Source organism: Adiantum capillus-veneris, chromosome 11 (genome assembly GCF_014529385.1).
Source record: "Adiantum capillus-veneris isolate H3 chromosome 11, ASM1452938v2, whole genome shotgun sequence".
NCBI lineage: Eukaryota > Viridiplantae > Streptophyta > Polypodiopsida > Polypodiales > Pteridaceae > Adiantum > Adiantum capillus-veneris.
The window spans coordinates 43,117,192-43,261,370 of NC_140941.1; the positions used below are offsets into that span (position 1 = coordinate 43,117,192).

The 144,179-nt window shown below is 41.8% G+C and overlaps 1 protein-coding gene and 2 pseudogenes across 1 annotated transcript; 1 reads left to right on the plus strand and 2 right to left on the minus strand.

Annotated features, from left to right (window-relative positions):
• Positions 1 to 24,567: 24,567 nt before the first annotated feature.
• LOC147447165 (glycine-rich RNA-binding protein 4, mitochondrial pseudogene) lies at positions 24,568 to 25,056 on the minus strand (annotated as a pseudogene).
• A 9,129-nt stretch (positions 25,057 to 34,185) lies between these two features.
• On the minus strand, positions 34,186 to 35,487 carry LOC147447166 (uncharacterized; annotated as a pseudogene).
• Positions 35,488 to 43,031: 7,544 nt separating this feature from the next.
• On the plus strand, positions 43,032 to 74,905 carry LOC147447167 (uncharacterized). Its single transcript, XM_086523041.1, has 2 exons — positions 43,032 to 43,410; positions 74,318 to 74,905. The coding sequence occupies exons 1-2, from the start codon at positions 43,350 to 43,352 to the stop codon at positions 74,758 to 74,760; spliced, it is 504 nt and encodes a 167-aa protein (XP_086379167.1). The 5' UTR covers positions 43,032 to 43,349; the 3' UTR covers positions 74,761 to 74,905.
• Positions 74,906 to 144,179: the final 69,274 nt, after the last annotated feature.

Sequence of the window (144,179 nt, forward strand, 5' to 3'; positions counted from 1 at the left end):
AGTGCAACAGAGAAAGTTTTACAGCTCTATGGCTACTACGGAGATAAAGTTTTATATGTAGATTCAAAAAGGCACAGGTACCTAATGAGCAGTAAAAGCAACACAGGATCCAAGATCCTATTGATCAGAGTAAATCTAGCTCTAGAGAATTCCCAAATGTTCACATATTTCAGCGGAGCCAAGTATTGCAAGCTCAAAGATGAAGTGCATATAGAAGTGTAGAAAATTTACCCAAGTGTTTATCTAGACATCTGCACTAGCTAGCAAACCATACAATTGGTGCATATGCAATCAAGGTCATTGTACATGGATTACAGTGGTCAAATCTATAGTCGAGAGCAAAATTGGAAGACCCAACAGATCAACCAATAGAAGTGAGTCTAATTGGAGAACCAGGTCAAAGGCAATACAAAGGTCAAGACGAAGAAATCTACAGCCTCAATGTTTTGAAAGAGGATACCGACAACTTGGCAAGTACAGAAGTTCAAACTTCTAGCAAGAGCTAGAGATAGACGAATCCAATGAAATACCGCTTGTTATGTTGTATTTCTCAGATTGTGGAAGAAAAAGTGGACATTTTCGAGAGGATTGTTCCAAGGATCCAAACAACAAGAATATGACAACTACAAGGAAAAGCATTGAGAAAACTGGAAATGAAAATCTCAATGTAAGTGCATCTAACTCGTCACTTTTGATACAATCAAATGATTTTGCATTACGATTAGACGCACCAGTAAAAGCACGACAAAGTCAAAATTTTCATGAAGATGCACAGGTACCTAAAAAGCTTAAAATTGAACCTTTGAACAACAAATTCCTGTGTGAATTTGGTCAAAGCATCCATATGTCACCGAAGGTAAAAAAGAATGTTAGTTTTTCAAATGATTCTACATCCACTACCATAAGTGTGCAATCATTTCCAAGTCTAAGGAACAAACCAAAGAGAATGATGTTAGCATTGTATGGCACACATAATTCATATGCAGACTATGTAGACCGAGAAGGGCAATTGTACAAAAAGGATCAACAAGTGTGTGAGAGGCCCACATACCAGCTCATAGAAGGGGGCCCAATGATAGATTACGAAGGATGGTTCATTTTAAAGGATAGAATCTATTATTGCCCATCCTCTATAGAGTTGAATGATATTACCCAAATGAACCCAAAAATTTGTTCCGAGCCAAACTCTCCCCTATCGAAAACTAAGCTTGGATGTTGTGACCAGACAAGTATCTACTTTGACCAAAATAGTCGTAGATATAAACGAGAGTCTAAGGTCTATGATGCCTTGGGTCTTAAAACCACAAAAGCTCATATCATAGGAGACCCATGGGATAGACAATATCAGGGTGAAGATAATGCTATCTATAGCTTGACTTGGGGAATTATTTGCCATGTTTCATGAAGGTACATAGGAAACTATGTAGAAGGTTTATAGATGACAAACATCAACTGTGTCACCCCACAATGTGCCTTCACAATCTCAAAAGGTGAGATCAAACACTATAAGAGGAAAATTCTAGAACTGCTAGCATTGCCACGGATTAACGAAGAAAAATAAAAAGAGAAAATATTGTGTGTGCAGAAATAGTAGCGACAAAGGACACGGTAGTGGTTTAAAAGTAAAATACGCAGTAATTGGTGTGGTAATATTGCAATGGAAATGGCCTATGAACTTTGAGAATACCGAAATTAAGAGAATGAGAGTGAGGATTTTCATGAGACTACTTTGAGAATATAGAGGGTAAACTTAATTAGCGGTAGCAACATAACCATTATACTTAATTAACTTGGCATGAACAATACTTTTGCAAGAGAAAGAGTTAGAGAACTTGACAATAGTTGAAGACCGGATTTATGTGGATCCGGTGCCCCCTTCAATAGGCTTTTGTATTATAGATTCTCCCATAAAGAGAGACCTGGTAAAATACAATCTTCGTGTTCCTTGTGACCTAGGTGATGCAATGAAGATGGAAGGCTGCATGTACACAAGCATAACATAAACTTTGTGAAAGCATTAACCATCCCCGGCCTCAGTCCCAAGGCCTCAAACACCTTCAAAGGTGGAGAGAGCTAGCGGGTAATGAGGGTAGGGAAGAGGAAGAAGAAGTAGAGTACGAGAAAGAGATAGTTCCTCACTTATCATCACTCTTCTTGCATAACATAGCATAATAGCATAATAATGATGATGAAGAAGATGGCAAGCTTAAGCATTAAAGTATGGATCTTGATTGGGTTTGCATTCCATAGCCAAGAGTGTTGGCGTAGGCTCTCAACTTCTCAACAAGCTTGGACAAGGAGATGGAGCTCTTGCACTTTGCGAAGCAAGAATGAGCTTGGGAGTGTGTGTGTGTGTGTGTGTGTGTGTGTGTGTGTGTGTGAGAGAGAGAGAGAGAGAGAGAGAGAGTATAGCCCCCAAGCACATCCCTAGCTTCCTTGGTCGACCCCTCATTGTAGCTCAAGCTTCAAGTTGATTGGACCCCTACAAGCTTAGCCAATCACATGCATAGTGCATATCAAGCAACCATGCTAGCCTTCGGACAAGTGTCCCCCTTTCCCCTTTAAGAGAGGGGACTTAATAAATGCATAAACAATTATTTTAAATAGTTAAATTATCATTGGACCCCTTTAGAGGCCAACCAATAGGCTTTAGGCACCTCATGAGGGCAACATGGAGAGGAAGTTGACAGGTGTCCTTGCTGCGTTTTTAGACTAGGCTTGCCTTGTGTGAGGGTGTGTGTGTTCTTTCTCATGCCCCTACAATTAGGGCTCGCTCCGCCATGAGTGGGGATGTTGGTTGACTTTGGGAACACCTTAAGCCTCTTAAGCACCTTAGTCATGGAGCACCTTAAACAACTTAGTCATAAAGCACCTCAAGCACCTTAGTCAGTAAGCAAGACAAGCACCTTAGTCTCAGCAAGCACAACAAGCACCTCAAGCTTGGGCCGGGTTCCCACCTTAAGAACATCCCTAGCTAGCCTAAGGTCTAAGGACTTTTAACACTAACAATTGGAGGTCTTTAAGGAAGCTAACCCTAAGGTCTTCAAGCTCCATTAGCTAGCCTTGCTCTTTGACAGACCATCTCTCATTTGGACCCCTTTAACCTTGGTCCCGTGTTGAGATAGATCCATAAGCACATGTCTATATTCTAACCCTTGTTCCTGTTTATTCTCCCACATTAAATGATCATTTCAATATGAGAAAAACATTTGGGTTGGTTAGATATTAGATTTTATGACAATATAGTCGCGATTATTACTGCAAATATTATTGCGCCTATTATGGTGCATATTACCTCATATATTACTACACATATTACCTCGTATATTACCGCGCATATTATCGCATAAATTACCACCCTACGGATTTTCAAAAATAAAGATGCTCATCTGGTCCATCCAATTTGGATGACCCAGATGAACATCTTTATTGTTGACCTACCTGCATACAGTCATGTGGTATATGATTGTCTTCTTCAAGCACATAGTTAACATCATCAAAATATTGGTCGCTTCTTCTTAATACTCTTCTCTCACTGGAGCTCTAATTATGTCAAGGGGTTTGACACTTTGTAGCATTGTCATTTTCATTGCCATGTTTGTGTCAATTGCCTCATACAAGCTCATTTTCTCCTCAATACATGCATGCATTTTAGCATGTCTGGTCTCAGACAAGTTTGAACACATGTTTGGTCTCAGACAAGTTTGAACACATGTGGCTGCTCCTTGCCTCCAAGTTGCCTAGGGAAAAGAACTTTTTGAATGAAAGGATACTTGCACCTGCTCTTGAGCTCCAAAAAATACTCCGTCTTTTTCATTTATATGCTTTGACCTCTTGGTAGAATCGAAGGTCCTCTCTATTTGTTGCTACATATTAAATATTTTTGGATCTCCCTTTGGTGAATTGCATATGGGACCTACTTCTCTACCTCACAGGGATATTTTCTCTAAGCCTGCTAGTTTACATTGGGCATTCAAAATGATTATGCATTCTGCTCACTATGGCATCTATGATAGGTAGACATAGATAGAAAAATAGATTGAAGTATCATCCACAAGGTCAAATATAACTTATGGAAACAAAAACAAAACATTCCAAAGTTTCCTTCTGAATAAAGGGGTTGTTGGATACATCGCAATTAAGGAGTAAGGGTCTAGCGAGGTGTGATAAAGGGAAGATAAGATGAAATGAACAAAACCTAAAAAGGGGTAGGTGAGGGGGAGCCGGTTTGGGAGTTCAAAACTCTTGGCTAATGGCTTTACCTTCTCGATAAACTGACCATTTTCCTATTGTGTGCGCTTCTCACATCTTTTGGAGTTCTTCCTTCTTTTGTTTGAGTTAGGCGAGTGTTAGATCTTCTACAAACCAGAATTTGGTGTCCTTGAGAACCCTCAATTGCTCAAGGAATTTGGTTTGATTTGCCTTGGTCTTGAAAGTGAGGGTTGCATGGTTAGTGCGATGTTCATGTGTAAGAGAGGTGATTGTGGTTGACCCCATTGTACCATGCGGGCTATTGTTTGGATGTGAGCAAAGGAATCATGGAACATTGAAGGCAATATCCTCTTCACATTGTCGTTCATGTAGCATGGATTGTTGGTATTAGGGTGGCAGAGAAACACACACATCTTGGAGAAGACTAAGGAAGCTCAAGGCACACAATAGAGAGTGTATTACTTAGTGTGAAATGGAAAGATAGATAGCCCTAGAGTGATGGGCGTATATACAATGCTCGGGGGAAAAAACCTCCTAAAGAGGGAAAAAATGCCCCGGCGGTCCTAGTGTGTTCACACACATCACTACCACATATATACGGTAACAAATACCCCCTGGAGTGATGCGGTGAATGAGAGCTAGCACGTGAGTAAAAGGAAGTGCCATGCCCTGAGGACATGATCAATCCACAAAGGGGAGTAAGCCCAAATCTTTGCGGAAAGCTTCAAGCTTCTCATGAGACAATGCCTTTGTGAAAAGATCTGCAAGGTTGTCCTGTGTTGGCACATAAGCCAAGTTGATCTCTCTTTCTGAGAGTCTCTCCCTGACAGTGGTAATGCACCTCAATGTGCTTTGTGCGAGCATAAAAAACTGGGTTCCTCACAGCTGCCAATGCGCTCTGACTGTCAGTGTAGATAGTGTTGGCAGTGTCCTGTCCAATACCCAGATCAGCCATAAGGCGGCTGAGCCATACACACTCAACCGTACATACACACTCAACCGTAGCTATGAAGACTACCCTGTACTCAGCCACACAACTCGAAGTGGCCACAGTAGGTTTCTTCTTGCTCAACCATGATATACATGAACTGCCAAGCATGTAACAAAAACCACTTGTGGACACTTGCGTGTCAAACAACCAGCCCAATCTGAGTCTGAAAAAGCATGTAAGTCTAGCGGCAATGATCCCCCCTTGGGATATAACAAGCCAAGATGTAAAGTTCCACTAAGGTAGTGGAAAATCCTCTTGACAGCCTGCCAATTCCTAGACCCTGGGCTATGCATAAATCCGATGACCTGTGAGACTGCAAACTAAATATCTGGCCTCGTGTTGCATACATAAATGAGGCAACCACCAGCATTTTGGTAAAGAGTGACATCAGGAGGATCGCCAACATCATGTAGACTCAACTTCAAACTTGTTGCCATGGGAGTGGCAATAGGTTTGCAATCCTCAAGTTCAAACTTATGTAGCAATGTCTCTATGTAACTTTTCTGACACAAGGCAATACCACCATCACACTGCTTAAACTGTATACCCAAGTAATGATGCAACAGCCCCAAATCTTTCATCTTGAAAGTAGCATTCAAATCAGCCTTAAATTCAGCAATATGTCTCTCATTTGGTCCAGTGATCAGCAAATCATCGACATAAAGAACCACAATGAGAAGTACATCATCCTCACGCTTTACATACAATGTGTTTTCTGTTGGACTGTTACGAAAGCCTCCTTTAACCAAATGAGTCTGACCTTCCTCATACCAAGCACGAGGAGATTGCTTCAACCCATACAAATCCTTCTTACATCTGCACACTTTGTCCTCTTATCCTTTTATGACAAAACCGCGAGGCTGCGTTACATAAACTTCCTCAAACATGTCACCATTCAAGAAAGCAGTAACAATGTCTGATTGATGTACATCCCAACCAAAATGAGCTGCCAATGCACATAGAAAACGCACATTAGTCATACGACAAGTGGGAGCAAAAGTCTCTTCATAATCAATGCATTTTTGTTGTGCATAACCCTTTGCAACAAGTCGAGCCTTACGGCGATCAATCTCACCATCTGGCTTGCGTTTCAACTTGTAAACCCACTTCGTACCAATGGCCTTTTGCCCAGGAGGCAAATCACATAAAGTCCATGTGTCATTTTGTATAAGTGCATCATATTCTGATTGCATGGTAGCCATTCAATTTTCTGAATTCTGTGCTTCATCAAAATACAGAGGCTCCTCAACATCATGTAAGCTAGACACAGCCAAAGCATAACAATCTGATGCATAAGATGCATGGCGAGAGCCTCAATGAGTACAACTAGACAAAGGTGCATGCAATTTACTGTCACGCAAAGTGTGCACCAGCCATTTTGGCATACCTCTAGCCTGCTCATTTTCAGCCCTTTCCTAATCAAGTACATCATGTACATCTGCATCAGTAATAGGCTGATCTGCAACATTTTCAGAAAACCCCATAGGCTGTACATTTGCCTCATTGGAACTTACATTCGTATTTCCACCACTGAAAAGAGGCAACAAAGTGTCATAAATGTCATGTGAGCTTACATTACTGTCTCTAGTACATGACAGCAACAAGGGCTAAACAGAATCTTTCACAAACACTACATCCCATGAAACCAGAATATGCTTTGTTTGCAGATGATATAGCCTATAACCTTTTCTTTCAGCACTATAACCAACAAAAATACATTTGACAGCCTTATCATCCAATTTTCTACGCTGTGTTTGTGGCACCAAAGCATATGCCAAACAGCCAAAAACACGCATGTGCTCAATAGAAGTATTTCTATAATGCCATGCTTCATATGGAGTAATAGACTGCAAAGCTTTTGTAGGACACCAGTTAAGTACATAATTGGCACACATGATGGCCTCAAGCCAAAAAGAATGCGGCAAAGCTTGACTTTTGACCATACATCGTGCCATTTTCGTCAGTGACCTGTTATTCCTCTCAGCAACACCATTTTGCTGAGGTGTATAAGGTACTGTACATTGGTGTTTTATCCCACGACTAGCTAGAAATGCATTAAATTCATGAGACATATACTCCCCCCCTCGATCGGAACAGAGGGTGCCCATAGTACATTTCGAGACATTTTCAGCCATAGCCAGAAATTGTTTGAAGCACATAAAACTTCGGACCTCGCTTTAAGCGGAAATACCCATGCATGCCTGGAGTAATCATCAATGAAAGTCACGAAGTAAAGGTAATTGCCCATGGACAGAGTTTGCATGGGCCCACAAACATCACTATGCACAAGATGCAACCTGCATGTGGCCCGAACTGAACCATCCTTTGGAAACTTAGAATGCTGCATCTTACCCAAAATACAGCCTTCACAAACATCACTATGCCACATGCCACATGCAACCTGCATGTGGCCCGAACTGAACCATCCTTTGGAAACTTAGAATGCTGCATCTTACCCAAAATACAACCTTCACAAACATGTTTGACATGTGCTTCAAGAGGCGGCAAAGAAGCCACCATATCAGAGTTTTGCAAACACGGCAAACTGGCAAAATTCAGATGACCAAAACGTGCATGCCAAAGTTTTGCATATGAAATAGCCCTTGAATCTGCAACAGCATTTGCAAAATTTTGTCCACACTTGTCATATAAAGTGAGCTTATACAACCCACGGCACAAAAGGCCAAATGCAACAATTTCATCACCAAAACTAAGATCATGAAGTGTACATTTTTCATCCACAAATTTGACTACAAGTCCAAGTCTAGCAAGTGCGGATAAAGACAAGAGATTCTTCTTGATCCCAGGTACATAAAGTGCATCAACGAGTGTGAAGGAACTACCATTTGCAACAGTAAGCACAATCTTTCCAACTCCCTGAACTGGATAAGAGGCATTGTTGGCACAAGTGACAGAATTCCCATGAGGGACAAACTCGAGAGAGGTAAACAATTCACGATGTGAGGTAATGTTCTTTGTAGCACCACTGTCGAAATACCACACATGTGAATCTGCAAAAACTGACAAGCATGCATCATGGACATCAAGATTGTAAGTGCACTATGCGCTAAAAGCTCATTCTGCATCAACATCAGCATTACTGTCTCCTTTCACAGAAGACTCAACAATGGCTGCATTTGTAGTGGAACCAGCATTTGCAGTGGAACCACCCTCTTTCTTCTTAGCCTCTTTGGCCTTCAACTTAGGACACGACTTGAGCAAGTGATCATTAGCTTTACAATAATGGCAACACATCTTCTTTTTGCCCTTATCACCAGAATTTCCAGACGAATTGCTGCCAGCAAAAGCATTAGGAACATAATTTTTGCCACTCACAGCAGAACCATAAGAAGTGGCTACATTGCTATTACCACCCTTTCTTTGAGAAGCAATAAAAGCCTGTTCAACTGCACGCTGCCTAGTCCTGTTTTTTCTGGAAAGTAACTCTTGCAACAGCAATGTGCATAATGCATTAAACTTGACAACTTCAGGATTTCCTTGGGTCATAAGTCTCCAAGTACTAGCAAAAGTCTGGTAAGAATCTGGTAAGGCGTCAAGAACAGTCTGCACTAGGGAACTGTCTGAAATGACTTCACCTGCAGAAATGAGTTGCTCATTGATATCCTTGACACTAGCAAGGAAAGTGTCCATATTATTTTCCTCATGCATAATCTTCGACTAGAGCTCTTTATGCAACAAAGCAATTTTAGCCTCATTGGGACTTGCATAAAGACCAGCCAAAATATCCCAAGCCTGTTTTGCAGATTTTGTTGAACGGATGTGAGGAACAATGGTGCGCTTCACAGACAACGCAATCAATGCATGAGCCTGCGCATCCTTAACATCCCAACGAGCTTGTTCTTCTGTAGGCAAAACAACTCTAACAGCAGCAAGACGTGCAACATCCTCAACATTGCCTACATCCTCAACCTCAATGCCCTGCACAATATTCCAGACGCCCTTTGACACAAGAACGTGTTGCATCATATAAGCCCACATAGGGTAATTGTCCCCATCCAACCTGCCCTTAGCAGCAAAAAACCTCCTAAAGAGGGAAAAAATGCCCCTGCAGTCCTATTGTGTTCACACACATCACTACCACATGTAGATGGTAACATGGACATTATACTATCTTCAACCTTACCAAAGATGATATCTTGCACTTGATTTTGACATCCTTTGTGAGGGTTCTGCCACCTTTGTGTTATTGAGCTTGAGGTCCCCCTTCCCTTTCCAGTTGCTTGGAAGCCGGCCAATGCGAACACTGAGTCGTTCACATAGCGTGGACACTCCACAGTTTTCAACGTTATGAAAGATGATATCCTACACTTGGTGAGTCAAATTTGGTGCTCAAGAGGAGTCAGAGAGTTGAGGGCAGCTCGGGCAAATTTGAGGTTGGGCTAGTCGAACAAAGTCGGGGTTGTTTGGGTAGCTTGAACAAAGCCAAGATCGTGGTAATGACTAGGTGTGGTGTGGGCAAGGCGGTGTTGGTTGGGAGGGCAAGGTTGTGTTAATGCTCTCCCACAAGGTAGCCCCTTGCCCAGGGGCAGCACGCTGAGGACGACGCAAGAAAAAAAATTATAGGGTTGCAATGTTGCAGAGCGAGAGAAAGAGGGTGTAGAGAGAGAGGTAGATAGAATATTATTAGCCATCTATCTACCTCTCTTTTGACACTAATCTCTACCTAATCTACACACCTAGATGGAGAGGGTGTAGAGATAGGAGGTATATAGAGAGGACATAGAGAGAGATAGATAGAGAGGTTGTATCCACACCTAATCTCTCTATTTCTACTCTCTACGTCTCCTCCCTCTCTACCTAATGTCTACACCCTCTCTATCTACTCTATCTACACCTCTGTCTACAACCTAATCACTTCCTAAATCCTAACCATATGTGCTACTCTTTATCTAATCTCTATCTCTATCCTTTGTCTATCCTCCAAGCATAGAGAGAGGTAAATCTCTACACTCTCTCTATCTATCTCTACACTCTATGTATCCTCCCTCTCTCTATCTCCACCCTCTCTACTCCTATCTACATCGTAACCTCTCTCTACTCTTCCTCTACACCCTAACCTCTATCCACATCTCCCTCTATCTAATCTCTATCTCAACTCCCTTTATCTATATCCTAATTTCTCTCTCTCTACATCTAATCGCTTTATTTTTACTCTCTATGTATCCTCCCGCTCTACATCCTCTCTATCTACTCTATCCACACCTCTCTCTAAACCCTAATCTCTTCCTAAATTGTAACCTTATATGTCTACCCTCTACTTAATCTCTATCTACACTCTCTACGTATCCTCCCTCTCTACCAAATCTACCTAAACTCTACACCCTCTCTATATACTCTATCCACACTTCTCTCTACACCATAATCTCTTCCTAAATCCTGATCTTATATATCTACTCTCTACCTAATCTCTATATCTACCCTCTCTCCACCCTCTAAACATAGATAGAGCGCTAAATAGATATAAATATCTACACTCTCTCTAGTCCCTATACCCTATGTATCCTCCATATATGTATCTGCTCCCTCTATCTACTCTATCCACACCTCTCTCTAAATCCTAACCTCTGCCTAATTCATAACCTTATTTTTCTACCCTTTAGTCAATCTCTATCTACACTCTCTACGCATCCTCCCTCTCTACCTAAACTCTACACCCTCTCTATCTCCTCTATTCACACCTCTCTCTACACCCTAACTTCTTTCTAAATCCTAATCTTATCTATCTACTCTCTACCTAATCTTTATATATAGCCTCTAAACATAGATAGAGTGCTAAATAGAGATAAATCTTTACACTCTTTCTAGTCCCTCTATCTATCTCTACACTCTATGTATCCTCCCCTACTCCCTCTATCTACTCTATCCACACCTCTCTAAACCCTAATTGCTTCCTAAATCCTAACCTTATTTGTCTACCCTTACTTAATCTCTAACTACACTCTCATACTACTCTCTACCTTATCTCTATATCTACCCTCTAAACACAGAGAGAGTGCTAAATATAGGTTAATCTCTACCCCAAGGTGTCCACCAGCAAATATGTAAGATAGCACGTGCAAACAAAATAAAGGATTTATGATTAGGTACATCTATACGAAAATGTACTTACATAAAGGGTTTTTTAATTGAAAAAGTGAAAATTTCCATACATAAGGGTTACTTTTTATACAAAAATGCATACATAAGGGGTACATATAATACTTGAAAATATACAGGTAAGGGATTATGTAAATACCTCTTGTTCGCACATGCTATATGCAATTTTTATATAGTGGACTCCCCGAGATCTCTACACTCTCTCTAGTCCCTCTATCTATCTCTACACTCCATGTATCCTGCATCTCTCTATCTACACCGTCTCTACTCCCTCTATCTACATCCTAATCTCTCTCTACTCTCCCTCTACATCCTAACCTCTATTCACACCTCTCTCTCTCTCTCTCTCTCTCTCTCTCTCTCTCTCTAATCTCCTATATATGTACATACTCTCTACCTAATCTACTTAATCTCTAGACACTCTCTATCTATTCTATTCCACACCCTTATCTTTCCCTAAATCCTAATCTTATCTATGTAATCTCTATATCTACCTTCTCTCTATCTTGTAATCTTGATTCTCTCTATTGCTACTCTCTATGTATTCTCCATCTTGACCTAATCTACCTAATCTCTACCCCCAATCTATCTACTCTATGCACACCTCTCTACACTCTAATCGCTTTCCAAATTCTAACATCATCTATCTACTCTCTACCTAATCTCTATCTCTACTCTCTCTATCCCCTGATCTTGACTCTCTCTCCACATAATCTCTGTCTCTATACCCTCTATCTACTCTCTCTCCCTCTGTACACACTCTCTCTACACCCTCTGTCCTTGTTTCTCTCTCTAATCTAAGAATCTCTCTCTCTCTCTCTCTCTCTCTCTCTCTCTCTCTCTCTCTCTCTCTCTCTCTCTCTCTCTCTCTAAATTTTTGTTTTCAAAACCACTTGAGAGTTTGTCTTCCTCATCATTCCCTAATTCATCACTCCTCAAATCATGGTATTCATCCACATCATCTTGTGAAAGGTCTCGTACAAAAACTTTGCCTACTAACCGTTTACAATCGTTTGTTTGTTCCATCTCCGTCGTTTTTTTAAAAAATCAATTTCATGGATAGTAGACACCATTAGAAAGGGTCTTAGATCATGACCATCTTTGTCGCAAAATGTTGTATTGGTCACCTCATTTACACAGACGTCAAGAGAGTCGCCAGCATTTTCTTCCATCCAGAGGGTTCAAAAAACTCCTCTGGAAATGGTTCCTTCATGTAGTAATTGTCTTCTACTAAATGTTCTAGGATGTAATCCTCTTTCCTAAGACTTTTGCATTCTGATGCTCGCACATCAAAATGTAAGCAACATTAACTAGCCAAGCAGGAAACTGTGTTCTGTTGTTTTGTAGTAATATCAAAGTATTCTATTGGAGTTTGGTCTACGTCCTTGTAACTATACTCCCTTGTGCCGTAAATAGAGATGGTCATAGACCCAGTTTTGAACCATCTTGAGTTGACGCATAAAGGGTCATTCCAAAATAACTTCAAGATTGTGGTCTTTTCCAAAATCTACTACCACAAAGGTGTGTTTATATCCTATCCCACATGAGGATACTATCACATGCTCCAACATTCCCAAGGGTCTTCCCACATACCCGTCAGCTAATTGCAGTTTCATGCGCATCTTCCTGAGTGCTGGCCTTTCCCATTTCTCTCAGATTCCTTTTGTAGTAATAGCTATTCCGGACCCACTGTCAAGTATTTTTGTCGTCTTTACTCCTTTGTATTCCAGGGATAAGGTGGTGTTCTCCTCTCCCCTTTGCAATAATCTCCTACCTTATTCACTAGGATAGGTTTCGCTTTTGGTTTCTCAGGATGATTTTTTTTCTTAATTTCCTCCACGAGGTCATCTTTTGGTTGGATCTTAACCCCCGTCTTTTCCAACATTTGTCCCCATAAATATGGTTTGATTTTCAACAGCTCTACAAGAGTGATTGTACACCTTATAGGAGAAGACAATAAATCATTGAAGCTCTTTGTATCTATCACTTGTGGAATATAATTCTATTGGGATGGTACAACCCTTACCTCAGATTTTGTCTCATATTCGCCTACAAAGGATGGTAAAGTTCTTAAATTTTCATGTTTACTCTCTACCAAAACCTCCTTCCTACATCTCCATACAGCGCCTGGATATCTTCCAGATAGAACTCATTGTCCATGTTTATTTTTGGTGATTTTTGCTAATAGCAACGTGGAACTTTCATCTTTTCTATTTTTTATCATTTCCCATAATGATTGTGGCCATGGTTCATCTAATTTTGGAATTGGTTACATCTCCAAAGATTTACCCTCATTTGTTGTGTGAGCGACAATCCCAGTAGTACAGGGCTCCTCCTTGTTTGTTCCTATAGATTTGATTTTATTGTTCGAACTTTTGAGTGCAGTTATGAGAAAATGATCCCTTCCACATCGGTTACAAGATCCTTGCGTTTTATATTTTTCGCCCATGCTGGTTTCCCCCCACGTTCCCATGTTTTCTTTTCCTAGCTCATACGTTACAGGCTCATAAGTTTTCGGATCTTTAGGCTATAATAGGACTTGAGCAATTTCTACAAGTCTTTTGCACACCTCCATTCCTTTGGTTTTGTATTCTCGATATGAATCAATCAATAGTATTTGTTCTAAATTTTGGTTGTTATTATTGATCCTTGTCCCATAGGCTTGTAACATCGCGTCTATTTGCTCATTCACCTTTTCCACCAAGACCAATCCTCCTGAGTCACTCTTTTGATCCCTTTGAATCTTTCTTGCTCTTTCTCATGTCTAAGAAGTCCTTTTATTTGGTTCAATTTTGTTTCTAATACTGTTTTCTCCTTCAGCCTCTTTGCTTTCATCTTGTCCCATTTGGCTTTCTAAGATTTTCTTTGAGTTCTAATTGATCTATTTTTAAATTTGAATTGTTCAGGGAGTTTCAAATCATTTGCTATGGGCTTATTTTTTGCCACTTACTAAGCTTGAGCTCTAGTCACCACTTTGACTGGAACTATTGGCTCAGACTCTAATCTGCTTGTGAGTGGTAAAATTCCTATGACATTGACAATTTCCTTCCCTGGAGTTTCAAGTTTCTTTGCAAAGCTTTGAATCAAGTGATCTCTCCCACACCCATCACAAAATCCAAAAAAAAGCGTTTGTTGACCTTTGTCGGGACATTCTCTTGCCCAATGATCACCTCCACACTCATAACACGGGCCTTCGGATTGGACTGCTGGTGGTGTCCCCATTGGTTGGCCTACCCTAAGCGGGTAACCCCTGGTCTTGTAGCTCTGGTTTGCTATGAACATGAGTGTATTTTCATCCATCGTGAACTGATTTCTAATTGTTTGCACCAGATATGAAAGTTCATTAGTTTTGTCAATACCCCGGGGGATTCACTCTATATACAAAATGGGACGCCACCTACGCGCGGACAACTTCGATAAAACCCCTATATAGGACTCATATTAGGAAATATGCCCCCCCTTTCTGCGCTTATACGACAACCAATAAAGAAAACTATCATACCCCTTTCTTACATATAAAATTTAGGTCTCACATGATCTAGCTGAGTAAAACTAGTCAAAGAGTGTGTAGCACAGTGACTGACAACATACTAGGGAACCGACTCGGGTGTATCCTCAATGTGTCTTAGTTTGAATTTCAAACTATGTGCCTAGTCAGCGTGCACTCTGGATACTTGTCCAACCCCGACCCATCCAAAGCTAGTGTAAATCATCCCTTGACCTGTTCCAAATCAGCCCTTATTTATGACCGGCTTGATACAAAATTTGATGTGTGACCTGATAAAAAAACTTCCCTAAAATTCATCCAAGTTCTATTGCACACCAATGACCAATCATTACAAGTAATCAAACCGAGTTTGTTTTTCCACAGATTCTTGTATGCAAACAGTAAGGTTTGAAGCATGAACATGAACACCTAACAATGTAACAATCTACCCACAACTTATAAATTTCTTTTGCCTTTCATCCCACGAGTGTGCAATCTTGATTTTTTCTATCAAGATCAATTCATGAATTGCATCAACCCACTAAAAGAGATCACCTTCAAACTTTTCCTATCTATATGTGATTGAATGTTTTGCATAATTTTCTAGCCAAAAATTGTCTCAAATTTAAAATCGATCTAGGTGCACAATTAGCATGTGAGGTGTTTGCACCTCCCCACTTATGCCATAGACACACTCTAAGAAACCACATTATCACAACCATGTTGTGGGCATATCTTGCAATCAACACACTTCAGTAAACCACATCAATTTTCCATATAAGAGTGAGCCACAACTGGCCATACACATCAACCAATTTACCACAAAGCACATGTTTCTCCAATAGGTCTTGAGTACCATCCCAATGTTTTCACTAACAAATTTAAACATAAAGCATGTTCATAGCTTGCAATTGGTGTGCTTAAAACAACAACAATTTTAACAATAATTTTTCTTTTGTTCACAGTCAAAAGAAACCACATGTAAAGTTGAACGCTCTTGAGCAATATTTTTCTTTTGCTCAAATAGATTACATGTATAGTCAAAAGTTAATTAAGGGCCTTTTGTGCTTTGTTGAGGGTGACAGGTTTGGCATAAACATCACATCATGTTTTTCCAGCAAAATCGATGAGAAAAACAATCTCATTAAGAATTCTCACCTCCATAGTGGGTCATTTTGTGATATTTGATTAGGCCCAACTTCTCTTTTGCCAACACTAATTTTCAATTTCCTTCCCAATCAACCAAATCGTCAAGAAAAATCTTTTGTATATTCCAAACTTTTTTCCCCTTAGAAAATAAGTTATATCTTATTTGTGGCCATAACACTTTTATCCACGAGCGTTGTAGAAGATCTTGGGAATATTGTGATGCTAGATCTTCTCGCAGTCCACGAGAAAATGTCCGTAAAAATAAAGCTCATTCTTCATCTTTTTGAATCCCAGTGGACAAGTGATTTTGAAGTGACATTTTGTAAGTATTTCTTTCCTTAGGTACACTAGTCAAAATATTTTTAATCTGCTAACCACATATAAAAAGCAATATATAAGTATAGGTATCCATTGATTTGAACTAGCAACCAAAGAACAATAAAAAAATAGTACGAAATTAGAATAGTAGCATCTTTAACGATAATCAAAATATTAGCATCTTCAACACAAAGCCATTAGCACCATTAGCATTTTTGTGCTGGTATCCTGTAGATCCTAGAAAAATGAGTTCATTCCATGCCATCAAATTTTTGTCTGCTTAGGTTTTAACAGCTTGGTTATGATGTTTTCAACCTACCTATCAAGTCTCACTTGATTTAGATATGATTTGACCAACAAACAATCATTTTCTCGATTTCAATGACAAACCTAGAAAAAATGTTAATTTCTATGAAATTTTTATCTTTCTTATACGAGGAATCATGGCAAATTACAAAAGAGGCCGAAAAAGTACCGAATGACTGTTTGTTGTGTTGAGGTGCACGGTGCTCTCTCTCATGTTGAGTAGTTTGCACCATTGCATGAGGTGCTTCTTGTGCCTATCGTCGGCATGCAGTCGAGGGACGTGTGCAAAGCATGAGCAGGAGCAGTATTAGCAACAAATGGAGTTGTGCATGCAGGAGCACTAGGCAATGTGGTGGTAAATGGTTCGCGAGGGGGTCAGAGCAGGAATGATCCATTCTTGCTCTATAGCTGAAGGCGTACTATAATGACTGTTAAGTTTATTAGCAAGACAGAAGCCGAATTACTTGCTATCGATACTACTGTAGTAGTCGTTGTAGTAGTACCCTGCATTTCTAGCGAGTTGGACTGAATGTTGTGGGCTCTGTGCTTTCACGCGAGTGACCCAGAACCTCCCACAATTCCCCATTGTCGTATGGGTGTGGAGAAGAGGGCATGTGCGCACGCACTGCTTAGATACATTGGTACATTTTCCTGGTATGACTTCATGTCCAAAGCCCAAGCCCAGATCGAGCACTCATGCATGGCCCAAGTGGCGCCTTCCTCATGCATAACCTCCAGATGGCGCCCCCTTCTATGCTCGCGTTGCTCGTCGATTACAGACAGACTCTTTTTTTTCCCTGTTAATAGCTCAAAGCTATTTTTTTAGGCCCTGTTTGGCGACCGGTCCCATCCCACTTCTAAGTTTACTCTTTTTATAAATTAGGGTAGTAGTACAGAGTAATGGGCTTGCTATACCTGGGCGATCAATTTTCTGATTGCCTTTCTTTTCCCCTGCTTAAAAGTCCCCTTCACCCTTATCTTTTTTGCGGTTTCTTCTTGCAGTCCAAGGGCAGTGGCAATAAGAAGAGACACGTCAGAATCTTCGCATTCTATGCACTCTTCACCTAAAGCTAAACAAAATGCTATGGACATTGCTACGCTCTTCACTCTGATCTCCCTTGACCCTCACCCTGCGTAACACAGGTCTTCAACAGCTCTCTCTCTCTCCCTCTCTCCGTGTCTGTGCTTTAATCCGGCAATCTATCTCAGTTTCAATTTTAATCTGCGTAGCCTAGAAGTTAGAACCTGCGCAGGAATTGTTCCATGATTTAATTTAATGGCCAGTCTCATTGATATGACCACACTCAAGGAGACTGAATCTAGGATACATCACACCCAGCTATACCAACGCTCTAATGCCGTGCTTGTTTGCCTCTTGTAGGCTTGGGATGGATGGGCTATTTTGAGGGGGATAGCAATACAAGCTCTATAGGCCTTCACATCAAGAAGTGTGGGTAAGGGTTGCAGCGAACCCTACGACTCTACTTTTTTTGGGCAAGTATTTTATAGATGTAACCCTATTGCAGGTAATGGTTATTCACTCAATATTTAAGTAGCATATTTTGGGAATTTGAAGGGATACTTCAAGAATTTCCACAAATTAGAGGAGTATTTTGACAATTTGTCCTAAGTTTTACTATAGTCTCGTCTTCCTGGTGGTAGGGCTCGTGATTTATCACTTTAAAAATGCATTATTTTTTATTGGCTGAGCACATAGAAGATATTCATTGCAAAGAGGTTTTCTCTCCTTCGTGCTTCTCTCAAGCTACGTCTGTGAACTTGCCCCAGTCTGCGAACTTACCCCAGGCTCGATCTCATAGTTTGATCATCAATATTGAGTCTCTCTCTCTCTCTCTCTCTCTCTCTCTCTCTCTCTCTCTCTCTCCATTGCAGGCCTCGTGATTTTATCACTTTTTTTTCTCTTGTTTTCACATGTATTATTTACAGTTTTATTGATGGACAGTCTACTATTTTTGGGTGATAATTTTTTTCTAGACATTCAAACTTCAGGCCCACTTCATGCTTCAAGCCAAATAATAAACAAGAAAGCAAGAAATAAATCTTTGTTATTAAGGATGCACATTAGCTAGAACAAACATGGGTAACATCCTCTCATTTTGTCGCATGTACAATCCAAGAGCAAATTAACTACCACAAAGACTACATGTTAAAAGCTTGAAAGCTATGGAAAACTTTAAAAATGAAGCCAAATCCTGAGTGAGGAACGAGCCCTCACCTTTTATGTTGCTAACATTTTGTGAGAAGCTATCAACGTTTTGATGGTCGAGAACAAGTACCTACATAACCAAACAAACATGATTTTATTACCTCGTATACAAAAAATTCTTCTCAAATTGCATAAACTTCATCTTAAGTAACATCTGCAAACACAACAACAACCGCAACAACCTTCGACTTATATAGGTCGCGAGCAGCATTGAAGCCTATGATGCAGGCAATGTCAAGGAAAGGAGTCCTACTAGTTTTGTAAGAATCTTTAAAGTGATCACAACAGTACATAGCAAACAATCAACACAACATAATACGACATCAAAGGAGTCCTCTCCCACTTTCAAGATCACAAGGCAGCAACTACAAAAGGATAAGGAAGAGCTAGTGAGCCTAGACATGATGTGGAGAAGGGGGAGCTATTTTCTCTCTATATGAAAGCTATTTTTCTCTCTTACGTGTTCTACAAGCTATTTTTCTCTCTGTCATGTGTCCGCACATGACAAAGGGAGCTTAGGCCGCTTCAAGCTACTAAACGTATGAGATTCCTCCTTCTCATCCGCTGAAAACAGCCCAGAGCTTCTAGGCCCTGCCCCTTTCCATTGCATATGGGAGTACTCGGCAAGCCTGCAAGGTTTTCTGCACAGCCTTTTCTACGCGCCATCATCTGTCAGAACTATGGAGGTGTTGTTGGGAAGGATGGGTGTGAACATTTTCCTTAACCCAGACTTGCCAAAAACATTTTCCTTAACCAAAAAAGTTTTACGATCAGAATTTGAAGCATTTACCGTATTAAACCTAAAACCCGGGCTTGCCAAAAACATTTTTGCTGACCAAAATAAATGAGGGCACCCTTCAATTTTTTTGGTTTCAAGATCAAAAGTTGGGCTTAAATTTGAAGCATTTGCCTGTTAGGAAATAAGACGTAGCTAAATAGATAATTGAGTAGATTACTTAATGGAGAGAGACAGATTTATATACACGAGATTATAGAGTAGAGAGAGAGAGAGAGAGTACACACGATATACGTGGTTTACCCAATGTGGGCTACGTCCACGGGAAAGCAGCCACTCAATGGCTTTAGTACTTCAAAACAAGAAGTAGTTTACAAAGGGATTATACCCTTAATGGAGCTCCCGCCTTGCTTCACTCTCACCACCTCACACTCACCTTGTTGCATCAACTTCACACTATGAAATGTGTGTAGAAATGGCCTCCTTTTATAGGCCAAAAGGGCTACCCTCTCTTATGAGAGATAGCCATGTGTAGTCGCCCTTGTGCGAATAAGTCCAAATCGGACCCTCCAATCCGCCCATGTGTGGCCGCCCTTGAGAAGACAAGTCCGCTTTTGAATTCGGCCACCGGCCACCGGCCATTGACTTCCGACCACTGGCCACCGGCCATTGACTACCGGCCACCGGCCAACCGACCGGTTGTTTTCCGACCACTTTCCGGCCGCCGTCCGGCCATAATATTCCGACGAAAAAGAATATTCCGGCGAAAAAACAGTCTCGGGGGCCTCCGCCCCCGAGGCCTTTAAAGTTACCCCTGATTCTTGTCCGTGAAAATTTTGGTTTCCGGTGAGTGATTTTCCTTCACGCACGATGGCTTCTCCTCATAATGGGGGCCTTACAAATGTGCGCTTTTACCACAGAAAATTACAAGGGTAAATCAGGCTCCATACTTAACAATCTCCCACTTGGAGACTGATCTCCAAACCAAACCTGTGACTGCTTTCCATTCTGGCTTCTTATCCTTGAATGCCGATTGAAGATGAGCAAAAGCTCAACTTCTCCTTGTTGACCACCTTTGTAAACATGTCTGCAGGATTTTCACTTGTATGCACCTTTCTTAGCTTTAGTTGTCCCTCTTCCAAAAGAGTGCGTATGAAGTGATATCTCACCTCAATGTGCTTTGTCCTTGAATGAAAGGCTGAGTTCTTTGCAAGATGGATAGCGCTTTGGCTATCACTGTACAAGACACAATTGTTTTGTTTGAATCCAAGCTCTTCTAAGAATCTGTGAAGCCACAGAATTTCTTTGCTTGCCTCCGTCATTACTACATACTCTGCTTCCGTGGTAGAAAGTGAAACCACTTTCTGCAGCTTTGAAGCCCAGCTTACTGCTGTGCCTCCAACCGTGAAATTCCATAGGCGATACCCAAAGTCTCCTTCTCCATAGCCAATGAAGAAACACTTTTTGGACTTTGCATCTAACTTTGATCTTAGGCTTCTATCTATGTGCATGAAAGCCTCACACCCAAACACTTTGAGAAATGTATAATTCACCGGTTTACCTGTCCATGCCTCTTCTGGAACTCCCCCATCCAATGCCGTTGAGGGTGACCGATTGATTAAGTACACAGACGTACTTACAGCTTCCGCCCAAAGCTCAAGCGGTAGGCCTGCATGTAGCCGCATGCTTCGTGCTCGTTCCATGATTGTCATGTTCATCCTTTCCGAAATCCCATTTTGTTGAGGTGTCCTTGGGGTTGTCCTTTGCCTCCGAATGCCATTGCTAGCACAAAAGCTTTCAAAAGCTTGGCTGCAATATTCGCCTCCATTGTCGGATCTGAGGCATTTAACCTTGGTACCTGTTTCATTCTCCACAAAGGCTTTCCACCTTTGAAATATGGAAAATACATCGGATTTATTCTTCATGACATAAACCCATGTTTTTCTAGTCGCATCGTCTATGAATGTTACATAGTACAATGAGCCACCAAGTGATGGTGTACTTGCAGGACCCCAAACATCAGAATGAACCAACTCAAGTTTTTTATTTTTTCTTTCATTTCCTGATTTTTGAAATTTTACCCTCTTTTGTTTACCATAAACACAATCTTCACAGAACTCTAAGTCCACTTCTTTCAAACCTGGTAGAAGCTTCTTTGTTTGAAGGATTTGCATTCCTTTGGCACTCATATGCCCAAGTCGGTAGTGCCACACCGCACTCTCAACTTCTGTAGTTGCTGCACAAGCTGAAGGTTGCGTGCTAACAATACACAAGTAAAGTGTATCGACTTTTTCACCCTTGGCAACCACCAAAGATCCCTTTGAGATCTTCCACCGTTTGTTTCCGAATGCAATTTTGTGACCTTCATCGTCCAATTGTCCTGTAGAGATCAAATTTTTGCGAAGACAAGGAACATGCCTAACATCTTTAAGCTTCCATTCATTTCCGTTAGCAGTTTTGACAGAAACTGTACCTTTGCCGACAATCTCACAAGCTTCATCATCTCCCAAGTATACATACCCAAAATTACCTTTGGTGTAGTCTTGGAAATGTTGCTTGTGTGGTGTCGCATGGAATGAAGCCCCGGAATCTACTATCCAGGAATTAGACACATTGTCTAATGAGAGAATTAGAGCATCTTGCTCTACTTTACCTGCCACATTGGCCTCCGATGTTGGCTTGTTGTCTTGAGACTCTGTCTCCTTCTTCTTCTTGGACCAGCAATCCTTCTTGACGTGGCCCTTCTTGCCGCAGTTCCAACATTCAAGAACTGACTTTGTGCGTGACTTGCTCCGCCTTGAGCGATCACGACCCTTTTGGTTTTTGAACCTCTCCTTAAGCCTTCCTCTTGTTTCCACTGATAGTGCAGCACTTGATGATTCTCCTGTGCTTCTCCTTCGCATTTCCTCGCTTAGGAGAACACCCACAACATCATCAAACTTAAGAGTATTTGTGCCAGAGATAGAATTACTTACAGCCATCACAAGGCTGTCCCAACTATCCGGTAGAGATGATAGTATAAGAAGAGCTCGCACTTCGTCATCGAAATTGATTTTCACTGATCGAAGTTGACTTATGTTTGTGTTAAAGTCATTTAGGTGTTCTGCAACTGCACCATTCTCTGCCATCTTTAGATTGAACAAGCGCTTCATAAGAAATACCTTATTGGATGCCGATGGTTTCTCGTAGAAGTCGTCAAGTGACTTCATCAAGTCCTCCGTGGTCTTCATCTCCGAAACATTGAAGGCCACCGTTGACGCCAAGCTTAACCGGATTGTTCCCAGTGCCTTTCGATCAAGGACAATCCATGCTTCATCTGCCATTGTTGCGGGCTTCTTCGCAAGACCGCCTAGTGGCAAATAGAGGTCCTTCTGGTAGAGATAGTCTTCAATCTGCATCTTACAATGTTGGTAGTTTTTGCCGTTGAACTTCTCAATCTTGAGCTTCCCTTCCTCCGCCATAACTCCCACTCAATTCAAGGAATCCTTTCCTTGAGATAATTTAGCTACGAGCAAACCTTGCTCTGATACCAGTTGTTTGGAAATAAGACGTAGCTAAATAGATAATTGAGTAGATTACTTAATGGAGAGAGACAGATTTATATACACGAGATTATAGAGTAGAGAGAGAGAGAGAGAGAGTACACACGATATACGTGGTTCACCCAATGTGGGCTACGTCCACGGGAAAGCAGCCACTCAATGGCTTTAGTACTTCAAAACAAGAAGTAGTTTACAAAGGGATTATACCCTTAATGGAGCTCCCGCCTTGCTTCACTCTCACCACCTCACATTCACCTTGTTGCATCAACTTCACACTATGAAATGTGTGTAGAAATGGCCTCCTTTTATAGGCCAAAAGGGCTGCCCTCTCTTATGAGAGACAGCCATGTGTAGCCGCCCTTGTGCGAATAAGTCCAAATCGGACCCTCCAATCCGCCCATGTGTGGCCGCCCTTGAGAAGACAAGTCCGCTTTTGAATTCGGCCACCGGCCATTGAATTCGGCCACCAGCCACCGGCCATTGACTTCCGACCACCGGCCAACCAACCGGTTGTTTTTCGACCACTTTCCGGCGGCCGTCCGGCCATAATATTCCGACGAAAAAGAATATTCCGGCGAAAAAAAAGTCTCGGGGGCCTCCACCCCCGAGGCCTTTAAAGTTGCCCCTGATTCTTGTCCGTGAAAATTTTGGTTTCCGGTGAGTGATTTTCCTTCAGGCACGATGGCTTCTCCTCATAATGGGGGCCTTACAAATGTGCGCTTTTACCACAGAAAATTACAAGGGTAAATCAGGCTCCATACTTAACATTGCCCATATTTATACTAAAACTTGTAAAATTTACACTAAGTATTACACTAAACGGAGGCGGACTATTTACAGAGGCGAACATTAACGAAGCTCTTCAGTACGGATGCAATACTTTCCTGGACAATGCCCAATGCTGGGAATTCTCGAACATGAATGATGATGATGATTTTAGTCTTTCACTTTACTTCATTGTTTTTGGATTGGATCCACCAAGATCGTATCAGTTTGGTCGCATAAGTCATTTTGGCTTTTTGAAGGCGTTTAATACAACATTTCATTTATCTCTCTCTCTCTCTCTCTCTCTCTCTCTCTCTCTCTCTCTCTCTCTCTCTCTCTCTCTCTCTCTCTCTCTCTCTCTCTCTCTCTTTTCCCTTTTGAAAACAGAAACATTTCACTTTTTAAAGCTTTGCATGCTCAGGACACCATCGACAAAGGCATACATGAGCCAGTTGCAAGAGGTTTGGATACTATAAAACCTACATAAGGCAAACCCAATAGGTTGCAAGAAAGAGCTACCCCATTCATACTACCACAACCTCCACAGAGAAGAAAAGGGTTCGAAAAAATCTATCTATGCATGCAGAGCTGTTCAACGGTACAAAGCTGGTAACATCTCTTTAATAGTGTGCAAAAAAGTGCAATTCTAAGCCCTGGATATATCATACCTGCGAATGCGCTGCAACAAGGATAATCCATCCATGCATTCAAGTCTCCTTACTGATTCGACGTGCTTGCATTCAGTGATGGTATCGAGCCCCAGTCATCATCGGCGGGAGCGGACTTAGAGGAATCCAAGGCGAAGCTAGACCCAAACCCACTACCACTGCCAAAGTCTGACGAAGGACGCGCAGGGCGAGTGGACGCTCGATCTACGCGGATAGCTCGGCCATCAAGATTGTGACCATTAAGTTTCGACAAAGTTGTATTTGCGTCTTCCTCATTGTAATAAGTGACAAAACCAAAGCCACGAAAGCGCCCTGTCTCTCTGTCCATGATAATCTTTGTGTTTACCACCTCGCCATGTGCACCAAAGGCCTCCCTTAAGCCATCTTCCGTGGTGCGGAAGGAAATGCCTCCAACGAATAGCTTGCTGCCCTCGACTGTGTATGTGCGCACGGACAGTGAGGAGGGAGCTTGACAGAGCCTGCCCCGTAGACTCTAAGCCAATCCCCCCTACAGAAGGCGCTTACTTGCCTGTGCCATCTATGCCTTCTCTACGACTTCTGCTAGGCCTCTACCTTTTGTTGGACTTCTACAACCCTCTCTCTCTATCTCTCTCTCTCTCTCAAACTCTTGGTCCAAGCCCACAGCGGCAGCTCTCTCTCTCTCTCTCTCTCTCTCTCTCTCTCTCTCTCTCTCTCTCTCTCTCTCTCTCTCTCTCTCTCTCTCTCTCTCTCTCTCTCTCTCTCTCTCTCTCTCTCTCTCTCTCTCTCTCTCTCTCTCTCTCTCTCTCTCTCTCTCTCTCTCTCTCTCTCTCTCTCGTCAGGCGTGTACGTGTGAGCCTGCAATCTAAAAATGAGCCTTTCAAAACCCCAGCTCTCTGTGTTTGACGACGTGGTACAAATCTCGAAATCATGCAGCCAAGTAGCTTAAACCCAGACACAAACACACACATAGAGAGAGAGAGAGAGCCTATTCTATTGCTTAATATCGACGTACCTTATTGGATGCCTGATAAAGCTGCTTTCCTCTCAGGCCAAACGCAGAACAAAAAATCATTTGAAGGTGCACGTACCTGAAATCCAGCAGTGAGCTCGACTGTTGTGCGTCCTTGGAAGCCTCTGCCCCTCTCTCTCTCTCTCTCTCTCTCTCTCTCTCTCTCTCTCTCTCTCTCTCTCTCTCTCTCCATTAAAAAAAAAATGGCTCAAGTTTGTGTCCGTGTCCGTGTGTGATGTAGTCTAAGAGCTCAAGTTCCAAAGTTGCATGAAAATTCAATACTAGCTGCCCCCAAAAAAATGGCGCGTGAGTTGAACGAGTTGTGAAGCGAGAGAGAGAGAGAGAGAGAGAGAGAGAGAGAGAGAGAGAGAGAGAGAGAGAGAGAGAGAGAGAGAGAGAGAGAGAGAGAGAGAGTTTGTGTCCGTGTCCGTGTGTGATGTAGTCTAAGAGCTCAAGTTCCAAAGTTGCATGAAAATTCAATACTAGCTGCCCCCAAAAAAATGGCGCGTGAGTTGAACGAGTTGTGAAGCAAGAGAGAGAGAGAGAGAGAGAGAGAGAGAGAGAGAGAGAGAGAGAGAGAGAGAGAGATAGATATTTTTTGTCTGCCTACACCATGCATTGAGGGTACTATCGAGGGTAAGCGCGTTAAAAATCGAACCCAAACTACATAGGGCTCTGGTTAATTATCGGCCTGCTAGGCCGCGTGTAGGTGGGCATGACTGGCCCAGCCGGTCATTTCGCTTTTTGGGGGGGCAACAAACATTTTAAACATATGTACAGCATGCACCACGGCCTGTACAGAAGCACGCACGTAGTGCATTGGTTAGGGCAGTGCTTCTAGGACGCGAGGTCGGGGGTTTGAGACTGCGTGTGAGCTCCGTGTGTTGACTTTTTGGTCAACAATCACTTAACGGCTACATATGACCGGCAACCACCGGCATGCCTTGCTTTGCCACGAGGCCTAGCATGCCGAAATATAACCAAAACCAACTACATCGTATCATGTGCTCGATAGTCCCGCCATACAATCCATGCACAAGTAAAACCCTAGCTGGGTTCACTTCACACTCAAATGAACACTAATGCCCGTATCACACTATCACACTAGGGTGCTCGTCCCCTGTTACAGTGTCCGTCTCGTAGCCAAGAGCTACCACCATTTGAAGCCTATCAAAATGCTTCCCGCATTTTACTTTTTGAAGGTTGGCCAGGTCATGAAAAGATCGTCGGGCTTGCTGGGTTGCCCCTCCAAGCAACAAACTTTCACTACTACCTCATCAAATTACCACACGCCATCTCAACACAGTCGTGGTATGCCTGCCCCACTGTGACAAGGGCTAAGACTAAAGTCAATAATTTAAAAATACCTCTATCTCGCCAACAGACTTTGAAAGTTATCTCTAACATTGAAATTTCAAATTTGGCTCTAAAATTTAAATTTGCAGGTGGGAATTTGGAAAAGAGAGCAACTCTCATCGAGGGAACGGTACTCACACGTGAAGCAAAAATTGCATCTTTGCATTTGTATGTAACAATAAATGTGAGCCTTGAGTAAGCTAGCATAGGGAATGTTTAGAGCAATCCACGATAACAGGGATGAAGCCCTAGTCTAGTCCAATGAAGATGTGATGCATCGACGATTTTTTGGCCACTACACTAACACCATTATCTTCATATGGGAGGAGCAACATCTCTTTTATTGCCGAAAAGACTGGCTCAACATCGGAGCTCCTTACTGGCTCTTTTACCTTACTTGTGCCTTATTTCTAAAAGCGGTCATGCAGTTTGCCACGTCACTTGCAAAAAATATTAACATTTCACAAAGGCCTCCCCGTGGCAGGCCAAAAATGTTGGAAACGCCATCGATGAGGGCGCACATCACGGGACAAAGCAGAGGGCAACATGCCATATTTTCAGAAAAAAAAGCAACAACTGCTTTGAGCCCACACAAGATGGAGGGAAACTTATATGTTGTTTCGATAGGAACCATGCCACATAAGAAAGACCAAACTCGGGCAAATCCTTAGCCCCCCCCCCCCCACCACCACAAATGGCAGCCAACTAGCTCGCTTCACAAGTTCCTCGTTCATCAGTGATTCATTGTCGTCAGCACCCATTAGTAGTGACATATTGCTGAAAGAAGTATGCTGTTCCGCCTTTTGCTACTACAAAGACCAAAAATGCATGAACTACATGACAATACTCCATATTGGACATAGATTCAAGCATACCCATGTCCCCTCCATACCTACCCATGTTTAAAGAAGACAATTATGGGCATGACCAATACATATATATCAATGTCGTTGACATTACAAGTGAACATGCGCATTATCAACACCTTAAGTACACATGAAGACGTTGATGCACTAATAATTAGGGAAACTCACACTCATGACCATCAGGTATGTGTGTTCTACAACCACGTGGTCTATATATGAAGAAGAAAGTATAGTTTGAGGGAGCTTCTCTTGATTGCTTTCATAAATGAACTGAATTAGATGGCAAGACATATCCTTTCCTTTATTCTTGATGTTACTGCGGCACAAAGTGCTCAAGAGGTACACATGCTCCTGTATGATGATGCCATAATGGTGAACATTGTAACCATTAGCTTCATTATGCATATTATTGACTACACACTACGGCATCCCTACTACATCATCAATACCCAATAGAGGGTGTAGAAACATTGAAATAAAACTTACTACAATGTGCAACATGATTATGGCAAGGAAACCCTAGGTGGTTTTAACTGAAGGTGAAAGGATGACCTTTTTCCATATCCAATCAGTTATGCTTGCATCTTGAAGACATGTGGCCTTATGCAAGACCTTCACAAGATGACAGAATTTTCAATAAGGGATACGGTCTTAATCATAGGAGAGATACAATCTCTTAGTCCTTATCACAAATCAACAAACTTGGCATTGGCCCAGCACTGGGTGTTTAGTTAAGGATTGTGCATGCCATCAAATATTTCTTCATATGTACAGTCGGTAAAGCAATGTAGCTCTATTAGATGGGTGAGCATAAACAAATATAATCATACTTCTTGATGTTTTGGATTTAAAAAACCCCTTCAATAAATTTACATATATTGATTATTTATGCACCAATGTAAAATAAATTATGTAAGACTTTAGCAAATTCAATACCCTTCCATTGAACGCACGTACTATCTTACATATTCCATAGTGGACACCCCGGGTTGGGAAGCCATGATTTTGAAACACAAAAACTTCCTCTCATTTTTTCCTTCTCTCTCTCTCTCTCTCTCTCTCTCTCTCTCTCTCTCTCTCTCTCTCTCTCTCTCCCCCCCCCCCCCCCCCCCCCCCAAATAAATATGATACCCCCTCCCTTATTTTTAAGCTTGGGAGATAAATTAATGGGGGCCTACCCCTAACTTATACGCTTATGTAAGTTGTAAAAAAACCCCCCTCCCCTGCACTTACGTGGTGCGGTAAGTTTTCCATGGTGAATCCCCCGGGGTCAGTACTAGCCCAAAGTGAAATCTCTTTTGGGACAGATGTTACACCCTCTATCTCTCTCATGTGACCCTCGATTGGATCCTCATAATATGTTGGTGGCATCATTGGCTGAGTTATAAGAGACACCGCCAATTGTGCATAATGCAAAATGGCCGAATTATCATGAGGTAAAGGCCGTTGTTTTCCCAATACTGGTTGCAGTTTGTCCCCTCCCTGTATTGCATTGTTAGGTCCAATCTTGTACCTTGGAGGTGGGGAAATGTTTTTCATTGCCTGTAGTCCATACTGCCTTTCCCTCACAGAGTTCCAATTATAAAGGCACTCACTAGTGTCTCATGGTACACCACTTCAACACTCTTGGAGCATTGATTGCTTGTGGTTATTGTGGACTCATATTAGGATTTGGCGTGTAGATCTGATTCGTTTTGTGAACCACTTCTTAAACTAACTGGACCACATTTTGTGTGATCAAGCAGGAGTACTACGTTTTGTAGTAGACTCACTGGTGTTAAAAGAGACACTGCTGGTATTAGTCTCTACGCCCTCAGTTATCTCACCGTATGTTTTGCAATTGTCAATCAAGTAGAGACATTGGTGTTAGAAGAGACACTGCTGATATTAGTCTCTACGCCCTCAGTTACCTCACCGTATGTTTTGCAATTGTCAACCAAGTAGAGACATTGGTGTTAGAAGAGACACTGCTAGTATTAGTCTCTCTCTATATCCTCAGTTACCTCACCATATGTTTTGCAATTATCAACCAAGTACAATGCTTCCCTAGTGACTTGTTTGAATATTGCACATGTTTTTAAGTGTAAGTCTATTTTGAGAGCTTCATTTCTCAAGCCCTTGATAAAGAGAATCGATCACGATCCATGTTCTAAACCAAACTACATAAAACTTTCCAGATTCACTCTCTGTGGTTTAGTTATGCCCATTTTGTACTTATTTTGAATGTAGATGAGGTTTGGAGTTTTGACCACTCAAATTTTTAATTTTTTAGAGTTTATGGTCAGTTTGTCTGAAATATGGTTTTCACTCTTTTTTTCTCTGATCTCTCTGGCCCAATTTGATGGTGGTAGTTTCTACTTACCCTACTCCTAAGTACTAAAATGAACAAAAACAGACAAAAAAATACAAAATAAAGTTAAAACAAAAAACGGTACATCACTCTGAAAATAACGAGAAAATCGAAGAATGAAATGATTTTGGCTATTACACTCACAACCCTCTTTACCTATCGAGAATAGATCTAGCAAGTCCTCGACTTCTAGACTCTATCAAGCACTAAACCTCGTGTCTAGCTGCTTGACTGCTAAAGTGTAAATGAACTGAAAATCAAAATCAAATTCTTTAAGTAAAAAAACTATGACTCAGTCACTCACCACCTAAGGATTGCTATCCCAAGCAACATAGCCAATGTTAGCGGGTCGGTGCAATGGATGTCTATAGCAATGTTTTATGGCACTAACATAATGTCAATACTCAATGAAAGTGACTTGGATGGGGCATTGAGACTCTTTGAGGGTGTCAACCTCAAGAATTTAACCAACATAATGACAGTATCTCTAGCACATGAAAATCTGTCACTCTAGGATCTAGCAACCCACCTATGTCCTATGTCACCTCACTCAGTCATCAACCTATTTTGGCACTCAAACAATGACCAAATGCTATAAAACTTTAGGATGAGGTCTAAGACACTTAGGAGAACTAACCTACCAAGTTTGGTCCCAATCCATGGAGGTACCAAAATTAGGATCCATCATGATCAAGGTCCCTAAAACTGCAACAGAACATACCAGAAAGGTCGCCCTAGGGTATAGAAACACTCTCCTATGATCGGAACGTCAAAAAAAGTCATTAACAGAATCAAAACAATAGATTTAGCCTACTAATGCGTGGCCAAAAATCATGACAGAATCGACGATGAATATACTTGAATGAAAGAGCAATGGACAAGGAACACACTGCAAGTTTCAAAATCAAAATGTGATTATCAGAGCTCATTATATGATGATTACAATTTGCAAGAGAGTAGCCTCTTCCAATCGTACGCTTCAAAACTCAAAACTTAATAATGATAAGGGTGTCCTTTTCCCACCTTACAAAATAAGCTTTATACCTAGGTCTCTCTTGGCCAATGGCGAACTTTACAGGACTCAGACTCCATTACAGACTTTACAAATTAGCTTCTTAGAGAGATTATCAAATAATTACAAGGCTTTTTTGACAAATAGTGCATACATATCAAAATTCTGGGGCTCATGGAATAAGGGGTCGACTCGAAGGGCGTTCGTCTTCCAATATTGGGTATGGAGGCTTGGGAGGCGAGGACGAAGCCACTCTCTACCATGTGTAGGGTCACTTAATAGGGGGAGTAGCCACAGTTGATCGACACTGAATCACGCAAGAAGAAGCTCGATGGGTTTTCATCAGCTTGGGGACCAGAATTTGTCATTGTGGCGACCCGAGCAAAGCTCTGTAGTGGCCGCCATCTCTCTTGCTTTCTCTAGTGATGTTGCAAGCCTGCCATAGCTTTTGTTTTAATAGTTGTTGTCATATAGGGGTGTCTAAAACATCCAAAACTTACCCTAATTTCAATTAAGGGTGCATGCCCACCCCGGACACACACCCTTTGGCTATTATCTCTAGCCACCAGGGCAAGGCACATCCTTTGAAGCAAGGGGAGCTAGCCAAGAAATTAAAGGTTGCTAAAATTCTGTAATCTGCAGAAAATTACAGATATACTAAAGTTTTCTAAGCAATTGAAAATGTCAAAACTTCTAAATTTTCAAAGCATTTGAAGTTGTTGAGCTTTGGTATAGCAAGCAACAACATTAAATCCATCGGCAAATAGATCAAGGGAATGCTCAATGGCACGAAGTCTCACAATATTTTTCCAATTTTAAATGGTCAAAAATAGACAAAGTCCTTTCTGATGACCATTTAAAATCGGCAAAGCTAACAAATTGGACAACATTTCCCAAGGAGTCTTTCATTAGGCAAGGTCAATTGCGTTCCATGGTTTTATTGGCTATTCTTGGCATCTCAACAAAGATAGTGACAATTAATTCAAGCATGGTTATTTAGACAAGGCTAGATATTTCCTCATCCTCAAGCATGGATTCAAGCATGTCCAGAAATTATCTCGCGATATTTTCTCTCAGCATTGGAAAATTAGAGATACACTTTGTTTCTGTGATTCTGACAGTTAATTGCAAGTTCTTTTTACTTCCACTATGGGTGTAAAGGTTGACTAGGTCGATTATTTGTCAATCATCGACACAATCAAGCTTGCACAAGCAAGGATCCAACAAGGATAACCCATCCAAGGATTTTCATGACAAGGCAATGTTGCCTAGCAGTAAAGGCAAGTCAAGCATGGCATGTAACTAGTAAATAAGGCAAAGGAGATGGGTCCTAGGTAAGTTTCTCTAACCTCAAGGCATTTAGAAATGGTCATGATCAACCAATTGTTGGAAAACAAGATTCGACAAGCTTACAAGGGTGATTGGCGAGACAAGTATTGAGAAACATAGGTACCCTTTGTTGGTGCATTTATTGTATACATTTTTATGTTTCTAGTACAATATCCTGCTTGACAAGTTCGACAATCAGTTGGGTATTTTTCTTTTAACTATGTCTAGTATAATGACACCATAAGTTTCACCACAGTACATTAGTCATGTTTTAACAAAGGAGCACTGCTCCATAGATTTTGTTGGTCGGTATCTTTTTTATATGTCCTTTTGTGCTATCAACTTTCAAGTGGAGGGTAAAAGCAAGGCTTCCAGGAGCACGGCTCCAATATATATATATATATATATATATATATATATATATATATATATATATATATATATATATATATATATATATATATATATATGCATTGGATGTAGGTTGACTCCAGCACACATAAAGCTTGTCGGGAGTGAAGACAAAATAAATTTTTGAAGCACCTTTGTAAGAACATGGATGTTCACAGCTATGAGTTAAATCTAACATTGACAATTATACTACAAGTGCTATGAATTCCAATACCAAGGGTGGCAATTCATGTAATTCGGTAAGCAAGTTACAATTTATAATTTTGAACTAATCTTGTAGAAGTTTGTTATCATGCAAACTTGAAAAGCAAAGGTTTGCTTCAATCAAGCAGAGTTTGGAAATTAGATGAAATTTGAAAGCTACACTTCTTGAGGCCACCTCTTTCAGTATTGGGTAATCTAAATATTTTTAATAAGATGCAACATTGTTGACATTTGTGTGTCAGCAGGAGAAGCTGTTAGATGTGAATGTAGGATGGCCAAGGTCATGTAATGACAAAAAGGTTTTGCGCAATTCAGGTATGTATCGGATTTGCCAAGGAGGATACCGTTCGAGGGGTTCATCCTTTGAGTTTCAAGACTTATTCTTTCCAGAGTATGTTGTTGGTGATAGAGGATATGTGTTGTTGTGGCTCATGATTCCGTTTCAGCGCCCAGAGCTGGTCAGCCAACATCATCGAAACTACAATTTCATGCAATCTTCTAGCCGAATAGTCCTGGACCATATATTTTCACGCCTCAAGTGTACATGGCAAATCCTGAAGGGAACCATCAGATTCCCAAATATACAAAAGTTGCCAAATGTCATATTCTTCACAATATGTTGGTCTCTCTTACTGACGACCCCATATACCTTCAAGAGTAGGAGATATATTTGAATGACCCTTTGGTCGATAATCTAGTAGCTCATGATGGGTTCGTGGAGATTGAGAATACATCTAAGGCTATCAATATCAGAGATGACCTTCTTGAGTATTTGGATATGGAAGGGATGAATAACTGAGCTAGGACATGTTTCTATTGAATTTGGCTTAAAGTTATGTTTGTGCTATTTTTCCCTTGAGTTTTTGGACATGCAAGAAATGAATAACTGAGCCTCCCATGTTTACTAGGAAAAAAACCCTCACGAATGAACGTACTTAATTTGGCTTTGTGTTTTGTTAGGCTATTTTCCCTTGATCCGTTTTGCTAGGAAACAAAAACTAGGACATGCACCTGTTGAATTTGACTTTGAGTTATGTTTGGGGTCTTCTTTAGTCTGTCTCTTTGTGTCACTTCCCTTTCAAGAATTTTTTTTGTATACAATCAAGTTTGACTAATGTTTGTTGGCACACTAGACAAACACATACCTTCTACAGTTTGTCTGCCATCATCCCAAGAGCGGATGCCATACCTTGTACTGCATTTGCGAAGAGCGGGCTAATTTCCACTTTTTGCCACTCGATACCTATGAGCTCCTCATGTTGTGAATGTTGTGCGTCGATTGTGGCCTCATGTATTTGTTTCTTTCCTTCCTCCGCAATCTCCCATCCCCGCATGAGGTCCTTAGTTGCCTCCACGAGGCCGACGTCAAAGGTATGCATCCTTTTTCTGGTCTTCTTCTCCACACCACCATTCGTTGGTGTCTTGTCGAATGATGGAGCGTTCGTTGTTGGATCAACCACATGAGGTCTACGAGTAGAGCCATGAAATGGAGTTCCTGTACCCATACAGTAGTATAGGATCAATATGAGGGGTTGGAGCAGGTGTTCATAGAATATTAATGAAGTAACACAGGGGACATACTGTTGCAAGTTTCCACAACAGACGCGGTAGGGTTGACTGCTTTGTTTGTCCCAAATAGTTGATCCATGAGTTTGTACAACTCCACAAGAAAATTGCAATGAGAAATTTTCCCTTTGACGACTCGCTCAATAGGAGTCATGGTCCAATAGGAGTCTTTGCCACAAGGCATGTTCCTCTCCCAATCATTGATTTCTTGATGTGATGCATTTAGCCACTTGTACTTTTCGTACGCTTGTTGCCAATCAACCACTAGACCTCGCGATGAGCATGACACTGCAATATCAATCCATTGCTCCTCATTGATACTAATCTTCTGATACACATCAACAGAGAAATGTTTTGTTGTCGTAATGCTTCTTGCACTCTGAGACAATTACCTAGGCACGTAGATCCTAATGAAATCTACCACTAGGAGCTTTTTTGTCCTTGGAGCCTGCTTTTTCTTGTGCTTTTCGTCCACTCTTATGACCATTCTGCAATTGTACATTGGATGTAGGCTCCCCTGAAACAACAGGCAAGGACACTTCAGTAGGCACGTACGAGTCAGTTGCCATTTGCGTGGAGGGCACAACATCATCGGCTAGAGATTCCTTGAGGCTCTAAGACTGAGTTGCTCTGCCTTGGAAGTGTTGAACATCCACCAATGCATATGATACAGCTAGTGGGTCTTGTGATTAATTCCCCCTAAAATTAGAGGTCAAAAGAGTGGTGTGGAATGGCATTGTTTGCCATGCACTCAATGTCGGAGCGGCTAGATCAATAGAAGACAAACTATCCACCAAGCCATCTTTGTGTGGTTGATATAGTAGGTTCAAATCCACATGAAATGTATGATGCAGAGCTAGGGTGGGCATTGCTTGTTGCACCATGGATCACGCAGTGCACCGCTAGTTGGCCTACGCAATGGTGTTGCCCCAAAGCCAACACAAAACAAAAACGGGGTTTGAAACAAAATTTTGTACCTAGTGGAGAATGAAGCACACAACATGGTCTCTTAAGAAAGAATGAAGCACAGAAGACAATGCTATGCAATCATTTGGTACTTGCACTCTTGAACCCGAGGACGAAGGATCATGCAACCACACACACCGCAATGATGGAGGGAGATAAACATGGTTGCTAGGATGAACGCAGCCAGTCATGCAAAGGTTCTATTCCAAAAACATGTGGGAATATTTGCAAAAGAATTAGCTCTGACCATCAATAATCCAAACAGGAAGTAAACATTCAGAACAAATTTCCATGGCGGAAGGAAGATTGTGGCAGTGGCATGTGTCGACATGAAATCACCTACCTTGATTGTCCCTTGATTAATTCTAATGAAGATTTTGTTGTTGTTAGTAGTGGAGACAAATGTGCATAGCAGCAACCACTTGATACTTGCACCTACATGGAAACCGGAAGTCAATATTTGTCCTTGTCGAATCGCAACATAGGAAGGGATTGTAATTGAGAATGTTCTCTCGGAGGTAAAAACAAACACTCAGTTTTCAACTGAAAATTACCAAACAACAGAACCCCTTGTGTAGGCGAAACTTCATAGGCTTGTGTTGCTGGTGGGAAATTTTTGGCAACTTTGAATCCTGCAAAATAATCAAATTCTCTCTCTCACTCTCTCTCTCTCTCTCTCTCTCTCACACACACACACACACACACACACACACACATTCTCATTCTCATGCTCTGTAGAGAACCCAAACGCAGGGAAAAATGACATAGACTACTTGCCTAGCTTGGCATGGCTCTGCAGATTGAAGCTCTCTTTATGCTTTTCTGTTGCAGTCTATTGAGGTTGAGTTTGGAGTAGCAAAGCAGCCCTTTATCATTTTCATGCATAATGAAACTGTAGCGCTGAATCGTTTTCAACAATGAAGGCGTTTGAAAGGGCGGTGGTAATGCGTGTGCTACTCTCCACCCAACCGTGCTATCTTATAGCCTCCCCTTAGCGTACACACTATCCGGCCATGCCGGTGGCCTTGCCCATAGGACCCATGTCCTTACATTACCCCCCCCCCCCCCCTTTGAGAATCGTTTTTGTCCTCGAATACTAACATAGGAAAACGTTTCTTAAGTGCGCATACATTCTCCCATGTAGAACCTTCTTCGGGTCTATCTAGCAAATTTTACCAACACTCGTCGTTTGACATGATGTTTGGTGCAAAGCTCATGAGAATCCAAAATCTTTTCATGAGGAATGCTTGGTGGTTCGATAAGGTCAACTAACACACCCGTGTCAATGACATTATCATTTTGTCCTAGCTGTTTTTGTAAATGGCTAACATGAAAAATAGGATGAACTCGTGAGTGCTGTGGAAGAGCTAACTTATAGGCCACTTGACCTATACGGTTGAGAATGGTAAACGATCCACAATAGCGTGGTGAAAGTTAAGCAACTTTTCCCGTCTTCAGACTTTCTGAATGCTCCGAAACATTGAGGAAAACCTTGTCTCCTTCTTCGAAAGTAGCAAGACGACGATGCTCATCTGCGTACTCCTTATATCAATCTTGAGCTTGCTTAACATTTTGTCGACAAACTCGAATCATGTCAAAATGGTCTTGGAGAAAATCCTTTGCTTGTTGTATCTTCTCCTTAGCCAACCCCACCGTAACGAGTGATATAGGTTGAAATCCATATAAAAGCATAAATGGACTAAACCCTGTAGTCACATGCTTTGAACTATTATAAGAAAATTCCAATATAGGTAAGTAGTCTTCCCAATTGGTTTGCTTCTTGCTAACGTACGTTCGTAGCATATCCTCTAGCACTTGATTAACTCTTTCGGTTTGACCATCCATTTCTGGATGATCAACCGTACTTAGATTAAGTTTAGTTTCCAACTTTTGGAACACTGCTCTCTCGAAGTGATTATCGAACTTTCGATCTCTGTCACTAATGATACTAGCTGGAAGACCTAGAGTTTATATATATGCTCTACAAATAGCCGTGCTAATTCCGGTGTCTTAACCATAGTCTTAGTGGGAATGAATCGACCCATCTTTGTGAGACGGTCTACAATTACCCGAATGGCATCATGGCCACGATTTGTAGTAGGTAGTCCTACTACAAAATCCATAGAGATACTCTCCCACTTACCTTGTGGAATCTCTAAAGGATGTAAAAGGCCATCTACCTTGAGGTGCTCTGCCTTATTAACTTGGCACTGTTGGCATTTTAGTACGTACTCTTGAACATCATGATGTAAGCCCGGCCAATAAAATTGCCGTCGAGCTAACGCATACGTCTTACAAATACCTGGATGACCAGCACTTGGACTATCATGACACTCAAATAAGATTTGGCGTTTAGTGTCCGAGTCCTATGGCACACATACTCTACCTTTGTGGAGTAAGGAGCCATCATCAATGGAAAAATTCTTCCATCGCTTAAGCTCTTCTTGAGTAGGGGTGGAGCTCTATGTGTTGGAGTTTCTATCTCCGCGTGCAGAGACATGTTGATCTGGCTGTTCAGAGACATGTGAGTGTGAGGGATCCCTTTTTAAAATTGCACTCCACACCTTAGCATATGATTGATCTTGTGCACACTTGCCACATAATGAATCCAAAAATCCTCTCTTTAGTTCCGTGAAAGCAAGTGAATTAAGCTGAGGCATCCGACTTAGTGCATCTGCTACTACATTATATCGCCCCTTGCGATATCGTAGCTTACAATCATAACCTTGAAGGATTTCTGCCCATCTAGCTTTACGGCCATTCAAGTTCGTTTGAGTAGTGAACCATTTGATACTCTCATGGTCAAAAACTATTGCAAACTCAGCACCATATAAATAGTGTCACCACTTTCGTAAAGCGTGAATTGTGGCATAGAGCTCTCTCTCATAAACATAATAATTCTATTGAGCTCTATCTGACCTTTTACTTTCAAAGGCTATAGGTCTTCCCTCCTAGAGAAGTACCACACCAATTGCTTTATCACTAGCATTAGAGTCTACCACAAACAGCTTAAGTGGGTCGACGATTGCTAGGATGGGAGCAATGGCTATAGCTACCTTGAGTTGTTCGAAACTGCGTTTTTGGGCTTCTTCCCAAGAAAAGGTCTTACCTTTTTCTTTAAGTTGATCCATCATAGGAACAACAATTTTGGCATAATCACGGATATATTGTCGATAAAATCCAGCCATGCCTAGAAATATTTGAATCTCCTCAACCGTGTTGGGATGTGGCCATCGAAGAATGGCAGCGACCTTGTCAGTGTCCATTTTGATGCCAGAATAAGGATCACATGACTGAGGTAATGTATCTCTGTTTTAAAGGAATCGCACTTGCTTTGTTTAGCATACAGCGCGTGAGCTCGTAGCTGTTCAAACGCTAATCGTAAGTGTTCTATGTGTTCATCTTCACTCTTACTGTAAATGAGAATGTCATCAAGGAAAACCACAACAAATTTTCCAAGATAGGGACGTAAGACACTATCCATGAGTGTCATAAATGTAGCTGGAGCATTGGTTAGGCCAAAAGGCATAACCAAAAATTTGAATGCCCGAACCGTGTTCTAAAGGCAGTTTTGGAGATATCTTGCAATAGGATACGCACTTGGTGGTATCCTGAACAAAGATCTATCTTTGTATAGTATCTTGCCCCGTGGAGTTGATCAAACAACTCATCCACTCGAGGTAGAGGATACTTGTTCTTGATGGTTATCGCATTTAATCCACGATAATCTACGCTTATGCGCATAGTACCATCTTTCTTTTTTACTAATAGAATTGGTGATGCCCAAGGCGAAGTGCTAGGTCTAATGAAACCACGAGCGAGGTAGTCAGCCAACTGACTCTCAACCTCCTTGGCTTATTTAGCACTCATACGATAATGTGGTTTACTCACCGGTTTAGTGCCTGGCAAGACATCTATGCCATGCTGCACATCACGTGTAGGGGGTAAACCCGATGGTAAATCACTTGAGAGCACATCACTATACTCCGTGAGTAAGTGAGTTAGCTTTTGCCGTGCAAAAGGAGAAAATAAACTAGAGTTATATTGGAATCGAGAATCTTGTAATTCCTATAATGTTTGTTTTACAACAGTTGCACGTTGCTCTATAGAATTAAAATTGAGAGCACTTTTCTCGTTAGATTTGTTAACACTTTGTTTATCTGTAGAATTCATTGCACGTTGCATACCATTAGAATTCATTGCACTTTGCATACCATTACTAGAATTCACCGCACTTTGCTCTTGAGAATTCACAAGACTTGGAGACAAGCAGTAACACAAAAAGACTTCATATATTAAATCTGCTTTCTACAAAAGAGAAAGCTTGGCTGTACATATAAGAGGTGCATATGATACATTTTTCTCACGAGGCAAAATCACATGTTTACCATTGGCCATGAAGGATAAGGACTTGTGTTCATAACTAGTGTGCGTGTGCAATGTGTTTCCTAAACCATGCAGCCACTCCCATCCTAAAACTACATCAGCACGGTCCATGTTCATGACTTGGAAGTCAAGGGTCATTGTATGATCTTGAACAATAAGCTCAACCCCTTGAACTACCGTGTCCCATACTTCTTTATCATTCCCAGACATCTGCTCCACCACATACTTGTGAGAGCAGGGAGTCTTTGTAAGCTTCAATTTCTTGATTAGCTTATAGTTCAAGAAGTTATGAGTTGCACCATCATCCACTAAAATACAAACACGTTGTCCATTAATAGTGCCATGCATGCGAATCAAATCATTGGGGCCGAAGGTGGGTAGCCACATTGAAGCAGGCACACAACACTTGTGCTTTTCTTCCATATGAAGAACCTCTATAGCACAATATTTAGGAGATGAATCTAATGTGAGGCGTTGCACCGTGTGCATGGCCTTTTCTTTGCCTTGCAAAAGAGGACAATCTTTCTTGTTAGGTTGGTCCGAAAGACATCTAAAACACAAATTGTGTTTCTTTGCACCCTCAAAAGCAGCAGTGCTGAGAGACCCACGTGGAGTATCTCGTGATTGCTTAGGCTTCTTAGCCTCTTGTGGGCATGGAGAGATAGATTGTCTCTTATTTCTCTTGGAACATGTGGGAGATCTACTTCGCCATTGGCTCTTAGCAAAACTATTCTTAGTGTAGGGAACATTTCCTTTCCTCTCTTGGTCATCATCATATCTTTGGGCATGACTAATGGCTTCTTCCAAAGTTTTTGGATGTTGGGTCTTGATATGAAGACGATAGTCTTTGTCAAGACCCCTATTAAAACCCCGTATCTTTTGGAATTCATCTAGACCTTCTAGTTTTAATACGATTTCCCGATACTTTGAAAGGTACTGTGTGAGAGAGAGGCCAGACATGCGGCATGCATCCCATGCTAACCAACTCTTATCTTTTTCATTGGAGTCCAAAAACTCTTTGGAGAAAGAAGCTTGAAATGCAACCCAAGACGAAGGACGGGTATCTATTGGAAATGTCATCCACCACTTATAGGCCTTGCCTTTAAGAGATAGACTTGTTTTCACAGTTGTCTTTATATCCAGGTGTGTCTCAATCTATGAATATCACTTCCTTTGTGTAAGAACGTATTGACCATATTCTTGTTGCAATCATGCTCTTTCCCGTGAAACTTAGGAATGGTGATATTCTTAAGTAATGCATTGCTACCCCTTGTATCTTCTGCAACACTTGTCTCTTGGACTCCTTGAGTTGTACGAGCTTGGTTCCCTTGAACTGTGCCACTTGTGGCTCCTTGAGTCGTATATAAATTCATAAATTTCACAAGTAACTCCGTAAGATTGGTAACGTTTGCATTAAGTGGAGAGAGGTTGCGTTCAAGTACACTTTGGCAATTTTCCAAAGTCTTGAAAGCAGCCATATCTACAAGGCCATGATCTCCTAGATCATCGTCATCATGCATATTAGTGTCAGCCGCACCCGTGGTGCCCTGATTTTGATCTACGTGCTCAAAATCAAACGTGTGTGTAGGTGGGATATCCTCACTGGCCATGGTAAACACACACTAATGCAAAGAGAGAAAAAAAAAAGTCAGCTTGTACCTTGTGAAATTGAAGTCTTTGTGTTTTGTATGCTCCGAGATTTGGGTTGCATGCGAACCTTGCCTTGCCAAAATTCGAGCGCTTCACGTGTCGTTCGTTGTAAGAACACCTTTGTTGGTTCTTCACAAAAACTCGTCGTCTTTGTGAAGGCTTTTGTTCACTTTGAAGCTACCTCCTTGAGGAAAAAAGATTTTTTGGAGGAAAACTTGCCTTCCTTCAAGAAGTGAAAAGGAACGGTGAAGCTACTTCCTTGAAGTTTGAGCTTTCCTTTTGCTTCTAGTTTTCCTTTCAACACAAGTATGCTATCTTTCCTTGTTGTGTACAACAAGGGTCAATAGCTTGATGGTAAAGTGTTGGCCGCTTACCCTCATGGGATGGTTTCAACCCTCCTTCATGCAAGGGTTAAGCGGGCGACTGTGTCATCGAGTTTGCCTTGGTCGCCTCCTATGGAGGGCGTAGATGGGGTGGTCGCGGTCGGTTGTCGATGTCTATCCACGCGCATTGCGCATTGGAAATTGTGCCCGTCTTCTTTTGCTGCACAGCAGAGAAGTCACTGTCTGCAGAACGTGGGAGAGAAGCAGCGCGTCGCATGCACATGCAACCCGCTTTTCCTCTTCTCCAAAAATAGCTCGGATACTAATAAAAGGGCGGTGGTAATGCGTGTGTTAGTCTCCACCCAGCCGTGCTATCTTATAGACTCCCCCTCCTAGCGTACACGCTGTCCGGTCGTGCTGTGGCCTTGCCCGTAGGACCCATGTCCTTACAATGTTCTTCACGACATGTATAACAAACCAGAGATGGCGCAAATGAAGCGGGAGGAGGTGGGAAGGGAAGGGGTACTGGCGTCTGGAGCTGAATCAAATGGTGTACTGGCTACATGAGTGAAATTCTCGAATATTACGCTTACCCCCTAGTTTTCAGGACGTGCTAGGCAATGGTCACGCGAGGCTTAGTTTTGGTGACAACCTTTGACACGATGCAACTTTCTACATGCTTAGAAGCCTAACTATGCCTAAAAAGGTATAGTTGCAAAACGTTGCCCGATCGCCATAGCCTCGGTCTGAGTTTCTCTCTCTTGCCTGCGCCCGGCTCTCCCTCTCTCTAGCTACTGCTCCCGGTCTCCGTTTTGCGCTCCTGTCTGAAGTCCGCTAGGCTTATGGGTAACTAAGCCTTGCGTGACCATGCCCTTAGTGCGAGTTTGAAAATTCCAGTGCGACCAAGTAATAGCATGGCTCCCCCGACGGGCCCCCACTACCCCCAGCGAAGGCTGTAGTAGAATGGGACTGGCACTTTGAAATGGTCTGTGAGAGCTTGCGCATCTATTCTATATATTAAGCAGACAAAAATTCAAGGGCCATGTGGTGCAATTTGCTTCATCCGGCAGTGTGTCCTTGCATCTCCGGCAACAGTGAGGACAGTGCACGCTATAGAGAGAGAGGCGGCCTTCGAGTGCAGAGTAAAATCAACCGGAATCTTTGTACCGCAGCGTCTCGCCTTCTCTCTTCCCTCTCTCTCTCTCACATACACAGTGCACACACAAACGCACGGGCGCACATAAGCGCGCGCGCGCGCTCATTAGAAGGGTCTTATGTGAGAATGAAAACTCCTCCTCCAAAGTCACGCTCTCTCTCTCTCTCTCTCTCTCTCACACACACACACACACACACACACACGGTGAATCAACATTTCAGTGTTCAGAAGGTCCATTGGAATTCGATTGCTTCTGGTGATCGTTATGCGATTGTGGACTTCTCTGTCGGAGTTCATGTCTAAATTTTTCTTTTCCTACTCCCGAGGTACACATATCTGTGCCAAACTGGAGAGAGAGAGAGAGAGAGAGAGAGAGAGAGAGAGAGAGAGAGAGAGAGACCTAATCTGCAGATTTGTTGATCGCCTTCTTGTAGTAATTCTGTTGGTAATGATGTCTATGGTTTACTTGGAACCACAAATGAGGGTGCTGGGTGATGGACAAGGAACTGTGTTCTTGTGAATTTGCTAGATTTCTAAGGGCCTGCGTTTTCTGCTATGGATTTTCGTTTGAGAGGTTGCCTATGGAAGGCACCTGAGGTCTTACCGTTACTAGCGGAAATGTGCTCCATTTGCTTGAAGCTTAGAGTGGCCCTCCGTCAATTGCCTTTCGTTCAAATACCGTTATGGTGATCTAACATCACCGATTTGACTCGGTGGTGCTGATCTATGCCTTGTAGCAGTCGTGCGAATATATATCAAAACCTGTCTGCATTAGGAGACCTGGTTAATTTCCCTTTGGAAATGCAAGAATTCTTACATTGGGCACAAGATTAGCTCGCTGCTCATGATGGCTGTATCATGTCGAACGACTCCATAGTGAAACGGGCAAAGTAAATTACAAACAGAGCATGTCTACCTGACAACTATTATGACTTGTCTGGGTTGCGTGATTCCTTTCACATGGGTTATTATCCACTAATGTTTAGGCTTAGCCTGTTCTTTGTTGAGTTCTACTGTAATGCATTGGATTGGTTGCTTGTTGATGAGACCTGCTTGTCCATGGAGTGAAATATTAAGACCCCCAACATCTACAGCTTAGAATAGATGGTATATTAGTTTGAAACTTCTTCAAAAGATGGGTGCAAACGTGTGTGTGTGTGTGTGTGTTCCGATGTGTTTGAAGTGTTAAAAGTCTGTTCCAATCTATTCTTTCCAGTTGGGACTTGGTGCCCTTCTGCTACATTGGTATCAAAGCTTTAGGTGTTTGCTTTTTTGAAAGCACATCGATTCCTCCCGAACAGATAAGGACAAGATGGCGCCTCTAGATTCTGTAGTTCCTCTTTGATGAACTCCATGACATACTCTCGAGGTTCTGCAGAGCTTCCAAGCGTTTTTGAACTACATGTTGCCACAGGTCTTTCCTCTAGCACCAAAAAGTACAAGGGGATCCTCTTGACTACCTACATAATTTACTATTCCGACTTGGAGAGGTTTCAAGAGCATGGTGCAACCATTTGACCTTTACCCAGTGGAACTGCCTTTGCCATCACCTCCCCACCGCCATTAGGGTATAACGGTTGGAGTCTGTACGTGTGACAAGTCAGTGACGTGGCACTACCAACTTTTGGAGCACTGACCAAAGGGCCTAAACTCCAAATATCAAAAGCTTGGACTCTAGAGGTGATTTCCGTGATTTGCATTGACTTGACGCGTGGCACTATTGTACGGATTTTTGCTTTTTACATTGGCACCTTTAGACAATTTTAGCGCTAGCTTTTTAGGAGCAAATGCTTATGAATTAAGTGCTTTTAGGACTGATGCTTTTGGCCTCCCTTGTACTGTTTATAAGTGCCCCAAGGGCCACTCCCTGAGAGTATCCATGTGTCATGTGCACATGGCTCATTGTGCCACGTGGACATGCTTCATGGACTTCCAGAGCCAGTTTTCCCCTTCTTCCTAGATAGGAGTGTCTAGAATCCTAGGAGGATTAGTATCGGCACTGTTGTGAGCTTGTTCGTAGGACCTACATATCTGGACAAGTCCAGATTAGGTTTTCCAATTGTAGAACCCTCTTGCCTAAATGGTTTGTATACGCGTTTTGACAGTGGTTGTTCCACTACGATGGGCATCTGGCATGACGTGCATGTAGTCTTAGGTTAGAGGAATCCAACGAGCCATTCTCTGCGTCATTCAGATTCTCGGGTGGGTAGATGTGCGATAATTTCACCCAAATTGAATCCCCCCTTGACCAAACGTTTAAAAAAATCATTTTAGTAATTTATTTGTTGGGTGTGGTGGACGGATTGCCCTACCTAAGCCGGATTAAGTCAATTTTCAGCCCTATAAAGGAAGGCCAAAGCTAGCGATTCCTAGCAAATTGAAGTAGCTCTATGAAGGAGAGCAGAACATCCAGCGTTTGAGCTCCAAATCAGCCTAGCGTATTTTAGCCTACAAATAAACGCCAGCATTTTTGCCTATAAGGCCATAGCATTTTGCAGATTCAGCTTAAGTGCTAGCATCCCATGTAGATTCAGCCCTAGCGTTTTCAGTTTGCAGCATAGTTACCCAAAATGGGAACGGGGAACGGGAATAGGAGGGTCCGGAACGGGTCGGGAACGGGGAGGAGGAGGGGGGTCGGACCGGGAACGGGACCGGAACGGTTGACTAAAGTAACTTAATATGTCCCCCAAAAAGCCCCAAATTTGTCCCCAAATGCCTACTTTTACCCGTTCCGCCTCATGTTCCGCCGTTCCTGAACAGTGTTCCGGTTAAACCCCGTTCCGAAACTGCGTTCCGTTCTTGACTCCGTTTTGGGAATGGGACTCATCCGGAACGCCGTTTCGGAATGTTTGGCTTGCGTTCCGCCTGTTCCGTGTTACACTGCCACAGGTGTGCCTTGCTCATGTATGTGGCATTGCACATGTTAGATCGGAGACAAGGTGCCCACCGGATCACAAGCGAGTTCTTGTCTTCATTGCATCTTTTGCTGCCACCTTTGACATGGTATTAGAGTCCTAGGTGTCACGACTACCTTGGATACTCGGATTTGGCTGATCCGATGCCATCTTGGGTTTGAATGAGAGAGAAGAAGCTTGCTGTTTTTTCCTGGTTCTCTCCAAGTTTGGGGCAGATTTGGGTATGTGGAGGCCTGGGATCCTTGTCTATGACTTCCCCGTATTTACCCTTGTTTACCCCGACCTCTCTTCATGGAGGGGAACCCGATGGAGGTTTCAGGATGTGTAGCAGTGTTGGATTGGTTTAATTTACCCCGATGGAGTCATGTTGCTGTGCCTTCCCGCAAGGGGAGCAAGCATGCAGGTGTTGGATACAGAGGGGGAGCTATTCATTTCAAGCTTCTTCAAAGTTTAGAGAGGTGTTGGACAACAGTAGGATCTTCTTCAACACTACTAGAGTAGGTTTCTATGGTTGTGTTTTCTTTGAGGAATTGTATTGGCAGATTTATTGTTCCTTTTGCAAATGCAGGCCTTTCTTGGAATTGTTGATGGAGCTACCTATGTGATTGGTAGCAGATTGGTGATTCGGTTGCACTCTTGTACCAAATTGTGGATTATGTATGATAGAGGGGGAGTTTTTTCCTTCTTGAAGCAAAGAATGCTCTTTGATTTTCTCTTGTCCATTTAAGGATGGAAGTTCCAATACCGGCTTCAGTAGTCTCTTCCTCATCAGGTATGCAGTAGATCAGGTGCATGTGTTGGAGTTGGTTTTGATGGGCAGAGGGGGATAGTTTTATCTCTGGAACCACTTCTTGTTTGATCGTCAGGCTTTCTTGCATGAGGTTTAGAGGTGGAGCATGTGGTGCCAGACCCTTAGCCAACAATGACAACAATTCGAGGAGGTTTTGTTGGAGTGTGGACTTCTCCCTATCTCCATGTTCTTAGGGAGTTTGCTTGAGTAGCTAGGTTCTTGCTGGACCCCGATGGCTTCTTTGGCAAACATGATCCTTTCATGTCTTCCTATTCCTTGCAGCCCGAGTTTACCGATGGTGTGATGACCTTTTAGATCTTCCTATTCCTTGCAGCCCGAGTTTACCGATGGTGTGATTCTCTTTGAGTCTCAAGTTCCATGAGATTCAGATTTTGCTATTTAGTTACAAGGGAAGCGGTTTTACTCCACGTTGTCTCAGATTTCTTTCTGGTGGTACTCATTCTCTTTTCCCAGGAATGAGTGGAAAGGGGGCTTCCTATCTTGGGGGAAACTCTCGGCTCTAGCTCTGGAGCTTTTAGTGACACTGTTTTCTTTGTTCCGACGTGGGGTTGGGTCAGTTGTTACCTCAGAGCGTACTTTTGAGGATAGTTCTCTCTTAGAGGGGGCTTCCAGGTTACTATCTTCAATCGACTTCCGGTGCTCCATTCAACGAGTACCATGCAGGGTGTCTTCTAGTCCTTGGTTTCCTTGCCCATTTCTTGCGGCTTTGGATGGTGTGCTTCAGCCCACAATGCAGTTAGTATCTTGACAGATGTCCTTCTTTAGCCATTTCGGTGGTTGCCTCATCTTTCGGATTTGTGGTGTGATGGTTGCTCTTCTCAATGCATCCGAGCAGTTGTTCTTCTGTGTTGTCATCCAAATTTGCCCTTGGAGACTGTACCTTCTAAGACACACCTCCCTCCCTAATCCTTAGATTGACATGTTGTTTCGTACAGGTGGATAGTGGTCCTTCTTGGACTAGGAACCAATTGCAGTTAGCCGCCATTCTTTGCAGCTAGGGAGATGTTATTTTTCGATTCTCCCAATTTTGGTTACATGTTCCATAGGTATGTTTTCTTTCGGATTCACCAGTGTAACAGGGAACGTGCGGAACGCAGCCCAAACGTTGCGAAATGGCGTTCCGGACGAGTTCCGTTTCCGAAACACAGTCGGGAATAGAACACCATTCCGAAACAGGGTGTAACCGGAAGGGTGTTCCGGAACGAGGGGGAACGGGGCGGAACGTGAGGTGTAACGGCAGGACGGACAAAAGTAGGCATTTGGGGGACAGATTTGGGGCTGTTTGGAAGACATATTTGGGGCAATTTGAGGGCAGGTTTGGGGACAGTTTTGGGGTTGTTTAGGAGTTGATTTGGGACTAAGCTGAATGGAGGTAATTCAAACCTTACTTTAGTTGACCGTTCCGCCCCCCCCCCCCCCGTTCCTGTCCTGTTTTGGACCCTCCCGTTTCCGTTCCGGGTAACTATGATTCACCTACCTCGGGTTATCCAATTACACAGGTACAGATTGTTGGAGAGTTATGACAATTATCCATGGTTCAGGTATTCTCCCTTCAGAGGGGGATGTGGAGCCAAGCCAGCTTGAGAGTCAATTTTCGGGACTACTTTCCTACAGTTCTTGTGGTTCCATGTGCAACGGACAGGATTGAGAGTCTGTTTGGTGGCTTTCTATAGCACCGTGTTCTTCTCTTGTAGAGCTTGGGTGCAGAGTCGCTTGATCTTGGTGTGTTAGCTGCAGTCTCAATATTGATGTATGCTCCTTTCTGTCGAATGTTTGTTCCTAATTCACTCTTAGAGTGGGGTGATATTCTCTCCGGATGTGTTTCACACAGATGAAGTTTTATTCTCAGTTCCAATGAAGTTACTTCAGATACAATTTGTAGCTCATCATTGTATATGGTGGTTGGTGCAGTTCTTTGGTTCTTCGTCATCGGACAATTGATTTCTCAGTAGCCTCAGTTGTCGCATTGTGTGGACTTCCCGTAGTAGCTTGGAGATTCTGGCATGTGGTATATGACCGGAGTTACAGGTTTTTGACTCTTTCCCCTTTCCTCGAGGATGGAGCACTTTAGAGCTAGGAAATGATCCGGATACCAGCCTTTACCCTTAGTGGTGATGCATTCTCTCTTGGAGTGGTTAGCAGCAGTATCTTTTGTAGATTTTGGTTGTGCGACTTGTAAGTTGGTTGAGTTGAGGAGATTCTTGATAGAGCTAGGTTTATTTTCAGTAGACAACACTTTACTTCCGGGACTTTTTTCAAGGTAGTAGTTGGATCGTTTTTATTGTAGGATACTTTTCTTCTGCAGAATTGTTGCAGATATCCTCGTCCACAAAACTCTCTCTTACAGTTGCAGATTGCTCACTCCATCTTTCTTGTCCGACTTCCTTTCCAGGAGTCGAGAGGGGGTATTAGAGTTCAGGCATCTCTTTGAATTCGTCTAGTCAGTCCTAGTTTCTCGGAGGGACGGGTGTTAGGGAGTGGGGGCTGTTTTGTGGTTATGCCCGGCGAGTGTGAGGTATGTTTCTCATGTCTGGTTGTGTTTAGCCATTTTTCAGCCTTGGGTTTTGGCTTAGTTCCATGGTGAGTTTGGCTCGTGTAGGCATAGAGGATTTTCCCCGCGCTTCCCAGGTGCACCCACTTGCCCTTTGGTCCCTCTCCAACATTTCCCTCTCTTTTGTTGGTTGTGGGAGGAGAGGTCATGGGCAGGCAGGTTGATGTAGGACCTATATAGGGAGGAAGTGTAACAGGCTTGGACACTCCGAGTGTGAAATCAACAGCAACACGAACAAAAAACTTCAAAATCATTGAACTTTAAGAGAGAGAGAGAGAGAGAGAGAGAGAGAGAGAGAGAGAGAGAGAGAGAGAGAGAGAGTTGACTTAGCCCGATGGAGTTCCGTGCCTAGAGGTATTGGCCCCAAAGTTTGGCGCCCCTTTCGGTATTTCTTTATTATTAATCATTGCAAAGTACAACTCCCGAGGGGCCTCTGCTCTCAGACTTTGCGTCCAGATGTTGTGCAGAGTGAGGCCCCAAGGGCTCTTATAAATTTACAAGGGATGCCAAAAGCAGAGCCCCAAAAGCAGTTAAATTTAAAAGCAACTTGTTTAAAAGGCATCTGGTCCCAAAAACTGCAAAAAAGCAACAAGTGCAAATTACGAAATTTCGTACAGCTTGCCACGTGGCATGTCGGTGCAAAAAGCAGAGGTCCGTACAATTGCCACGTCATCATGTTAGCGAAATCTTCGAAAATCCGTACTGTTGTGATGTCGGTACTTCCACGTCAGTAGTGCCATGTCATCAATTTGTGACATACCCTTCTCTTGAAAGAATTGTAATCGCCCTCGATTATGCATGCAAAACAGACAGAGGCCATAAACTAGTTCAATAGACACTGACTCTTAAGTACCGACACACTAGATGAGATCAATCTAGAACTTGCACAAAGACGACAGTCACTGAACATTCACGTCACATTCAAATCAAATCACATAGAATTTATGGAGATCTAGGACCATGATTTTAGCAATCGCATCTAGATCCACATAGGACCTCATTGATGTCGGATTAACTAATCCTTATTGCGATCATGTCCATAGACTCTCAAGACGAAGTGTTGCAGTCATTTCGTCTCTCAAACCTGCACTCAAACACAATCACATGAATGAGCTAAAAAATTAGAGTCATTTCCGGGAATTCCCATGTCGAAGTACTTCTTTTATAAAGTCATCCAACAGAATACTGTCAGCACATTTGTATCCTTGAAGTCCAAAGGAAAATTAGTGACTTTATTGAATATTCCATATGGGTAACCTGTGACAAAGGAGCGGAGTGACTCCCCTCTTGTGCAGTCTCGTCTGCACTAGATTCAACCCTGTTGATCCACGGGATCTCTCAGAATAGTGGAAGCTAGACCAAAAATCTCAAGGTGAAGTTCCAAATCTGAGGAGTATCTGCTAGGTCCTCCTCCATCCTCTTCGCATCCAATTCCGGATAGTTCTTGACTAAGAAGCGCCGTTCACTTTACCTTTCTCTTTCCTTTCCTGGTGGGCCAATATCTGTTCCGGAACGAGTATCTCCTCGCTCTCTTCCACTCTAGGTTGCTCCTCAGGCTCCCTGTCAATTGGCACCTCACCCTTGAAATTTTTCAACAGAATCACATGAAAAGCATTGTGAATCTTTCAAGTTTCTGGCAACTTCAGTCTGAAGGATACATCATTTATCTTCTCTTGAATTTGGAAAGGGCCATAGTCATTCTTAGCCCGCTCCTTTCCTTTTCGTTTCCTTAGGCGTGCCTACTCAAACTGTAAGAGCACCTAATCTTCTTCCTTCAGCTGCAAGTCGCATCGAATCTTGTTGGTTGCCCTCTTATGCCGTGCTTGCAATTTCTCAGGAGCCTCGTGAACCTTGGCAAAAGCAGTATCCAGATCTAGATCATACCGATCTACTTCGAAAATCTTATTCTGGGTCTGGGGAATTGTAAGGTGCAGCGGAATGAATGTTGAACTTTGCTCAAGATGAGTGCTCTGAACTGTGCTCAGGGGTTCCTTTTACTTACGGAAGGGAGAGCCTTCCGTTCCTTTAGTGAGAGAGTGCAATGGACTCAAACAAAGTGAATGGACACTTTGCGTGAAGGTGTTGAGACTGAGAGATAGAGAGAGAAGAGAATACGACACCAGAGACGTTTGTAAACCCTCCCCCGAAGGCCCCACTCTCGTTGGCGAAAGTGGTCTACTATTGATTGCACAATCTGGTACAAAAGTGGATGAACGAGAAGTGATGCAAGTCTAGGGCTATGTCGACGTTGACGATGTGGATGACGAGACCGACTCGATGGCTGAAAACTAATGTGCTTGCTCTGCTGTCCAAAAACGCTAGAAGGCTGAAACTGAGTTACCAGGGAACGGGTAAAACCATGCCTGGAACGCTGGAACGGCGTTCCGGCCGGTCGACAGTGCTTGGAACGTCCTAGAACGGCAGTCCGTTCCGACAGGCGGACTCAAACTGGAACGGGGGCGGAACGGCCGGAACGGAAAAAACGGCAGACTTTTCAAACGTTAAAAAACGGGCAGATTTTGATTTTTTCAAACGTCAAAAAACGGGCAGTAAGCCCTCAAAAGCTATATATGTGCCAAGCCCTCACCCTTTTCCTTCACAAGCTCTCAAGCTCTCTTGCTCTAGCCTCTCAAGCTCTATTGCTCTCGAGTCTCAAGCTCTCAAGGCTCAAGCTTCAATCTCTCAAGCTACCAACTTCCAAGCTCTCAAGCTACCAAGCTCTCAAGCTCTCAACTTCTATCTTGCTCTCAAGCTCTCAACCATCAAGCTTTCAAAGTTCAAGGCTGTAACTAAGTCAGACTTTGTAAACAATTAATTTATTTACGAGAAAAGAATTATCTAATTAGTTGTGTGCACACCAGAATAGACCTAGCAGTTCTAAGGCCTCAGGTGAGCCTAAATGCGGGCCACAACACCTCAGAGGGACCTTAGCAGAAATTACCCTGAAGCCCTACTGATTGGGAAATTGGGTCTTCAGAAAGGGGTAAGCAGTAGCCTCAGATTTTAGGCTCAGAAAAATACGCGCGTCAGTACAAGCACATGAATGAGATGGGGTCCTTAGAATAGTGACCCTAAGGCTAATAAAGCTAATAAAGCCTTAGAGTAAGTTTCGTGAAATTAAATTTAACGGTCCGTGCCCGGGCGGGCGGTCGGACAAGTGTGAACAGGTAAAGGCGGTGCAGTGCCAGTGCGGCATTGCACCGGCAGACCTTTGGTGTTCTCATAAAAGAATCATTGGTAGCATTTGTTAGTTAGTTGCACATTTTTTATTAATGAGCTAGAAGTTTTTAAAGTCAAAAGTTGAATGGTTTTTAAGTTTTTAAAGTAAGTGTGCCAAGTGGCACACTTACCAATGCAAGCTTTCACTCTCACTCTCCCTTATCTCCTAGCGCCCCCTCTTCATGCATGGAGCCTATTTAAGAGCATCAGCGCCCCCTTCACAAGGGTTGCCAGTGCACCTACCCCCCCTAATGTGAGCGTGCTCTACGCGGTGGAGCCCTCCATTGAAGCTTGAGAGCAGCCCCTTGCGACATATGTGGTAGCCTTGTGCTCCCATTGTCAAGAACAAGGGATCTCACAGTCATAGACATCTTCTGGTGAAGTTTCATCGCGAGAAACTGCAATTACAAAGAGCTTGATCAACACAGGTTTACTTGATGATGCTGGCTACGTCACCACTTTTGGACAAAACATGTGGAAGATATCCAAGGGTTCGATGACAGTAGCACATGGAGTAAAGTCTGGAGGACTTTACATGATTTATGTATCAAATGTCTCTAAAAATGTAATCAATGTAACCGAGCAGCCAAACGTTTCTTTGTGGCATAGCCGGTTAGGACATATGTCCAAGAAGGGAATGGAAATCTTGTCTCGTTCTGGTTATTTGCCTGGCTTTTCATTTAATGATTTTGAATTCTGTGAACATTGTCTGTATGGTAAGCAAACACAGCAGCCACATAAGCATAGAAGCAGTAGAAGAGATACACAGTTGGCACTTGTTCATAGTGATTTGTGTGGACCTATGCCTAACCTATCTCTAGGGGGAGCTTCTTACTTTATGACATTTATAGATGATTACTCAAGGAAAGTATGGGTTTACTTTCTCAAGCACAAGGATGAAGCGTTCAGTGTTTTCAAAACGTTTGTGACACTTGTGGAGAATCATAGTGGCAAGAAGCTTAAATGCTTACACACTGACAATGGTGGAGAGTATGTTACAAAGGCCTTTCATTACTTTTGTCAGTCAAAAGGTATAAAACGTGAACTTACTGCTCCTTACAATCCTCCTCAAAATGGTGTTGCTGAGAGGATGAATAGGACCATACAAGAGAAGGTCAGAAGTATGTTGTCTAATGCACAACTGCCAAATGGGTTTTGGGCTGAAGCTGTATCAACAACTGTTCATCTTATAAATAGATCTCCTAGCAAGGTTTTGCAGAAGGATTCAGTGGCAGAGATGGTATGGTCAGGCAAAATGCCCTCATACAAGCATCTCAGAGTCTTTGGCTGTGAGGCATATACTCATGTTCCAAAAGAATTTAGGAACAAACTTGAGCCAAAGAGTAGAAAGTGCATCTTTCTAGGCTATGGTAATTCTGGTGAGATGGGGTATTGACTTTGGGATCCCGAATCCAGAAAGGTTATCCGCAGCAATGATGTTCACTTTAATGAAGCCAAATACCATTCTAAGCCAGAGAGGGTTGAGGAGATTAGAAGAGTTGTCTTCCAAGAAGATGGACCTGCACGTGCAAGACAAAATGTCAGGGCTCAAGAGGAGCAAGGACAGGATAGAGTGGAACCACAGGTTGTGGCTGAGCCTGAGCCACCTATTGTGCGTAGATCTGGACGTGTCACGCGACCTCCTGATAGGTTTGTTCCATCTATGAACTATGTCATGTTGACTGATTGCAATGAGCCTTCATGTTACAAGGAAGCAGTGCAAATGAAGGACTCCGGGAATTGGAAATTGGCCATGCAGTCAGAGATGACAGCTCTGCATAAAAACCAGACATGGAAGCTAGTTAAATTACCACAGGGCAAAAAGGCTCTACCTTGTAAATGGGTTTACATGTATAAGATCACCGCTCATGATAGTCAGCCAAAGTACAAAGCAAGGCTTGTTGCCAAGGGCTTTAAGCAAGAACAAGGCATTGACTTTGATGAAGTCTTCTCTCCGGTGGTCAAGATGACTACATTGAGATGCTTTCTTGCATTGGTTGCCATATTAGATTTGGTGTTGCACCAAATGGATGTCAAGACAGCGTTCTTGCATGGTGATTTAGATGTGGAAATTTACATGCAGCAGCCAGAAGGGTTTGTTGAGAAAGGCAAGGAAGATTTGGTATGCCAGTTGTTAAAGAGGCTTTATGGCTTAAAACAATCACCGAGGGCATGGTACCATAAATTCCACAAGTTTATGCTTTCTCAAGGCTACAAACGTAGTGAGTTCGATCACTGTCTATATACAAAGAAGGCTAAGGATGGTAGTTGGCTGATCCTTATTTTGTATGTGGATGACATGTTGATTGCTGGCAAGCACTTGGAAGAAATTTCAGCTTTGAAGTCAAAGATGGCAAAATCGTTTGACATGAAAAACATGGGTGAGGCAAGTCATATACTTGGTATGCGCATTGAGAGAGACAGATCAAAGAAGTTGATTTGGTTATCTCAAACAGAGTATATTGACAAGGTTTTGCAACGTTTCAATATGGAGAAGGGAAAGGCATTGAGTGTTCCATTGCCACCATATGTGAAACTTAGCAAACAAGATTGTCCTGTGTCTGAGGAAGAACAGGCTGAAATGGATAAGATTCCATATGCGTCTGCAGTGGTTAGTTTGATGTATGCAATGATTGCTACTTGCCGAGACATTGCATTTGCAGTGGGAGTAGTAAGTCGATACATGTCAAACCCAGGCAAGAAACATTGGGAGGCAGTGAAAGGAATATTGAGATACCTGAAAGCTACAAAGAGTATGCGTATATGCTATGGGAGTCAGGAGGTAAGTGTAAAGGGTTTTACAGACTCAGATTATGCAGGTGACTTAGACAACCGAAGATCTACGTCAGGGTATGTCTTTACATTGGCTGGTGGAGCAGTATCATGGCGTTCTAGATTACAAGATTGTGTTACTCAGTCTACTACAGAGGCTGAATATGTTGCAGCATCAGAGGCATGCAAAGAATCAATTTGGCTTAATCGACTAGTAACAGATTTGGGAATAAAAGAAGAGATGCCTGTGTTATATTGTGATAGTCAGAGTGCTATACAATTGGCTCGCAATCCAGTTTATCACTCAAAGACAAAGCATGTGGATGTGAAGTATCATTTCATCAGGGAAATGCTCGAGGATAAGCAACTTCAACTTGTCAAAGTTCACATCTACTTACAAAAGGACTTCCCTCAGAGAGCTTTGCGCATTTTCGCAAGTAGTTAGGTGTAGGGTAGTACATCACTTCTCTACATCTCTTTGTATATTAGCTTGTATAGTAGCTTCTCTCACACTTAAAGTACCACATTGGACTTTAAGTGGGAGGTTGTTGGGATATAAAGCCCAATGTGGTCGCCCAAGTAAGTGGGCGGGCCGCCAGGTACGTACACATATTCTTTTGTAAAAACCTAATAAGAACTCACTATGCTCTACACATTACAGTAGAGCGAGTTCACCATATCGTCGTGCTCTTCTTCTCACACTCTCTATCGCGTCGCACTTCCGCTCGTACTCCTTCAGTTGCATGTCTCCATATACGAGAAAGAGCTAATGGCAGTAATTCATGCTCTTTCCATTTGGAAACACTATCTATTAGGAGCTGATTTTATTATCAAGACAGATCATCAAAGTCTTCGCTACTTCCTCACACAAAGAAAGTTATCAAGAAAGCAGATGAGATGGGCCAACTTTCTTTCAATGTTTCATTTTCAGATTTTACACACTTCTGGAACAAAGAATGCAGTTGCAGATGCTCTCTCCAGGCGTCCAAAGATCAATGCACTAACAACAATTTACCATGAGGAACTAGAATCTCTCAGCGAGATGTATCCTCAAGATCCAGACTTCGCCACAATTTGGATAGATCTTCAAGCTGGTCACTCAAGGCCACCTTATTCCATTAGGGATAATACACTCTATCGTCAACAAGCAATATGCACAGCTCAGCCCTTACGACAGAAGGTGATGGATGAAGCACATAATTCTCCTTATGCTGGGCATCGGGGAATTGTTTCCACTACTAGTGCCCTCGAAAGGTATTTCTTTTGGCCAACACTCCGTGCGGACATTGAAAAACATGTACGTGAGTGTTTAGTCTGCCAAAAGGTAAAATATGACAGACATAAAGTTTATGGCAAGCTTCAGCCGCTCCCTGTGCCTAACACGCCATGGGAAAGTATTGCCGTGGATTTTATTACGGATCTTCCTAGATCCAAGAATGGAAATGATGCCATCTGGATTATAGTAGACAGATTCAGTAAGCAAGCCCATTTTCTTCCAGTAAAGAAGACGATCAAAGCTGATCACATGGCTAGAATATTTCTAGCTCAGATTTTTAAACACCATGGATTGCCAAAGACTATTGTGAGCGACAGAGATCCCCGCATGACTAGTCTATTTTGGCAGGCATTGTTCGAAAACTTGGGAACTAAGCTTGATTTTTCATCAGCTTATCATCCTCAAACAGATGGTCAAAGCGAAATCGCTAATGCCACTGTTTTAGATCTCCTCAAGTGCTATGTTTCGGAACGACAATCCGAATGGGAACAGTACTTACCAATAGTTGAGTTTGCGTATAATAATACCATACATTCCTCAACTCGTAAAGCCCCTTTCGAAATTCTTTATGGGAAGCCACTCTTACTTCCTATTATGGTGACCAAAGAAAACATCTTCGCCGCAGATGAATTTGTGCGCAATATTGATATTGCCCATCAACAAGTAAAGCAAGCGATTCTTCGTACTCAAGAGCAACAGAAGAGAAAAGCAGACAAGCACAGAAGGAATCTCAATCTTGAAAAAGGACGATATGTCCTGCTTCGGTTTGAGAAAGCTAGATTGAAAAAGCAAGTCGGCAAAGGGAAAGTTGTCAAACTTTCCCATAGATTTTACGGCCCTTTCAAAATTACAGATAAAGTCAATGACGTGACTTTCAGATTGAATTTGCCTTCTAACTGGCGCATCCACAATGCTTTTCATGTCAGTCTCCTCCGACCATATGTTGGACCTCCTCCAGTGGCGCCCGTACAAGAAGATCCTCCAAAAGTCGAAGAGACTGAGGGAATCCTTCAACCTGAACAGATAATACATTACTCGGAGAGACAACTCAAGTCGGGGAGTCTACATCGAAAGTATTTAGTCAAGTTCAAGAATTACACTCCTTCAGATGCAAAGTGGATGACTGAGTCCGATCTTAAGGACTACCCTGACATCTTGCACAGTTATGTTGATGCTCTACAGTTGAGGTCAACTGTTTAGAACCAAGAGGGATGTAACGAAGTCAGGCTTTGTAAATAATTAATTTATTTACGAGAAAAGAATTATCTAATTAGTTGTGTGCACACCAGAGTAGACCTAGCAGTTCTAAGGCCTCAGGTGAGCCTAAATGCGGGCCACAACACCTCAGAGGGACCTTAGCAGAAATTACCCTGAAGCCCTAGTGATTGGGAAATCGGGTCTTCAGAAAGGGGTAAGCAGTAGCCTCAGATTTTAGGCTCAGAAAAATACGCGCGTCAGTACAAGCACATGAATGAGATTGGGTCCTTAGAACAGTGACCCTAAGGCTAATAAAGCTAATAAAGCCTTAGAGTAAGTTTCGTGAAATTAAATTTAACGGTCCGTGCCCGGGCGGGCGGTCGGACAAGTGTGAACAGGTAAAGGCGGTGCAGTGCCAGTGCGGCATTGCGCCGGCAGACCTTTGGTGTTCTCATAAAAGAATCATTGGTAGCATTTGTTAGTTAGTTGCACATTTTTTATTAATGAGCTAGAAGTTTTTAAAGTCAAAAGTTGAATGGTTTTTAAGTTTTTATAGTAAGTGTGCCAAGTGACACACTTACCAATGCAAGCTTTCACTCTCACTCTCCCTTATCTCCTAGCGCCCCCTCTTCATGCATGGAGCCTATTTAAGAGCATCAGCGCCCCCTTCACAAGGGCTGGCAGTGCACCTACCCTCCCTAATGTGAGCGTGCTCTACGCGGTGGAGCCCTCTATTGAAGCTTGAGAGCAGCCCCTTGCGACATATGTGGTAGCCTTGTGCTCCCATTGTCAAGAACAAGGGATCTCACAGTCATAGACACCTTCTGGTGAAGTTTCATCGCGAGAAGCTGCCGTAGACGCTCTCTTAGCAGAGTGCGGCTGCTGTAATTCTCTATTTTCAGCCCCTAATCACCTCGATTAGGGCTGTTTTCAGCAGATCAACCATAGAAATTCTCTTCTCTCTCCTTATCCTAAGCCTACATCAAGTTTGGTGTGATTCCATCGCGAAGAAGACCTCTGTTTCGGCGTAGGGGTGTGCACAGGTAAGAATTTCAGGTTATGTGCAGAAAATTACAGCAAGCATGTGCGTGTGCATTTTGCTTGTTTCTCTTTTGTGTTCGATGCATGAATGAATGAGCATGAAGGCAACACATAACGGAAGATGGACCCTCCTCTGTGAGGGCTTCCGATGAGCTGTTTTGGAAGATAGACTCTCTGTTCGAGAGCTTCCAAGCAGTCTCGCAGAAGAGGGGAAATCCCATAAGCAGAAAGAAAGTGGAAACACTTTCTCAGTCAGTAGTCAGAACAGAACAGAAGAAAGAATAGAGGACGGGCGTATGCTCCGTTCCTGTGCTTGTAAAGATTCTCCCTTAGTAATAAAGATATTCTCTTTATGGGGGGGGACCAGCCCATCTTCTGGTCCCCAATGAAGTGTCAAGTTTTCTCTCTCCCTCTAATTCTCTTGAGTATTTGAAGTGCAATTAAACGTCAGTTTACGCTTCCGTATTTTTGTCACAAAGGCTCTCAACTTTCAAGCTCTCTCTTGCTCTCGAGTCTCAAGGCTTTAAGCCTCAAGCTCTCTCGAGTCTCATTCCAATTTCCATCATCTAGATTCCATGACCTTTTCTTCTCGTACAACCCCCTCCGTTCATGCGGGCAACACTCAAAAGGCGAAGGAATGGTTGTGGTGGGATGAAGTGACCTCGGAGGGCACCTTGTCGGCGGCGGGAGGTTCTCGTGCATGGGCATGCAAGCTATGCTCTTACACGCGGAAAGGGGGGCATGACAAAGTGAGGGCACACTTTCTTGGAGTGCCGGGACATGATGTGAGATTTTGCACCAACGTAACCATCGAGAAGAGGAAGGAGCTCGAGGAAAAGGATCGGCAATTCAAGCACAAAGCCAAGCCCACACGCAAAGGTATTGATCCAAAGACCCTCATTTTCCCTTCTTCCTCTCTACTCGGTGTAGGTGTTTGTTCATCTTCACAAGGTCCAAAACGTCGCCAAAGGACCCTTGCCACCTCTTGGGACCCAAAGAAGAAGGAAGAGGTGGATGCGGCTGTGGCTCGATTCTTCTATCACGACCATATCCCATTTGTCGCGGCGAGGTATGTTCATCGTTTTATGATTTATCAATCTTGTCTCTCATTTCTTCCGTTTCGTCGGTTCCACCTTTTTGATACTAACCTCTTCTATGTTTGATCGAAATAGGTCGGAGTATTGGAAAGTCATGGTGCAACGGATAGGAGAGTATGGCACTGGCTATGTGCTGCCATCTTCAGAGGCTTTGCTCGATCGAGAGAAGGCTATCGTGGAGCAAGCAATCCTCAATATTCAGCGTCTTTGGGCAAAACATGGCGTTTCCCTCATTGCCGACGGGTGGAGCGATACAAGGAAGAGATCTATCCATGGTCTCGTCGCATACTCGAGTGGAGAGATGTACTTTGTGCACTCTCATGATGCCACCGAGAGTGGCAAGTCCGCTGATGTCCTCTCTGCAGAGTGGACAGCGGCCATAGAAACCATCGGTGAGCAACACGTGGTGGCCTTTGTCATAGATGGGGAGGCATCAAATAGGGCAGCAGCAGCTATTATAGAGGGCCACTATCCGCATGTGAGTGTGCTTTTGCATGGCACACTGCTTGAACAACCTTCTAAAAGACATCGGCAAGCTAGACTGGATCGCTCCAGTCATTGCTGATGCAGTGAAGATTGTCACTTTCATCAACAATCACAACTTGGTTCGGAGTGAGTACCTCAAGAGGTCGGGCGGGAAAGTGCTTCTAAAGTATTCAGACACTCGCTTCGCATTCAACTTTCTTCTTGTGCGCAGGTTGTCTGAATGTCAAAATGCGGTCCGACAAGTCTTCATCGGTGATGAGTTCACCACCTCCCCCTATGCAAAGACAATTGCAGGGATTTTGTGCAAGGATAAGGCAGAGGATCTTGAGTTTTGGAAGGAGCTCAAGAGTCTAGACGCACAGGTAAAACTGGTGGTTCATTTGCTTTGAGTTCTGGATGGCATTGATCTTTGCATTGGCAAGATTTATGAGGCAATGGACCACATGATTGAGCAGCTTGCACAGCTTGAGCCGAACGCAGAGCGGTATGAGGAGATCCATGCGCTTTGCAGCTCAAGGTGGAATTCATATGCCTCTCCTTTACACGGGGCAGCGTTCATGGTGGATCCAGAGTTCCAAGGTGCAGGGCAAGAGACAGATAGGGAAGTCATGAACCAATTTACAAAGATCTTAAACAGGATGGTTCTAGACAGAGATGGGCGATGCATTGTCAGAGATCAGTTGAGACAGCACAGAGAGATGCGGGGGTCATTTGGCAGTCCAGATGCTCAGATTGATCGCAGGAAGATAGGTTCAATGCTATGGTGGGAGGACTATGGCTATGATGGCCCTAAGCTTTAGAGATTGGCGATCCGTATTCTCAGCCAGTCAGTTAGTACCTCATGCTTGGAGCAATTGTGGAGTACCTTTAGCCACATTGCTTCCAAGAAGAGGAATCGGCTTGGAGTGGAGAAGGCTAATGATCTTGTCTTCGTCAACGCAAATTTGAAAATGCTTTGCAAGAGTACAGACAAACAGACAGATCCTTTTACACAGTGGGAGATGGAGCAAGAGGCTTCTCAGGTAGGTGGAGATGCACATCCACCAACACCAGGTACTTCATCCGTGGCTAAGATCGAGCCGGACCTAGAGCTCGATGATGAGGAATGGGAGGATGTGCATGATTTACAGCCGGCTACTACGGATTGGGAGGCCTCTCAGGTTAGTGGCTCTTGAGTCTTGAGTCTTTGCCATTATCCTTACCTTTTTGTATGGCTGCTTGAGCCTTGCCCTCTTTGCCATTTGTAGCTACTAGCATCTTTATGGTATTTGTCACCTTCAGTCTTTTGGTATTGTGGTCAGTGGTTTGTCCCCCTTTGTTTTTTTTGTAGCACCTTGGCGGCCCTTGAGGCTTGTGAGCCATAATTAATTCCAAAGTGTTATCTCTGACTACTACTCTTGCAATTATTTGAGAGCATTGTGTTTGCTCAATGTTGTATATGTGTTATGTACTCTGGGCGCCGCACATCCCAATCAAGTCATAATAGGTTGAATGGTCTTCGAATTGTGTTTTTTGTGGGTATTAGAGTCAAAGGACTCTAGTACTACTTGTATTCAAACACATAACGCTAAAAAAAACAATATTTGGGTGTTTTTTTAGCCTCCCGTTCCGCGCCGTTCCCGTTTCGGGCCCATTCCTGTTCCCCCGTTCCGCAGGGAGGCCCGTCGCCGTTCCCGTTCCGTGTTCCGGGTAACTTTGGGCTGAAATTTGCTGTTCCAAAACTGCTGGTTTTAGGCTCCTCCAAAACGCTGGTTTTAGGCTGAAAACTGCTGTCCAAAACGCTGGTTTAGGGATGAAAATGCAGGCTGAAAAACACTAGCATGCTGAAGCCTATGGCGATGATGGTTGAATGCTGAAAACGCTGGGGTGCTGGCGATGAGGCTGATGCTGAAAATGCTAGGATGCTGGAGTTTATGGCGATGAGGCTATTGGCTGAAACCGTTGATGAAAACGCAAGGCAAACTGATAACGCTGATGGGTGCTGGTGTTTTTGCTTGAAGGAAAACGCTAGGGTTCTTGTGAGGATCCACCTTGAGGGCCTGTTGCAAGGTTGCCTTGTGCTCTCTTAGTTTCTTCTGCCAATTAGTGCTAGCCTAGGTTTGCTTATATATTATCTTACCCAAATTGCCTTACTTAGTTCCCAACAAAAGTCACTTAAAAATAATAAGTGAAAAATGTCAAAAATAGGAAAATAGGTTTACTGCACTGGAAAATGCTCCCGATGGATTCAGTTGGATTCTGATGGTAATGCTGATGATCATGCTATGTGCAACCAGAGGATATGCATCTACTCTAAGTGCCTGGGTATGCAGGGTCTGTGAACAGACTCACAAAAGTGCCAGAACACTTCCTAAGCTAGACTGACTAAACCTTGTTCATGCTGTAGCTTGTCCATGGACACATAGGGTTGGATATGTCACCTGACATCCCCTCCTTTTTAAAGTGAGGTACTAGTACCGAACTGTATGGCGTCGGGGGAGATCGCCAACAGGGTCTGGAATCCTGGGAAGGACTCTTCGTCGTCCCACTCTGATGCGTGGGTCGTGCGATACTTGAACTTCATAAAGGTCTGCAATGCTTGCTTCTTTGGGCCGTTGTGATTTTCCACAGTTGATTGATTTAGATCAGAAAGACATGCTTCGATCTCATTGTTTGCGTGTGTGTGGTGAACGGTTTGGCACTCCGTATATTTGTTCATCTACATTACATGCACAGTCTTTTATGAAGACGATATTTTTTCCAGTCACTTTACATGGAATAGGTATGTTCATGTTTTTGTGTTGGAAGTGGTTTCAAGAATTTTCAGCCATGGAGATTCTTGAAGAAGGTAGAAGCATGACTTTAGACGAAGTGGAAGCATCGAAGGAGCCACAAAAGACTTTGTGTCGCTTTCGACGCGGGCACAAAATGGCAAAAGAGGCAGCATGAGCTCCACGCTCAACAGGCAACTTCTCAGCAGAACCCCCTAGGAGACCTAGCGTTTTTGGAGCAGAAGCCTAAAGCTAGCGTTTTGGGATCAGATCAGCCCTGGCGTGTTGGTGCACAGCAGATTAGCCCCGGCGCCATTGCTACACAGCAGATCAGCCTAGCGTTTTTGCATTTGCAGAACCACGGCGACAGAAAGACCAATTTCAATCCCTAGCGTTTTTGATTTGCAGCACCACCTCAGCGTTTTTGCAGATCATCGCGACGGAAAGTCAAGGAACATCAGCGTTTTCAGTTTTCAGCAGTTAGTACCCGCAGATCAAGTCCCGAACCTCGCAGATCTCACCTTCTCGCAGCAGTTCCTCGCCGCACGGTCAGTTTCCGCAAGGTTTATAGTTTCAGCCCGGAAAACGCAGATTTCAGCATCTGCGTTTTCAGCGTGTCGTCGTCGCATCGTCGCCATCGACATAGAGTCAAAATTCAGCAGATAGAAGATAAACAGATTTCAACCCATAGCGTTTTTGGACAGCAGTAGAAAGATTGCAGATTTCAGCCATTAGGTCGATTTCGTCATCACTGTCGTCATCGTCGACATAGCCTAGACTTGCATCAGTCTCATGCATCACCATTGTACCAGATTGTGCAATCATAAGTAGACCACTCTCGCCGACGAGATTGGGGCCTTCGGAGGAGGGTTTTACGTCTCTGGTGTCTCTCTCTCTCTCTCTCTCTCTCTCTCTCTCAGTCTCATACACTTGCACGCACAGTGTCCATTCACTTTGTTTGTGATCATAGCATTCTCTCATTAAGAACGGAAGGCTCTACCTTCCATAAGAACAAAAGGAACCTTGAGCACAGTTCGGAGCACTCATCTTGAGCAAAGCCGAAACATTCATTCCGGTGCACCTAACAAAAGCTGCCCACTGGGGCTCGTCTGCACTGCTCATAGGCTCCCCCCCCCCCCCCCCCCCCCTTCTTGTCACAAACTGATGACGTGGCAGTACCGACAGCACATCAATACGGAATTCTAAGATTGCGTTGACATGTTGACGTGAAAGTTGTACGGTGTCAAAAGACGGGCACCACATGCCAATAGAAAAGAACAGGCTGAACCAACTTTTAGCACTTCAATAACAACTGAACTGAAAGAGAGACGACACGCAACACGGAGTGGCGGAATTCCACCCCAGAGAGTATTGGCCCCAAACCTTGGTGCCCCTTTCAGTATTTCTTTATATTGCATCAACACAGTACAAGTCGGTACTCCAAACTCTGCACCTTCTCTAGGAAGCATGCCAGAGAATGAGCCCTAGCCTCATATTTAAAGGCCCTTGGCTTGAAAAGCAGTTACAGTAAAAAGCCTTTAAAACTCAAAAGCTTTTGGTCCAAAAGCAAAGCCAAAAGCTGCCAGCGTAAATCACGGAAATCCGTATAGCCTGCCACGTCATCAGCCAGCACAAAACATGGAAATCTGCCCTTAGGGTGAGGGTTAGGGATTTTGTAGTTTTAGGGTTTTTGGCAGCAGAATTAGGGTTTGTAGGTTTTAGGGTTAGGGTTTTCAAAATTAGGGTTTTAGCAGTTAGGGTTTCTGCAATTTTAGGGTTTTTGGCAACAGAATTAGGGTTTGCAGGTCTTAGGGTTAGGGTTTTTAGATGTAGGGTTTCAACAGTTAGGGTTTCTAGCAGAAATTAGGGTTAGGGTTTCTACTCTCCGGCAACCATGTCATCACTTTGTGATACTTCTTCTGGTACTTGTTCTTCTTAGGGTTTAGGCCCCTCGGCCGGTAGCTCCGTTCTTCAGTAGGTCGACACGTCAGCAGTTTGTTACATCTCCCCTTCTTGAAAGAGAGTAATCGTCCTCGATTAAAGCATATCTGCAAAACAACTCAAGTTAGCTCAAAAATTTCCGAGGGACATTCCGAGGGACAATCAGTTTGCTCTTTTTATTAAGGAGTTAGCTTCTCTTTTCCGCTCTTTTGATCAAGGAGTTAGCTTCTCCTTTCGGCTGTTTTGATCAAGGAGTTAGCTTCTCCTTTCTGCTCTTTTGATCAAGGAGTTAGCTTCTCCTTTCGGCTGTTTTGATCAAGGAGTTAGCTTCTCCTTTCTGCTCTTTTGATAAAGGAGTTAGCTTCTCCTTTCGTCTAGATCGGAACTCTTGATATTCCGGCATAGTAAAATTAGCCATCACACCCAGACCGTACTGATTTTCCACGGGTGTCTTGATGCACTAAAATTACATACACAGGCAATCTCATCCAATGAGGAATATTCAATAATTGGCACATCACAATGTAACACAAATGCTTACATATGCATGTTACAAGACACAACAAACAGCGCCGCTGAGCACCCCCCCAAGACAAACGGCCTGCGGTATGAAGCTACTCAACGACTACCTTGTCGCTCCCCCCGCAAATAACCTAAAAAGGTCCGGGCCATGAGCTCAGAGGACTGTACAACCAAATGCTCCCTAGACCGTAGTCTACGTCGCTTGGAGGTTTAAGCATACAACCAAACTCTCCCCAAGCATCGCCCTGCGTCGTTCGGAGGTTTTCTAGCATACAACGGAACGCTCCCCAGGCATCGGCCTGCATCGTTCCGAGGTTTTCAGACATACAACGAAACGCTTCCCAGGCATCGGCTTGCGTCGTTCCGAGGTTCAAACAATACCAAAACAGTATTTCTCACTTCTCCACCTGGGAGTAAAATCACCAATCATTGAAACCTGTATCAAACCAGAGTCAAACAATTCAAATCGGCACCAAAACAGGTTCAAAACAGATATCATCCATTTCAAACAAATTCCAAATAGGATCATCAAACAAGATCAAACAGAACTCAAACTTAAAAAGCAATCTCGACATCAGTCGAGCTCGAAAAGTCGACTGACTTTCCATCTTGAAACCTGCACCAAAAATTAGGGTTAGGTTTCTTCCATGAGGTCGTAGCCGAGCACAGCATGGTCCATCAGCTCTTGGACAGACAATGTTTCTTAGGCGGCGATGGTAGTCCCAACTTCCAAGAGATAGCAATCACACCGAACCTCCAAGGTTATCAACTCGAGAAGAGACATCTACTGAGAGATGTCGAGAAATTTCAAGATATAATCTGCTAGGGTTTCCATGGCAAGCATTCCAGGATACCCCACTCTGCCAGAAGTTGCACTCCGAAGGAAGATGTCACAAACCATATAACTTCGGGCAAAATTTTTCTTGAAAGCTTGCCCTTGAAAGCTTGCCAAGTACTTGGAGTATGCTGCTTGGTAGCTGTAGACATCAACATCTGCATGGCACTGCTTCTGAGAAAAAAACAGTGACTTGAAACAAATCTTGGATCCTTCTCTTGCAAGTGATCTTAATTGGCTTATGCCCTGTAAGACATGAGCGGTGAAGACGGCAGCGCGCCCGATGCGCGATGAAGTAAGGTTGGGAGTGGCTAATAGGTCCGGATTGGAGAGCGAAGATACCTCGAATAAATTCCAAAGTCTGTCTGCTCTTTTGTAGAACCGGTATGCTTTCAGAAAAGCACACGCCTGATGCTCTGATGCCACTGTCACAAGGCGAGTACCACATGCCAATAGAAACGAACAGACTGAACCAACTTTTAGCACTTCAATAACAACTGAACGAAAAGAGAGACGACACGCGACACGGAGTGGCAGAATTCCAGCCCAGAGAGTATTGGCCCCAAACCTTGGCGCCCCTTTCGGTATTTCTTTATATTGCATCAACATAGTACAAGCCGGTACTCCAAACTCTGCACCTTCTCTAAGAAGCATGCCAGAGAATGAGGTCTAGCCTCATATTTAAAGGCCCTTGGCCTAAAAAGCAATTACAGTAAAAAGCCTTGAAAACTCAAAAGCTTCTGGTCCAAAAGCAAAGCCAAAAGCTGCCAGCGTAAATCACGGAAATCCGTACAGCCTGCCACGTCATCAGCCATGCAAAACACGGAAATCTGCCCTACGGGTTAGGGTTAGGGTTTTTGCAGTTTTAGGGTTTTTGGCAGTAGAATTAGGGTTTGCAGGTTTTAGGGTTAGGGTTTCAGCAGTTAGGGTTTTTGCAGTTTTAGGGTTTCTGGCAGCAGAATTAGGGTTTGCAGGTTTTAGGGTTAGGCTTTCTAGAATTAGGGTTTCACGCAAAAATTAGGGTTAGGGTTTTTGCTCTCGGGCAACCATGTCAACACTTTGTGACACTTCTTCTGTTACTTGTTCTTCTTAGGGTTTAGGCCCTCGGCCGGTTGCTCCGTTCTTTAGTAGGTCGACACGTCAGCAGTTTGTTACATACGGACCTCCACGTTTTGCGCTGACATGCTACGTGGCAGGCTGTACAGAATTCCGTTATTTGCGCTGGCTGCTTTTTGGCAATTTTTGGGACCAGATGCTTTTTAAACAAGTTGCTTTTGAGTTGAATTGCTTTTGCGGTTCTACTTTTGGCATCCCTTGTAAATTTATGAGAGCCCTTGGGGCCTCACTCTGCAGAGCATCTGGACGCAAAGTATGAGAGCAGAGGTCCGTCCAGAGTTGTACTTTGCAATGATTAATGATAAAGAAATACCTGTAAGGTGCAACGGATGTGAATGTTGAACTTTGCTCAAGATGAGTGCTCCGAACTGTGCTCAAGGGTTCCTTTTACTTACGGAAGGGAGAGTCTTCCGTTCCTTTAGTGAGAGAGTGCAAATGATCACAAACAAAGTGGCAGTGTAAGGTGCAGTGAATGAATGTTGAACTTTGCTCAAGATGAGTGCTCCGAATTGTGCTCCGAATTGTGCTCAAGGTTCCTTTTTCTTAGGGAAGGGAGAGCCTTTCGTGCTTTAATGAGAGTGCAAGTGTTCACGAACAAAGTGAATAGACACTGTGCGTGAAGGTGCTGAGACTGAGAGATAGAGAGAGAAGAGAATACGACACCAAGGATGTTGTAAAACCCTCCTCCAAGGGCCCCTCTCTCGATGGCGAGAGAGGTCTATGCTATTGATTGCACAACCTGGTACAAGTGTAGATGCGAAGCTAAGTGATGCTAATGCGGGCGACTGAATGCTTCGAAGACGACGGTGACGACGACTTCTATCTGCTGTTGTGGCCTTGAAGGCCGGAAACACCTGAACCCTTGTTATGTTAAAATGTTGGTTCGTTGTTCATAAAACGCTGATTTTCTGATTGTATTGCTTAGGAAAAACGTTGATCTTGATGTTGTTTTGCCGTTGAATTCCTACTGCAAAACGCTGGCCTGATGGGGCTAAAAACGCTGTTGCAAATGGTATCTATGGCTGCTCCAAAAACGCTGGCCCGAGGCTGCTAAAAACGCCAAGTGTACGGCTGAATCTGCAAGCGATACTGAGTGGCTGATGGCGATGGAGTTCTGCTGATTTGGAAAACGTTGAAGTGCTGAAGAAACGCTAGGCTTCCAATGTTGAAAACGCTAGTGTCCTTGGGATAGTCTTGCTTGAGAAGGTGCTTGTTGAGCAATGCTCCTGCTGCATCTTCTGCCAGAAAGTGCTAGCGCTAGGTTTTCTTATATTCAAACTTAGCAAAATTGCCCTACCTAGTTCCCAACAAAAGTCACTTAAAAATAATAAGTGAAAAATGTCAAAATTAGGGAAAATAGGTCTATGCATTGTAAATATGCTCCTGATGGGTTCTGATGGAAATCTGATGATCATGCTATGTGCAACCAAAGGATATGCATCTAAACTAAGTGTATGGACATGCACGGTCTGCGAACAGACTCACAAAAGTGCCAGATCTCTTCCTATTCTACACTGACTTGACTGAACTGAACCCTGGTCATGTTGTAGCTTGTCTACGGACGCATAGGGTTGGATGTGGCACGTGACATCCCCTCCTTTTCAAAGTGAGGTACTGGTACCGAACTATATGGCGTCGAGGGAGATCGCCAATAACATACGGAATCCTGGAAAGGACTCTCGTTGGCCCACTCTGATGTATGGGTCGTGCGATACTTGAACTTCATAAAGGTCTGCAATGCTTGCTTCTTTGGGCCGCGCCGAAAGCGACAGTTGTCTATAGCTCCTTCGATGCTTCCACTTCGTCGATAGTCATCCGTCTATCTTCTTCAAGAATCGCTGAGGCTGAAAATTCCTAAAACCACTTCCAACTCAAAACCATGAACATACCCACTCCATGTAAAGTGACTGGAAAAATACTATTCCTTCGAACAAACTGTGCATGTAATGCCGATGAACAAAGTGACGGACTGCTCAAGATGAGTGCTCCAAACTGTGCTCAAGGTTCCTTTTTCTTTGGGAAGGGAGAGCCTTCCGTGCTTTAATGAGAGAGTGCAAGTGTTCACAAACTAAGTGAATAGACACTGTGCGTGAAGGTGTTGAGACTGAGAGATAGAGAGAGAAGAGAATACGACACCAAGGATGTTGTAAAACCCTCCTCCAAGGGCCCCTCTCTCGATGGCCAGAGAGGTCTATGCTATTGATTGCACAATCTGGTACAAGTGTAGATGCGAAGCTAAGTGATGCTAATGCGGGCGACTAAATGCTTCAGAGAGGTCTATGCTATTGATTGCACAATCTGGTACAAGTGTAGATGCGAAGCTAAGTGATGCTAATGCGGGCGATTGAATGCTTCGAAGACGATGGTGACGACGAAGACTTCTATCTGCTGCTGTGGCCTTGAAGGTCGGAAACACCTGAACCCTCGCTATGTCAAAACGCTGGTTTGCTGTTCATAAAACGCTGATTTGCTAACTGTATTGCTTAGGAAAAACGCTGATCTTGATGCGTTTTGTCACTGAATTCCTACTGCAAAACGCTGGCTGATGGGGCTGAAAATGCTGCTGCAAATGGTATCTATGGCTGTTGCAAAAAAATGCTGGCTTGAGGCTGCTAAAAACGCCAAGTGTACGGCTGAATCTGCAAGCGATATTGAGTGGCCGATGGCGATGGAGTTCTGCTGATTTGGAAAATGCTGAAGTGCTGAAGAAACGCCAGGCTTCCAATGTTGAAAACGCTAGTGTCCTTGGGATAGTCTTGCTTGAGAAGGTGCCTGTTGAGCAATGCTCCTGCTGCCTCTTCTGCCAAAAATTGCTAGCGCTAAGTTTTCCTATATACAAACTTAGCAAAATTGCCCTACTTAGTTCCCAACAAAAGTCACTTAAAAAGAATAAGTGAAAAATGTCAAAAATAGGGAAAATAGGTCTATGCAATGTAAAAATGCTCCTGATGGGTTCTGATGGAAATCTAATGATCATGCTATGTGCAACCACAGGATATGCATCTAATCTAAGTGTCTGGACATGCACGGTCTGCGAACAGACTCACAAAAGTGCCAGATCACTTCCTATTCTAGACTGACTTGACTGAACTGAACCCTGGTCATGCTGTAGCTTGTCCATGGACACATAGGGTTGGATGTGTCACGTCACAGGTAAACACTGTGAATGAAGGTGCTGAGACTGAGAGATAGAGAGAGAAGAATACGACACCTGAATGTTGTCAAACCCTCCTCCGAAGGCCCCACTCTCTATGGCGAGAGTGGTCTACTATTGATTGCACAAATCTCTACAATGCTATGGACTTGCCGACGATGTCGGCGACGACGAGACGGGCTGAAATCTGAAAACGCTATGGGCTGAAATCTGCAAATCTTGTATCTGCTGAATTCTGATTCTACAGCGATGCCGACAACGCGACGGCAATGCGCTGAAAACGCAGATGCTGAAATCTGCGTTTTCCGGGCTGAATTTGCAAACTTTGGCTGATCTAACCGTGCGGCGAGGATCTGCTGCGGGAAGGTGAGATCTGCAAGGTTCGGGACTTGTTCTACGGTGTCTATATACCGAAAATTGAAAACGCTGATACAGAAAACCGAACTGTCGCCGGAAACTGCAAAAATGCTAGGCTGACTTGCTGTTGCAAAAACGCTAGGGCTGATCTATTGTTTCTGCTAACGCTAGGGCTGATCTGCCGCAGGGGAACCGATGTGGTGAAGATCTGCTACCGCAAGGATCATGTCGCGATGTCGTAAGGCTGAAATCTGCAAAACGCTAGAGCTTGAGACTGATCCAAAAACGCTAGGGCAGATTTGGTGTCTGTTGCAAAAATGCTATGGATTTTGCTGTCGGGGGAGTCTTGTTGAGAAGGTGCTCTGTTGGACATTTGGCCTATGCTGCCTCTTCTGCCAGAAAGTGCTAGCGCTAGGTTTCTTATATATTATCTTGCCAGAATTGCCCTACCGAGTTTCCCAACAAAAGTCACTTAATAATAATAAGAGAAAAATGGCTAAAATAGGGAAATTAGGTCTGTGCATTGTAAAAATGCTCGTGATGGGTTGTGACTGTAATCTGATGGTCATGCTATGTGCAACCAGAGGATATGCATCGGCGTGTGGGGATGCTTGGGTTGGAGCACCATGATTTTTGCTAATGGACATCTTTTGGCGGGCCGTGAAGTTTCCTCTATTGTATTCTTGGAGTTAACTTCCCTAGCTTTGGATTGTAGAAGTCGCTTAAGGTGCAGCGGAATGAATGTTGTATTTTCTCAAGATTAGTGATCTTTATTGCTCAAGGTTCCTTTTAGTTCTTTAGGGAAAGAGAGAGCTTTCCGTCTTGTAGAGTGCTGTGGTCACGAACAAAGTGAGTGGATTGTGCGTGCAAGTGAATGAGACTGAGATAAGGAGAGAGAAGAGATACGACACCCGAGAGGTTGTAAAACCCTCCTCCGAATGCCCCACTCTCGTCGGTGAGAGTGGTCTACTTGATTGCACAAATGCGTACAATGCTAATGCAATGGGACTATGCCGATGACGACGGCGGTGATGACGACGGCGACTTTAGGCAGAAATTTGTGACCTTCTTTGTGGCTGAAAAATGACTGTTTTTTGTCGGCTGAGTATTGGATGAAAAACGCTGAAGGGATCTGGGATTCTGCTGCGGTTCAAGGGCTGAATTGCTGAGGGCAAACGCTGCTTTTTTTCTGCACTTAGGCTGCGTTTTTGGGTGTTGATAGGCTGGCTGAAAACGCTGCCACAGCAGGTTGTAATAGGCTGAAAATCTCTGTCAAGGCTGCTCCCAAAAACGCTGCAGAAATCTGGGTGTTGCTGGCGTTAGTGTCTTGCAAAAACGCTGGCCTGAACAAGGTGAAAACGCTGATCTGACAAGGTAGAAAAACGCTGGTCTGGGTCACTTGCTGGCGATCTCTAGCATGGAGGAAAAGGCTAGGGCAGTCCAAGTGTTGGTGATGGCAGATCTGGTAATGCCGGCGAGGGAGAGATGCTCTGTGATGAAAGCGCTAGGCTTGATGGTTTGTCCTCGCCAAGGAGATGGGGAGGTTCTTGCTGAGAGGGAGGGAACACCTGCTGCTTGGGGAAGCCTGTTGTGCTCTCTGCTCATCTGCCAATTTGTGCTAACTTGGGTTTGCTTATAAATTAACTTACCCAATTTGCCCTACTGAGTACCCAACAAAAGTCACTTAATAAGTAAGTGAAAAATGTCAAAAATAGGGAAAAATGGGATAAAGTCATCTGAAAAATCCCCAAACTGACTCTGATGGAATCTGATGGAAATGCTTATGCTTGTGCTTATGCAACCAGAGGATATGCACCTACACTGGCATGCACGGTCTACGAATAGACTCACAAAAGTACCAGATCACTCCTAATCTAACTTGACTGGAGCGTCGGAAACCCTGTTATGGTGTAGCTTGTCCACGGACACATAGGGTTGGGATGTGTCACGTGACAAGAGTGTCTTATATAGTGGTTGAGACCTCTTTGGTTGCTCTAGTTTAGTGCTTTTGATGGTTCTAAATTCTTCCTCTTGATTTCCCTCGGTAGAATTCTTGGTGATGCCAGGTACTTATCTATTATTCTTCATCATCGATTGTTACCCCTCTTCTGTGTCTCCTCAGCTCATGCTTGCAGGTGGTACTAGTTGGTGGGCTTTCGCCCGACATTGAGCACCTACCATTGGCAGCAAGTTCCTTTCTCGCTGATACTACTGGTGGTTTTCTGGTTATCATGGGGTTTTGAAGTACTATCTTAGAGAGAAATTTTGGTGCAAAGTCCTATCTTTCAGCAGGGTACTTGTCACTATCTTTGGGGGAGGTTTTTTTCCCTGGCCTTTTCAGTTTGTCCAGTTTGCCCATGTGGTTGGTTGTATATGGTTTGTCAGAGGTCTCCTTCTGCTAGCTTGGCAGTGTTTCCAGATGGGCTATGATCAGGTGAAATGTAGAGGTGTATATCTTTAGAAAGTACATGACATCAGACCATGGCTGACAGGACAATATTCTAGACGATGTAGGATTTTGAAGCCATTGTGTATCTGCAAGGGATCAATCCGTAACATCCCTCAGAAAAGCTAGCAACTGATTAGAGGGTGGAAGGCTTTTGAAGCCATTTTGTCTCTGCAAGGCATCAAGCCTGCTGCCTTTGCATTGCTGAGAAAAGCTATCAAATGATTAGAGGTTTGGACAGTTCAACTCGTGTTTGGGCATGATGGAGGAGTAGCAATGCACGTCACGAATGAGGAAGACTTCAAAGAATGGCTTGTTTCCTGAAGTTTTGTTCTTGGAAAGTTTCTTGTTGTGCATTAAGCTATGCTGTTGCTAGAAATTTGCAGCTTGGTTATCGTTTTTGTAGCATTTTTCAGGTGTGAACCGTTGATTTGTGTGTGGTGATGCTGATTATTTTGGTTCTAGTAACTTATGACAGACGCACAAAAAAATGTCTCTAATTGATGATTCTGAAATGCATAGCTGTCAAATTCGTTAACACTTAATCTTCTGATATACTACTAAAATCGGCTGCATTTGCTAATTCTTAGAGAACTCTTTGGATAGGCTACTAGAGTTTCACATCTTTCGCTACTGCCAAACACAATCCCTTACTCTGCTGGAAGGCGTGCTGTTTTTTCTCTAGAATGCACTACTTGGTGGAGTGCTTGTTTTGATAATTTGATGAGGCCACCTGTATGATGCCAGGGAGCAAGAGCAGCAATTATAATTCGACAAATGGGCCAACGAAATTTCAGAGGGCCAAGACGGGCGGCCTTGTGTCAAAGGGAACATTATTGGTTAATGACACAAGCAACACTCTCTACTTGAGAGATAAGGTGGGAGCAGCATATGGTGGTACACGGTACAAGATCCCTGGGAAAAGCTGTATAGAGGTGTTCCCATTGCAGCATACTTTCTTCACAATGATTGCCTATGCGGTTGAACGAGATGTTGAGGAGATGGATACTCAGCTGAGTCCGAATTCTCATCATAGCAGCTCAAATGTCAGTTCTAATGACAACAACAGAAACAAGAAGAAAAGCACAGATACCAATCTCTCTCTAGACAGTGATCAGCTTGCAGACAACAAGAAAATTACCATTACCCTCCGTGGATCAAAGTACGATATTGAGCTTTCACCCCGCTGAGAGACAATCCTTATTCCTCAAGGTCAGTCATGTATGTGATTGTGAAGCATCCAGCAGGCTACTTGTAATAATCAAGAGAATGCCTGCGGAAAGTTATAGTTGTACTGTGATTTCTATGTTGTTATGTATTGAAAGTGTGCCTCTCTCTCTCTCTCTCTCTCTCTCTCTCTCTCTCTCTCTCTCAAATGGGACTTGTACCCTGTGCATTGCTTGAAGAGTTACATAGAGCCTGAAGGCATTACAAGAACCGAAAGGCATTACATGACAGCTGAGCTGGTAGTGGCAAAACCCCTGTTCTCTTTTTACTACATGATTGTCCGAAGGGCCACTCTATTGGGATGGCACTACGGTAGAATCACAATGCGGAGATTTACATGATGCCACAGAATTCCGATCATTGAGGTGCCTAGAAAGAACATTATACAATAAACCACTTGATCGAGGTGTTGCGAGGTATGCCACTTTGAGTGATTGCCCAAGTAAAGGCAGTTTCTTAGTCGAAAGATGTTAGCAAGGGGTCTTCCAAGCACCCTATAAATGTCAGCTAACGAGCTGGAAAACATCCTGATGACTCTGCCGGGAGGTTAGTTGAGGTAATAAGGAAGTATGCTGATTGTAAGGCAAGGAAGCTGCATTAGCTACCAACTTGTGCAACCTATCCAATGAACCATGTACGTAGCCAGTGGGGATGACAATTCGATCCACTTCCTCCCATTGGTATTGAATGTGAGTACCCATGCCTCTATAAATTTCCCCACAGTGAATTCCGTACGAAGCAAGCCCCCAATGTTCTCAAAGAACCTGCCTTTAGTGGCTAAACATGTGGAATCTCGGTCAGATTCCAAGCTTTCCTTGAAGAACACCAGTGCAATTTTAGATGTTTGTGTAAAAACCTTCAAATTTTGACCTAAAAACCAGGGGAATTTGAAGTGTTTCCTTTTTATCCTTTCATGTATGTCTACCCAAGGACATGACAGATCTTACCACCCCATTCTCATTGCAAAGAAGTAGGGTCATCCCTTGTATGCATGAACTGAGTGTCCATTGGCAATCCAGCGTGAGTAACGGCAACTTTGGCCTCTCCCTAAACTTGGAAGACAGAGCATTGTAGAGAGACGGGCTTCTGATCCATTGCTGGAATAAACCCATTTTTTCAGCTTTGATTGTCCAAGGCAAACTAGTGAAATAACCCAAATTTATGCAAAACTTTAATCTTTTGACTGGGATTTACAAAAACCAAATTTTGACCTTCATAATCAAGGTCCAATGAAATTGTGAACAGGAATTTTCATTATCAGTAGGGAAAATTATTGCCTCATTTGGAGTTCCCGATGAATTTGATGTATCCACTTGTAAGGGATAAATTTTAAAATATGGAAAGCAATGCCTTCTTGCTTGTCTTAATGACTTCGATTAAGCCAGGGATTTGCAAGGGAAGAGTTTGGCTAGAGAACTTTTCTCTAGATTGTTGGACCAATGATTCTTACACGAATTTTGGGTGAGCCCTACTTTTATATGTACATTTGGTCTTTTGCTCATTCGCTCGTCTCTTGAGATTTCCATAACACACATGAACGACGAGCCAATATTGACCTAAGGATTGCAAGAGGGATACAAAAGGCCAAGCACATGCCCCCCACATTCACATCCTTGCATACGGTGACACATTTTTTTTGGATTCCATATTAGAATGTGCACAATTTCGTGATGACTATGGAGTTTCCTAAAGGAAATAAATCGTTAGACGCCTAGTTTGGGGTAGGGATTGGTCCTGTGCTAACCATTCCTTGTAGCTTGTGTGACCCATCTAGTGAGTCGATGGGGGGAGCACAACTTACGGATCGAGAATTAACAGGCCAGGATTGGAGTGTACATTGCCATCAATCCTTTTGAGTTTTGTAAAATCATGGTTACTTAATATAGATTAGTCTTGTCATAGTTTACATAATGTCTTGGAGAGCCTGCAAGGTACAAGTCAATCCTCACCTTGAGAAGCAAAAGGATAAAAATCAGGTAGTGGCTCTTATGCAACACCTTCTCAAACATATTAAGTCACTTATTGGTTCCTTTGGGGATTGGACAATTTGTAGTATTATACCTTCATTTTCTTTTAAGGGTTTCTTGAAAGTTCACTTGTATTTTTTGCTTTTCAAGACATTCATGAAACTTGCAACCAACAGTCATTCCTAAGATATGCATAGTGGCTATTCTAAAAATAAATTCAATACATATCTCAAAAGATTCCTTGCATCGTGCTCCCGCTTCCCTTCCCTTCAACGACACCCTCCTTCAATAGCCTTTGTCAAACAATCTCGTCGGAACGTCCAGGCCACCTCTCAACATGAAGGCCTTCGTAGTGGTGGTGTGGAGAGAGAGAGAGAGAGAGAGAGAGAGAGTGAGTGAAGAATCCCAATGGATTCTCCTCTTCAAACTTTTTTCAAAAACGCTATCCTATCCTATACTACGAAATTAAAACCCATTAATTAGCGAGATGATTCCCCTCACCCCCCCTCTTCTACCCCCTCCTTCCTTCCCTCCCTCTACAAGGCCCTACAATGGCCTCGTCACATCTATGCACAAGTTTGAGAGAGAGAGAGAGAGAGAGAGAGAGAGAGAGAGAGAGAGAGAGATTATTATCGTCCTTGGAGGTCAAATATGACGTATGGGACCAAAGTTACATGTGATGTAGTATGTATAGGGTTGATAAGTGATTCTTGATGCCCCAAAATTGGGGTGATGAGAGTCGCAATGGAGAGGCCACACTACGAATGTGTAGGTCTAAGTCATGGCTAGAAATGTGAAGGGAGCAAGTTCGGATGTAACCAAAAGTTGAGCATTCTAGTAGAGCATGGTACTCAAACTCTTGAACTTGCAAGGAACATAATGTGCACAATCGATTTGACTGGTCTTCATTGCCCCAATGCCCCGACTCGCATCGAAGAGAGTGGGAGCTAAGCCCAATGGCTGCGATAGTGTGTGTCACTAACAAGAGGATATTCTCAAGCATATAAGGGTGGGTACGATTTCCTCTTTCAACGAAGAACATGGTTTTGTAGTTGGGGACAATATGGGTGGTGTAATATATTAAGCATGACCCACGGAATTCTTCCCAAGCTGTAATACATTAGCATTGTAGAAAAGCTTCATTCACTTGAGAGTCATCATGTAGCTAGTGTAATACATCCTATCTCCCAAACCACTTCTGCATCCATCATGATACCACTTGTGATTGGCTGAACCTCAAGGTCAAGGTACTTAAAGCTCTCAAAAACTTCAATTGTCTCATTGTTGTACATGATGCATGGCTTCTCCTCATGGTTGGTTTTCACAAGCATAACCTTTGTTTTGGATTCATTCACAATCAGTCCAGTATGCAAGCATAAAGTTTTCAAGGACAACTATAAGCTTTTGTGCATCTTGTCAAGTGTGTGCTAGAAGAACTACATAATCCGGATACAATACAATCATGATTACCACATTGTATGTTAGTGGATCGTAATTCACCCCTTGTAACTTTTAGTCGATTGAAAAGTGATTGAAAAATGGTCGATCGGTGGTAGCCTGCAGTCAATGGCCGGTGGACTGGTGGTCGATTCAATGGTCAATGGTCGATTTTTAGGTGGACTTGTCTTCTCAAAAGCGGCCACACATGGGTGCATGGGAGAATTCAACTTGGACTTGTCTACACAAGAGCGGCTACACATGACTGTTTTGCATGAGAGAGGGCAACACTTTTGGCTTGTAAAAGGAGACCTTTTCTACACACAATTAGAAGCATTGTGAAGTTGATGCAACAAGGTGTGTGTGAGGTGGTGAGAATGAACCAAGGTGGGAGCTCCATTAAGGATAATTGAGGAACCCAAAACATATGGGTTTAGTTATGAACAAAAAAGTCAACAAAACACATGGAAGGCTACGAAATCAGGCATGAAAGCTAGGAAGGAATGTGAACAGACAGCCTTAGCGGAGGAGTCAAAACAAACTAGGGACTTGTTAGAGAGATTAGAGAATGAAACTAATCCTGAGTTAGAAATTCCAGAGACTAAAGAACCTAATGAGAAAAAGAGACCAAGCAAGTTTGGGAGGATCTGTACTAGTTAAAGTGGTGAATGAATCTCTAGACGCACTTATGAAAGCCTATGAAGTGCGGCTTCAAACTAACCAAAACCAGGAACAAAAATGGATGACATATTCTTACACTGAGTTGGAAAAGAAAAAGTTGGAGATGTGTCAAAAATGGTCCAAACCGCTAAGCTTTGCTAGAGCCACATCCCTTTGTAACCTACTTTTAGTTTGAAGTATTAAAGCCATGGAGTGGTTGCTTTCCTGTGGATGTAGCCCTCATTGGGTGAACCACATATATTGTGTGTGCTCTCTCTCTCTCTCTCTCTACTCTATAATCTCTCTTGTGTGTGAAAATTATCTCTCCATTAAGTAAAATACTTTAGTATCTACTTAGCTACGCCCTATTTCCTAAGAATTGGTATCAGAGCAAGGTTTTCTCGTAGCTAAAGTATCTCAAGGAAAGGATTCCTTGAATCGTGTGAGAGTAATGGCGAAGGAAGGTAAGCTCAAGATCGAGCAGTTCAATGAAAAAAATTACCAATAATGGAAGATGCAAATTGAAGGCTATCTCTACCAAAAGAACCTTTATTTGTGACTAGGCGGTCTTGCAAAGAAGCCCGGAACGATGGTGACCGAAATACATTATGAACAATCCGGTTAAGTTGGCATCAAAAGTGGCCTTTAACATTTTAGAGATGAAGACCACAGAGGACTTGATGAAGTCATTTAATGACCTCTATGAGAAACCATCAGCATCCAATAAGGTATTTCTCATGAAGCGCTTATTCAATCTAAAAATGACAGAGAGTGGTTCAGCTGCAGAACACCTAAACGACTTTAACACCAACATAAGTCAACTTCGATCAATGAAGGTAAATTTTGACAATGAAGTTCAAGCCCTCCTTATACTATCATCTCTACTGGATAGTTGGGACAACCTTGTGATGACTGTAAGTAACTTGTCTCTGACACAAAGACTCTTAAGTTTGATGATGTTGTGGATGTTCTCCTAAGTGAGAAAATGTGAAGGAGAAGCACATGTGAATCATCAAGTGTTGCACCATCAGTGAAAACGAGGAGAAGATCGAAGGAGAGATTCAACAATCAAGAGGGTCGTGGTCGCTCAAGATAGAGAAAATCACACACAAAATCAGTTCTTGAATGTTGGAACCACAACAAGAAGAGCCACGTCAAGAAGGATTGCTGGTCCAAGAAGAAGGAATCGGAGTCTCAAGACAACAAACCAACATCGGAGACAATGTGGCAGGTAAAGTAGAGTAAGATGCTTTAATTCTCTCATTAAACAATGTATCTAATTCCTCGATAGTAGATTCCGGGGCTTCATTCCATGAGAAACCGCACAAGTAACATTTCCAAGATTACACCAAAGGTAATTTTGGGTATGTATACTTGGGAGATGATGAGGCTTGTGAAATTGTCAGCAAAGGTACAGTTTGTGTCAAAAATGTTAATGGAAATGAATGAAAGCTTAAAGATGTTAAGCATGTTCCTTCTCTTTGCAAAAATTTGATATCTACAGGACAATTGGACGATGAAGGTCAGAACATTGTGTTCAGAAACAAACATTGGAAGATCTCAAAGGGATCTTTGGTAGTTTCCAAAGGAGAAAAGGTTAGTACACTTTACTTGTGTACTACCAGCACACAATCTTCAACTTGTGCAACAGCTACAGAAGTCGACAATGCGGTGTGGCACTACCGACTTGGACATATGAGTGCCAAAGGAATGAAAATTCTACAATCGAAGAAGCTTCTACCATGTTTGAAAGAAGTGGACTTAAAGTTTTGTGACAATTGCATTTACGGTAAACAAAAGAGGGTAAAATTTCAAAAAGCAAGAAATAAAAGAAAAAATTAAAAACTTGAATCGGTTCATTTCGATGTTTGGGATCCTGCAAGTAGACAATCCCTTGGTGGCTCGTTCATAAACGATGCAACTAGAAAAACATGGGCTTATATAATAAAGAATAAACCCGTTGTGTTTTGCATATTTCAAATGTGAAAAGTCTTTGTGGAGAATGAAGAGGTACCAAGCTTAAATTCCTCAGACCTGATAATGGAGGCGAATATTGCAGCTAAGCTTTTGAAAGATTTTGTGCTAGCAATGACATACCCCAAGGATACCTCAACAAAATGGTATTCTGAAAATGATGAACAGAACAATCATGGAGCAAGCACGAATGATGCGGCTACATGCAGGCCTATCGTTTGAGCTTTGAGCAAAAGCAGTAAGTACATTTGTGTACTTGATCAACTCGTCAACCTCAATGGCATTGGATGGGGGCATTCTAAAGAGGCATGGAGAGGCAAACCAATGAATTATACATTTCTCAAAGTGTTTGGGTTCGAGGCTTTCACACACATATGGGAATTTTTAAAAGCCATTTTGACTTTTAAAATTTCAAAATGGTAAAATTTCCAAGTCCACTTTTGGAGTGATGGTGTGGGTGGTTAGGGAGGATGGTGGCATGCAAAACTCATGGCGAGCAAGCTTGCAGAGAAAACGAGAGAGAGAGAGAGAGAGAGAGAGAGAGAGAGAGAGAGAGAGAGAGAGAGAGAGAGAGAGAGAGAGAGAGAGAGAGAGAGAGAGAGAGAGTCGATACTGAACGATAAAAAAAAAACTCATGCTATTCTATTTAGTTCAAAAGCGTTTACAATATATAAAGGATTGTAACCATGCAAGCTCCAATTTTAACTGAGCCTTCATTATGAAACATGCTTCATAATGGGAGTTTCCCACAAGCATACCAACAAGAGCTTGAACCCAACAATCCCCCCCTCAAGCCAAAACTAGACAAGCCACTCTCATGATACCTCAAGTTTTTGGTGTACTCGTCAACGTGAGTTTTAGGTTCTGTCACAACCAAGGATTTTTGGTGTATCCATAACCTGGTGCTATGATAGTAAAACCCCCCTTGAACAGATAGGGTGTAGGTCAAAAAATTAGCTACCAATGAGTGGAGTTTTTCGTTCATTGCCAAACCTTGGGTTTAAGGTGTACCTAGTAACCTCATGAGAAGCGAGAACAAAATAGGACTTGAGAACAAAAAAACTGATAATTTGGGAGGTCTTACCACTCATGTGTGGCAGTGTCTATAGCCCGTACAATTTATTTGACTAAAAAACATGAAAAGAGTTGAACTAAAAAGCTTCATTGTCAACAGAATATATTGGAAATTTGGTGTCTCCCTCAATCACATGAATTTGATTTTTACCCCTTTGAAAGCATCTATTTGAAGGATGATTTGTTTTAGCACAGTGAACACAAGGATTCTTCTTGAAACAGGCTTTTGTTTGATGCTTATTGCGCCCACAAATGGCACAAGATCTATTACCAATAGATGGTCGAGATGAAGCTTAGGTAGAAGCACAATGACTGCATAGGCACTGGAAGTATCAGAAGAAATGATGGAGGATACTGCATTGGAGACTGTATATGCACTAGGAATAATAGGAGAATTATTGTATTTCTTTAAATGGCATCCACTAATCCAGTTAGCCATTGATTTACCATCTAGGGTGGACAATTGTACTGCTCCACTTAGAGAGACATCTTCAATGATAAACGGTCCATTTTCGTTTTTCTTAAACTTGGGAATGTGTTGCTTAAGGGAATAGACTAAAACTAAGTCCCCTTTCTTGAAGATTTTTGTTATTAGATGGGAATCAAAAAACTGTTTTTGTTTTTGCTTTTGTGCATAGATGTGAGCTACAGCAGTTAGCCTTTGCTCATCTAGCTTTTCTAAATCTTCAAGTCTTTCTGACAATTCATGTCCAGTCCACTCAAGATCCTTAGCTACCCTTAATGTCGGCAATAGAAAATATATTGGCAGTATGGCATCAAGACCATAAACAAGGTTAAAGGGTATAGCATTTAAAGCTGTTTTGGATGAAACTCGATAAGCCCATAGAGAAGCATGGAGATTCATTTCCCAGCCTGTCCTTCCTGAACTAACCACTTTAGTCAGCACTGAGCTAAGAATTTTTTTCATATTCTCAGCTTGTTAGTTTGCTTGTGGGTGATAGGGAGCTGATTTGTTATGGATGACCATAAACTCATTAAGCAAATACTCGATTACCTCATTGAGGAAATGAGTTCCCCTATCACTTACAATTTCTATTGGCAGTCTATATCTCGTGAATACATACTCATATAAGAATGCGGCAGTAGTTCTGGCATCATTCTTTTGAGTTGCTTTAGCCTTGGCCCACTTGGTCAAATAGTCCGTAGCTACAATGATATATTGAGCTTGGGTTCTCTAAGCAAGTGGTTGTATCTGCCCACAAAATCTATACCCCACTTTTGGAAAGCTCTAGCATCCATCATTGGTCTTAAGGGCATGCTACATACATGTGTTGGTATTTTTTCTCTCGTTGATAAGCATCACACCTTCGAACATATTCTTTGGCATTTGCAAAAAGTGTTGGCCACCATATGCCTGCCATCAAGATTGCTCTTGCGGTGGTCTCACTAGAAAAGTGACCTCCAGCTAATCCATCATGTGCTTGATCTATAATCGGAATATACTCATCTTTATTTGCACAAAGAGGCAAATGTTGATCTTTACCTCTCCGATACAATTGGTTCCCAATAAGAGCATAGTCTCTTGCTTCAGTTTCAATTGCTCTTTGACGGCATTTACTCATATCCTCAAGAAATGTTCGGGTTGACAAGTAAGTAATCAGATAGTTACTCCACTTAGGAACATGCGACATTTGGAACAAAGTTACATGAGGTATGTGTGTCTGTTTTTGACATTGAGGACAATCCTTTACAAAAGATCGAACATCACTCCTCATAGTTGGCCAGAATACTCCAAATCTCAAGATTCTTTGCATAGTTTGGTCTTCCACAAAGTGAATTCCTACTATGGTAATATGTGATTGACTTAGGTACTGGTTTTTCTCCTCAGGATTAATGCATAAGAGCAATATTCCATCTTGATTTCTTTTGTATAGCGGGTGTATAGCGTACCAACTAGTAATTGATACATAACCGATTGCTCGATTGATCTGATTGTAATAGAAAGTGGTATTTGTGAATCCACTTGAGCTATTGTCATCAATGATACCATGTTTTCCGACCATCGAGATATCATTTCCACTGAGAACAAATAGGCATATGGTAGATCATCGTCTACCCCTTTAGGTGTCTCTCCGGAAACAATCCTTGACAAATGATTTGCTCTTTGATGTGTTGTGCCCTTTTTTACAATCACAGTGAAATCAAATTCCAAAAGAATGATGAACCATCTCACTATTCTTCCTGTGCTGCATGGCTTGTTGACCAAATACAACAAAGCTTGGTGGCCTACAAAGAACACAAACTTGTTGGCTAATAGGTAATGTCTATACTTTTTAACGGAATAGATCATTCCTAACCCTTCTCTTTCAGTGGTAGTGTAATTATTTTCTGCCATGTTCAATTGTCGGCTAGCATAAGAAAGAGGAAAGTCAATTTTTCCGTCTCCTTGTTGAGCTAGTATACAACCTATGGCAAAATTGGAAGCATCTACATGTATGTGGAATATCTTATTCCAATCTGGTGCTTTCAATATTGGAGCTGAGGTGAGAGCTTGCTTAAGCTTCATGAAGGATTCTTCACATGCCTTGGTCCATTCAAAGTGCATAATCAAGCTATACATGGGTTTTGCAATTATAGCGTACATGTAAATGAACCGTCTGTAATATCCACAATGCCCCATGAGCGCTTGAACCCCTTTGACCATTGTTTGTCTAGGCAAATCAGGACTGACATGAATTTTTTCAATATCAATAGCTACGCCATTTTTAGACACTATATGTCCAAGAATTTTTCCTTGTGATCTACCCATGAATGTGCACTTTTCAGGATTTAAGCAAATCCTATAAAGTCTACATTTTTCGATACCTTTTTGAGGTGTTCAAATGTTCAGCTCGGATTGATGAATGTACACATAGATCATCCATATACACTTCCAAGAATTTCCTAATATATTCTTTAAAAGCATGGCTTATCAATCTTTGAAATGGGATTCGAGTATTAGTTAACCCAAAATGCATAGCCAGATAGGCAAAAATACCCCATTTTGTTGCAAAAGCAGTTTTATGCTGATCTTTTGGGTCAACCAGAAGTTGATTGTATCCCGGAAAGCCATCTAAGAAACTGTAAGCTTCTTTTCCTGCAACTCGTTCTAAAACATGCTCAGTGATTGGAAGAGGAAAATTGTCTCTAATGGTAGCTGCATTCACTTTTTTGAGATTGACACACACTCGTAGTTTTCCATTCTTCTTGGGTACTACCACAATTGGAGACACCCAATCTGTGTGTTCAATTTTGTAAATGAATTCGGCTTCCTTTAGTTTCTCAATCTCTTCCTTGATTTTCCTGGCAAATATTTCATTATATGTGTATGGCCTTTGTCTACTTGGTTTTTCCATCTCTCATGGATATGGTATGTTGACAAATTTATGGATATTCAACACCCTTGAGATCCTTGTAAGACCAAGTAGAGTATTATTTTAGCAAGCTTCGAAAAAGCTCTTCTTCTTCCTCTCTTAGGTCGTTTGCAATGTAGGCAGGCTTAGGTTCTTCCCCTGGTTCAGCCAAGTCTATCTATTTTGCATTCTTGGGCCCTTTGTAGGAATCGCCTTGTTTTCATAATACCCTAATGGGTTGTTTGACTATGATTTTTTGATCTTGGACACTATACTTTTTTTAATGGGAGGGAACACTCATTACATTCTTACCATCCTCTTTTGTGCTTTCCATTTTGGTCGTATATATTTCCTTTAGAGCTTTTTTCAACTCTTGATATTTCTTTTTCCGCTCAACTCGTGTCATGATTGACTCCTTGAGTATCCTTCCTTGTTTTTCTCGATGTTTTTGACATTTTTGGATTTTTGTTTGAAGGATATCTACTAGTGATTTTGTCCTTGACACAATCATATGCCTCTATCTGCATCAGGAATTGTGTTCTACTAGAGACTAATGGCTTCTACTAGAGACTAATGGCATAGGTCGTGTTTTCACGTTGGAAAGGGGGAAATGACAAAACCACCAGCACACAATCTGAATGCCTCTCTATGGCCCAGTGATTTCATAGCACCCCTATCCCCTAGTAAACACACACTTCGATACACAATCTGCAAACAATCAACGTCCAAGCCTGTACCCAACCATCCCAGACTATACACACTCAGTTGAAAAAGCATATAAGCATGGCCCTATCTGTGACCTCTCATTGCACTTTATACCATAAATAACTAGCACTGACTCCCTCAGGCACCCCAAGGTTACTAGTCTATATGATAAGTTTGCCTACAAGGTAGAAAATACCCTTTAGCACACATGATGTCCGTACAAATACAATTCACATTTATGACACATCATTGGACATGAAAGCGGAAGATAAGGTTGATATTGATTTGACAAAAAACCATGTTAAGATCCTTCACAGGAAGGTATACAATGGTGTTGAACCCCTTCTCTTGCTCAAGAATGATGCCTTCGACCCTTTATAGGTACAATCTCCCATGCTTGCGGACAATCTCTGCTCCCTATCTTTAATCCCGACTTGTTCTTGGCATTCCTCGGACTTTCTCAACATACGGCCAACCCGTTCTCTTTGTATCACCTTCCAAAACCCCAAGGGTTGGCCTTTCTGCAACTCTTGATAGCAACAGCCCGTTTTCAGCCCCGGATCCTGGCACTCTCCCACTGGCCTTATCTCCCTTGCCTAGCTCTCAAGTGCTCTAGCTCGCCACTTTGATAATGCTCTATAGCCACCCACCATAGATCCCGTAGCCCTCGGCTTTGTAAATAGCGCCACCTTATGGCCTTTCCTAGCCATTCTCTTGCTACGCTCCTGACCTCGGTCTGCACCTCTTCAGCTGGCTCTTCCTACATGCTCCTTGGATCTCTGTAGTAGCAGGCTCTCTCTCTCGCCCGCCTCTTGCAGCCCTTTGGCTCCTGCAGATGGCGCTCTTGCAATTGACGAGCCTCTCTCTCGCTCCTCACCGAGCTTCACGGCCCTTCCTTGCCTTGGTCACTAGCGACCTCACTATTGGTCACCCCCTTTGCCTTTTTCTACAGTTGGCGACCTACCCTCCTCATCACTAGCCTACTTGCTTGCCATGCAACTGCCACACTCTCCACAGCCGCCCCCCACTCGGCTGGCCACCCTTTTCCCCATGCAAAAGTGCTTGCTCGTTTTGATTAACTCCAAGCTTCACCTTTAGCTTTAAAAAATATCGAGCTTGGCCTCCTTTCACGCACCACACACTGCCGATCCAACAAAGCCTTCATAAACATAATCTTTAGTGTCGACAATCCCACAGCGATGCAAACGGGTCACATTCAATCCCGCACACCATTCAAAGAAGAGCAGGACCGCCACAAGTGTGGCAACCTTCAAACAACATCTGATTGAGCGGGTTTCATGCATCCCGAGAGCCTCAAAATTACCAAAAAGTACACTTCGAGCACTCCTAAACTTCCCGGACTAGTAGAGCTAAAATTTGTCCTTGACCTTTCTAAAATCCACATTTAGCATACATATCCTTGCAAGTAGAGCGTCCTGCAGACACCTCGATCAAAATCCCATATCATAAATCTCATAACATCTGTACCCAGCACCCCTTGTCCCGCTCACCACCTTATGATATAAGCATTTGTTCACGTCATCTGTGATAGCAAAAAACACTTGCAGCTTCCACTAGCAAGTGCTCCATCTCAATGTACCTCTCTCCTAGCTCCATCAAATACCTGCTCAATGTCCCTGTCACTTACCCACAAACTACCATGCCTCGGCTTCTTGCACTTCCATAGGTCGACACAGTTTGGGTGCACCAACATTTCTGGTGTCTCTTTTTTGTCTATACCATTTTTGTTTTCTTGATTTCTGGTTAGGAAAGTCAAAAAACTTTTCCTCCCCTCCTTTCAAGAGTAGCTTAACTCTCACATGTTCTTTTTCTGACCCCGAATCTTCTGAGGTAGTTGAGCGTTCATCTAAATCATTTGTTGCATCATAGTAGAGGTCTGAAAATACTTGTTGAGCTTTCATCAAGTCCTTGGGTTCCTCATTTTCATCCTCAATGTTGAGGGTTGAAATCATTTGGATGGGAGCCATCCTCATTGCAAAATTGAGTAGGCATAGACGTATTCACACATACATCCATTGTCGCTAAAATTTGAGTCCACTCGAATGGCTCAAACAAATGCTTTGAAAAGGGTTCAAGTACATAGGTTTCGTCTGTGAAATCCCTTTTTAGAATACATTCTTCTCGTTTTAAACTCCCTTTTTTTTAGGCTCCACACATTAAAATAGGAGTGTCCTTGTTTAACCAGGATGGAATCTTAGTTTGAGTCGAAGAAACTGAATCAAACTCTTGTATAAGTGTTTTCAAGACATCTCTATAAGTGTGATCTTTTAGATATTTACCCTTGTTATAGATCCCACTTGCTTCAAGTACAGATAATTGTTTCCTGAATGTACCTGTCACATGAAAGGTCTTCCCCATATGATTTCGTAATTGAGTTTTTTCCCAAAGTCTACTATGGCAAAAGTGTGTTGATATTCAATCCCACAAGAATTGACTATCACTTTTTCAAGCATCCCTAATGGTCTTTCAATGTGTCCGTCAGCTAATTGCAATTTCATTCGAGTTTGTCTAATGGCTGGTTGTCCCCAGGATTCCCATACTTCTTTCGTGGCTATGGCTATGCCTACCCCACTATCCAGTATTGCCATGGTTTCAATGTCATTATATTTCACTGGAAGGGTGGTATTTCCTTCTTCCCCTTCGTAATATTCTTCGAATTTGTTCATTGGAATAGATCGAATTTCTTTGTTGTCCATTTCGTTTTTCAAATTTTTCAATTTTTTTGAGATTAGCCTCTTTATCCCCACCTTCTCTAGGGTTTCTGTAGATCATTCCATAAATATGATCTGAGTTTTAATAGTTCTCCCAAGGTAAGAGTGCATTGGATGGGTGTAGAAATGATTGAATGAATGTTGTCTACTTCTAGGGTCTGTTCAGCTCTTTTTATTTGAGTGGTCTTACACACTATGGATTCATCTTTTTTATCTCTCAAGTAAGAGGGTAATGTTTTCAAGGTCAATGGTTTTGACATTCCTGAAGCTTTAGATCGGCAATCCCTATACAAGGATTGTACATCCATGTTCATATTAGAAGGTAGGTTGTCCAACCAAACTTCCTCTATAAGAGCTAACTTTAGAGTTAGGCTCCCATCATTGATCTCTCTAAATTTTTCCCATAAGTGTCTTGGCTAGTCTTCCTCTACGAAGGAAATTCCGTCTAAGGCTTCTTCGTTGTCCGACACTATAAGTTCTGGTGCTTTTGTTTCAAGGTGGGATTCTACCACCACATCAGATTTTTCTTTAGTGTCTATTACCACAAGCTCCTCAAATTTGGCGATACTTTCAAGCTTGGGTTTTTGTTTTTCCATCATTTCTTGCGTGATTCTTACCAAATTTTGATAAGCTTTCAGCTTAGTTGCTTCCATGTCTGGAGAAGGATAGTTTTTCCATTTGTTTCCCATGTTTTGCCTTGCTTTAAGTCCCGCTTGATAAGCTTCCAAGGCTGCATTAATAGGCTCAAAATTTTTATCAACCAAAATGGATCCTCCAGATTTCACGGTTGTTTCCTTGATTTCACTTCCAGTTTCTTTCGCCTTTTCCTGGAATAGCTTTTTTGCTTTCTCCTCGATTTCAGCCCGTTGTTTTTGTTTTCTCATCTCATGTCTTTTGCTTCTGCTACTTTTGATCCTTTGAAAGGAAACTTTCGTATTTTCCGAATCATCAGAGGAGTTGTGTTTCTTTTTATTATCCTAGGCTCTAGTGATTACCTTGATTGGAACAATCGGTTCACTCTTAAATGAGATACTAGGTATCACTTGGACTACGTTTACTACTGTTTTACCCTTGTTTAAAGGATTTTTAGGACAATCTTTCGGAAAGTTTCCTCCCTTTTTGCAACATTGTATGCAATAGTCTTTAACTGGCTTGAGGTTTTTGTGAGGCTCTAGGCATTTATTCTTCCAATTATCATATGCACCATAGTTGTGACAGTTTCCTTTTCTTGGCTTAATCAAGGGTCTTATCATGGGAGGTATGACACTTGGATTAGCTACATAATACATTGGTGCGAGCTCTGGTGGATCATAAGTCACAGGTTCTTCCATTGGTGGTGGATGTGAATTATACCAATCTCCTTCTACCATTACTATAGATGGACTAGGCTCCGCATAGGGTGTAACATGCACTAATGCTTGTTCATCTATGACTTCTCCAGAGTGCATGTACTTTACAGGCACTGCATTATGTCCTGGATACGGAGTTTGTTGACCCAACAAAGGTTGAGGTCTTTCCATACCCACCGGTGGTCTTTGAGCTTGGGCCATATTAGGCTGATATCTGTACATGGGTTGTCCTTGTGGCCTCATAGGCACTTACTGAACATTCACATCATACTTTGGTCGTAAGTAGCACTCCTGAGTCTCATGGTTCGTCCATTTACCCTCAATTTCACACCATTTTTGTGGCCTAATTGGTTGTCCCTGTTGAGGTATCCCTTGTCCTGGTCCCTTCATAGGTGCTTTTTGCATGTTGTTCATCATGTCGTTCATCCTTTTGAGCATATTTTCTATGGTTGAAAGTGGTGTTGCAGCCGCCGTTACCACTAGTGTTGGTTTAGTGGATGTTGTTTTCTCGCTTTGGTTATCCTTAGGGACATCTTCTTCGTTGAAAATATCACAATTATCTCCTAAGTCAATAGCATCTGGCACACACTCTTCTAGGGTTGTATGCTTTTTACTATAGAGTATAGCATGAAGTTATTTGTTTAGCAGTCCCTCTAGAAACAAAGATGTGAGTCGTTCTTTTGCAGGTATCTCTAGCCCTGGGCATCTAGCAATGTATTGTTTCGTTCAAGTTGCACAATCCCTAACAGACTCACCATGTTTTTGTTTAAAGCTGTAGATTTGAGCTAATGTATTATGTTTGATTCTCGTTTTGGAACAAACAGCTAAAATCCTTGAGCTAATGTGTTCAAGTCCATGATTGACCATGGTGGAATGTTTTGGAACCATGTCAATGCTTTTCCTTCTAATGTCATTCCAAACTCCTCGTATTGAGTATGAAAATCAAATATATGTTCTTCTCTTAGCACTTGCTTAAAGCTTGCTAAGTGGTCGTATAGATCCCCTGATCCATTGTATTTTTTGATTCATTTCTAGAGATCAGCTGGTCTGATGCGTTTGTTTGGTTCAACTCCTGGTCTTCTAGCAGTTGGTGCTGTTCTGAATCCTTTAAACCAGTCTGTTGGAAATAGTGACTCATGTAGCCCTGGACTGGCCTTAGTGTCTCCCGGTTTTCTTCATGATGAGGTGGGTTCTGGTTTCTTAACATTACTCTCAGATGACATCTCATGGTGTTCATTTCTTAGAATTGTTTTTGGTCCTTGTCTCAATATCCAATCCCTTATGGAATATCCTTGGTATTTGGTTTGTTCTACCTCCTCAAGAGTCATCATAACAAAGTTGTTGTTATAACAATCCCTAAATAGGTAGGTTGGTAGGTCTGCTGATCCTTTATCTTTGATCTTGAAGATATAGATGATCTTCATGGCCGTTAGTTGTCCTGATCATGATTTGGCATGCGAAGTCCATAGACGATCTTTTATGTTTCTATCCTCCTAACAATAGACTCCGATCCTAGGATTATCCGTACTAATCCATTTCAAAGGCTTCAAATCTATTTGATTGTAACTCTCGAATTCTAAAGTTGGTGGTCCTTCTTTTGCTGACATAGCTGGGATTATGGTGTTTACTTATGACCCCCATTTGTCTATCACATCAGGGTTTTTGACTTGTACATACTGAGTTCTGTTTTTGTCCATGTATATTTTTCCTTGTTTGTTTGTCCTAATCTCTTCTTCGAACTCAATACCATGGTCATCAATGCAAATAGTATACTCCTCGTTAGGGTTCAGGTAAACCTGAGCTCCATGGCGATCGGTCTTATAAAAAGAGAGTATATGCTTATAACGCATTGTCGTTCCCGTTTCCGAGTGAGTCGAGTAAGAAGACATTTCGGATGTTGAATCTGAAAAAGTTTCTGAGACTTCTTCAAGAATAGTGTGCAAGGAATTGCCTTGATTCACGCTTTTTTCGGTGGATACTCTACTGGAGGTTTCTCCGAGTATGCCTTGATTTGCAAGTACACGACCATATCTAAGGTTCATATGGACTTATGAAGCCGTGGTTAGAGTACTTACCTTTGGATTGACTTGTTGTCAATTTCTACTTGATTCAATTGCAACTTTCTGTCAAGCTACCAATTCCTTGTCTGCAACATGATTCCTGTACAAATTTAATCAAGTTAGATATTCTTCTATAAAGACAGTAGAGTTTTTGCTAACTGTCATGATTGATTTATGTGCATCACTTCAATTGAGCTATGGGAGTCAGCAATTGACTTTCAGATTCGACTTTGGCAAAAAATCAAAGGATTAGTCTACAACTTGGAAACTGAGTGAACATGTACCAATTTGGATCCGATTGAACCCAAAATTGCCCAGTGGCTTTGTATTATGCTGGTTTAACATTGTACTACAAGTTCAAAAGTCAAAACTGGTGTCCTTGGGTAGAAGTAGTAAATAATTATGATTATTTACTTTCGCTAGTGATAGCCGTTTTTTGGCTCTCCGTAATTGCCATAGTGAGTTAACCCACCCTACCAAAATCATCCAAACATTGTGGCTATCCCTACCATTTCACTGTATATAGGTGTGTGTGAGTTAGGGGACTTTTCTGCATATTTTCTTAAAAAACCCTCAATTAGCTAGTCACTAGGCTAGTTGGGCCAAAAAAATAAAATATAAAAAATATAAGTATATTATGGCCTATTTGTGTATAAATATTTCATTGTATATAGAGCCTAAATAAAAGGATTTTTCATAATTATTTTGGTATTTATTTAAATATTTCTACCTATGGTGTGTTATTTATGCTATGTACATTGACTCACCATTACCATATTTTTTCTTACCATTTTGCATACTCTTTATTCCATATAAAAATAAGCTTCTTTTATTTTTGGTGTAACTCCATCCCAACAAAAATCCATAAAAACTAGTTTTATTTATGTGTATATTTTTTCACTATTGTGATTTTTCCTTCCTACATCTATTCTCTTTTACTCTCATAAATTAGAACACAAAAAATATTCATCTTTTTATGGTAAACTTATAACGAGAGAGATTTATTTTGATCCCTTTATATTTTTTCCACCAATATTATTTATATTTGACATGTACATATTTTTTTAGACCCCTAAATATTTGATTTTCTTAGTTATACTATTCACTTATATCATGATCTCAACAATAACTTCAATTATAGACCTACCAAATAAGATCAAGGATATGTGGCATGCATGCATGCACCATGGGGAGCTCACTCTTGGAGGTATTCAAAAGAATCATCCAAAGAAGGACCTCACAAGGACCTTGTGCAGTGAAAAAAACAGCCGGTTTTGCTGAATTTTTAAAGATCACATGCTCCCCAAATTTGGAAAGGTGATACAAACAAAAGTTGTAGCTCGTGAGCTGAACTTTCACTTCAAATTTTTTCATATTTTTTTGAGTTACGAGCTGTGAGCTATGATTTTATTGGTGGACCCCAGTTTGCCCATGCTATGCAGTCACACTTCCTCTTCCACTTTATCATTTTCCTCTTTCACACACTCTCCTCCCTCTCCTTCCCACTCCCAAACCTGCAACTCCCATGTCCTAATTCACTCTCTTCACCATTGCCACATCTCTCACACCTCCATAGCCTTCATCCTCCATTTCTACACCCTATGTGTCCCCCTTTCTCTCTACATATATGTCCATATTACCATACTCTCTTCAACTTTGTAAAGAACTTCAAAAAAATCAGCAAAAATCCAAAGATAACCTTTGCAAATGAAGGCTTTTATCATGAATTTTCCAAGGTTTGAAATAACATAGCTTCATCGACACGCGCTGCTTCGCCATGCTGACTGCTTCTTCTACCGGTGCTGTAAAGAGGTGAATGTCAACTTCTCCAAGCTTCAACCTCTCTTTACAAGCTCATCCCTTCTCTAACTTTTCTCATCATATATCTCACCATTTGGTGAATGATTTTGTAAATATTTTTTAGTGATAATTACTAACTACTAACCACTAACTTTATCGTAAAATGCACCCTCTACTAGAGTAGGCACTCCCAAATTATTCACTCAATCCTCTCTCTTTTCATCCTCAATAATTCTCTTCCCTTGAGTCCACATCCATGTGACTCAAAGGACAAGAGAGACCCACCCTCATTAAAAAAATATATATATGCATAATCTTTTATTCCTTCAAATAAACTTGATTAGGCCTAATCCTAATCGGGGCTTCTAAAACCTATAAATAGATTCCTTCTCTCCCTTGTAAATCATCATATGATCACACTACACCACACCATTCTCAACACATAACACACCACTCTTCAAGCCTAATTGTGTAGAGTGTGTGCATCGTGAGTGCTCTATTCCATCACTACACATAGGTGCATGGAGAAGCTTGAAGTTAGTTATGCCGTCTAGAGGAGTGGAGTGATACTATACTCTGCAATCACACTTGTAGCCTACTCTTGTCCATAAATAAGGTTCATAGTTTTGGGTGCAATTGTATGCTGCAACTACGATTCTTCTCTCCAAATTGACTGGATAAGTTGGCTCATCAGGTGGTTGAAGGTATATTGTCCTTCAAGTTTGTTGTGCCATTTCATGCTTGGTGGTTTGAGGGCTTGTTGAATTGTTTTCCTAAAAGGTAAATTGTAAGAGGGTGCTCGGTGAGAGGGCTCCCGTGACCCTAAGACAATTTGTGTATTGGCAACAAGGTCAAGTTTTGTGTTGTCTCTCTATTTCTCATCAAGCTTTGTGTGCATCTAGTCTTTAAGGCTAAGACTGAGTTGCTCAAGTTGATTTGTGCTCTTTACCTCTCTCTGGCGTGGTGAATGTTTGTGTTTGGCTATCTTTCATTCCCCTCTCTTTGTGCGTTTGAGTACAAGGAGATATCACGTGCATCCTAGTTCACATCTACAACAAGGTGGTGCCCCTTTTCTTGTTTGGTTTCTGGCTGTGGGTTGTTGTTGTCTCTGATTGTGCTTGCCCCAGCCCCAATTGAGCAGCACGGGAGCCTCGAAGGGTGTTTAGAGGCCGCTCTTCTTGTTGCACGCCCTGGACCGCCTCAAATTGGTGCCCCCATGGAGGAATCAACTTGGGTATGTTTTGTGTAGGTTCAACCTTTAGCATGATCAAGTAGCTTGCATGAATCACGAGAATTTGTATGATACGTTCATTCCCATTGCAAGGCAAAAGGTACACATAATTGTTAGTACTAAGTTGCAATTTCAACGTGTAATTCGTAGAATTTTAGGTCCTCTTAGGTTGGCAGAGATAAACGCATTAGTAAATCCTTTTATTTTGCCTCTCATTAGGTACGACCTTAGTTTGGACGTCTATATTTTTGTTGTGTTTTAAGAATTAGGTCATGCATAGACCATGGATAATGGCCCAAGAATAGAGGTTTTCCCCTTTCATTTCACTCCACACATTAGAATAAGCATTGCAATTAGTAGAAAAATCCATTTTCAACAACGTATGGTGTTCATGTTTGGTGCCCAAAGAGTAGGAGAAATTCTCGCATCACCAAACCCTGTCATCCTGCCTCTTATTGATTATCATAGGTCATTTGATGTGAATATTTTTATTTTGTTGTAGAATAGATTGCAATTTAGAAAACATTATTCTGTAAATTTTTTAAGAAAGAAAAACAAAAACTTGTTGTCACTTTGAAACCGATTCAATGGAGGCCCAACGCCAAATGTCCGGATATCCTCTTTTCTTTGGAGAGCCTGGAGAGGATGCATAATTATTTTTAGCAAATTTCAAGATGTCTTGTCGTATCAAGAGGATAGTAACTGATCAAGAACGTGTAGAAATGTTTAAGGTGGTCCTTAGGAAAGATGCTAGTACTTGGTTTGACTCTTTGCCTGAGGAAGTTAAGGGGAATTACACAGAAGTTTTGAATCGTTTCAAGAAATACTTCTTTGATCCGCAAAACACTCAAAAATTATAGCAAGACATTGTTTCTCATAAGCAAAAAGACTTAGATGACTACTACTTGTACAAGCAAGAGTTTCTACGTCTTTGGGCTGTATGGTGAGAAATGTTGCTAACCCTGGTGATGGTGCATAGTTCCTAAAGAAGGAGAGGTTCGTAGCCGGACTCTTTCCTGACCTTAAGATAAAAGTTGAGGCCGGTGCACATGCTACCTTTGAAGCAGCTGAAACTAGAGCTGTTGAGAAATATAGGAAACTCAAGTGCTTAAGGGGGGAGGTTCCAATAGAAGGTCTTAGACCCAAAGGTAAGTCACAAGCATCAACATCTAAGGAGCTTCCTGAGGTAACGGCGGAAGTGATTGAGAAGTTAAATGAATCTTTAAGCAGCCTATCAATTCACCTTGCACAAGCTGTAGGTCCAAAGGGACAAGCAAAGAAGTCTGAAGAGCGAGATCCACGACCTAGGAGAGTCTTGCAATGTTGGAATTGCGGAGAGTCTGGACATGGGATGTATAATTGTCCAAGGAGACCTAACTTGAATTACCCAGTGATGAATGCAGGTGAAGGAACTAGTCAGCAACCACGGCTTCTACAAAGGCTAAATGGAGCAAGACCACCTCCACAAGGAGTGGAAGGAGTTCCACCTTTGCCAGACCCAAATGTGCATGTGGTAGAGGTGACAAATTCAAAAGAGGTTGACATGGAAGCAAATGGCATTAAGCGTGGCCGTGGAAAAGGGAAGGAGAAAGAAGGTGTCACATCACAGAGTGACCATGGACGAGGTAAGAAGGCAAAGGAGACCAAGGAAGCTAAGAGGACTCGACGTCGTATCAATCTCCAAGACTTCCCTCTTGGACATGGTATGGCTCCATACAACCTATTGGAAGACATGAGAGGTAAGCGTCCTGATATCTCGTGGCCTTAGTTTCTTGCATTATGCCCACAAGTTAGGAGGGATTTAACAAAGGCAGTTAACACTAGGAGAAAGGTAAAAGAGAGTGTGCCTTTTGTAAAAATTGCACATGCTGAAATGAATGAGGATATTACACCTGTGCTAGATTGTTACATCAAAGGAAGATTGGTTAGGAAAGGTCTAGTGGATGGGGGTGCACAAATTTGCATCATGACAGAGGGACTCATGCAAAAACTAGGCATGCACATCCATGAGACACCTGAAATTAAAGTCAAGATGGCAAACAATAGCAAAGCTAGGTGTGTAGGCATTTGTAAAAATGTCTCTGTGGAGGCCTTTGACATTAAGAAGGCAGTGGATTTCTATGTCATGTCTACCAAAGGAAATGGTTACCCATTTATCCTAGGGAGACCATGGCTAATGTAAATGCGAGCTTTGCAGGATTGGGAGAGTGGAAAGCTAATTTGCAGGAATGACAATCATAAGAAGGTTGTCTTTGACATGAAGGACCAACGCCAAGAGGAGCTCCATGAAGAATCATCTCAAAGTGAGACGGAGGAAGGCTGGACCGATAGCACTTCAGAAGGAGAAAGTAGCGGCAGCATTACTGAAGAGGAGTCTTCCATCGAAGTCATGGGGGTAAGGTTTAATCCAAACAACCAAGAGACCTCTTGCCCAGGTTTGGAAGAGGTAGGTTCCCAAGAGAACCAAAATGTGCAAGATGAAGGAATGTTAGAAGGTATGTTGTCTACAACACTTACAAAGGACGAAAGAGAGGAGTTCAAATGTGTGCTAAAGAAATTTCCTAGGCTTTTTGCTAAAGACTACACCGATGTGCGTGGAATAGATGCTGTTCAACACAAAATTGAGTTGAAGCCAGAGGCCACACCTAAGGCTCAGAAGCTACGAAGGCTAGGAGTCATCAAGGAGCAGGCTTTACTCAAGGAAGTTAGAAAGCTTCTAGCAGCAGGTTTCATTCATTCAGTGGAGAATTCAGAGTGGGTCTCTCCTGTTGTTGTCACTCCTAAGAAAAATGGCAAGTGGAGGGTGTGTGTGGATTACCGTATGCTCAATGAGGCAACAAAAAGAGATCACTTTCCCCTCCCATTTCAAGATGAGATACTAAATGAGGTAGCTAGTCATGAGAAGTACACTGTGTGTGATGGCTACTCGGGTTACTTTCAAATAGGTATCGCATTGGAAGATCAATTGAAAACAACCTTCATCACTCCTTGGGGTTGTTATGCTTTTAGAGTCATGCCATTTGGACTGACAAATGCTCCTGCAACTTTCCAACGCTTCATGAACATGGTGTTTCAAGCATTCTTTGGAAAGTCCATTAGGGTTTTTATTGATGATTTTTGCATTTATAGCTCAAAATCATTGCATCTACAAAGGGTAGAAGAAGGTTTAAAGAAGCTCTACGACATGGGAGGTCAACTCAACCCCGACAAGTGTCACATAGGTGAGGATAAAGTGATCTTGCTTGGTCACAAGGTTTCTTATAAAGGCATTGAGGTGGGTCCTTCAAAGGCAAGGCTCTTATTGAGCTCCCATCACCCAAGATTCTCAAAGAGATCATCTCATTCATTCAAAAGGTGAAGTATATGTCACGCTTTATTCAATTAGCTTCGGAGTTGCTTCATCCTTTGCAAAAGTTGACACAACAAGTAGAATTTGCATGGTCTGATGAGCTTGAAGAGTACTTTTGTAACATTAAAGTCATTTTGTCAGAGCTACCAACACTCATGCCTCCTTGTTGGGAGTACACATTCTTTGTTAGCTCTAGTGTTGGGAAAGAAACAATTGGTGCGGTTTTGCTACAACAAGATCCCCATAGTACCCGGATGCGACCCATCTACTTTGCTAGTAGGGTCATGAATGCTTTGGAGAGAGGCTACACGGAGGCAGAACTCATGATGCTTTCTCTCATGTTAGCGGTGAGAAAGTTTAGATCCTACTTGCTACCAAAACCTTTTGTAATTCTCACTGCAGAAAATTTGTTCCCTTGGGTGTCATCTCAAATGAATCTTAGTACTAGGATCTCAAAGTGGATTATGGAGTTGCAAGAGTTTCGATACTCTTTCAAAGTAGAAGATAGTGTGCGTGCACAATTGGCAGGTATCCCTACTTATAGGGTACATGAGAAGGAGATTAAGGTGCCTGAAGTAAAGACCCTATCATTGCCACCACCTAAAAGTATTCCTAATGATTTTACCTTGTTCTTTGATGGAGCTTTTCGACAAGCCACAGGAAAAGCAGGGGAAGGGCTAGTATTGCTCAACCCAAGTGGGGAGGTGGTCATGCAAGAGAAGGTCAATCTACCAGGTTCAACAAGCAACAATGAAGCAGAATACGACACACTACTTCATGGTTTGAAGATGTGCATTGGCCAAGGGATACAACGTCTCATGGTAAAAGGGGATGCACTTCTCTCGTGAAGCAAATTTTAGGCATTTGGGCATGCAAGAATGAAAGCCTAAGGACAAAAGTTCATGCCATTCGTAGGATGTTTAATCAGTTTGAAGAAGTGCAACTATATCATATTCCTAGGAAACAAAATGAAGATGTCGATTTACTTGCACAACAAGCAGTTACATGTGTTGAGAAAGAAGTGCAGGTCATCATGGTGGCAGCAACTGTCAAGCAACCGAGATACAAGGGATTGGAGTTATTGACTCCCATTATTAGCTACAATTTGGAGGGTGAGTTTCCACAAGACTTCACGAAGGCTCAGAAGAGGAGACTCATGAAAAAGGCAAGCGCGTATCTCTTCTTAGAAGGATCCCTCTATCAAAGAGGGAAGGATCAAGTGTGCATAAGAGTACCAACTATTGAGGAAATCCCAGCCATTCTAAAAGGTTTGCATGAGGAAGCGTGTGGTGGTCATTTTGCACAGGAACTCACTGCAAAAAATATTTTGCTTGCCGGATATGTTTGGCCAAGCTTGCACATTGATGTTCAACATTGGTGTAAAAGCTGCCACAATTGTCAGATTAATGGAAACAAGCGTCTGTTACATGGTCCACGTCAGCTAGTCCTTGCAAATGGTCCGTTTGAAAAATTGGGCATTGATGCTATGGGTCCATTGCCCAGGACTAAAAATGGAAAATTGTATATCTTGGTGGCCATAGACTACATGACTAGGTGGGTAGAAGCTCAAAGTGTGGCAAGAGTGAATGAGAAGATAGTTAGCAAGTTTGTATACACTCACATTTGTTACAGATTTGGCACACCTTTGGAGATTGTTTCTGATAATGGTCCAGGGTTTAGAAAGGGCTTGCTCACAGAAGTCTGTGAAGAACTTCACATTCTACATCGTCATAGTACACCCTACTATCCCCAATCAAATGGTTTGGTAGAAAAAGCTAATGGTGTCATTACAGGCATCATTAGAAAGATGGTGAAAAACAAGACAAAGTTGTGGGATGACTTCTTGGATGGTGCCTTGTGGGCGTATCGAACCACATATAGGGAAGCCACGGAGTTCACACCATTTCACTTGGTCTATGGTCAAGAGGCTTTATAACCAATTGAGCTCAACATTCCAACAATGCGACTTCATGGCAAAGCAGCACAAGATGATCAAGAAGCATGGATGGATCGACTTCTTACCCTAGCTGAGCTTGAGTGGAAAAGAGAAGCAGCATACGAGTGCTACAAGAGGAAAGACACACAGACGAAGGAAAAGCTTGACGAGAAACTGAAGGACAAAGGCATCAATGAAGGAGATCTTGTGCTAAGGTATGACAATCGACTCAATAATTGTTTTGATGCCAAATTTGAAACTAGATGGCAGGGGCCATACATAGTTAAGAAGGCTTTCAATTCAAGTTACTATCAACTTATGGACTTGAATGGGAAAGAGAACTCCAGGAAGGTAAACGGGTATCGCTTGAAGCCTTATTTGAGTCGCCTTCTACCAAAGGATCTACCAAAGATCTGTCAAAAGGCAGCTATCTCATGTAGGCATTTTTCCGCGAAGCATGAGTGTAACTCAAACCAAAATTCTGAGGGGCCAAACAATGAAGACCTCGTCAAGGACTCTGAAGCACTCTCTTTGGAAAAGATGCTCTGTACCATCATCTTGGGGGAGGGCTAATGATAGCCGTTTTTTGGCTCTCCGTAATTGCTATAGTGAGTTAACCCACCCTACCAAAATCATCCAAACATTGTGGCTATCCCTACCATTTCACTGTATATAGGTGTGTGTGATTTAGGGGACTTTTCTCCATATTTTCTTAAAAAACCCTCAATTAGGTAGTCGCTGGGCTAGTTGGGCCAAAAAAATAAAAAATAAAAAATATAAGTATATTATGGCCCATTTGTGTGTAAATATTTCAGTGTATATAGGGCCTAAATAAAAGGATTTTTCATAATTATTTTGGTATTTATTTAAATATTTCTATCTATGGTGTGTTATTTATGCTATGTACATTGATTCACCATTACCATATTTTTTCTTACCATTTTGCATACTCTTTATTCCATATAAAAATAAGCTTCTCTTATTTTTGGTGTAACTCCATCCCAACAAAAATCCATAAAAACTAGTTTTATTTATGTGTATATTTTTTCACTATTGTGATTTTTCCTTCCTACATCTATTCTCTTTTACTCTCATAAATTAGAACACTAAAAATATTCATCTTTTTATGGTAGAATTATAACGAGAGAGATTTATTTTGACCCCTTTATATTTTTTCCACCTATATTATTTATATTTGACATGTACATATTTTTTTAGACCCCTAAATATTTGATTTTCTTAGTTATACTATTCACTTATATCATGATCTCAACAATATCTTCAATTATAGACCTACCAAATAAGGTCAAGGGTATGTGGCATGCATGCATGCACCATGGGGATCTCACTCTTGGAGGTATTCAAAAGAATCATCCAAAGAAGGACCTCACAAGGACCTTGTGCAGTGGAAAAAACAGCCGGTTTTGCTGAATTTTTAAAGATCACATGCTCCCCGAATTTGGAAAGGTGATACAAACAAAAGTTGTAGCTCGTGAGCTGAACTTTCACTTCAAATTTTTTTATATTTTTTTGAGCTACGAGCTATGAGCTATGGTTTTATTGGTGGACCCCAGTTTGCCCATGCTATGCAGCCACACTCCCTCTTCCACTTTATCATTTTCCTCTTTCACACACACTCCTTCCTCTCCTTCCCACTCCCAAACTTGCAACTCCCATGTCCTAATTCACCCTCTTCACCATTGCCACATCTCTCACACCTCCATAGCCTTCATCCTCCATTTCTACACCCTATGTGTCCCCCTTTCTCTCTACATATATGTCCATATTACCATACTCTCTTAAACTTTGTAAAGAACTTCAAAAAAATCAGCAAAAATCCAAAGATAACCTTTGCAAATGAAGGCTTTTATCATGAATTTTCCAAGGTTTGAAATAACATAGCTTCATCGACACGCGCTGCTTCGCCATGCTGACTGCTTCTTCTACCGGTGCTGTAAAGAGGTGAATGTCAACTTCTCCAAGCTTCAACCTCTCTTTACAAGCTCATCCCTTCTCTAAATTTTCTCATCATATATCTCACCATTTGGTGAATGATTTTGTAAATATTTTGTAGTGATAATTACTAACTACTAACCACTAACCTTATTGTAAAATGCACTCTCTACTAGAGTAGGCACTCCCAAATTATTCACTCAATCCTCTCTCTTTTCATCCTCAATAATTCTCTTCCCTTGAGCCCACATCCATGTGACTCAAAGGACAAGAGAGACCCACCCTCATTAAAAAAATATATGTATGCATAATCTTTTATTCCTTCAAATAAACTTGATTAGGCCTAATCCTAATTGGGGCTTCTAAAACCTATAAATAGATTCCTTCTCTCCCTTGTAAATCATCATATGATCACACTACACCACACCATTCTCAACACATAACACACCACTGTTCAAGCCTAGTTGTGTAGAGTGTGTGCATCGTGAGTGCTCTATTCCATCACTACACATAGGTGCATGGAGAAGCTTGAAGTTAGTTATGGCATCTAGAGGAGTGGAGTGATACTATACTTTGCAATCACACTTGTAGCCTACTCTTGTCCATAAATAAGGTTCATAGTTTTGGGTGCAATTGTATGCTGCAACTACGACTCTTCTCTCCAAATTGACTCGATAAGTTGGCTCATCAGGTGGTTGAAGGTATATTGTCCTTGAAGTTTGTTGTGCCATTTCATGCTTGGTGGTTTGAGGGATTGTTGAATTTTTTTCCTAAAAGGTAAATTGTAAGAGGGTGCTCGGTGAGAGGGCTCCCGTGACCCTAAGACAATTTGTGTATTGGCAACAAGGTCAAGTTTTGTGTTGTCTCTCTATTTCTCATCAAGCTTTGTGTGCATCTAGTCTTTAAGGCTAAGACTGAGTTGCTCAAGTTGATTTGTGCTCTTTACCTCTCTCTGGCGTGGTGAATGTTTGTGTTTGGTGTGTGTGGCTATCTTTCATTCCCCTCTCTTTATGCATTTGAGTACAAGGAGATATCACGTGCGTCCTAGTTCGCATCTACAACTAGGTGGTGCCCCTTTTCTTGTTTGGTTTCTGGCTGTGGGTTGTTGTTGTCTCTGATTGTGCTTGCCCCAACCCCAATTGAGCAGCACGGGAGCCTCAAAGGGTGTTTAGAGGCCGCTCTTCTTGTTGCCTGTCCCGGACCGCCTCACTAGTTTTTTGCACTTTTTGGCTTGATTTGGCAAGTATACAACTTGCTAAAGTCCTTGGATAAGTTTCAACAAGTTTGGATAAATTCTGTTCAAGTTTATCAACTGTTTTGTGTCCGCAGACTCTGATTTCAAGAATCTGGCGTAAGTCTCACTTTTGTGATTCAAATTTCACCAAAATTTATTTGTGGGGTCTACTTGATATGCTTGACCTTGTGGTATACTCAAATTTGAAAATTTATCAATTTTTGTAACAGATGTAAATAATCGTGATTATTTACTCCAGCTATATTTTTGCAAATTTCTATCCCAACTCTGACACAGATCTGTTAAGCACCTCAAGTTTAGGTATGTAGCCAAGTTTCAACAAGTTGGACAAGTTTTGGTCAAATGGTCATCAATTTTCTGTCCCGCAAACTAACTTTGCAAATTTGGTCACAATTTTCAATCCAATGATCCAAATCTTACCAAATTTGGTTTGTAGGCTTTTACAACATGGTAAAACTAGTGGTACGCTAACTTGGTCAAAAAAGTTGAAAAATGGGGCAGATGTAAATAATCGTGATTATTTACAACTGGTAACTTTTTGCATCTTTTTGGTCAAGTGAGCATGTACACATGTTTATCACATCAACATAAGCCTATGAATCAAATTTCAAGTTTGGACAATTTTTTTTCCAATTTACACTCAAGATTCAGAAAATCAGTACAAACTTTAGTTTTTACCCTTTTTTTTGTCAATTTGGTGATCCAAATCTTTTGTGCCTTTACAAAAGTTATTTGTATACATGCAATGAGTCAATGGTATGAACCTTGGTCAAATCTGAACTAAAAGTTAATAATTGCAATTATTATCTTCAGGCTTGAAATGAACAACTTTTTGTAATTTTTCAATGGACAGTCTTTTTATGAGCTATTTTAAGCCTATGAATCAAGTCAAAACTCAATTTGGCCTAAAATGTCAAGAAAAAGTAAATAATCTGAGTTTTGGCCAACTCTTGAAATTTTTACCTCGAAGTGTCCTTGAGTTTACCCACTGGTTCAGAAAACTTTCAAGCTTACTCTCCAATCGGATTGAGTGGTTTGGAGTCTTTTCGTGCTATTTCTAGCCGTAGACCTGAAATTCTGCAACTTCCAATAACAACTCACAATGATTCTTTTAGAGAGAGCAATGTTCTGAACTCCACCTCGGATCCTACTTACCCTACTCTTAGATTCTCATGCAATGGGGTTGTGGAAAGTGTCCACAAACACTTGTTTTCTTGTCTTTTATGGTTTTCTGAGCATTGATCTTAAGACTTGTTTCGTCTATCAATCATACTCAAAATCTTAATCTATTTCTACAATCCTACAATCCTAAAGGCACTCAGCAAGTACAATTACTTCCAAGCTACCTTTACATAGCAAAAGACGACAATTTTAGGCTATGCGGTTTCTAAAAGAAAGTTTTGAACTCTAGGCGATCCTAGAGGAAGTTAAAGGATAACTTTACAAGACACTCATGTTTTTCCCTAGTTTAGGTCTCTTCGATCCCCGGCAGCGGTGCAAAATGTGGGATGCGTGTCCAACGTCACTATCACATCTTCTTAGTGAGAACCATGATTAAATTGTCAATCCATGGGATGAATCTGATTAGACTAGTGCATAGAGGCTACAAGAGGGTGTTAATCTCTCGAAAAACAACTAACAACTCGCATCTAACTCAAGCTACACTCAAGTGACAGAAATCACTAAAAATCAATCACTCATCGGCAAACAAATCACATCCATTGCAGCATCAAATGACATCCAAACGTAACAAAACTTCTAGGACATGTTTATAAGACCTAAGCACACATCCTTAGGGTCTCAAATCCCACTTTAGGTCAAGTGCCAAAATCGCGATTATTAACAGTAGTGGATTTTTGACCTAGTCGTTTTCGACCCAGAATGCATCTAAATGCTTAGCAATGATGCCCCACTATCCCGCCTATGCTTAGTTTTGGATTTGAAAGTGTAATTCTTGGTTATGATGAAATTAGGCTGCAGGTCTCGGCGACGCCAAAAGCTACAAAATATCGTGATATGTTTACGTCAATCCATAGAGCTCTTACCTGCATTTGCAATGCAACAAACGCGATGTCGTGCTGTGACACGTACATAGTGGGAACGCATGCTACAAGATCTATCTTGTATTTTTTTAGATACATAATTATATTTTCTATAGTGTACATATGCATATTTAAGTATAATAATAAGCCTTCTATCTCATCTTATTATTTTTCTCAAGGGTAATATATCCTTACTTTACCATCAGAAAATACTATGGGAAAAGCATCAATAGCTCCGCCTCTTTAACTTGGGGCAAAAAGCATTGATTCTTTATTTCTACTATTTCATTATCATCTCACACCCTAGCTAGATCCTATATCTAGGGTAAACTCCAATATATATATATTCTATGTATTTTTTATACTTTTCTTATATTTCTTTTTAAATAGCTACTAGGAGAGAATCAAATCCTAGTGGGACACTAGGTGGCATGATTTCAAAGATACACTTATTTTAATGCATTATTGCAAGCATGATTATAAAACCTTGTCAAGGAGAAATGTCATGATTTCATATGGCATGAGGTGTCCTTTGGAATTAAATGAAAGTCTAGGATAAGGAGACCACGTGAAGACTTTTGCTGCCATAAATGGACCTTATTTTGATGAATTTTTTACACAAGGTTCCAATCCGAATTGGAAAACGATTTTAAAATGAAAATCGTAGCTAATGAACTGAAGTTTTTGCCCATATTTTTACTTTTTTATTTGGAGCCACGGTTGAGGAGATATGATCAAAATACTAGACCCCAGTCTGCCCACATCATGCAGGGACAGCTCATTTCCAACTTTTCCAATTCCTGTTCACACTGGCTCCTCTCTTCTTGTGTAAACCCTTGGGGGTTCCCTTCACCTATAAAAGGGGATCTCTTCTTCCTTGGAAGGAACTCAAGCATTCAAGCCATTGATGAGAGGAATTCTCGAGGGAGTGAGTAGTAATGCCTAATTGTACTTAGCCATTAACATAAGCCCAAGTCTACACTTTCTCCTAGAGGGAAACTAGCCATTCTTGCAACAAGCTAACCTTGGAAGATCAACTCTAATCAAATAAGGTCTTGCACTTGGTGTATCAATCAAAGTGGAATTATCCACTGTTCTTCTCTCTCCCATCAATAATGGTGCCGAAGGGTTTCAAGTAAGATGTGTTCTACATTGATGTTTTCTTGATTTCTTGTTGTTTTCATTTTCATCTCTAATCCAACATATATATATATATATATATATATATATATATATATATATATATATATATATATATATATATATATATATATATATATATATATATATATATATATATATATATATATATATATATATATATATATATATATATATGTATCTAATCTCATCTCCTTAACCAAACCTATCTCTCTCATTCTTAGTAATTCATCCTCTCTAGGTTCTCTTTGCTACAGGTACATCTCTCCCCGCAGTATCCTTATTGCCTACGAGCAAGAATAGGGCTTGGGAGGGAAACTTCTCATCTCTTCACTTCTCTCATATCTACATTTCTCACATAATATCCTAGATGAATAACCCACATGATGATCATTTCTATCGCTTTCACTCTGTACGATCTATTAGAATTAACGTATGGATTAGCCGTAAAATACATTTTCAACAACGTATAGTGTTTCTCTTCGGCACTGAAAGGCTCAATGAAATACTTCTATCAACGGATCCCATCATACTACCTCTCATAGACTATAATTTTTCTTTTGATGTAAGCGTAGTTATCTTGCTATGAACCAAGAGGATTTGTACACACAATTAATCCCAATCACTAGACAAAATATATATATGATGGTAAGCACAAAACTACAATTCCAAAGAACAATTCGTAGCCTATTTGGTCAGCCAAAATTGAATGCCATTAACTCATCCATTGACGCTTTCATATTACCCATGATACGATATGACCATAGCCTTGATGTTTTCTTCTTCGTATTGTTTTGACATTCTCTTTTGCGTTCTTTCTTTGTGTGTGTGAGTGCAAGAGAGAAAGAGTGAGTCTTCTTTGATTGCACTTCTTTCCAAACCCTAGTCTTCATGGCATCTATGGTTTGACTCCTTCATATAGTTTTTGTTGAGTTCTCTCACAAACTCTCACAGCCATAAGCCCGGTGCTTTCCTGGCAAGACCGCAAATTTCTCGACATATTTTTGGTGAACCCGACGCGAATCTGCTAGGGTGAGAGTTTGTGGGTAACCATGGGTGATCATGTATGCATTTTGACCCAGCAACAATGCAAATGTTTCAAGCATTTGCAATGTTCATGCAACAACAACATGCTACTGAAAGAAGGGAGATTTCAGCGACAAAGGCCATACAAGCGGTCGTCAACAGAATGGATCAGTTCAATGGCAAAGATGTAACCAAGTACTTACGCGAGTATGTGAAGGAGATGGAGCTGCATCGCGTGTCAGAAGGTGAGATGATTCAAAGCTTTGAGCTGGTTGTTGCTCCAGAAATTAGGGAGCATGTTAGGGCAATTAAAGATGGGCATGGGAGAAATTGGGAAGAACTCAAAGTAGCTTTAAAGGAGGAATATTTCATGGAGGACTCGGAGAGAGTGACCAAAAGGACATTCTTAGAATGGGTAGTCAAGCCAAAGCAAGGACTATCAATAACAGAGCTACTTAGGGAATTTGAGCGGCGCTATGCACAACTCACTAGGACAGAAAGGGCCACACTAGATGCAGAGAAGACAGATCTTTTCTTACAAGCTGCAGGTAAAGAGTTTCAAGAAAATTTGAAGCTTCTTCTTGAAGATAAAGATGCTGCGCAAGGACTAAAGACCGATTGGAATGAGGTTGAAGGTGCTGTCTCACTGCTTGCCAAATGACAAAGAAGAAGGGACAAGATGGTAGTAAACACTACAAGTCCTTCCACATCAACTTCTGACAAAATGGTAAAGCCTACTTTTATCGCTCCTAAGTTTGATGAGTCCATGCTAGATGAGCTTGTGAAGGGAATGCGTGACTTGAAGGTGAAGTTTGCAAAGCTTGAAGAAAAAGGCCAACCATCAGGGCCACTTCCTAGGCAAAGACAACAGCCCAAAGAAGGGTTTGTTAATAGATGTATTTGGTGTGATAGTACAGACCATGTAAGAAGGGATTGTGATGATTTTAGTGATGCTTTGTCAAAAGATGTTGTCTTTTTTAAGGATGGTAAAATCCACTTAAGAGAGACAGGTCTACCCTTGAGAACTAACTTTGGGAAGGGGGGAATGCAAACCTTAGTTGAAGATATGGCAACCAAGCATGCCACCTCTTCAGTTGAGGCAGCTACTTATGGAGTAAAAATTGAACATTCTTGTGATGAAGAGGTGAGTGACCATCATGGTCAAATTTGGCCAACTGTCATGCAATTAGCTAAAAAGGGAAAGCTTACAAAAGAGATTCTACATGAAGCAGGTGATTGCATACGTCTAGAAACAGGATGGAATGATCCAGTGGACTCATTGTCAGTGCATGCCTACATTACAAAATGCCAACAAAATGAGGCAATTGTAGAAGAGAAGCGCAGACGTGAGAATGCTGATGAAGGACCATCAAAAAGAGCTTCTAGAAGTGGGGGAAGAAGCGACTCAATGCCTTCTCAAACACCCTCAACACAAGGAGCATCTCCACCTGAAGTACTCATGGAGGAGTCTACCACAGGGAGGAAAGGATCTTGAATAGCAAGATTGAGTTTACTCTGGGAGAAGTTCTTGGCATTGCAAAGCGTGAATTCCATGAGGAGATCATTGACATCATCAAGAGAAAGAGGAAAACCCTTGCTGAAGTTTCTCGTCCACAGGTTGAAGGGGAAACCTCAAAGACACAAGGGATGCAACTGCAAAATAAGGAGAATGATGGAGCTGTGGTAGGATGCTACTAATATAGTGGGAGAGTGAAGCAAGTGTATTTCTCAAATGATGATGAAGAAGTTGAAGATATTCCTAGGAGTTACTATTCACGAAGTCATTGGGCAAGGGCTACTACAGAAACTTTAGTCAAGGTAGGTGATCTTGAAGAGCCATTTGTTGCCTTGATTGACCATGGTTCAGAAATAAACATAATGTCAAAGAGTCTCTACAACAAGTGCAAATGGCCGATGGACACAGATCATGGCTGGATGGTAAAAGTGGCAAACAATTCATCCGGTGAATTGTATGCAGCATGTCCAGGTGTGAAGCTAACAACAGGTGATGTAAAGATTGACCAAAACTTCTTTGTACAGGATACATCTTCATATCATCTCATCCTTGGACAACCCTACATTGTGGGAGTTCGAATGGAAACAAAGGTAATGGACGATGGTTCAGCATATGCTAAAATACGTAGCAAAGATGGTAAACGAGCTGTCCAATTTCTCACAGTCTGTGTAAACCATGAAAGAAATCGTGACAACCTCAGAGAACATCCTCTACCAAAGGTAAGCAAAGAGTTTCATGATCATAGAGAAATGATGGGTTTTGGCCAAGTACCATTGTAAAGCGGGATTGCAGTGGTACAGAAAGAAAAAGGGTCTCGCTTGATCCAAAAATAGGTGAAACTTTCTCGATGAGCTCCTTGGTAACAAGGAATGGATCAGTATGTTTTACAAAACTTGAAGATTTGAAGAGATATGAGAGGCAATATGTGCATAATGTACAAATAGGCATGAAAAAGAGTGGGTTGCTAAAGCCTACTGAAAATGTTTTGGGTATGTGTGAACAAGTTTCTTTTGTAGATACTATGGGTGAGCTTGATGCTATAATGGGGTCTAATTTGCATCTTGAAAATGAAGTTGTGGAAGTTTGCTCTATGGAAATGTATCAAGTAATAGAAGCCTTTAAAGAAAGCCAAACAGTTGGCCCAGAAGTCCATGTTGAAACTAAATACAAGAGTGTAGCAAAGAAGGTGAAACCAGTAGCTTCACCCTTACCACCCAACAACAAGGAAAAGATTGAACAGGCTTCTTTACAACCAAGTTTGAGGAATCCTAAAAAGATCGGGCATACCTTCACAAAGGAGTCCTTTCAAGAGTTGCAGATTGGTTGCGAGGAGTTTCTAACACAGGAGGAGACAAAGTGCTTCAAAGAAATGCTTTCAAAGCATGGTAAGGCTTTTGCATTTGAGCCACATGAGATAGGATGTGTTGATCCTTATATTGTAGCTCCTATGGTAATTTTCACAATACCTCATGTGCCTTGGAATCTGCGGCCTATTCCGGTTCCAAAGGCTCATTTGCCAAAGTTAGTAGAGCTACTGAATGAGAAAATCAAAATGGGAATCTTGGAGCCTTCTTGTGCTCCATACTCAAACAGGTGGTTCACAGTTCCAAAGAAGAATGGTTCTCTACGCTTCATCCAAGATATGCAACCAGTGAACAAGGTGACAATTAGAAATGTAGGAACAGGTCCAATTGTGGATGAATTTGCAGAGGCGTTTGCAGGGAGGGCAATCTACTCAATGGGGGATCTCTACTCAGGGTATGATCAATTTCAGCTTGCAATCAAAAGCAGAGACTTAACAACCATGAGGACACCTTTGGGTTTGGTAAGGATGTGTACCTTGCCACAGGGAGCAACCAACTCGGTTGCACATATGATGAATGGGATGAATAAGGTCTTACGTGACTTTATTCCTCAAATCACAATGCCTTTCATTGATGATTTGCCTATCAAAGGATGTGAAGAAAGTGACAAAGATGAAGCTTTGGATCTCAAGGGATGTCGCAGGTTTGTGGTAAATCACATAAATGATTGTGATAAAATTTTGTCTAGGTTGGAAGAAGTGAATCTTACATTGTCAGGGAAAAAGTCTATGTTTGGTGTCAAAGAAGTGCTCATTGTGGGGCACATGTGCGGGCCATATGGTAGGAAACCTTGTCCATCAAAGGTAGATGCCATCCAAAGAATGAAAGAAACATGCACTAGCATCACTGAGGTTAGAAGGTTTTTGGGAGCATGTGTCATCTATGTTATTTGCATTTCACATTATGCACATGTAGTTGATCCTCTTTATCAGCTGCTTAGAAAGAATCAAAAGTTTAAATGGACAGAAGCACATGTAAAATCCATGAAAAAGCTAAAGGAGTTACTCCAGTCAGCAACGACTTTGAGAAAGGTAGACTATGAGTGTCAAAGGCCAGTGATTGTGATAGTAGATACCAGTCCTACAGGGATTGGATGGGCAATAGGGCAAGATGACAAAGAAGGACACAGGTATGTGGTAAGATTTGGAGCAAAGGTACTAAGTGCTCGCCAAAGAAACTATCCACAGATAAAGAGAGAGTTATGGGGTATGGTTACAGCCTTGAAAAGTGGGAAAGAGTACCTAATTGGTGCATGTGTGGTTGTAGAAACAGATTGTCTACCACTTCTTGGGATGATTACAAGCTGCTCAACACCAGACATTGCTATGTTGCGGTGGATTGCCTACATTAAGTCCTTAAATCCCGAGTTTAAGCACATTGTAGGTAAAGACAATACAGTGGCAGATATGCTATCAAGGGCAAGGTATGAAGATGAGTCACAAATGATTGATGAGGGAGATGATGTAGGCACAAAATTCTATTATATCTCTCATGTCAAAGGTAACAATGTCTGCATGACTAATTCACTTGAATTGTTCTTGAAAGATCTTTATGAAGATGATTGGCTTTCTATTGGAAGGTATTTGAGTACTCTAACAAAACAGGATGATTGGTCTGAACAAGAATTCAAGAGGATACGCAGGAAAGCATATGGGTACTTTTTAAGGGATGGTTACTTGTGGAAGCATCCTAAACAAAAGGGTGCTACACCACAATGGGTTATATGTAAAAAAGAGACTCAAGTAAAGCTCATGCAAGAGTTTCATGAGAGTCTATGGGCTGGACACAGGGGTGTGTGGGCAACCTTCTCCAAGTTGAAAGAAAAATACTGGTGGAAGGGTATGTATAAAGATGTATCTCAGTTTGTAGAGTCATGTGTAACTTATCAAATGTATTCAAATGTTCGACATCGTGATGGATTGCACCCTACATATCCACTAGCCATGCACTATAAATGGGTTGTGGATCTAGTCACGATGCCTTTAGGACTCTGGCAGATGAGATACTTGGTTCTTGCACGAGAGGACCTAACTAACCAGGTTGAAGGAAGAGCATTAAGAGCTAAGACCACAGAAGCTGTGTGCAAATTCCTTCTTGATGAGGTGATTTGCTGTTATGGTTGTGTGGGAAAAATCACTGCAGATCGAGGTGAACTGGATGCCGAAGAAGCAAGGGAGTTCTTTTCTAGATTAGGGATCAAGCTTTCTCTTACTACAGCTTACAACCCTGAAGGCAATGGAAAGAGTGAAAGAGGGCATCCTCCTATCATCAAAGCTTTGGCCAAGGCTTGCGAAGGAAGAGTTGGTGAGTGGCCAAAATTGTTACCATATGCTTTATGGGCTGATCGTACAACACAATAGCTCAGTAACTGGCTACATACCTGTGGAGCTAATGCATGGTCAAAAGCCGGTGATGCCGATTGAGGATACAATTCCCACATGGAATGTACTACCTTGGCAAGAGGGGCTTAGTAGGGAAGATCTCCTTGCATTGCGTATAAGACAGCTAGAGAGAAGACCTGGAGACATTGAAGCTGCAAAAGAACGACTCAAAAATGCAAGGTTGAAAAACAAGGACTATTTTGATAAGCGACATCGACTTAGGAGCAAAACAATTGACAAAGGTGACTAGGTTTTAGTGTATGATAGTAGCCTTGATAACCAGCACACAGTCATGCGTAAGTTCTCAAAAAGATGGTTTGGACCGTATGTTGTAAAGCATGTGCATGAAAATGCTACTTACAGCTTGTCTGAACTAGATGGTACAGAAGTAAAGATTCCCATTGCAGGAAAAAGGATTAAAATGTTTAAGAGAAGATGAGACAATGATCTAGAAGATATGGATGAGGAAGAAGAGAAAAACATAGGTAAAGATCAAAGTGAACATGAAGCTCTGGAATCATCCAGTGAAGAAGAAGACAAGGAAGATGTACAAGAGGTCTAATTTTACAAAGAGACAATGTGGCACATACAGGAGGATGTGCAGGTTTAGAGGGGATGGATGTCGTGCTGTGACACATACATAGTGGGAACGCATGCTACAAGATCTATCTTGTATTTTTTCAGATACATAATTATATTTCCTATAGTGTACATATGCATATTTAAGTATAATAATAAGCCTTCTATCTCATCCTATTATTTTTCTCAAGGGTAACATATCCTTACTTTACCATCAGAAAATACTATGGGAAAAGCATCAATAGCTCCGCCTCTTTAACTTGGGGCAAAAAGCATTGATTCTTTATTTCTACTATTTCATTATCATCTCACACCCTAGCTAGATCCTATATCTAGGGTAAACTCCAATATATATATATTCTATGTATTTTTTATACTTTTCTTATATTTCTTTTTAAATAGCTACTAGGAGAGAATCAAATCCTAGTGGGACACTAGGTGGCATGATTTCAAAGATACACTTATTTTAATGCATTATTGCAAGCATGATTATAAAACCTTGTCAAGGAGAAATGTCATGATTTCATATGGCATGAGGTGTCCTTTGGAATTAAATGAAAGTCTAGGATAAGGAGACCACGTGAAGACTTTTGCTGCCATAAATGGACCTTATTTTGATGAATTTTTTACACAAGGTTCCAATCCGAATTGGAAAACGATTTTAAAATGAAAATCGTAGCTAATGAACTGAAGTTTTTGCCCATATTTTTACTTTTTTATTTGGAGCCACGGTTGAGGAGATATGATCAAAATACTAGACCCCAGTCTGCCCACATCATGCAGGGACAGCTCATTTCCAACTTTTCCAATTCCTGTTCACACTGGCTTCTCTCTTCTTGTGTAAACCCTTGGGGGTTCCCTTCACCTATAAAAGGGGACCTCTTCTTCCTTGGAAGGAACTCAAGCATCCAAGCCATTGATGAGAGGAATTCTCGAGGGAGTGAGTAGTAATGCCTAATTGTACTTAGCCATTAACATAAGCCCAAGCCTACACTTTCTCCTAGAGGGAGACTAGCCATTCTTGCAACAAGCTAACCTTGGAAGATCAACTCTAATCAAAGAAGGTCTTGCACTTGGTGTATCAATCAAAGTGGAATTATCCACTGTTCTTCTCTCTCCCATCAATAATGGTGCCGAAGGGTTTCAAGTAAGATGTGTTCTACATTGATGTTTTCTTGATTTCTTGTTGTTTTCATTTTCATCTCTAATCCAACATATATATATATATATATATATATATATATATATATATATATATATATATATATATATATATATATATATATATATATATATGTATCTAATCTCATCTCCTTAACCAAAACTATCTCTCTCATTCTTAGTAATTCATCCTCTCTAGGTTCTCTTTGCTACAGATACATCTCTCCCCGCAGTATCCTTATTGCCTACGAGCAAGAATAGGGCTTGGGAGGGAAACTTCTCATCTCTTCACTTCTCTCATATCTACATTTCTCACATACTATCCTAGATGAATAACCCACATGATGATCATTTCTATCGCTTTCACTCTGTACGATCTATTAGAATTAACGTATGGATTAGCCGTAAAATACACTTTCAACAACGTATAGTGTTTCTCTTCGGCCCTGAAAGGCTCAATGAAATACTTCTATCACCGGATCCCATCATACTACCTCTCATAGACTATAATTTTTCTTTTGATGTAAGCGTAGTTATCTTAGTATGAACCAAGAGGATTTGTACACACAATTAATCCCAATCACTAGACAAAATATATATATTATGGTAAGCACAAAACTACAATTCCAAAGAACAATTCGTAGCTTATTTGGTCAGCCAAGATTGAATGCCATTAACTCATCCATTAACCCTTTCATATTACCCATGATACGATATGACCATAGCCTTGATGTTTTCTTCTTCATATTGTTTTGACATTCTCTTTTGCGTTCTTTCTTTGTGTGTGTGAGTGCAAGAGAGAAAGAGTGAGTCTTCTTTGATTGCACTTCTTTCCAAACCCTAGTCTTCATGGCATCTATGGTTTAACTCCTTCATATAGTTTTTGTTGAGTTCTCTCACAAACTCTCACAGCCATAAGCCCGGTGCTTTCCTGGCAAGACCGCAAATTTCTCGATAGCGACTGCAATGTGACAACCGAGGAGGGAGTAGGAAGCGCGAGAAGGAGAGAGGTGAGCGCCGTTAGCTCACGCTATGTATTTCATTATCCAAAACTTAGTAATAACTTACAAAAATTGGCTTTTATACCTTAGCCAAGGTTTTTGGTGGTCAAAACTACTAATCTGGGAGTTCTACCAAAGATGGATAATGACAGGTTGATACAATTCGGAAGCTTGTAGCCCCAGCTCATCAATTACAAGGTTTATTCAAAAAAATAGGATTGACAATATTTTTGATTTATCAAAATAATAAGTGTTTTTACAATGAGAACTCCAATACCATGGTATCTATGTTAGCTTGCTGCTAACACTTGTCCAAGCTAAGTTCATTGAAACATAGAGAGCAAAAGATCCACTACTTGTCCAAGGTAGGCTCCATGAGAACATGAAGAGAAGAAAGCTCCACCATTTGTCCAAGCTAAGGTCCATTGAAACATGGAGAGAAATAAGCCATACCATCAAGTTGCATGTTTCAACGGAGCGTAGCTACTATGTTTGGTAGCATGGATAGTTTGGCTTAGAGGGCCACCACTTGTCCAACCTACACTCCATTGTATTATGGAGATTTTAGTTCAAGATTCAAAAATTGCCCGCCTAAATTTTGATTATCTCATCCAAATCTAAATTTAAAGTCAAGGTTATTATCCCGCCTAGATTCAAGTTTTTCCACCCAAATTCAAATTCAAATTCAAATTTACCAACAATGATGTGAGAGAACCGCCTAAATTTGAAATATCCCACCTAAATCTATACCATATTTGATGATATTTCCCGCCTAAAGTTAATCGAGCATATGTCTAGCCCATGTATTGTTTGTCTACTTATCATAGTGTCAACCATTCATGTGAATAAGGAAACTCATAAGACTATATTACTTTTGTTGAGATGCAAAAGTTATAATTAAATTAACTGACAAGTTAGACGAAAGGCAACCCAACACGATCCACCACTTTCAGAAAGAGTCATTAACGGATCCCACAAGTAAGTCCTCCATACATTTTTGGTTTACAAGTACTCTAATGTTTTAACTATCTCTGATATTTATGTATATGTGTGTGTATGCTATGTGCGCGTTTGTTGTATTAGTGATGTTATTGTTTATCTATGTCATGCATTAAAATGAAATCTCTACATGTGATATTTTGATAATCTGTGCAAAAGGAAAGAGGACAAATTGAGCAAGAGTGAGAGGACCATGACTGTGTTCTCTTTTGATTTTCAAGAAAGACAGAGAGCAAGAATGACAACTCTAAGTGTTCTTTTGCATGTGCAAGAGAGAGAGGGAAACAACACTTAGAGTTCATGTGTGCTGAGTGGGAATTGAGTCAGATGGGAAATGAAAAAAATATTCAATAAACCATAAACCTTGTTATTTTGTGCACAAATCAGAACTTAAACCAGTATTAAGAAGAAATAAGTCAAAATCTGAATCAGTATCTGAAATTGAATCAAAATCTAAATCGGAAGTGAGTGACAGAGAGTCATTAGCTGCACATGAAAACAACAAAACAAAGAGAGATGGAGAGAGGGTTGGACCTTTCAAAAGCTCTCCTCTATTGAGCACGATGATGTTCTCAAGCTTGCCTTTGCCAATCAAACAAGCTTTCCTCTATCACAAGTAAACAAGCTTGCTTCTGTTTTGCCACGGTGATGGTCTCTTGTAGTGTCTACGCTGTAGCAACCCCGTATATCATACGTGTCGATGGTCTCCTACACGTGCTGTGTATGATGGCGACTTCTCTACACGTGCATATGTGTCTCTTGCATGTGTTGTGTGTGTGGATTGTCTATGTTTTTTTACCTCTGCGTATAACTCTGTGCGTGTTTGTTTCTTTCTATGTTTGATAGGGTTCGCTTTACTTAAATGCCACATAAGCTATATTATCCCCTTTTATATTAGTATTCACCTCACTTCAAAAATCAAAGTAATTTTTTTGAAAAAAGATAAAACAATGTGATTTTTCTACGTTAAAAACTTCTTGTTTTTTAAAAAAAGGTGTAGGGTGCTGCCCCTCGACCCCGTTCACCAATCGCGCTAGGAGGCGACAAGGGGTTACCGCTCCTTGAGCCCCCAAACCCCGCGGGGACTGCTGCCCCTTGACCCTGCTTGGGGTGTTGCCTGGAATCCCACAGGGGTTGTTGCGCCTTGACCCCACTTGGGACACTGCCCCAAACTCCGTGAGGGTTGATGCCCCTCGACCCTTCTCGGGGTGTTGCCCCAAACCCCACGGTGGCTGTCGTCCCTAGACCCTGCTTGGGGTGCTACTCCGAAACCCGCTCTTACCTCTTGTTGCACCACCCTATTCCACTTTCTCAATTGTGGTCTAACTTAGATAAAACCCAGTCTCTTTCCTTGCTTCACAACTCACCAAGGACAATCAACATAAATAAGTGGTGAAAAATGACTCTATTTTGGAGCTCATAACTCAAAATTTTCCTTGGACATTGACCATATCTTCCACATGCCCAATCTATGCTCAAAGCTATTCTCATCATAGCAAGCTTGGGGGTTTTTGTTTCAAATTTCACCACATGTCAAATCTTGCTTATCAAGAGAAGCAAGGGCTAGGTTGTGTAATAATTCACCTTGGACCTTGCCCCAAATCTTAAGTCCACCACATTTCCAAGCAATGCTCTAATATCGCAAGGTGTCTTCTATTTAAAAATCCACCACTACTCCAATCCTATTTTCATTCAACTTTTATATTAAAAAGCAATGTTGCTTTCTTGTAGTACACCTTTGCCATTTCCTATCAAAGCTAGGTCCACCACTTGTCAAAACTAGTAAACTCTTACATAGGGAGGGGGTTTTGATTTCAAGATTCACCACTTTTCCTTGTTAAAGCAAGTACTTCTTTGACTTTAGGAAGCTACTTGCTCATCTAGTAGTTCACCTTGAGCATTGGCCATTAAAACTACATCCACCACTTATCCAAACTATGCCCTAATATAACAAGGAGGTTTTGGTTTCAAGATTGACAACTTTGTCCACCACTTCTCCAAGCTTCCATCAAAGAAATCAAGGGGTGCTTGACATTGAGAAGAAAGGCCCTACTATCAACCTTACTTCCATTGAAACAAGCCAGGGCTACTTGGACATTGGGAAGCAAGGCCTTGCAATTGTCCTATATTTTCCTTTAAAACTTATAGGTCCACCACTTGTCCAAGCTATGCTCTATTATAGTAGGTTTTGGTCCAATATTCACCACTTCTCCAACCATTGGATTTATCTGCTTGTAGTTCACCTTGAACATTGGCCATTAAAACTAGGTCCACCACTTGTCCAAGCTATCCTCAAATATAGTAGGGGGGTTTTTGTTTCAAGATCCACCAGTGCTCAATTTTTTTCCATTAAAATAAGCAAGGGCTACTTGGACATTGAGAAGCAAGGCCCTAAAAAATATTTCACCTTGGACATTGGTCATTAAAACTAGGTTCACCACTTGTCCAACCTTTACTCTCATTGAGAAAGGGACTTTTGGTTTCAAGATCCATCACTTGTCCAACCTTACTTGCATTGAAAGAAGCAAGAGATACTTGGACATTGGGAACCAAGTTCCTAAACCACCTTGGACATTGGCCATTAAAACTAGGTCCACCACTTGTCCAAGCTTTACTCTCATATATAAAAGGGACTTCTAGTTTCAAGCTCCACCACTTGTCCAAACTTACTTCCATTAAAAGCAGCAAGGGCTACTTGGACATTGAGAAGCAAGGCCCTACAATAGTTCACCTTGGACATTAAATAGGTCCACCACTTGTCCAAGCTTTACTCTCATATAGAAAGGGACTTTTGGTTTCAAGATCCATCACTTGTCCAACCTTACTTCCATCAAAAGAAGCAAGGGATACTTGCACACTGGGAATCAAGTTCCTACAATACCACCTTGGACATTGTACATTAAAACTAGGTCCATCACTTGTCCAAGCTTTACTCTCATATAGAAAAAGGGATTGTTGGTTTCAAGCTCCACCACTTGTCCAACCTTACTTCCATTGAAAGAAGCAAGGGATACTTGGACATTGGGAAGCAACTTCCTACAATAGCACCTTGAACAATAGCCATTAGAACTAGGTCCACCATTTCTCCAAGCTTTACGTCATATAGAAAGGGGCTTTTGGTTTCAAGATCCCCCCTTGTCCAACCTTACTTCCATTGAAAGAAGCAAGAGATACTTGGAAATTGAGAAGCAAGTTCTTAAAATAGCACCTTGGACATTGGCCCCCATTAGAACTAGGTTCACCACTTGTCCAAGTTATTCTCTAATATAGCAAGGGTTATAGAGTTATAGTATTCATAACCCTCGTGTAATGTGTAATGTAACTTATACATTTTTATTCAAAGAGAATTTATCTATAAAAGTGAACTTAACAAGGTGTTTCTTTTCAACTTACAGGATGGACTTTAAATCTAGGGAGAAAGCTCATATTGTACTTGATAATGAAATTGTTGGTATTGGTTGTGTGTGTAAAACAGATTCCGATTCCAATTGTGGTGGTACAAAGATAGGGCAAGCAAATGTATCTATACTAGTGGAGAAATGTTTGAAGGATGTGGTCCTCTCTTTTTCTACAATGGATACTACTTCTCTCCAAAGCTCATTATGGAGTGTTGTTTGATGGCCTAAGCTTCTTCCATAATGAATGACAACGTAATTGACACAAATGAAATCTACATTGGTGATGAACAAGGGGATCATCTTGATCCTCTAGTTACAGATGTAATACCTATTACAAGCCTAGAGTTTTAAATGTCAATTCGAGAATCTTGGAGAAATCAAAGGATCCTTTTAAAGGATGCCACAATGATGTCCACTGTGAATCAAGGGACCATCTTGTATGTATTTCCACATGGGTTACTACAATTGGATATTTGTGCAGGGAAAAACAAAAATCCATTCTTATTTGCCTATTTGTCAATGCTTTTTGCAATGGGTGTTTTCAAAACCATCCAACTAGGATTTTTGATGGTTGGGCATATACATGAGGACATAGATTCCATGTTCAGTAAGTTTTTAGAGAAATTGAGAGTTACACAAACATATACTTTGCCACACTTGATGGATACATTATGAAATAGCTCGTCTTCATCTCCAACCCCATTTTTTCTTAAAAAGGTCCCAATTTCAAGCAATATTGTGATGGTTATCTTTGTGATGGACAAGAAATACTTGTTGTTCATTCCAAACCACTTAAATTTAGGTTTTTTATGCAAGATGAGACACCGAGGATGTAGTATAAGACACATGTAGGTGTATCAAGTTGGAGTGGAAGTATTCACCTTTGGAAAAGAGACATAGAAGGAAATCCAATGTTGCCCCATGGAGATACACCTTTGGTGCCAATGGCAGAATATGTCAAGACTCATGAAGAAGTGATTTTAGGGTTGAAGAACTATATTAAGTTTTGGCAAAATCTAGGGAATGGTTCAAATGTGCCACAGTTTTATAGACCAGTGAGATAGATTACTGGAGTAAGGTGATTGACGAGATTGAAAAAGCAACCATATCAGAGGGAGGCTTGTATGAAAATTTTTGGCCAACTACTCAGGACTCTTGTTACCTACAATCCATTACATTGAGCTTACAAAAAGGAGCAGAAAGATTCCTAGGCCTTGAAGAGTTGAATGATCATTTTTGTGGTCCTCAACGAGATAGACCAAGGTAAGAGTTTGACCCTATGTTTGATGTGCACCAAGGTGAATTTGTTATGTTCTATACAGTTTAAATTTCAATGGCTTTATCAGACATTGATAACGATCCTACATCACCAAACTACAAAAAAAAAGTTCATTTAATACTAGGCGCCTTGTGCAAGAAAGAGTGGGATGACGGACACTCAAGCTTACACTAATTGCTGGAAGGGTTTTGGGGCAATCAACTGCAAGGACTCACAAGTGTTGGAAACGGTAGATGCAATTATTTGGTCATGGAGACCCAACAAAGAAGGGCCATTTTCTAGAATTAAGATTCTAAAAAGGCATGCTCTAAAAGCTAAATCAAGTCTTGCTTGTGCACATCAACCGCGCTTGGATCAAAATTTGGATATGGCATCAAATTTGGAGTAGATTATGCGGAGCTTCTATATGACTATATCTATCAACCTTTTTTTCTTTTATTTAATTAAGAGTGTTTCTTCAAATCATGCTTTGTTCATCCTCTTTACTTTTGGTGTTATTAACACCACAATCCAGTAAGATTTTTACTCTATCTTATCAACAAGTTTGTCTCCTTTTTTTCCACTTTAAGTTGGAAATTCCCAAATTACATGAATTTGGTCAATTTGGAGATTCCCATATTGCATGATTTTTACCAAAGTACCTAATATGGTCTTTCTTCTTCCTCTTCCCTACCCTCATTCCTCACTAGCTCTCTCCACTTTCGAAGGTGTTTGAGGCCTTGGGACTAAGGCTTGGGATAGTTAATGCTTTTTGCAAAGTTTATGTTATGCTCCTGCGATGCATGAAGCTTTTCATATTCATTGCATCACCTAGGTTACAACGAACACAAATATTGTATTGTACCAAGTCTCTCTTGATGGGAGAACCTATAATAAAAATGCCTTTTGGAGGGGGGACCAGCTCTAACTTAATCTGATCCTCAACTATTGTCATGTGCTGTAATACTCTCTCTTGCAAAAGTATTGTTCATGCCAAGTTTATCAAGTACTATGTTTATGTTGGTACCATCAATTAAGTTCACCCTCTATGTTCTCAAAGTAATCTCACAAAAATGCTCACTGTAATTCTTTTAACTCCTCTATTCCCAAAGTTCATAGGCCATTTTCATTACATTGGTATCAGAGCATTTGGTTTCTCTTTTATTGCTTAAGAAGAGAGGTCCTTAAGTAGACTATTAAGGATTGAGTTTGTTAATTATATTAAGGTAAGTGGGACTGGGATCTATTTGTTGAGCCCACTATGTGGGATATTGTGCACACCTTGGGAGCTTTGGTCTTAATAATCATGGTCTTTTTAGAGTTGCCTACTGCTTTACCATTATTGAGCCATAAAAAGTCCAAAAGGAGCTAGCCCTCGGCAGTTTTGCAATATTAGACCCACTCCACTACTTTCTATAATTAACCAATTCGAGCCGTGGGTGAAGATACTTAAGTGCTGATTTTCAAAGGCTAAGAGGAGTAGAAACTAAGGTGTTGAATTGCCAAAGAATACAGTAAGTAATCACATAAGTATAATTAGTATGTCTGACAATAACCAAAGACTAGAATGAACATTGATAACTTTGATTTTGCACATGAAGGTGCTAATGATGATGCCCTCATGTTTGTCAATTATCTTGTTACTAGGTTGCAGCAAGGTATGGGCAACCCTACTTTGCAAGCCGAAGTTACTACACAGCTTCGTGCTTATGGGATTTCCCTTTCTCTCTAAGAGGAGAGAGAGCTTAGGAGGCCTCTTGATGAGACGTCCAAAAGAAGACTCTCTCCCATACGAGAGGAGGAATCCAAAGAACAAGAAAGTAATGAATCCCTAAGTTCCTCTGAAGATGTGGAATTGACCTTGGCTCTACTCACAACTTCATATCAACGGAGTTGGCCACCAAGTTGGACATTCAAGCTTTTGAGATGGGAGATACTGTAACTGCTAACACAACTTTCAAGGGATAGCAAGCCTCCGTTACTCCCTTGATTGTGAAGTTGATGCTTCATGTCCAAAGCTATGTCGACAAGGCTATCATCAAATAAGGATAGTAAATGAAGATATCCTAAAGACCGCATTTTGTACAACGTTTGCTCTTTATGAATATCTAGTCATGCCTTCTGGCTTGACCAATGCACCAGCCACATGTGATCATTTGATGGAGAAAATATTTAGACCCTACCACAAGTTTACTAGAGTGTTCTTTGATGATATCATCATCTACTCCAAGTCCTTGGAAAAACACAAGCAACATCTCCAAGTGATTTTTTAAGCAGTGAGGGACAACAAGCTTTTTCTCAACCAAAAGAAAAGAAAATTTTTCCTTCAAGAGATTCAATACTTAAGTCATACTGTCTCTCAAGATGGTATCTGTATGGATCCATCAAAGTTATATGTAATAAAAGCGTGGCCTAATCCAAGGAACCTACATGAGGAGCTAAGAAATTTTGTTGGTATGTGTGCATACTATAGACGCTTCATAGCAAAATTTTCTCAAATAGCGAGACCATTACATGACTTAACAAAGAAGAATGTTAAGTATTCATGGACTGCTAAGGAGCAAAATTCTTTTGACAAGCTCAAAGAGAAGCTTACCTCTCAACCAGTCCTCATGATTCCGGATCTCTCAAAGCCATTTGAAGTCCAATGTGATGCTTGTGGTGATTCCCTTGGAGCAGTCTTGCTTCAAGAAGGACATGCCATAGCATGTGAGAGCCGAAGGCTGGATACAGATGAACGGATCTTGGTCATTTATTAGAAAGAGCGTTTAGCTCTTCTACATGCCCTAGACACATGGAAGCACTATTTATTGGGGACTCCATTCATTTTACGAATATACCACCAAAATCTCAAGTACTTCATGATGCAAACCAAGCTTTCCGACAAACAAATGAGGTGGCAAAATTTTCTTTCGCAATGTTATTTTCACATTGCTAGTAAGCACAATTAAGTGGCCGATGCACTTTCACGACGACCAAAAGTTAATGCGATGTCTATAGCAACTCACAATGATATATTTCGTATGATAAATGAGTATGCTGCTGACCTTGATTTTAAAGATCTAATGTCAACCCTTGCTTTCGAGAAGAAGGAGGAACCATTCACCTTGCAGGATGGTTATCTTATCCATGGCAATAGGCTATGTGTTACCCACTCCCTTCATGAGAAAGTCATGTATGAATTCCATGCTCCTCCCTATGAGGGGCATAGCGGCATTTAACCTATTCTTCGAGGCATTAGGAGAAATATGGACCTTGCATGGGCCTTGTAAGGAATCCTAATTTTTAGGGATTAAGGCTAATGTTGTGTGGGGTTAAGGGGACAAGGGCATTGAAGAAGGTAGTTTTGAGTAGACTTTTCTAGCCTTTTTTTTGGACAAATGTAGGATGTGGACCTAAGGGGTTACTTTCTCAGCTTTTTTAAAGTGAAGGAAGTATAAGGGTATGACCATCACAGCAAAAACATGGGTCACTAAGAGTCAAAATTTGAATTTTAAAAAAAAACTCATTTTTACTTAAAATTCCCTCCCAACATATATACATATCCAAAAATCATCTTTTGACCCTTTTTTTTACCCACAAGCCTCGAAAGTCCATTTTTCAAGAAACTTTTCCCCCAAAAAGTAAAAAACACTTTGTTCTCTCCTCCTCCCTCCTCTCTCCCTCTCCTCTCCCTCTCCTCTCCCTCCATGTCCCTACCTTCCTCCTCCTCCCCAATCTCTCCCTCCCCCATTCTCTCCTCCCATCTTCCTCCCTCTCCCTCCCCTCCCCCTCTATCTTTTCATCCTTTGCTTCCTCACGCAACAGCTGCCATGGTGCTCACAGACATCACAAATTGTTTGCTTCCACCACCGCATACTCCGTACACCAAAAGCATACATATTCGCTTACCCACGGAGTTTTCACCGAAGGCCGCATGTAAGGGCGATCAAAGGTCATCACAGGAACGTCGCACCGCTAGTGAGACGAATGTTGACATTTGTGTGGACGGCCATTTGTACCCTTACAATCCTATAAGCCACTTGCATCCATCCTTTGATTCTCTATTGACATTTCTTCAATATCTTGGCAGGGGAGAAGCAGGCTTGTTAGGCTATTGCAAGCGGTTGTGTATGGGTGCAGGTGCTTCTTTGCATATGTGGATGCATTAATGTCAAGCTCTTCACCTCAAGACGGCATCATTACAAGAGATTATTGCCTCTTCGGAGAGGGTGGTTGAAACTCTTCAACAACAAATGTAGGAAAAGGATTCCCACATTAAGAAGCTTGCCAACACCATCACATACTTGAAAGAAACACCCCTTGGTGCAAGGGAACGCAAACGCACATATTCATCCTTTGAAACTCTTTGCACATTTGGGTGGAGCATACAAATGTCGAGTGACAGCCACAAGGTGATTTGGTCTTTACTTGCATGATGCATTCTTATTTCACACTATTTTCTAACATTTATTTTTATTGGTTGCTAGAAACTTCATCCAGGAGGCATGCGGTGAAACAAGCCAGGATGATCGAGTCAACCTTCTCACTAGTCATCTCAATACCCAGGATGTGATTTCTATCCTACAATCACCTGGAAGTAAGCACATTAACGATGCAGTCACCAAGGACCTTATGCGTAAATTGAGAAATGTGGTTAGTGATGATGTGCAACAAGCTTGTGATGAGGCTGGAATTAGCACCAAAGCCTATCAGGCTATTTTCAAACTCCTAAAGGATGCCCTCAAAGAGCATGGCATTGTGAAAAACCTATTTCCCGTTCCACACAAGGTCAACCTCTCAAAGAAGTCCACACACAAAGATATGTTCTCCTGCATTGGGACATACCTACACATTGAGGGCACAATGCCAACTTCCCTTTATGCTTCGTGCACAACAAAGGCAAGGGGAAAAGGTAAGAAGCACTCCATAAGACCTTCGGAGAAGGGCTTCCCTTGCACAATGTGGAAAAAAAAATTCGTGGACCTTAGAAGGCTTTAACAAGCCATGTTTAGATTTTACGAGTTACCTGAAGAAGGGGACACACTATACTTTTGTCTTTTGGTTGTATTCTTATCATAGACTTTGAAGTATAAGGTCTTGGCACTATTTATTTTGTAGTGCTTGGCATAAAGGTCGCTTTTATGTTGAAACTCGATGAGTGTCAAATAGTGAAACGTCGAAGGTTAGAGAGGCTAAGTGTCACTCTAATGAATGAGGCCCTTTTGCAAACCAAGCGAAGGGATTCAGTCGAGCCATCTCCCATCCCGTCTTTTAGTGTGCAATCAGAGAAAGACATTTGGTGGTTGGGTGCTATTCAGGTGCCCAAAGAGACCGATTGAGTACTTTCATAGATTTCTGAGAGAACTTCATGGATCACAGAAGTAATACACTCCCAAATTGTAGGTGAGAAGTTGGAGGTTGAGGGTTTTGGTAGCTATAATATGGAGTGCAAAGTGTTTGCTTGACTCCAAACAAGAGGCTTCTTCTCTCATGCCTTGTCCATTTTGCACTCGAGTGTACAAACCTAACGGAAAAAAATCAGACAAGAGCACTGCAAAGGTCGGTTCCATGCTTCCATGGCAAGGGCATGGAGAACAAGGGTTGGATTGTCGTGATGTCGAAGATGAAGGTAGAGAATGGGAAGCGTCTATTCTGAGATGTCCCATGCTCAATGCCCCAGACCGTGCTCAAAAGAACCATGCTTGGAATCCAATCTTTCCATTTCCTCTATCCAATGTACATTTTTGTACATTACACGCATTCATGCGCAATTTTAATAGGCTATTGAAGCTCCACATTGACTATGCTTTCAAAGTGAAACCATTGGAAAAGTCCCCGGAAGCGATCAAAAGAGTGAAGACACTCTGTCATAAAATCTAATATCTAACCAACCCAAATGATTTTTCTCATATTAAACTGATCACTTAATGTGGGAGAATAAACGGGAACAAGGGTTAAGATACTGATATGCTTATAGATCTATTTCAATACGGGGCCAATGGTAAAGGGACCCAAATGAGAAATGGACTATCAAAGAGCAAGGCTAACCAACGGAGCAAAAGACCTTAGGGTTGGCTTCATTAAAGCCTTCAAAGGTAAGTGTTAAAAGCCTTAGGATATAGTCTTTAATTTTTAAACTTTAGGCAATTAAAGTCCAAGCAGGCAAGGGGGCAGCTTGCTTAAGCAAGGGCTGTGCTTAAGCAAGGGGTCTGCATGCTTACCAAGCTCAAAGATCTTGCTACAAAGAAGGGGGTGAGCCCTACAAAGGAGGGATATGATTAGTATGTATGCACCTCACCAAGGGCCCATACTCTCATGAGAGGAAAGGAGCCACATGTCAGGTGTAGAGGCACATTGCTCAAGCAGGCAAGGGTTGTGCTTAAGCAAGGGGGGTGCTAGCTTAACCTCATAAGAGGGAAACAAGGACACTTGTCAAGAGACTATACAACTTGCCCCAAAGGGAACCAAGATCTCATTGGCTAAAGGGCTACATGGCCCAATGAGCTTCAAGTGAATCCTAGGAAAGGGGGTCGACCAAGCTACCTATCTCTCTCTCTCATTTGAGCATCCGATGAGCTCTCTCTCTCTCTCTCTCATTCTTCTCTTCACACACTCTTGTGAAGCAAGAACTCCATCTCCTTCTCCAAGCATGAGAAGTTGAGTGCCTACTACAACAAGGTCTTGGGGCTATGGATGTAAATCCACACAAGAGAATGCTTATGCTTGCTTATCAATCTCTCTAATCTCCATTATCACTATTCTAAGCTATGCTACAAGGGTTATGAGTGATTATGAGCAAGGGGTTATTTCTTTCTTGTAGAGATACTTCTACTTCTCTCTTCTTTCTCACTCCCTGCCAACTCTCCTCACCTTTCATGGTGTTTGAGCTCTTGGAATTGAGGCTGGGCATTCATCAAGTTCATGCTAACCATGTTTATTGTTGTTACCATGCTAATGCTGTTGCAAAGGGTTATGCATAGCAAAAAGGCATATATTATGAAGAGACTTTTGCTCCCACTTGTCGTATGACTACTGTGCGTTTTCTATGTGCATTGGCATCTCATTTTGGTTGGGATGTACATCAATCAGACATTGTTACTGCTTTCTTGAATGGTGAGATATCTGAGGAAGTTTATGTAACGCAGCCTCTCGGTTTTGTCATAAAAGGACAAGAGGACAAAGTGTGCAGAAGTAAGAAAGGCTTTGTATGGGTTCAAGCAATCTCCTCGTACTTGGTATGAGAAAGCTGACACTCATTTGGTCAAACAAGGCTTTTGTAACAGTCCAACAGAAAGCACAGTGTATGTAAAGCGTGAGGATGATGTATTTCTATTGTGGTTCTTTATGTCGATGATTTTGTTGATCACTGGACCAAATGAGAGACATATTGCTGAATTTAAGGCTGATTTGAATGCTACTTTCAAGATGAAAGATTTGGCTATTGCATCATTATTTGGGTATACAGTTTAAGCAGTGTGATGGTAGTATTGCCTTCTTTCAGAAAAGTTACATAGAGACATTACTATGTAAGTTTGGACTTGAGGATTGCAAACCTATTGCCACTCCCATGGAGCAGGTTTGAAGTTGAGTCTACATAGTGCTGGCGATCTTGCTGATGTCACTCTTTACCAAATTGTTGTTGGCTGCCTCATTTATGTATGCAACACGAGGCCGAATATTTAGTTTGTAGTCTCACAGGTCAATAGATTTATGCATAGCCCAGGGTCTAAGCATTAGCAGGCTGTCAAGAGGATTTTCTGCTACCTTAGTGGCACTTTACATCTTGGCTTGTTTTATCCCAAGGGGGGATCATTGCCGCCAGACTTACATGCTTTTTTGGACTCAGATTGGGCTGGTTGTTTTGACATGAGAGTGTCCACAAGTGGTTTGTTTCATGCTTGGCAGTTCATGTATATCATGGTTGAGAAAGAAGCAACCTACTATGGCCACTTTGAGTTGTGAGGCTGAGTACAGGGCAATCTTCACAACTACGGTTGAGTGTGTATGGCTCAGACGCCTTATGGCTGATTTGGGTGTTGGAGAGGACACTGCCAACACTATCTACACTGACAGTCAGAGCACATTGGCAGTTGCGAGGAACCCAGTTTTTCATGCTCGCACAAAGCACATTGAGGTGCATTACCACTATGTCAGGGAGAGACTCTCAGGAGGAGAGATCAGCTTGGCTTATGTACCAACACAGAACAACCTTGCAGATCTTTTCACAAAGGCATTGTCTCGTGAGAAGCTCAAAGATTTCCACAAAGCTTTGCACACTAGGACCGTTGGGGCATTTTTTCCCTCTTTAGGAGGTTTTTTCCCCCGTGCATTATATATACGCCCATCACTCTAGAGCTATCTATCTTTCCATTGCACACTAAGTAATATATTGGTGATCGATCTCACCATCTGGCTTGCGTTTCAACTTGTAAACTCACTTCGTACCAATGGCCTTTTTGCCAGGAGGCAAATCACATAAAGTCCATGTGTCATTTTCTATAAGTGCATCATATTCTGATTGCATGGGAGCCATCCAATTTTTTGAATTTTGTGCTTCATCAAAAGACAGAGGCTCCTCAACATCATGTAAGCTAGACACAGCCAAAGCATAACAATCTGATGCATAAGATGCATGGTGAGAGTCTGAATGAGTATGACTAGACAAAGGTGCATCCAATTTAGTGTCACGCAAAGTGTGCACCAGCCATTTTGGCATACATCTAGCCTGGTCATTTTCAGCCCTTTCCTCATCAAGTACATCATGTACATCTGCACCAGTAATAGGCTGATCTATAACATTTTCAGAAACCCCCATAGGCTGTACATGTGCCTCATTGGAACTTACATTCGTATTTCCACCACTGAAAAGAGGCATAAATGTCATGTGAGCTTACATTACAGTCTCTAGTACATGACAGCAAGGGCTGAACAGAATCTTCCACAAACACTACATCCCGTGAAACCAGAATACGTTTTGTTTGCAGATGAGACAACTTGTAAGCTTTGCTTTCAGCACTATAACCAACAAAAATACATTTGACAGCCTTATCATCCAATTTTCTGTGCTAGACTTGTGGCACCAAAGCATATGCCAAATAGCCAAAAACACGCATGTGCTCAATAGAAGGATTTCTATCATGCCATGCTCCATATGGAGTAATAGACTGCAAAGCTTTCGTAGGACACCTATTAAGTACATAAGTGGCACACATGATGGCCTCAAGCCAAAAAGAATGCGGCAAAGCTTGACTTTTGACCATACATCGTGCCATTTCCGTAAGTGATCTGTTTTTCCTCTCAACAACACCATTTTGCTAGGTGTATAAGGCACTGTACATTGGTGTTTTATCCCACAACTAGCCAGAAATGCATTAAATTCATGAGATATGCATATACTTCCCCCCTTGATCGGAACGGAGGGTGCCCATAGTACATTTTGAGACATTTTCAGCCATAACCAGAAATTTTTTGAAGCACATAAAAACTTCAGACTTTGTTTTAAGCTGAAATACCCATGCATGCTTGGAGTAATCATCAATGAAAGTCATGAAGTAAAGGTAATTGCCCAAGGACGGATTTTGCATGGGCCCACAAACATCACTATGCACAAGCTACAACCTGCATGTGGCCCGAACTGAACCATCCTTTGGAAACTTAGAACGCTACATCTTTCCCAAAATACAGCCTTCACAAACATGTTTGATAGGTGCTTCAAGAGGCGGCAAAGAAGCAACCATATCAGATTTTTGCAAACTCTGCAAACTGGCAAAATTTAGATGACCAAAACGTGCATGCCAAAGTTTTGCATCTGAAATAGCCCTTGAATCTGCAATAGCATTTACAAAAAAATTTCCACACTTGTCATACAAAGTGAGCTTATACAGCCCTCGGCACAAAAGGCCAGATGCAACAATTTCATCACCAAAACTGAGATCATGAATTGTACATCTGTCATCCACAAATTTGACTACAAGTCCAAGTTTAGCAAGTGCAGATACAGACAAGAGATTCTTCTTGATCACAGGTACATAAAGTGCATCAACAAGTGTGAAAGAACTACCATTTGCAGCAGTAAGCACAATCTTTCCAACTCCTTGAACCGGATAAGAGGCATTGTTGGCACAAGTGACTGAATTCCCATGAGGGACAGACTCGAAAGAGGTAAACAATTCACGACGTGAGGTAATGTGCTTTGTAGCACCATTATCGAAATACCACACATGTGAATATGCAGCAACTGACAAGCATGCATCATGGACAGCGAGATAGTAAGTGCAATCTACGCTAAAATCCCATTCTGCATCAACATTAACATCACAATCTCCTTTCACAATAGACTCAACAATGGCTGCATTTGTAGTGGAACCCGCATTTGGAGTGGAACCACCCTCTTTCTTCTTAGCCTCTTTGGCCTTCAACTTAGGACACGACTTGATCAAGTGATCATTAGCTTTACAATAATGACAACGCATCTTCTTTTTGCCCTTATCACCGAATTGCCAGACGAAGTGCTTCCAGCAGAAGCATTAGGAACAGAAGTTTTTCCACTTGCAGTAGAAGCATAAGAAGTGATTGCATTGCTGTTACCACCCTTTCTTTGAGAAGCAATAAAATCCTGTTCAATTGCACATTGTCTAGTCCTGTTTTTTCTGAAAAGTGACTCTTGCAACAGCAATGTGCATAATGCATCAAACTTGACAACTTCTGGATTTCCTTGGGTCATAAGTCTCCAAGTACTAGCAAAAGTCTGGTCGAAATCTAGTAAGGCATCAACAACAGTCTGCACAAGAGAACTGTCTGAAATGACTTCACCTACAGAAATAAGTTGCTCATTGATATCCTTGACACTAGTAAGAAAAGTGTCCATATATCATCTTCCTCATGCATAATCTTCGACTCCAACTCTTTACGCAGCAAAGCATTTTAGCCTCTGTTAGAAGCTGGGCACACCCCACGGCATCTAACTACTCGGCGGACTATTATTTTTGTAATTATTCATTCATTGAGGAAAACCCGATTTTTTACATTGTACATATTGGGACTTACAGAAGTTTCCAGATTGTATCCCAGTTTTGATAGTTAGATTGAGTAGATTGTTGATTTTGGAACTTTAGGGTTTGAGAAGTTGTAAGGTATATATACCACTTTTTGACCTTAATGAAAGACCTTTTGTCATTTTAAACAAGTTTTAAGTCTGTGAGTGAGCATACTGTGTACATGAGAGAGAGTGTGAGCTTCGTCTTGACGCTACATGTGCTACGGTGGTCAGAATCGAGTGCGGAGAAGTGCAACGTGTTGCCCCCGACTAGAGCTACGAGCCGATACCAACATTGTGCGCGTATGGTCCGGCTTTGGAAGCTCCTTCTATGAGCTTCATTGGTTGTTTGGGTGAGCATACGTTATCTGATTTCACATTGCAATATATCCACGCGTTCACATTGAGTAGAGCTACACATTAGGCACTTCAAATTTCGAAAACAAAGACCTGCAGATTTTGGCCAGACATCCTACGTGTTTCTGCACCGGGTGTTTTGGGTCGTGATTTTGGTTTATAGACCTTAGGGAGAGCGGCCTATAGGTATTAGTAGGGTCTCCTTCAAGTTCTATGGTGTTTCGAAAGTGTTTGATGGGTGTTCGGCTCTAGCAAGCGTTGTAGGAAGATTCCTCTTTTGCACTTTTGAAGACTGTGACTTAGACAATTGGTAGGGACCTCTGTAGGAATTAGTTAGGAGTCGGTCGAGTGTAGGCTGACACCTTATGCTTGCTTTCACGCGCCTGCAGGTCGAGCTTCATCCTTAGCTGACATTACTTGTTAGGTGAGTTCTCGCTGTGCTGACGTCCATAGCAGTGTAACCGTCCAACATTGGCGCCGCTGCCGGGGACGGAAACCTTAGGTAGGTGACCGAGACTAATCCTTGAGGATTGGGATTTTTGGCTTGCCAAGAGTCTCGCTTTACATTTAGATAGGATCAGAGGGTGGAGGACTCTCTAGGTCTTAGAGGGAGTCTAGGAAGCGTGTGTCTGGCCTAGATCCTTCGACTTAGGTAGAGGAGGTAGACTTAGGTAGTTTTAGGTAGTAGTCAAGTTCTAGAGTAGGAGTGGGAGTGGTAGAAGCGGTGAGAGGAGAACTTGAGAGTTCGGAGAGGCCAAAAAAGCAACCAAAAACACCATTGTCACCATTTCTTCATGATAGGTAGGAGTAGACTAAGTAGAACATCATGATTCAGATCTAGAGCATTTCATGTATGTACACTTGCTTGGTAGAATGATTACAAGCCTGTAAAAGACGCAAAAATACGCAAAAGTGTGGTTGAAAGCCTAATTGAAGTTCAAAAGTTACTGTGAGTGTTTCTGATAGGTCTACAGAGCATCAGGAGCATTCCTGTCAGAAAAAAAAAAACTTTAATTTTAAGCGAGGAGACATCCTACGCGTAGGATGTCTACAGGCCAATCTGGGAGGAATTTTGGGATTTTGAGTTGACCAGTGTGTTCTGAAGGTAGGGTTTACCCTAATTTCAACTAGAAAGTGGAAATTTGGCCATCTCTTGACAGGATAAGGCCAGAAAGACTGAAATTGCTAGACATCCTACCCAATTAGTGCCAAACCATTAACTTAAAACCAAAACCATAAGATGGCTGCATGAGTGTGTCTTGCATGATATATTGAGTGACTGAAAGGGGTTTCACCTCATTCGGGTAAGAAAATTGGGTTCAAAGTGGACTTTAGCACTTTTGACTGAAAAGGAAAAAATAGTTGAAGTTTGGGACTTTTTGACATCCAAATCAAGATCTAAGCATACCATTGGGATACTGACATTAAGGGGAAGTTGTGGAACAAATCTGGGGTCAAACAGGCCAAAAAGACACCCTACGCGTAGGATGTCTTCTGAGTGATTTGGGACTCCAAACTGAAATCTGAGTATACCAAGGTGATCAGCAGCTCAAGGAGAGCTTAAGTCTTGAGTTTAAAGCCATTCTGATGAAAAAGACATCCTACGCGTAGGATGTATAATGCAAGAAAATGAAGCCATAATTTTACTTTGAGCAGTGTAAGGTGTTATATAGCCTAAGGCAAGCCTGCTAGACAATTTTGATCCAATTTGGAGCTGATTAGTCTGATCAATACCATCAACAGGCAGTCGGAACAGATTTCTGACTCATTGACCAGCTTATAGAAGTCCAAATCAAAAAGTAAAAGCAGCTGTAAGCTCAGCACAACAAGGGGAAACAATAGTGCAAAAAATCCAGGCAAAATACAACAGGAGACATCCTACGCGTAGGATGTCTATTGGGCCAGACTCTAGAGAAAATTTGACCTGGCCTAGACACTGAGGTTCCATTTGGCTTAAGGGTTCCAGAACTTCTTTCAGAAGTGAATTTGGACCTTGGTTGCCCATTTGACAAAGCAAAGACTAAATTCAGACTTTTTCGCGTAAATTGGCAAACATCAGAGAGATGTACCGTTTCAGATTAGCAACCTAATCGAGAACATCAGCAGTGTATAAAATACAATAGTGGTTGAGATTAACTCTCCAGTTATACCAATCATTACTAAGATAACCTCTAGCAGATAAATGCTTTGATTCAATTGCCGAAATTAAAACTCTTGTGTACAGGTATATTCAGCAACAAGGCAAGAAGTTGTGCAGAAACTGACCCGCTTCCAGGTGAGTGGTTGAATTTGTGCTAAATTGCATTAATAAGTTTGATGAATTTAAGATCAGGAAGATACATTGTTAGAGACCAGAAGGTGGCAGGTGACCAAGGTAGCTTAGTGTCCACCGAAGAGAGTGTAACTCAAGCCAGGCTAGATCCGCTAGCACCGATTATTGAGGAAGGTAGTGATACTGACACTTCGTCAGACAAATCTTTCTTCATGATGGGTAGTCAACAGCCAGGAGGTTTCACCTATGATGGACCTATGAGAGGAGGAAGCACCTCCCAAAATCCTTTGAATGATTCCAGGCTTACGGTGATCTTCTTAGAGGGAACAAACTCAAGAGGAGCCCTAGTCTATTCTGACTATCGAGGCCGCAAGTGCATTTGTATAGAAGAGAGGCCAGCACAAAGATTTGGAGATAATCCTAGTGTATGATGATGGAGATAGATTCCGAGACGAAAAGGGGAACCACTATTTAATAGTTAGCAACCCTGAAGATTATAACAGATATGGAGACAATGTGGCTAAAGGGAAAATGGTTTAAGAAACTCAAGAGCCGCCACCAAACATTGATCGACACGGAGCTATTTTTATGTACGATAAGAAAACAATCAGGATTCCAACTTATAACGAGAATGTGGGAATCTACAAACACGAGAGCGAGGGTATTGTCTCTTACTTTCGTAGCAAAGAACCATACGTAGACGAACTAAGCAAAGACAAGGTTCTTTACTTATTCTCTTATGAAACTGCTACGGGGAAGGGCATAGTTTTTGTTGATAGATACGGGAGAGAATACCAACGTATTCTCCCAGAGGAAGTAGAAAGAGCAACAGGTCTAGGAGCATCCGTATATGCCCCTGAGGAAATGCCAAGAGCCGCCCACACCCCAAGCAAGTCAACGAATCCATTTTCAGATGAGTATGACACTACATCACATTCCACCAAACCGCAAGCATTCAACAACCAAGACCAACCAGCAAACCAGCCATCTTTGCAGGCATGGCTTCGACAAAGTGCAACAATAGAACCAGACCGAAACCGAGATGGTTATCCAGCCGCACGAGGACTCAGGGATTTGCAAGAACCACCACACTATTCAAGGTATCGAGCAGAGAGTAAGCCAAAGACACAAGGGTCGACAGAGCTTGGAGGACCACCCATGGAACAAGTTCGAAGAGAAGAACCACCTCCAGCGAGAACTGTTAGAAATTATGGCTTAGGAGCACCGTTGGGCGAGGAACCAGCCTATTACAGAAGGCCTGAGGAGGTGTATAGACTTGGACGGGGTGATCCAATGATGAGGTTTGTAGACCATCGCAGAATTAGACCTTCTCAAGTGCAAAAATGGGTAAACAAGAAATACACAGGAAACAGAGACCCAAGAGATCATGTAGCAGCCTTTGTGCGTGTAATTAGAGCCGAAGAAGTGTTAGACTTTCCTACCCAATTTGCAGGGTTTGGACTAACCCTAGAGGATGATGCTGCAATTTGGTTTGACTCTGTGGAGCGTAGAGACTTTGAGTCGATGGAGGAAGTGTTTGACGATTTTATTGAGGAATTCTCTCAAAGGGGAATAGCTCATAATACTGTCTCACAAATCCATAAATTCAAACAAAAAGATGGGGAATCTGTACAAAAGGCAGCCCTAAGACTAAAAAGATATGTTAAGTTCTGTCCTATTGAAGAACTGCCAACTCAGTCCAGACTTATGCTGATATTCATCCAAGGACTAAGGAATGCAGATCTCTAGAAAGACTTACATATGAAGAGGAGCACGACATTGAATGAGTTGACCAAGGAGGCTCTGTACCTTGTGGACAATTGTGCGGTCTACAAAGAAGGGGAGTTCAAGGACCTTGATGACGATTCATCTTCACAGCAAAGTGGGAGCAAGTCTTCCAAGACAACACTGAAAGGAGAAATAGCGGTAAACCAAGAGCAGCTCGTAGATGAAGTGCTAAAAAAGATCAACTTGTACGCCAAACCCCAGGCTAAACAGCCCAAGTGGTGTGCTATTGAACAAAAATGGACAAACCATGGGACCGAGGAATGTTACTATAACAAGGGATATGTGAGGGAGAGACCTTACGCTCCCCAAGCTCCTGTAGCTTCCCCTCAAGTTCCACCGATGCCTAGATATCAAGCAGGCAACTTACCAGGACCTGTAGGTGTAGAAAGACCACAACCAGTGTTGGGGCAACAACCACCCCTACCAGGTTTACGACCAGTTGGTATAAGATACACACCAACGGTAAGTGAATCAGAAGAAAAGGCTTTGGTGCCTATGCATGCATATTATGAAGATCCCAATGGATATGCGGCAAACCCTGTCTATATCCACCGGAAGAACCCGCGACACCAGAACCATGGAGCATAATAGGGAATCAAGGACCTCCAACTGTTGCACAGGCCTCAGGAGAAGGAAGATATAGCTTAGATGAATGAACATTGTTGTTCATAGCCAATGGAGGCATGGGCGGACAGAGATAGGCTTACCAGCAACGAGGGGCTCAAGGAGCACCTCAACAACCCAAGGGCCCCTGTTACAAGTGTGGCGGAGACCATTGGCTGAGAGACTGTCCTCATGATGAAATCATTAGAGTCAATGCGTATTGCCCAGAGTGTGGAATTACTCATTTGATTCCCGATTGCCCTAAAAACCCGAGCAAAGGAGCAAAAACCACCTTGAACCTATTGGAAACAGTACCTTCCAGTGGAGTATTGGAAAATGAAACAATCATACCTGTTCAGGCGGTAACACGGGCCCAAGCCCAAAGAAGGACGAAAGAACCCATAATAGAAGAACCAAAAACAGATGCCCAAAGTTCAGAAACAAAAAATCAGAGAAGCACTTGGAAAGCGAGAAAGGCGCGTAGGAAAGCCAGGAAAAAACGAGAGCAAACAGCCTTATCTGATGAGTTGAAACATACAAAGAACAAATTGGAGCGGTTAGAAGATCTAGCTAGCTTAAGCTCACACACCACAGCATCCATAGCACCTAAGGAAATGGCAGAGCCCAAAAGTGCAGGATCAGGAGGATCCGTAATGGCAGACAAGGTAAACGAGCAGCTGGATGCGCTTCTAAAAGCTTATGAAGCTCGACTTAAAAAAAACCAAACCCAGGAGCAAAGGTGGATGACATATCCATATGCGGAAATAGAAAAACAAAGGTTGGATATGTGTAAAAAGATGATCGAGATGGCTCAATCATTGATGGAAGACCCATTAGGTAAACCGACAAATTGCCATGACGCACCAGCTCCAACCCCTATCCAACCAACAATAGAGAAACATGAAGAAAAAAAGGAAAAACTCACTAATGATTATGAGTCCAGAGGAGAGCCTATCATAGTGCCAAATACCACCGACGAGGCAAGTGATGGAGTCCATCCTAAAATATTGGCAGAAATGGGAAAGGACGGTAACTGTCTAGATGATCTCTGGAAGCAAATCAGGGAGGCCAACGAGGCTAATGGGATGAGTAACCACATGAATAGCACGAAAAAAGAAAAGAACGTGATCTTACCTCCTATTGAAGAATTCGAGGCAAGATCACAAGTGAACTTTGAGATACATTCACAAGGGGGAGACCAAGGATCTATTAGTTCGGGGCACAACCAAACAGACTCTTTGAGAACTTTACCCTCTTACTTGGGAGAATATGAAGCTAAGTCGGAAGTGAGAGCAATCCCATCTCAAAGACTTTCTTCTAACAAGGTGATGGATTCACAAGGATTGATTGAAATGTTATCCACCCTGGTGGCATGCACAATCACGTTAGCAGAACTCCTAAGGTTAAGGCCAAACATGTGGACCACAATAGGAAAATGCCTAGAAAAATTTGGAGTGAAAGACCCCACCTTGAAGCTACAAGAAGGAATCAGGGAGTTGGACAAGCCTAACCTAAATACTAGGCCGGTACCATTGAATAAGGTTGGATAATATTGTGAGGGAGAAGATGGAAACACGACGCTACCGGTAGAATTCCAAGGAGTAGTTTCCAAAGCTATTCTTGAAAGTGGAGCGGGAGTTGCTATCGCCACCAAGGAAATCTGGAAAAAATGGGAAAAACCAGCTTGGAGGGCTACCAGGATGAAGCTGCAGTTGGCAGATGGGTTCATGGAGAAGCCTCTCGGACTCTTGGAAAAAGTAATTGTCACTTCGTGCGGGATCGAGTATGAGCATACATTTGCAATAGTTGATTTCGACAAAAAGAACAATTATGAGATAATCTTGGAACGACCATTCATGCGACAACTGAAGATGGTCCAAGATTGGGGTTATGACTACATATACCTCAGACATGGCAAGACGACAACTAAAATACACCTGAAAGACCATAGTTACAAAGATGTAAACCAAACACCAGTGGAAGAGTTTGATTCGGCTACAATAGCAGGATCAGGACTACCAGCATGGTTAGGGTAACCAAAAGAGCTATGGATGTGCGGAGCTTCACATTGTGGAAGCTTAAGAAAAGAGGAATGCGTCTTAAAAAGAGCAATTAAGAACAAGGAGTATATTCCGGAACCTTTCCCTGAAGATGCCCTGGAACCTCTAGAATGGGAACACATACTGGTGATAGCCGTTTTTCGGCTCTCCATAATTGCCATACTAAGTTACTCCACCCTACTAAATTCACCCAAACGCTATGGCTATCCCTACCATTTCACTGTACATAGGCGTGTGTGAGTTAGGGGGCTTTTCCCATATCTTCTTAAAAACCCTCAACTAGCTAGTCACTGGGCTAGTTGAGCCAAAAAAATAAAAAAAATAAAAAAATAAAAGTATATTATGGCCTCTTTGTGTGTAAATATTTCATTGTATATATGGCCTAAATATAGGGATTTTTTATAATTATTTTGGTATTTTATTTAAATATTTCTACTTAGGTGTGTGTTTTATTAAACCTATATACACCTTCTTTCATCCTCTTACACCATAATTATATTTTTTGCCAATATGTACATACTCTAACCTCATATTTTTCCTTTATACAAATCACTCCCACATTTTCACCCTCACCCTCGTGAAAACAAAAAATTGATTTCTACTCATTGGTTACGTTTATTATATTATTTACTTGCATACCTTTTCCTCTTTCACCCAAAATAATTCAAGGAGGGACCATATCATATGATTCCAATATCTTTCCATATCCATAACTCCTCCATATTTTTATTATTATTTTTACTCATTATTCTAACACCATGTGCTCATTGAGCTAAAGTCCATGAATAGTCCATACACTAGTCCCACCATGTATATATTTCATTATTCACCAATAATCCTCCTCCATGCATGGGTCAAGGGCAACTTGGATGCTTTCTATTATAATATGACAAAGGAGGGGCTCACTCTTGGATGCATTGTACAAATTCAACAAAGGAGGGGGCCACTAAAAGACTTTTGCAGGCATAAAAAACAGGCTTTTTGGTGAGAATTTTGGCACCTATCCCCACTCCGAATTTGGAGCGGTGGTCAAAAGAGAAAATGTAGCCCACGCTCTCAATAATCACCTCAAATTTTTTCATGATTTTTGGAGCTACCAGCGGTGAGCTATGATTTTTTTAGTGGACCCCAGTCTGCCCACTTTTCTCACAAGTAGCCCTTAGTCTTCTCTCACCCTTCCACACACCTACTCACTCTTACACATCCCTCCCTCTCCTTCCCTCACTCAAACCTGCAATTTCCATGGCTTCTCCCACCCTCTTCACCATTACCCTTCTCTCTCATCCCTATAGTTCTTTTATGAACCTCTATATACATACACCCTCTCCATGTCTCTCTCTATTGCTTCTATGTTACAATTTCATTTACCTCTCCTAAAAATATCTAAAATTCAGCATCTTAACCATGATAACTTCTGTAAATTGAGGATTTTTCATCAACAAATCCTCTTTTCATCGTGGTGGTCGACCGTGGTGGCGGCGTAAAGAAGCGAAGAAGACCAGTGGTCATTTTTTCCACAATCTACACAAGGGTGAGTTCAAGCTTCTTCAAAGCTTCACCATCTCAATGATTCTCTTTTAATTCACCCCTCTTCCTTCATCAAATCAACTCACTCTACCCATTGTAAATGTAACATTAACTTTCTAGTGATTACTAACGACTAACATACTAACACAAAATAGCATTGACCTAACCATAAAAGACACCTCACCTCAAGACATGTGTATAGTAACACTCTCTCTCTCTCTCTCTCTCTCTCTCTCTCTTTCTCTTTCTCTCTCCTTACTTACTTTCACCTTATCTACCATCAATAATGCTCTCTTTTGAGGCCACACCCATGACTCAAGCAGACAAAGAAGGCCCGCAATGTTTTGATATTCAAAAAAATCATAATCCTGATTTGTTAGCTTGTAAATTAGGATTTCCAATAATCTTTATGAGGGGTCTCCAACCTATAAATAGACCCCTCTCCTTCTTGTAAAACAACCTCCAACATCTCACATAGCACCCCAACACTCTATGCGTGAGGAGAGGCTTAGGTGTAGCAACCACTTGTGAGCTTCACTCTTGGTGTGAGAGAAGCCTTCAAGCTACACATTGCAAGTGAGAGAGCATGAGTTCCACAAATCTCAAAACCACTATTGTATATGCTCCTTCATCATCAATAAATTGAGGTTTGGTGCATCAAAAGCGTGATTCGACGTTCAAATCTTCGTCCTTCCATTTGGGCAATACGGTTTGGTGAATTCAAAGTGACTTATGTATTTGAGTTTTTATCAGTTGATCTTGATTTTAGAAAGTGTTTTAGTGTGTTTTTCATTGCCAGTTTTGTGTCCATTGTAAGAGGGTATTGTGGTGAGAGGTCTCCCACACCCTAAGACAGTGTGTGTGTGTTTTGGCAATGTTTAGCAATCACTAAGCATTGAGTGAGTTTATACAAGTTCTACGATAGCATCATAACGAACCATCTCCATTTGCAAGTCACAAATAAGGTATTACGCAAGATCCTTTTCTCTCTCTCTTCCCTTTGCTCTAGCTCTCTCTGGTCCAGTTTGTGTGTGTCTTGGTGTGAGGTTGTTTGTGTGTGTTGTGTGGTGCATCTTCTTGGTTGTGCCAAAAATCTCTCTTGCGTCCTAGTTCGCATACCATAACTAGGTGGTGCCCCTATCTTGTTTGGGTTTGTCTGTGGGTTTGTTTTTGTGTTGTGCTTGTGGTTGCCCCAGCCCCAATTGAGCAGCACGGGAGCCTTGAGGGGTGTTTAGAGGTCGCCTCTCTTGTTGCCCGCCCCGGACCGCCTCAATTTTGGTGCCCCCACTGAGGATCGGCTTGTGTTTGTTTTGTGAAGGCTCAACCTTTAGCATAATCAAGTAGCTTGCATGAATCACGAGAATTTGTATGATCCCTTCATTCCCATTGCAAGGCAAAAGGTACACATAATTGTTAGTACTAAGTTGCAATTTCAGCGAGTAATTCGTAGAATTTTAGGTCCTCTTAGGTTGGTAGAGATAAACGCATCAATAAATCCTTTTATTTTGCCTCTCATTAGGTACGACCTTAGTTTGGACGTCTATATTTTTGTTTTGTTTTAAGAATTAGGTCATGCATAGACCATGGATAATGGCCCAGGAATACAGGTTTTTCCCTTTCATTTCACTCCGCACATTAGAGTGAACATTGCAATTAGTAGAAAATCCATTTTCAACAACGTATGGTATTCATGTTTGGTGCCCAAAGAGCAGGAGAAATTCTCGCGTCACCAAACCCTGCCATTCTACCTCTTATTGATTATCATAGGTCATTTGATGTGAATATTTTTATTTTGTTTTAGAATAGATTGCAATTTAGAAAATATTATTGTGTAAATCTTTTAAAGAAAGAAAAAACAAAAACGCGTCACTTTGAAATCAATTCAATGGAGAGCCAACGCCAAATGTCTGGATATCCTCTTTTCTTTGGAGAGCCTGGAGAGGATGCAGAATTATTTCTAGCGAATTTCAAGATGTCTTGCCGTATCAAGAGGATAGTAACTGATCAAGAACGTGTAGAAATGTTTGAGGTGGTCCTTAGAAAAGATGCTAGCACTTGGTTTGACTCTTTGCCTGAGGAAGTTAAAGGGAATTACACGGAAGTTTTGAATCGTTTCAAGAAATACTTCTTTGATCCCCAAAACAGTCAGAAATTATGGCAAGACATTGTTTCTCATAAGCAAAAAGACTTAGATGACTACTACTTGTACATGCAAGAGTTCCTACATCTTTGGGCTCTATGGATACGAAATGTTGCTAACCCTGGTGATGGTGCAGAATTTCTAAAGACGGAGAGGTTCATAGTCGGACTCTTTCCTGACCTTAAGGTAAAAGTTGAGGCGGGTGCACCTGCTACCTTTGATGCAGCTGAAACTAGGACTGCTGAGAAATATAAGAAACTCAAGTGCTTAAGGGGGGAGGTTCCAATAGAAGGTCTTAGACCCAAAGGTAAGTCACAAGCATCAACATCTAAGGAGCTTCCTGAGGTAACGGCGGAAGTGATTGAGAAGTTAAATGAATCTTTAAGCAGCTTGTCAATTCACCTTGCACAAGCCGTAGGTCCAAAGGGACAAGCAAAGAAGTCTGAAGAGCGAGACCCACGACCTAGGAGAGTCTTGCAATGTTGGAATTGCGGTGAGTCTGGACATGGGATGTATAATTGTCCTTGGCCCCGTGGGGAGCCAGGGAGACCTAACTTGAATTACCCAGTGATGAATGCAGGTGAAGGAACTAGTCAGCAACCACGGCTTATACAAAGGCCAAATGGAGCAAGACCACCTCCACAAGGAGTGGAAGGAGTTCCACCTTTGCCAGACCCAAACGTGCATGTGGTAGACGTGACAAATTCAAGAGAGGTTGACATGGAAGCAAGTGGCATTAAGCGTGGCCGAGGGAAAGGTAAGGAGAAAGAAGGAGTTACATCACAAAGCGACCATGGACGAGAAAAGAAGGCAAAGGAGACCAAGGAATCTAAGAGGACTCGACGTCATATCAACCTCCAAGACTTTCCTCTTGGACATGGAATGGCTCCACACAAC

What these genes read in the sequence shown, in the direction of transcription:
- LOC147447167 (XM_086523041.1), top strand. Translation starts at nt 43,350, where the DNA reads ATGCGATTGTGGACTTCTCTGTCGGAGTTCATGTCTAAATTTTTCTTT. An exon ending in TTTCTTTTCCTACTCCCGAG is followed by an intron (nt 43,411 to 74,317) that starts GTACACATATCT and finishes GTATGATGCCAG; the next exon opens with GGAGCAAGAGCAGCAATTAT.